The sequence below is a fragment of the Carya illinoinensis genome, chromosome 6, assembly GCF_018687715.1.
Source record: "Carya illinoinensis cultivar Pawnee chromosome 6, C.illinoinensisPawnee_v1, whole genome shotgun sequence".
NCBI classification, from domain to species: Eukaryota; Viridiplantae; Streptophyta; class Magnoliopsida; order Fagales; family Juglandaceae; genus Carya; species Carya illinoinensis.
In genome coordinates, this window is record NC_056757.1 from 7,819,972 (window position 1) to 7,964,150 (window position 144,179).

Consider the following 144,179-nt stretch of genomic DNA (forward strand, 5'->3'; position numbering starts at 1 on the left):
ATGCCAAGTTATCACATATTTGTCTGTTACACAGAATTTATTCTGTCATGAGTTTCATCTGTTACACAAGATATTCTGTCATATATTACAAGTACATAATGTTAAATATGCCATCTATTACATGTATGTCATGTCATGTTCACTATTGCAAGTATGTCATGTTAATTATGTTTCCATTACATGTGATATCATGTTATGAAATATTGTGTGATACATGTTTAAGTCATGTTACGATATAACCATATCTCAAGTATGTCAAACTATGCTTTGATTACTTATGTATGGAGTCACAGCAATTGTGACATGTAGAATACATGGGGCCACAACAACTATGGAGTATGTATTTAAGTAGTTAAAGAATAAGTTCAGTTCACGTTTCAATTTAAGTTATGTCAATTATGTAATGTTATACGTCAAGTTATGATTTGATTACTTATGTATGGGGTCACAGCAATTGTGACGCATACACTACGTGAGACACAGCAATTATGACACGTTGAATACATGGGGCCACAACAACTGTGGAGTATGTATTTAAGCAGTCAATGAATAAGTTTCAGATCACATTTATGTTAAGTCAAGTTTCAGAACAAGTTCATGTTAAGTCAAGTTTCAGATCAAATTCATGTCAAGTTAAGTTCAGTTCACATTTCAATTTAAGTTATGTCAGTTATGCTATGTTGTACGTCAGGTTATGCTTTAATCACTTATGAATTTGATTATGCATTCATGCTTTTACTATCATCCATGCATCATTAGCCTGTGTGGAAGTTTTTTGTTAACTTACTGAGATTTGTAATCAAATCTCACTGTGGTAGTCCCAACTACCATTCCTCCCAAATGGTAGATCTTGTTACAGGACCTGAAGGAGAATCAGGAGCTGACCAACTAGACACAGTTGACTGAGCGACGGTGCGACGTCAATGTTAATATAGTAGTTAACATAATTTACTACTTATACGATAGAGTTGCATCTCTAGTACTTTTTGGATCATAATCATTTTGGACTAGTGTTGTGATCTTAGTTGTTTAATGGGTTTTTATATATGAAGTATGTTTTAAGCATTTGCGATATTTTCAATTTGGTGTATAGTATTGCTAAAGAAAAAATTTATCCGCTACGAATATTTCATAATGTTATATACATGTTAGAAACATTGCATCTTATATGTCATGATCGAGGGCAGGTAACCTTGTGTTGCATGTCTCGACGCTTCAAATATCCGTCCGATCACAAATGGAATTTGGGAGCGTCACATAAGCAGTATGCACAAGGGGTGAAGTATTTATTAGAATTTGTTTGTGGGAGTGTTGACAGTCGAGGATTTATAAGATGCCCATGCATGAAGTGCTAAAACCTTAGTTCATATAATATGATCGTAGTGGATGATCATTTATTCATAAATGGAATTGATCCTAAATACTTACATTGGGTTTTACATAGCGAACCTTTTCTTAAAGGAGTTAGATTTGGCAATCAGTTCAATCAGATGGATGAATGTAACAAGATCGACATGGAAGACATAAATGTTGATGTTTCTGATAATAGTTATGATAATGGAGAATATATGACTGAGATGATAGGGGATCTTGGCGCAGGCATATTTGGTGCCAGGGATGGAGAAGGAACATCTACACAATCATTTGAGGGAAATGAAGACTTTGAATTACTCTGGGAGGATGCACAATGAGAATTGTACGAAAGGTGCACCCATCATAGTAAGTTGTCATTTACTGTCAGGCTGCTCCATATTAAGTCTATTTGTCGTATTTCTGCAAAGGCCATCGATATGCTACTTGAATTATTTAAAGAGGCTCTCCCACAAGATAACATAGTACCTCGAAATTTTTATGAAGTCAAGAAATTGAAGCGAGGGTTAGGATTTGATTATGTTCTCTTCTGGAAGCAATATGCAGAATTTGATTCATGTACGATGTGTCATGAGTCAAGATGGACATCAGATAAGCGTAATGTACCCCATAAAGTGCTAAAACATTTTCCATTGATTTCTTGACTCCAAAGATTGTTTACTTCCCAGATGACTGCGACATATATGACTTGGCATTACACAGAAAGAGTTCAAAATGATCAATTCCTCACGCATCCTACAGATTTCTTACAATGGAATAAATTTGATGACGAGTATCGATGGTTTGCCAGAGAACCTTGCAATGTACGTCTTGGTTTAGCAACTAATGACTTTAATCCATTTGGCAACATGAGCACTTCTCATAGCACCTGATCTGTCATATTAATGCCTTATAATTTGCCACCATGGAAGTGTATGAATGATCCTTATTTTATGATGACTCTATTAATCCCAGACCCAAGGTCACTAGGAAATGAAATAGACGTATATTTGCAGCCAATGATGGTAGAGTTGAAAGAGTTGTGGGAATAGGGTGTCAATACATATGATGCAGCCTTGTCACATGAATTCAAGATGCATGCTGCATTACTTTGTATAATAAATGATTTCCCAGCATATGAGAACTTGTATGGGTAGAGCACAAAAGGAAAAATGGCTTGTCCTATTTGTAACAAAGATACACAGTCTCAGTGGTTAACGAATGGCCGAAAATTATGCTTCATGGGACACCATCAATATCTACCTCATGATCATAGATGGCATTCAAATAGAGCAATGTTTGATGGAAGGGTTGAGCACAAGTCATCACCGCCAAAGTATTTTGGTAATGATATTCTTACACAATTGGAAGATGTTCTAGACAATAAATTTGGGAAGGATGCAAGATGTTGAAAGAGGAAACGACAAGCAGTGGAATTGAATTGGACAGAAAAAAGTATGTTTTTTAGTTGCCATACTGGTCTACCTTAACACTACGTCACAATTTAGACGTTATGTACATTGACAAAAAAATATATGTAAGAATATTTTGGGCACCCTGATGTCAATACAAGGGAAGACAAAAGATGCAGTCAACTCTCGTAAAGATTTCAAGTGTCTACTGAGGATGAGAGCGACTGGTCCAACAAAACTGATATTGAATGATTTTCAAACATATCTTTGTGTAGGTATAATTCTTATAAAAATATGAAATGTATCTTGTTCGAATAATAATTTATTATAATTTCAAACAGATATGGCTACTAAATGCAAAATAACACGTGAGCTATCCCACCACTTACTAACTCCTCATGTGGTTCACCTGCCAACATTGGTGGGCCAACATCATTAGAACCAAAATAAGGTATTTTATCACTGTATATATTTCAAATAAAATAATTTAATTAAAATATATGCTTTAATTATTATATATATAGCTGTTGTAAACCAGTGCCGAGTTATAGGCATTACAAGGGATGTCTGCATAGAGAAAGTAAGAAAAGTTGGTAAAATTAAAGTTGATATACCTGATGATCACACTGGCGGCTCCGAAGATTCGGCAGCTTGGCTTGCTTCTTACGTTGGTACACTTACTCGCAAGTATGCACCGATGGCTACATCATCCTAGGCTAAAGTTCTCCAAGATGTGAAAGACCACATAAAAAATTGTTGCCTAGTAATAAGTTACTTTGTATACCATTTTAATTTAAATAATGTTTGAGATTATACTAATTGGTTATAATTTTTTGAAGGACAAGTTTAAACTAAATTTTGGCTGGCGAGAGATCAACTAACATTTGAGGAACTGATGTCGAATGCATTCCAAAGGTACAAAGGTCAATGGCATGCACACTATCAGAAGTTCAGTACTACGATAGATGCGCATCAAAATCCATTCCAAGCAATGCCACCAAACGAATAGGAGAAAGTTTGTAATCTGTTTGAAAATCCTACTTATCAGGTAATTTCGCTGCTATCTTTTTTTAATAATATATAATAGATGTATTAAATATAAAATTATAATACTTTTTTTTAGCAACAGAGTACGTTGAACAAAGTAAATAGATCAAATTTAACGATACATCATCATGCGGGTTCTCAATCTTTTCATCGCTTGTCAAAAAAAATTGTTAGTTATTTTATTCCCCATTAAATATTAATATATACACTTTTTTGGTTTAAATTCTGATATTCATTTTCATCTTGCAGCAAGAAGAAAGTCTTGTTGACTATGATCTGACTCAATTGTATGCTAAAACACATAAAAATCATGATGGTGTTTGGAGCATTTTTGAGGCAGAGGCAAATTATGAAAGTTTAAGTTTATTTAATTCCATTGTCTAAAGATTTTTTTGTTACCTATACTAATTTTAATGTTTTTTTTTTTGTAGGATAAGATGATATCTCTTAAAGAAATTGCTGCGGATCCATCTGATAAATCATCTGTCAACGATGCTCAAAACTTTTCTCAAGTTCTTGGATCACGTTTTGCATATTTGAGGGGTTTAGGACGTTGCATGAAGCCATTCTCAGCATCGTCATCCTCTTCTAAAGCCAGATCGAATGATGACAAAACTAAGGAATTAGATGATGCTGCACTTGAGATAGAACGATTAAGGTCAAAGAAAAAAGATTTGTTGACCTGATTAGATCAAGCAGCAGATGTAAAGGCAAGATTAGAAGAGAGGCTACAATTAAATAACAAAAAACATTTTGACCAATTCCAATCAATAATGTCCCAAAACTCTATGCCACCACTACCACCACAATCATAATTCATTTAATTTTTTTATTACTTTTATTTATGATGCTTGTAAACTAGGGCTGTACAGGAACCGACGCCGCCGACCGCCACCGACGCCAACCGACCGCCACCGCACAGAACCGGCCGAAACCGGCAGGGAACCGGTCGGCCGTCGGTGCTATTTATGTAAAACCGATGTCGGTCGGTTCGGCAGCGGTTCACCCCCCTAAAAACCGCTGAACCGGCTGACTATTTATATTTATATTTTTTTTTAAATATACTTATCTAAACGGCGCCGTTTCACTCAAAACTGAAGTGAAACGGCGTCGTTTTATGGCTTAGTATTGGAAAAAAAATTTAAACGAACGGCGCCGTTTTAACTCTAGGGTTAACACAGCGCCGTTCCTCTTCCCTTCGTCTTCTTCTTCTTCTTCTTCGTATCTCTCTCTCTCACCAGCCGCCGCTCCTCTCTCTCTCTCTCTTTCTCTCTTCCCTTCGTCTTCTTCTTCTTCGTATCTCTCTCTCTCACCAGCCGCCGCTCCTCTCTCTCTCTCTCTTTCTCTCTCCCTTCGTCTTCTTCTTCTTCTTCTTCGTATCTCTCTCTCTCGCCAGCCACGCAGTCACCGTGGTCTCTCGCTCTCTCTCACGGTGCACACAGCCACCGACGACGCCGACGAACCGACCGGAGTTACGCCGAGACCGAGGACGACGGTTTCCTCCCCCTTCTCCGGCCGGTTTCGGTCGAGATTTTCATCAGTTTCACCCCATCAGTTCGGTCTCGGTTTTTGTCCAAAACCGAAACTGATATGTCGGTTTTCAACCCTATCGTAAACATTTGAAAAATTGATGTATATATGATTACAATTTGTATAATATTAGTATGTTCTTTTTAATTAAATTTCATTTTGTTTGACCAATACTGTTCAAATTTTAAATAATCCGTTCGAATGGTAAATTACCATTTATGCATACATTCGAACAAAAGTAGACCCATTCGAACAAAAAAAAATCCATTCAAACGTATCGGAAAATACATTCCGTATATTCATTTGAACAATCCGATCTGCATCCCGCCTACTTTGGTAAGGATAAATCACAACTTGTCTTACCCGCCTGGTAAACCAAGTGGATTGTTCACCCAATACCATGCAGGCAGGGAGACAAGCCCCGGTTGCCTAGCCCTAATTCCATCTCTACCCTATGAGTTAATTAGATATACAGGGCCTCAATGATTTGTGAATCTCTCTCCCAATTGCGTGAAATATTTGGGACAAATAATTATGGAGATTCATAATCCTTTACTCCTCAAGGGATGGCATCATACCCTAATCACATATTAGCTATTTGTAATTTTTTTTTTTTAATCTAGGAATTAGGAGGGAGTATCAGCCGGTCCGGATCGGACCAGACTGGGAGTAGGTCCAGTCGGTCTTGGTCTGAATTTTGGTGGACCAACTAGTTTCAGTCCAGTCCCGGCCCAGGGGTTTTTTACCGCTGACTGGACCGAATGAATAATATATATAAATATATAATATTTTATTATTTATTTAATATTTACAATTGTATATAATTAATTATAATTTTTTATAATTTTTATCTAACCTAATAGCCTAATATTTATAATACTAATATTTATAATTTTATACTAATACTAATATTTATACTAAGACTAAATTACTAATAGTCTAAATTAATACTAATATACTATTATATAGTTATACAGTCTACTAATCATAAATTCATAATAACTAAATCATTATAAGTCTATAACTATATCTAATAGTATTAGTATTAGTTAACTTAATATCTTATATGCTAGTATTACTATATTAGTAATAAGATTATAAGAGTATTAGTATTAGTTAATTTAATATCTAATATGCTAGTATTAGTAATAAGATTATAAGAGTATTAGAGTATTAGTATTAGTTAACTTAATATCTAATATGCTAGTATTAGTAATAAGATTAAGACTATAAGAGTATTACTCTTATTTAATAAATGAATATAGTATTACATAGAGTATTAGTAAATGTATTGGGTTTGAAGACAATGAAGAGATATAGTAAATTAGTAATACTAGTTATTAGTTATTATCTATTAGTACTAGTGTTATTACATATTATTAGTTATTAGTTATAGTATTAATACTAGTGTATTATTAATTATAATAAATAAGTTAATAACTATTACTAATTTACTATATACTAATAGATTAATAGTATTAGTATTAGTATATTACTAATATATATAATATATTAATATATATATATAATAGTATACTATTAGTTATATATATATATTAAATTAATATCACAATATGATTGCATAAGTATTAACATATTCTCTTGGGTATTAAAAATATATATATATATATATATATATATTGTCAATTGATACCCTAACTCTCTAAGTTAGTAATAAAGTAACAATTACCATCATCTCAAATGCTCTGCCCCCTCTCTAGAAAGACAACAAATCGGTTCTCGTTGAGGGGGGAGGTGGGAGCCTCGGCTCCTCCCTCCCTCCCTCCCTTCCGCCTCCCTTTAGTGTTGTTTCTTTTGCTTCTATGTTTCTTTTCCTGTTTAGTCTGTTTTGTGGCCAGTTTTAGTTTTATCTCAGTCGGCTCTTGCATTTTATGGTGGTTAGCTCTTTGCCCCTGGTTTATAGCGCCATCCTGAAGCGAGGATCACCGGCGAGGTGGCGTTTTGCAGAGGAGTCGTACGGAGAGGGCGGATCAGAAAGCTCTTGGTCCTTTTACAGCGCCATTCTCCGGTAAGGGCCTCGAGCAACCCTGTGAGATGGCGTTTTGCAAAGGAGACGCACGGAGAGGGCATTACAGATAGATGGATCTGGACGGGTGAGAAGCTAGCTACCTTTTCTTGTTGAAGCAAGGATGACGGCGATGGACTAGGAGAGGCAAGGATACGGCGGGGTGGCTCGTCGGCAAGAAGCTTGATACCCTGTTTCGTAACAGAGTGATGGGTTTCGTATAACGATGAGGCTGCTGGTTTTCCCTATCTGGTTCTGGTCGATGGTTTGATGGGTTTATCTAGGCATCGTGAGGCATATCGTGCCTTGTGGTGGTGGTCGGCAGCAGCAGCTAACGCTGCACGTAACAGAGAGGGAAGAAGGGGCGGCGGGTTGTAGTGTTGAAACCCTAGCCCGATCCTTAGGTGCCTCCTTTTGTAACGGGTTGGGCTTGGGCTGGGTCATTGGACTGGGCTTGGGTCATTGGTCTGGGCTTGGGTCATTGGCTTGGGCTGGGCTTTCTATTTGCACAGCCCTTTCCTGGCCTTTTGTGGTTTATTTGTTTTCTTTGTTTTTTTGTTCTGTTTTAGCTTTTATAATAAGACTTTATCTAGAGTCCCACTCCTTTTTAAAGGAAGGTGGGTGTTTGTCCTACTCCTCCTTTGGAGGAGGTAGGTGTTAGTACTCTTTCTCTTTGAGAGGAGAGAGTGTGGTTGTACCTCTCTTCGTTGGAAGAGAGGTCGTTTTATCTCTGTTTTAACAGAGAGCTTTTTCTCTTGACTGCTGTCAAGAGAAGAGGTATAGAAGTTTAGACAATGTCCGTCACAAAGAAATTTGTTGACGGGGAAGCCCCTGAGCAGTTGCGTTAGTTGGCTTACAGTCTGGTTCTTCAGTTTGTTAAGTCACAGTTGTAACTTCGTTTATGAATATATGCAGTGAAGCATTTTCCATCAAAAAAAAAAAAAAGTAATAAAGTAACAATTAACATCATCAATATAATTTTAATTAGTGATTTTTTTAATGAGTTAATTAAATAATACACATTAAATAGTCTACTAATACTAATATTATTAATACTAATAATGTAGAAAATAGTTATACTAACTGACTGATTCCACATACCTAATATTACTAATATAATATAGCTATACTAAATTTCTAATAGTCTAATACTAGTATTAGTCTATTATATAGACTCTCAATTCTAATATAGGTTATATAACTATAACTAATACTAATATTATTAATACTAACAATGTAGAAAATAGTTATACTAACTAATTGATTCAACATAACTAATATTACTAATAATCTAATATAATATAGTTATACTAAATTATTAATAGTCTAATACTAACACTATTATATAGTTATACTAATACTATTATGACAAGATATTGAGTTTTTTCTTAACATTTTTCAAAGATCAAATGCCTATGGTTAAAAATCAAAAGCATTTGGGGAACAAAAGCCTAAAAAGAAAGAAAAATCAAGGCTGGCCAAATGTATAATGAATATATATATATATATATACATACATACTAGTAAGATGTTACGTGCCTGAGTCACGTATGACTAGTTAATATGCATAGTGCTGTGGAAGATGGCTAAACAAAATGCGTACTACATTATTAAAGTAAAACAAAATCATCAAACGATTACTTCACTTTATGAAAAAGCTTTAGCGCTACCTGCATTGCAAAATGGAAATTTCTTAGAAGATGTAGATCAATGTAAATGTTACTTACACATTTGTCAACACGACCGATAATCAAAATATTTTCCGATGCAGTGCTTCTGCCGAGTTTCATCTCCTTGAATCCTCTTAACGCATGCATGTAACAAGACATTGATTACAACTATGACTCACTTCTCTTCCCAACTATTTAGGTGATTTAGAGGCTTTTTCACTCAAAAAACCTATCAAATATTTTTTGAGTAAATGCTTTCACACGAATATCACCTACGTAGTCACACACCCCATACAAGCATGTTGACAAATGAGGGATTGATAAATCTAAAACATAAAGGAAGCAAGCCAGCCCCAAATAGGAGAAAATAACTCCTACTTGCCCAAACCTAAGATTTAGGGCGGCTCAATGGTAAGGCCAATTAGGCCATTACCTAAGGCCCTCACCCTATGTAAGGCATCCAAAATTAAAAATTGAGTATTTTTTTCTTTTTGAAAAAATATAAAAACCATTTCATTATATAAAATTTTGAATAAATTTTATATTTTTTTAATGTGTGCAAGGCCATATAATACTAAATTTAATATTTAATACAATAAATTATTGTGACGCCCCCAAATCCCCACGCACGGACACGGGGAAATCGAGACGTCCGGATAATGACAATACGGGTCACCACCCTATCGACGAGTGCCAAGTGTGTGTAAAAGCAACCAATGTGCACGAGAAACATGCAGCGAAAAGCAAAGTTATAAACTAAGTACCAGAATTTTTCTTATTTAATACAAAATTGTTCAAAACCTACATATTAAAATATTACAAAACACAAATATTGTTTTAAAAACTAACTACAAAGCATAGACTTTAACTCAGCACTCCGGCGGAGCCGCATCCTCAGGCTCAGCCTCCTCCTCTTCCTCGAACCCTGCACCAAAATTTACGGAACAAAAAATGGTACCGCAGGTAAGTAAAATCCAAACACCACCAGATAAAAACATATAAAATTCAAACAATATGCATGAAAGACAAGCCAATGTACATGTCCCGAAAAGCCATATTTTTCCACACACGCCAAAAACCCATTTGGCCCAAAAACATATCGCTTAAAATCAAGCCTCGCCATTATCCCAGATAATGGCTCAAACCACCATTTTTCCAGAAAATGGATCAAAAGCCTCAAAACCAAACCTCGCCATTTTCCCAGAAAATGGCCCGTATCCGAAAACCATAAAAACGATCCAATTATGCATGCACCATGATCTCCCCTAGGGATCATCTGCACACCCTGGCTTTGTGTCACACCGCAAGTAATGACTACGCGTGTGACACCTAAACGAACGATGCCCAGACTCGCGCCCAGCGGGTACCTAGCCAGGCCATCCTCTAGTCCCTGCCACTCTAGGGACCACGGAGTCGACACGACAGCGTTACCGTATCGTGCGATCCGGTCATCGCCCTACGACAATCCAGGGGATGTTACTCAGTATTATCCATTCCCGAGTGACCAGATGAGCTCCACCGAGATAATAACCCATCCCGGTTTGGGCTCGTGAGACTCACACACCCAAAATCCATTTACGCCAACAAAACATGAATTTTCTCAATTAAAATAAAATGCACATGTATGCAATATGTAACGTACGCCTCATGGCACAAATAGCCAAGCAATCACAAACAACCAAAACCAAGCACTCCGTCCTCAATCCATCTGACCCTCGAACTCCTCGGACTCAGTCCAGAATCAACCAACCAACAGATAAATATTTATTGTAAGAGTAAAATACATTTAAATCTAAAAATATAGTTTAAAAAATACTTACAGCGCTATATGGTATTTTTTGAAAGCTCGCGGCGTTGCAAACGGCGGAAGAAAAGCAACGTAACAGTGTAATTTACATTGTGGTCGTGGGTAATAAATTACCCACTTTCGAACGGGGACAAACCAAAACTTGGGATTGATAGAGAATGGCCTAGGGATGTTTATGAAGCTAAGGGAAGTGGAGTTTGGCCGTGGGTGGCGGCGAAAATGGCGGTGAAAGGGCTTAAACGCCCAAATCGGAAACTAGCTCGTGGGAGCTGCTCCGGCGACGGATCGAGGCCGGAAATGGGTGGGTTAGGACGGCAAGGAGTCGATGATGAAGTGGTGAAGAGGTAGTGGCCAGAAGTGGAGCGACGGCGGCAAATCGAAGCAAAAGCCGTTCGGCTTGGAGGAGGTATTTCGGCTAAACGGCGGCTCCGTTGGCGGTGGAAATTTGTGGGGTGGTTCAGCGGAGGGAGGGGAAGAGATTGGTGGTGGTGGTGTGGCTCACGGCGGGACTGGGTGGCTGGACTGACGCGAGAGAGAGAGAGAGAGAGAGAGAGAGAGAGAGAGAGAGAGAGAGAGAGAGAGAGAGAGAGAGATCGCACGGGGGGGTTGACGCACGAGAAGAAAGGGAGGAAAAAAAAAAGAAAGAAAAGAGAAAAAGAGAAAAGGGAAAAGAAAAAAGAAAAGATGGAAGAAATAAATGAGATCCAGTCCTCACTCCGGAAACCAAAACTGATCCACCAAAAACGATATTAAAAACCGTAAAACGACTAAATAAATTAAACACAACATCAAATAAATTAAAACCAATTTAAAACACAATAATTTAAAATAAATAAACTAATATATTAATTAAATTAAAAATAATCATTCAGTAAAAATACACGTAAAAGCGGGTCATCATAATTATTTATATTTTAAATAATTTTTTAAGATCTTGCTAAATTAAGGTACTAAATTTACATTGAGGCCTCATTTTAAGTTGCAATATTTAATATAAATTTAAAAAAACTTTATTTAAATATTTTAAATAAAATCTCATTTTATCAAAATTTTTAAAAATATTCTATATAATAATTTATATTTTATTATATTATAATAAAGAAAAAAAAAGTTCTGGCCTACTTTAACTTTTTCGTTTCTATCTATCACATTTCACATCTACGGATAGACAACCGCCAAAGTTAAAAGGCAACTAAACAGGATAAATATGTAAATCTATCAATAAAATAAAATAACAAAATTGTAAATTTTCAAATAGAAGAAAAATTAATGATACGGACAAAAAGGAAAAAACAAGAAACAAAATTTGGAGAAAAGTGTGCTACGCATGGCTTTGACCGGCGTGCCCACGAGTACAAATCTCATTTTCAATTTTTTTATTTATTATTTATTTTATGAACATATTTAAATATTTTTAAAAAATAAAAAATACATCAATATATTAAAAATTATTTCTTTAATTATTACATAAGAAAAGAATTAAAATATATATAAATTTATAAAGGGTCAAAATAAGGAGACAAATTTATAAGACTTTCTAGTATTTTCCATATATATAACATATCATGGTATCCACAAAGTCGTTTAAAAAGTTTGCAGTTAATTAGTAGTTCTAGTACTTATCGATGTGCGTGGTCTAGGTTGTGGGGAGTGAATATGTACCTAGAGAAGCGCCTACAAAGTCTTTAATTTTGATCATTCAATGCATGCATGCATGCATTAATCAAGTCGTCGTCTTTGAAACTTTCCAGTATTTAATGTCGGGATTTGAAGTTTCTGCATGCATTAGGTATACATATGTACCGATCGAGGTAACTTGTATGGAATTTTCAAACAAAGAAGTTAAGAGACCAAACTACTTTTCCAAATGATCTACAAAGGTCAGATTGAATGGATTGAACGAGAGATCATCATTTCTACATGAAATCTAGTTTTTCTATAATTAGCTGGAATCTGGTTGTTTTTATTATTATTATTAAAATTCTATATTTTTATATATTTTGCCAAAAAGAAATTAGGGATAGGATGCTACTACTCGGATCGAGAGAATCGACTAAGGAAGTTGACCGACAAGTCACAAGTGCATTTGTACTTTTTTATTTTTCTCATTTTTTTTCATAATATTTTATACATCTTTAAATATTTTAAAATATATATATTAATTACTAATAATCACTTCTTTAACTATTAAAAAAAATTAAAAAATAAAAATTCAATCGGTCACTTTTTTTCAATCATTTTAATCAGTGCATGAACTATTATTTTTCATTTTGTATATAATTTTCAAACGATCCAATTAATACTGATATATATATATATATATATATATATATATATTTCACTATTGCCATCCCAATACCATATCGTTTGAGTAGCTAGCAATCCAGCTCGTTGTTTATTGCGGGGAATTATTGATATTCAGCATGTTAGAGTGGTTGACGTGAAAAGGATAGGCCGTCCAAGGTAATCAAGTCCGTTCATCGATCGCCAGATACAAATCTTATATATAAGATATATATATATATATATATATATAGGCTTGATCAGGAAGGGGCCGAGGGCGCTCGACCATTAATTGTACGTGGAGGTGTTATCGACGCTCCAAAAAACCTAGCTAGTGCCACGGTGATCATGATCATGCATGGACGTCTAGAATGATGATCGTCTACCTTCAAGTTTTACGAGTCAATGCATGCATGACACGAGTTGGGGATGACAAAAATGCAGGTAGCTAGAGATCGGGCGGCAGATCAGGTAGCCAGGATGGAGGTGGAGTACTACGTACTACTCGTGTGGAAATTATGATAAAACATTGGAGCAAATTAATTAATATTATAAGCTTAAATTAATATATAATTTATGTAGATAATGGATTTGGTGGCACCTCCACCCTGGCCTACTTACCAAAACTTATTTACTTTTTATTATGTTATTCATTTTGGATACATGCATGCATGTTCATCGTGATACATGATTTATTAATTCTAAACTACTAATTAACCAACTTTAGGTTGTGGGATTAATTTAACCACCGTCCGTCTAGATCATGTTTGTATTATATATAGAATATTAATATATAGTATAATATATGTTGATGTCAAGAGATCATCAGCAACGTATAGTAGCGGTCTGCTGCGGCCAAGATTGAAATTGAGGAGGGGCTACGCTGCTGCTTGTGATTGTGAAAGGTGGCGGGGATCGAGAAGAACCCATGCAGGGTTGGTGGGGAAGTAGGTGATCAAAAGAAGAAGATATACATGGTTCTGAATTTTCTTTGAGCTTTATATATATATATATATGGTACAGTAGGATTCTTGGACCCCATATATATATACACACACATATGATCTTTCTTCCAAATTAAGGTTGGTGTCCAGTCATGATTGGGACACTTGAAAAAAACAAAAATTAAATTTGAGAGTTTTAGGAGACGAGTAAATATATAAATAAAATCTATATGTCTAGATTTTTTAGACAATATTAAATATTTAATAAATATTGTAAGAATTATTTTACACATCTATTTTTTATGAGTAGTGCTACATCTCCCTGTGGATGTAGCTTGAGAATCCATCGAGAAAGGCAAAATAGTTTTTCTATTTATTTTTATATCTTTCATTCATTTTTTTATATTCTTAGATTTTTTTTTTAAATAAAAGAAAAATTCATAATATCACTAAAAAATACTTCTTTAATCACTAAGTCAAAAAAAAGGGGGATTCGGGACCTACATTTGGGACACAAAGCATTTTGATCTTTTATTTTAATTGATTGGACCACACAAAAAATTGCAAAGCAAGCATTCTCACATGAATTGTATTGATTAAGTTGTGCACAAGCCATGATTGCAATGAAGAAGTTGTACATAATATATAAAGATGAGAAGGTTGGTGGGTTTAAGTGGATTGCAAGACATCACAAAATAAACATAGAGATCATATGATTTAAGAAGGCACAATATATAATTAATTGTTGTGTAAGGATAAAGTAATGAATAATATGATCCAATGTCATTTTTATAAAGTTGGGTCCATTACTTACCAAACTTTTAGACTCTTGAATCCAAATATTTAAGGACGTTGGAATGTCACACTCCCATACACAGTTGAAATCGAGGAGGGTCCGTATATAGATGATCAAGACCAAGTCATGCAAAGTACTTTTTGAAACATTAAAAGCCTTTTTGAAAAATAAAGCACATCCTATCCGAAAACTCCTTCTTTTTTAGTTACTTTTTAAGAAAAGTCAGGGATCACTCAAATAAATTTAAGAAAGAAAAGTCAATTTTATTATATTTTGCAGACAAAAATTCTACTATTTGCAATATTGAAAGTTTCCACTGAAAATGCTTTAGAATTAAGTAGCATTTAATTTCCAAATATGCAACTTTCTCCCTATATAAGTAATAGTTGAAGCACACTACATATGATATTGTAGATGTTATGCAACAAAAGGTTTATTTTATGCTTTGATTCTGTTGTATTAGTCAATTATTATATGGTCAATGAACAACAAGAAGACAAGGGTTCTACTTACTTGGCAATAACACTATTAGATTTATTAGTGTCAAAACTTGGGTTATTTGAGTTATAATTGAATATAGTTAAGTTTGAATTAAGTCAAAGTTTAAATTAATTAATATCTAACCAGAAAGAACATAGGTCCGGTTTGGATACAATAAATGTTTCATCTCACCTCTTTCCACAATTACGATTTTCTCAAATTTACACACAAAATATGATAAATAATTCCTTTTTTTCAAATTTTAAAATAATAATAATATTAAAAAATAATATTATAATAATATTTTATTTAAATTTTACATTTCATCTCAACTCACTATTCAAACAGCACATAAAATAAAACATACAGACACAACTACTTTATAATTTTTGCACAACTCTTTAATAAAATTTTATTATTGGTTAAGTTCAAAACTATAAAATCAAATAAATTTAAAAAATAAAAATATTTTACTTGGGGGTTGCATAAGAAGTTGGAGAATAGTTGTATCCAGTAATACAGTGCCAAGTAATATAGAACTATTTCCCAACTTTATAATAAAATAAAAAATTTAAAATCTAATACATAAAGATTAAATAAAATTTTTTTAGAAAAATAGATATTTTATTATTCAGTTGTACAAAAATTTATAAATTGATTGTCACCTTACCATTTATGAATTTGTACAGTATTCATGAAATACATAGAATTGAGAGATATGGACAGGTTTGAAAGACACGTATCAACTTAAAATTTTTATCTTAATTTAAAATTTTTTATCTAATTGTTATAATTTTTTTAAATTCTTATACAAAATTTAATAAATAATATAACTTTTTTAAATTTTAATATGATTTATTTAGTTATTAAAATAAATAATATTTTAAATTTATCTCATGTTAGAATTCCCATCATACTTACTAAACCTGCACATAATGTATGGGTGGTGGTTGAGCCAAAAACCATATATATATCATCACTTTGCAGCCTTGTCCAAGCATACAAAAGTTACCCGTCTCTCTCTCTCTCTCTCTCTCTCTCTGTTCTTCTGTCTTCTCCACCTTTTTCAACCTCTCGCAAGTGATCACATCAAAACTAACCCAAGCAAGCCGCGGCAGAATGGGCTCCACCGGAGAAACCCAGATGACTCCGACCCAAGTCTCTGACGAAGAAGCCAACCTCTTCGCCATGCAACTAGCCAGCGCTTCAGTCCTTCCCATGGTACTCAAATCTGCCATAGAGCTCGATCTCTTGGACATCATCGCTAAGGCTGGCCCTGGTGCGTATCTTTCGCCTTCAGAGGTCGCTTCCCAGCTCCCGACTACGAACCCAGATGCGCCGGTTATGCTGGACCGCATCCTGCGTCTCCTCGCCAGCTACTCTGTTCTCACTTACTCTCTTCGCACACTCCCCGACGGCAGGGTTGAGAGGCTGTACGGTGTCGGTCCCGTTTGCAAATTCTTGACCAAGAATGAGGATGGTGTTTCTATTGCTGCTCTCTGTCTCATGAATCAGGATAAGGTCCTCATGGAGAGCTGGTAACCATTCCTTAACATTTTTTTCTATTTTCTTGGTTTGATTTGCTTTTCCAATAGCAGTAAGTAATGATTGTTTGTGCCAATTCTCATTCGCAATGTGAACACATCATTTAAATTCCTACTAAAAAAAAAAAGGCCTTTAAACTCTTGAAATTATGAAAATATTTAATGAAACTTGTCCTTTGTTTTACAAGTAGATTTTTGTAACATGAACATAAAAATCCTCTTTTAATTCCTTGGTTATGCCAGCAATCATATATATATATATATATATATATATTTCAGGATTTTATTCTAACTTGACTATTCCATGAATATGTATAAAATCGAGTGTACAAATCAATCCAAGACTCAATTGCTAATTGATTTGCCTAATTCTTCTAATTAACTACCTTACACAATGAGCAAGCAAGGGGATGTGGTTGATTAGGAATTATTTATTTTTTTGTGCAAGTGTCGGTTGCCTTAAGGTTGTGGTCTTAATGAGGCTTTTTTGGTCTGTTTCTGTTCATGCCGTAGCTATACTGGTGGTATGAACAAGGCTTAACGTACGTAGAATAACATTGTTTTGTCCCCTTTCTTTTCAATTATCTTCCTAATTCGTAAAGGAAGGAGACGTGTACCAAACGGCAAATAAGCATTTGACTGAGACGTTACATAACCACAAATTGATTTCAGCATTTATGGCAACAACTCCCAACTTTTTTCCTACAATTGAATTGATCAATCTGTTTCTTAGAGTAGGGAAAAACACCTCCGGCCCCCTCGGGTAGATCTCAGTCTTATCCTATATTACATGTAGCCTCTCTATCTTCCCAGTCTCATGATCTATACCATCCAAAAACAAATCAAGAAGAAACCTACCCAGTAAACGAAGTTCACAAAGATGTCACAGGAGTCTACACAAAACCAACAAGTTTAAACACACCATTCACACTCGCAAAAAGAAAAAAAATTAAAAAAGTTATGAAATAAGAACATTGAGAGATTGGAGACTTCCTACATGTGCTTTTTTCTTCTTCTCTTCTTTTTGAGCTTTGGAAATTGTGCCATAAAAATTAGAGAGAAAAAAATAGGACCACCACAAAATGTTGACGGCAAGCTGTGGGGCAGATTGGCACCACACTGTTGTTGCTTAGACAACATCTGATGGGAATTGGGCACCCTCCACTTTCAGATGAGCCACAACTTGACCTACCACTAAGTAGTGTATGTTTGTGGATGATATTTCTTTTCATAATATATATATATATATATATTTATTTAACATTTGATATCCTTAGTTACTCCTTATAAAATGCTGCGACTACTTTTATTCTTTGTGACTCCAATAATTATGCCCCCAACGCTTGGTAGGCCATACTTTTCAATAAAGAAGAAAGAAATGAAAACTAGCGAAGCATTTCTTTTGGATTTGCATTTTCTGATGCAAATATTTATCTGTCCCAAGGAATAATAGATATAAATCAAGTTATATTTTACGTTTTCATGAATTCTTGATCTATCTTTTCCCTATATTTTGGCCTTGGTTCCTCTTTCTCCACGGTTCTGGTGGGCAACTCATAACACTCAACAAATATTAGAAAAGTCCAAGATTTTGGGCATTTTTCTCATAAGTTTTCTCAAGAAAAAAAAAAGGACTCACACATCCAGGAAAGCACATCTCCCCACACTATCAAACCAGCTTATCATGTATTTGATGTTTCTGGCCTTACTTCCAACTTATTTTGGTGAACAATTCAATGGTAGTATTAAACTAGGTCCGATACTTTTATTTATTTTAATCAACAATTCCACCATATTACCAAGCTAGGACTTTACTAGCAAACTACTACAAAATAAAGTTAGGACTTGTATTCTCTATGAAAGTTGATAAACCTGATTGGATGATCAGGGATAGAGATCTTTGGCACGAGAAGTTGTTCACCTAATTTTGTTTTTCCACAGGTACCACTTGAAAGATGCTGTTCTTGGAGGTGGCATTCCATTTAACAAGGCGCATGGAATGACCTCATTCGAATATCATGGGAAAGATCTTAGATTCAACAAGGTCTTCAACAAGGGAATGTCTGATCACTCTACCATTACCATGAAGAAAATCCTTGAGACCTACAAAGGTTTCGAGGGCCTCACATCATTGGTCGATGTTGGTGGTGGCACAGGAGCTGTCCTTAGTACGATCGTCTCTAAATACCCCTCTATAAGGGGCATCAATTTTGATTTGCCGCATGTCATCCAGGATGCACCATCTTATCCCGGTATAATAGTATGCTTAATTTAAGCCGATATTTATCCTAATTCACTTATAGTTAATTTAAGAACCCAACTATTAGACCTTCCTTCTTTAGTTTGGACTTATTTTAGAGAACATTGGCTGCAGACTAGCGCCCAATTCTGGTGTCTAGAGAACATTGGCTGCAGACTAGCGCCCAATTCTGGAGTCTTTTTTAATTTAGTCGTTCCATGTAGAACTAAAACCACCCTGCTGGCCACATGATAATCTTGCTTCTTATTTTTTGGATTTAATATGAGCTAATGGCATGGAGATGGTGACTGCAGGTGTAGACCATGTTGGAGGTGACATGTTTGTCAGTGTTCCAAAAGGAGACGCCATTTTCATGAAGGTGGGTTTGAACTTAAATGTTCTCAAATCCTTTCACTTTCTTACCTACTCCCTTATTTGACGTGTAGTTGGGTCCAGTTGTATAAAACTGCAATGGTTCTATTGATGCTTGACACGTAGATGGTACCACTAGTGCTCAAGATTCCCTCGACCTCAGATTTAAGGATAGTGCCAGAGCCGCCACTTGTGGCTCCCGCTACCGCTGGGCAAAATTTTTTTTTTTTAATTTTTTTAAATTATTTTTAAAAATTTTAAAAATATATAAAAAATTTATAATAATATTAAACATTTTTTTTAATCGTTAAGGAAAAAAAAAAGGCCAGCGGTGCCCCAGCGTGGTGGCCAAAAGCATTTTCCCAGATTTAATACTGTTACTGTAGAGGGTATTTCATTTTCAAAGAAAAATCAACTAACCCCAATTTCCATGTTGCAGCGGAATGTTGAATTTGCCTTTAAAGTAAAGGGAACCTAAAGTCGAAAGGAATCAAGATGTTCGTAAGTTTTTTATCCTAATTTAAGGACCTTAAGTGGGAGATAAAATATACTTAGGGGGATGATATAAGATTTACTGAGTATTTAATGGTATCCAAATAATTCACATGGGGTACCAATAAATATTGCGGGACCCACTTTATGCTCTTATTTCTCTTATTTGAAACGTTCAAGTTCATATAAAAACTTGTCTTGGGGCTTTCAGTTTGTAACTATAGGATTCTCAAGTGAAAACATTTTAAACTATTGATTTTTGCTCTTGACATGTGTTTGTTCCCTTGAGCAGTGGATATGTCACGATTGGAGTGATGAGCACTGCTTAAAATTTTTGAAGAACTGCTATGAAGCTCTTCCAGACAACGGGAAGGTGATTGTTGCTGAATGCATTCTTCCGGTAGCCCCAGACACGAGCCTTGCTGCTAAGGGAGTCATCCATATCGATGTTATCATGTTGGCTCATAATCCTGGTGGGAAGGAGAGGACCGAGAGCGAGTTTGAGGCCTTGGCAAAAGGGGCTGGATTTCAAGGATTCCGAGTAATGGGTTGTGCTTTCAATACCTATATCATGGAATTCATTAAAAAGCTTTGAGAACTCGGCTAAACAGGCAGGATTTCAAGGGTTCCAAGTAATGGGCTGTGCTTTCAATAACCATAGAATAGAATTCATTACATACCTATTGTATTTGGGTTTTGAGGTTCTGACCGTCGTTTTCACTGGTGGCTTTCGGGTGTATGTTGTTTCTATTTGGAGACAGAAAGAGAGGTGAAAAAAGAAGGCAGAATATTGTGAAAATTATATGTTTCTTGAATGAAATAAAATTGTTTTCAATTCGGATTTCTGTAAATAGCTTTATTGAGGCCGTGAAACAGGAAAGGGCTAACTGAAAACTGTGTGGAAGTGAGAAGGCTAAAATTAGCAGGTCACTCATGCTAGACCAAGGTGACTATGGCAATGATATCGATACTTCGACTTGCAATCAATTCATCATCTAGTTAGAGTTGAGAGAGAAGAAAAGTTCAGCTAGAAAGGTTTCAAATTAGAGCCAATGCCTATTTATCTCTCTAATCGCTGCAGCAAACTAAGAAGTTATTATGCTCTCCTGATTAGTTTTAGTCCCCCTAAGATACATACATACACGCGTGAATGTATTTAGTGTGTTTTCTGTATTGAGGAGATGGAACCTTTAAGGGAAAGAGAGAAGGAAGAGTGGACATTTATTATATTTGCAATCCACGTATCATTGCTTAAAGTTGTGCTTAGAGTGTACACTTTGAGTGTATGCATGGATTTGGACCTTACACGGAGTGTTCATCCTAATGGCTCTTTTGTGGTGACTTCTTAGTGTACTCGGGCCTCGGCAGTCGGCAAAACTTGAGATGCAGGATGAATCTAGTGACTAGATTCAAGCCTACCTAACTGGCACACTCATGCTCGAAATTCAAGATAAATTGTCTCGCTTATATTCGTAAATGAATTGAGATAAAAATTAAAAATTAAATAAAATATTATTAGAATATATATTTTTAATATTATTTTTATTTTAAAATTTAAAAAATTAAATTATTTATTATATCTTATTAAAAAATTAAAAAAAATTATAATAATTAAATGATATAAAATAAGTTGAATTAAGAAAAATTGTAAAAAACAAGCCAGACTATTCTGACTCATTGTTTATGCCTTCTAGCAAAATCTAAATCTCGTTCCCTTCAATTTTTTTGTCTATATGCCAAAAGTTGTAATAGCCATTATTTTTTGAAAAGGAAAATTATGCAGTATTTCCGTCCTATTATAATGTCACCTAAATAAAATTATTTATGTGAGCATCAATTGTACTTTTTTTTTTTTTTAGCAAGATTTGCATAATATATTAAAAGGCAAATAAAGCTTACAAAGTATTGAGGGGATAATTATATATACAGAGGTGGTGGATCTTTTACATTATGAAAATTCAGTAAAGAGTGAGGGATTTGGATCAAATAGATGTTACTAAATGCTTGCGTCTCTGCTACCCATTGCGCAAGGTTGTGCGCTCATCGATTTGAAGATAGATGAATTTTTTTTATCTTCTAGTCTTTAAAGGAGTGAAAGTGATGGTTGATATCATTGATGACTGGGTACATGATCCAATCCAGAATATGGTCGGAATTATTAATTGCCTGGATGGTGATACTTGAGTATATTTAATGAATAATTTTTCTATTCCTTGTTTTTTTGCTTCTTCGATGGCCATCAAAGCTGCACTTGCTTCTCCAAGATTTGGATTCTCACTGTTGATGAAAATCTGTTTTTGCAAAGCATATTTTCCCTGAATCTTTTCCGCAAACTGAATTGAGGATGCTTCCCTGTTTTCTCACTGCAACATCGAACCTGATTAGGTGGAATCCTTTTGGATATGTCTCATCCTCTGTAGTCATCTGCTGATTTTTAGTGTCCCAGGCTTTTAAATAGTGAATGACTCTTTCTTCCCTGAATCAACAAAGATAATAGGAGATTGGATTGGTTGATTGTGCTCAATTTTGTTTCGAAGAAACCAGAGATTGTCCATAACGATAGTGGCAAAGATTTGAAATGACTGATATTCTTCTTCAGAGATTTGGAGATTCTCATAAGGGTTTAGAATGTCATTGATCCAGTTGGAAAGAGGTTGTCTAGCAAAGGTGGTGATGTCAAGAGGCAAATTCGAATTCCTCCAAACTATTCTAGAATAGACACAATTGAGGATGAGGTGGGAGAGGTCTTCTGATGTAGTATTGCATAAAGGGCAGACCAATTGTTCTTCTTCAATTGTACTTAAAAAGGCTTTTTGTGATAGGATATAAATACCAGGTGTCTGTACATTGAGAGTACCCAATAAATACTCATTTGATAAATACCCATTTTCTCTTTCTTTTATTTTTCATTTGTTTTTGTAATAAAAGGACACCTATTGTGGGCATCCATTCTTCTTCGTATGCCCATAGGTTATGAAGTGGCTTAATAAGCACTTAATGAACCTTGATGGCTGGCTAGTTAAAGGTTACACTTGAAAGGGTTATTTACTCTCCCCTTTGGATGAAGCACTTCATACACAAATAAAAAGTCTCTCTCAAATGTGTGTTAATCTAGTCTAGACATTTTACATTGTGGAACATATGGGTGTTACTCTGGCTTTCTACCACGTAACACACTCCACTGTTGACTAGATGATTTCGGATGAATAACGACTACGATGAAAATCTGTGAAACAACAGCACTAATCTAAGATATCACTTCCATTATGTCCTCCGATCTATTTTTTTTAATATTGGTATTAGAGCAAAACCGGTTATTCCCAATTTAACTTTTGGTCCTATTATGTTTTTTAAACAATTTTAGATGATTTGTGTATACTAGGATTTTTTTTTTCGAGTGCACAGACCGATTCTAACCATACCACCATGAGAGGTGGTTCATGTAATGTTTGTCGCCTGATAGATGACGAGCATTGTTAATGTAACCAAAGAACTGCTACACAAGTAGCAGCTACGGCCACCCAAAGCAACACGAACCCATGCTCGTGGACTCTCTCCAGATATCGATGTTGCATGCGCCATATGAGGCAACGATGTGCACTAGAGGCACCCAGGTGCTACAAGCACCACAAGAGGCAGCAGCGCTCACCACTTGGGTGCTGTGTACAATGTACGTCATGGGTATTGTCGCACTGGTGTCGTGGTTACCACCTCAATGCGATGACCAACATAGGTGAAGGGATGCACTTTTACAATGATGGGACAAGCTACATGTTGCCATAAGAGGCAGTGTTGGCTATTAGAAGCAACGATACTACTATGAAGAGCTGTTGTACAATACAACCGAGAGGCAGAGCAACCTGCAGCACTATGCTACGTTGATCATGGCTTTGTCTGCACCATGAACTCCGACGCACTCTGCTATAAGCAAAGCGGCACACACCTCCATAGAGGAGCGGCCCTTTGTTGCGTGTGTTCTTTTTGTAATGTAAAGATTAATTATTCCAATATTTAAGGTTGAGCCTAGGGCTAAAAAAAAATGGCAAACCGGACCGAACCAGTTGGTCGGTCTAGGGCTGGTTTCGCCATATGAAAAACCAGTTTGATTTCGGTTTTAGGTTTTCCGGTACCGAACTAGTTCGTATATATATATTAATTTTTAATATTATATAAAAGAAATTTATATATAATATATATAATAATATATGAAATAGTTTTATATTATAATTTATATGCTAAATTGCTCATTAATATAAGATTAATTTTTAAAATCCTATTTCACATAATAATCAAATAAAATAAAATGTATATAAAATTTGATATAATATAAAATTAATCTTATAAACCTTAACATAACATTTTAGTTAAATTTTTTAATTAATATAAAAATTTTAATTTAATAACATAATATTTTAATTTTAAACATGAACATTTATTTGATCATATATTATTAATATAAAATAGATAGATTAATTACATCTTATGGCCTAATAAATTCTCAACATATTCTTTTTGATATATACATTTCTATATATTTGATCATATACACTGATATTAATGTATAAAAAGGTTTATGTAACTATCGTATAATATATTATCACTAGCATATATGTAACCACTAGCATATGAATTATTATCACTAACATATATAATCAAATATATAAATACATTACTAAGTTCGACATTAGCATATTATCATTAATGTACATAAATTATAATCAAATATAATATCACTATATGATACTATAATATATATACAAATACTAATACTAATACTATTAGTAATAGGGGTGTTCAAACGGGTACCGGACCGGGTATCCGGGTATACCCAATCCGGAACCCGGATCTAAAATCCGGAGCGGGCTCCGGACCGGGTTAGTCCGGGTTTAATCCGGGCCGAAACCCGGTTGAATCCGGATTTTGTACAACCCGGAAATCCGGGTTTCGGAATAAACCCGTTTTTTTTTTTTTTTTTTTTTAAATCACAGAAACATATATTACTAAATTTTTTTAAGAAAAGAGATATTGTTGAAAACTTGGTAGGCATAATTTTTTAAAAAAAAAAAAACCTATATTCTATCGTACTGATATAGTCTCATCAGTTAGCATCCATCAAACTCGATTATCAGTAGGACTGTACCTTTCTATATTCAAACCTTCTTTCCAAAAAAAAATAAAAAATAAAAAATAAAAAGAACAAACAAATAGAAGACTATGATATAGTCCTCAGCCTCAAAGGGTTTTGTTGCTCTACAAAACTGGGTGAAGAAGATCATCTTCAGCCTCATCTGTATTTAGGGAGAGGATGTCAACTGGTGCATTAGTGCAGGAAAGCGTATCTCATCTCTTTCTTCTTTGCAACCTCTTGAATGGCAGCTCTGACCAATGTCTTTGCAATTCCCTGCATGTATCAAACCAATGAATGGACTGTGTCACAAGTAGTCAAAACCCAACACCGCACGTGAAATTATCATATGCACATATGCCATAAAGATTCTAATCGAACAATTTTCATCAGAAAATTTCAAAGCTATTCCATCAAAACACATAATATGTACTGCAGAATTCAGCAAAGCACATGGCAATAGGATTTTCTGACCCTCTGTTTCCATGCCATTCATTCACTAGGCATCATATCATGTAAATCACAGATGAGATAACATCAAACTATATATGATTTTGTTTATTTTGAAGAAACAAAATACTAGAAACAGAATAATCAAAACAAAAACGCTCAAAAAATAAAAAACCATGTTTAACAAAAAAGAGCAGATCTAGCAAAATAACAATATATACTTCATACCCATATCAGATTTGTTCAAAGGCATTGATCATAGAACAAAACAGACCAAAAAATAAAACCCCCACGTTTATAAACAAAATCATAGAACAAAACAGACCAAAAAAATAAAACCCCCACGTTTATAAACAAAGAGAACAGATCTAGCAAAATACTATTTTTTCACAACCCAAAAAATAACAGATCTAGCAAAACAACAGCATAAACTTTATACCCACAAGAGATTTGTTCAAAGGCATTGATCATAGATCGAGAGAGAGAGAGAGAGTTATCGAAGTGTGAGAGAGACGGTTATCGAAGTGAGAGATAGAGGGTTACCTAAGTGAGAGAGAGAGAGAGAGAGACTTACTGATCGAAGTCCGGCCAGCGGCGATGGCAAGAGAGAGACGGCGGGAAGATGTCACGGAGGGAGGTTAGGGTTTCACATTTCTCCTTAAGTTTGTAACGAGAGAGAGAGAGATAGGAGATCGAAGTCGTGCCACACTGCCATTCATTTTGGGCATTATAAAGAAACCCGGTTGTTAACCGAGTATAATACGGAACCCGGGTTTATACCCGGGTCCGGACCGGTTGCATTCGGTTTCTGTAAATGCGGATTTCGGCCCGGATTTTATCCGGGCCGAAAACCATAACCGGAAACCCGGTTATCCGGGTTCCGGGCTAAAATTCGACCCAGATGAACAGCCCTAATTAGTAATCCACTGTAAGTGTATACATAAATAACTATATATATAAATAACTACAATATTAGTAGTTATACTAATACTATATCACTTTATGATACTATAGTGATATAATAATACTAATACTACTAATACTATTGGTGATATAGTTTTACAATAACTATTATATAGTTATACCAAATCACTATAACTATATATAATATTGATATCGCTATTACTATAGTATATAGTATATAGTATTAGTAATAATTTAGTATCAATAAATTATTATATTCTATAATGTATCATATATAGTATTAGTATCACTATATCACTATAATATTTATATATACTATATGTATTAGTAACATTATAACAATATAATATATAGTATTAGTATATATTAATATGCATATAATAAACACAAAAGATAGAATTCATAACTGATAAACTTGATTTCATTAAAAACATAATAGTTATTAATTCTTAAAATAATTAAAGGCAAAAGACATCAAGGAGATTCTAAACAAAGAGATTATTTCGGAAGTGAGAATTGAGAGGAGGAAAGGGCTTCATATGAGATTTTTTTAAATTTCTTCTCATAGGCACTAAAAAAGTAACTTTATATACAGTAATTCAATAATGGACGCCTAAAGTTTTTGTCTTTATGCATCAGCGGATAATGGATAAGTGATACCAATAATGCTTCTGACAGTAATCTAATAATGGCCGCCTAAAGTCATTTGTCCTTATGCGGTGGTGGATCTAAAGAGATAATGCTTCTATTTTTGTCTTAAAGTAATTGTCATGTTGAATAATTGAAGAAATAATAATTTTTTGGGATTATATTATAATTTAAGAGTCATAATTTATAAATTCTAGATCAAACAAATTTCAAGAGTCCATTAGATATGCTGGATTGAAAGATGAGTTGGTAATAAAGTGTTAGAAATATATAATTACGTTGATTTAGTAAGAAATTTATTTTATCAAAGAAAAATTTAACACTTAATTATACATTAAATTTTAATACTGAATATCAAATTAATTAATGCTAATATTTTACACACATAAAATTCTATATTTATCTTTAAAAGAAATATACTTTTAATATGCTGTAGGACATTTATAAAAATAATAGAAGAGCAATGCAATGCCTTATTACAGAGTGGGCATTCTTGAAAAGTCTCGACAAAATGCTACGTGGGGCTATGCTTGGAGTGCTCGGGTGAAAGGGAGAGGCAGAAAATGCTACAGGCTAGAAGGGAAAAAACGAAAAATAGAGAGCACGCCAACGTTGTTGCAGGAACTAATGTAGGAGTGAAAAAGGCAGATCACGCAGAAGCAGGGAAGGAGGATATTTTTTTTTTTACTAGCAATTTTAGTTTTTCGTTTTGCACCAGAGGACGGTGGCCTTTTTTTTCTTCTTTAGCTTTGTACATTTGGGGGGGAGACGGCCTTCTTCGGCATTTTTTTTTATTTTTCTAGTTTTACTTTCTTTTTTTCTTCCTTTCGTTCGGCTGGGCGGCATCTTTTTCATTCCAGGCAGCGTTTTCTTCTAGTTTTTTTTTTTTTTTTTTTGGTACACGAGACTCTCTCGCTATTATTTTCTTTCAGTTTTTTTTTTTTTTTTTTTTTATCGTTTGGACGGTGGCTTCTTCTTCTTCATTTTTTTAGTTTCATTTACGTTTTGGCTGGGACAACACTTTCATTTTCATTGCTAGATTAACAAGCACTCGAACTCATTTTTATTTTTCTGGTTTTTCTTTAGTTTTCTTCCTTTGGGACACGGAAGCTTCTTCTCCATTTTATTCGGTTGGTGTTTATTTTTTTATTTCATTTTTCATTTATGGTGCTTGTTCTTCATTTTATTCTTGTTCTTTTCTCTTTCAGCTGGGTGGCGTTAGTTTTCATCCATTTAAGTATTTTCTCTTAGATTTTAATATGGCTTTACTTAGATTGATTTTTGCTTATAGAGATGTCATGTGTAGCTAACTTTTAAAACTTGGGTTGTAGAATGAGACTTCATTTGTTTTGAGTTCTAGTTTAATGTAATATTTTGTTGATAAATGTTGATTTTACTATGTTACTAGTCGGATTTGAATTGAAAATAGATTGCGACTCTTGCTCTTGATTTGTTGTTGACGTAAGGTACAATAAAAGCTTGAAAATTATCAAAGCTTCTCTCAATTGATTATAAATGTGTGTTTGGCTAGTAAAGTAGAGAATCCCTTAAGAAAATATTGTAAAACTTGAACTTAACTTTTAATCTTTCATTTATCAATACCTTGATTGGATTGTTAATCAAGAAAATTATCTAGTAACCAAAATAAAGAGAATCTTATATTTAACCCAAGTGTTTGTTAATTTGTCGTTTTGATTAGAAACTCTAATTCCAGCTTTGATTAAATTTTTATGGAAATTGAATTTATTATTTTTAAGTACTATTCAATATTTTATTATTAATTTTTATCTACTTTTTTATTATTATTCACAACATACATCAATACTTCTTAACACTCAAACTTAACCTTAAAGTAACTATCATGTTGAATAACTGAAAAAATAATAATTTTTTGGAATTACATAATAATTTGAGGGTCATAATTTGTAAGCCCTAGATCAAACGGATCTTAAGAGTCCATTAGATATGCTGGATTGAAAGATGAGTTGGCATGATGAGGAGAGGCTTGTTGCACTGGTGATAATGTGGCTTGTTGTGATAGAGATCATTTGACTTGATGCAGTTGTGAGTTTTCTTTATCATCGTTATTTGAGACCTGTGACATTGTTTCAGTTAATTTTTTCACATTCTTCTTGCTAGTAATGGATGCTAATTGAGCATGAAATGTATTTTACTAAACTAGAACTCCAAAGGCTTTGGTAATATTTAAAAATATTTTTACAACGTGATCATAATTATATTGTTTTGACCATTTGACGAAGAGACTTAATGGGCTAAGAACATAATAGTATTGAAAGATGAATGAGATTTGATAATATATTTCCAATTCTTAATCTAGTTTAATTTTGTTTTGAGGAAGAAAAGAAGAAGGAGGTGACAATGTTTTAATGCGGGTGAATAATCATTTTGTGATGAGAAAATTTTAAAATTTTCTTGGAGAGGGATAGGAAAAATGAGAGATTTAGGTCCATGATAATCCCCCTATAGTAAAAACCATTGGAGTGTCTTGATCTCTTATAATTTGTCAAGGTATAGGAACTAAGAATGACGCAAATTTTTGTTTTGTTTTAAAAATATTGTTGTCTATACCTTTTGATAATTGTAATAATCATAATATGTCAGTTCATAAGGATGAGAAAATTTCTTTGTCAAATAAAGATTTATTTCTCCATTTTTTCAGGGTGAGGAGTTGTTTAATTGTAACTTTATAAAAGACAATAATTGGATATGTAGGTGAAGAGGTTAATTTTAAAGGAAGCAAGGGATTTCAAAAAGAATAATTGAATCTATGTCTACTAATGTAAATTCTTAAAAACGTTGGATTTTCTTAATATTTTGTGGAATATAATGTCAATCTAGCAAGAGAAATGCATCAAGTAATTTTAGGAGATCAAACAGGTGATTAATTTTCAGACTCAATTAGGAAGGTTGGATACCAGTGAGTCTTAATAATAATAGAAGATGCAGAAAGTTGAGATAAGAGTGGAGGACTAATAATATGAGAATGAATAGAAGAAAAAGCAGAAATAGCTTTGGAATATGTTGGTAATTTTGAATAAGCTAACGGTAAGAATGAGTTGTAGGATGACCTAATTAGTTGTAGTAATGCTCCCAACACAGTATATGGTTTCAGAGTTACAGAAGGACAAGGTAAGGATATGAAGGAGATGGTGGCCTAGCATATGAGGATTTAGGCTGCGTTTGGATGTTGAGCTAAGTTGCGTTCTTTATGAATAATAGTAAATTGAGTTAGTAGAGTGAGTTATATTGGGCCCATCTAAAATGAGTTTAAATATGTTTAGATGTTAAGATAAGTTTAGTCCTATTTATGAGAAGTTGAAAAAAGTTATGGGTCCCACATATAAAGAGGCGTTAAGTTGAAAAATATTGTGGATCCAACGTATAAAGAGGTTTTGAATTAAAATAGATTTAATAATTTGAGAGTTATGTGTTTAGATGTTAGACTCAGCTTAAAATTAGACTGAACTGAACTAAGAGCTCAATTTAGTCTAACAACCAAACGAGCCCTTAGACTTTACTCTTGATTTTGAGGATGATATGATTTTCCCTAAAGGATAGAAAATCAGGAAGAAAATTAAATTCTCCTTTAATATGTTCGATATCAAATTAAAAAATACTTAATATAATTTACCATCTATCAAATATTTGCTAGCAGCTAGGTTTTTTACATCTTTGATCAAAACTTTCTTAGCTGATTTGCAATCTATTTTTAGTAAAAACTTTTGATTTAATAAATTATCTTGAAATTTAGAAATGTATAATACAATAGTTATAATTTCTTTTTTAATGGTACTTTAATTCTTTTGGACAGGAATCCAACATCCTCAATAGAATCAAATAATCTATTCAGAATTAGTTGATAATTTTTGTTTCATAATTCCTCCATGACCAATATCAAATACATTAGTTTCAATGATTTTAAAAGTATGAGAAGATGAGAGTCCTAATTATGGTAATTTCTTAACATGAGACTTAATATATTTTATGATATTTGTATGTTTCTCTGTCCATAGATGTGGATTCTTTTTTAACCTTTTAAATAATGGTTTACATAATGGTCTAAGTGATTGATAAAAATCTAGAACATAATTAAAACCTCCTAAGAATCTTTATAATTGTTGCTTATCTTTAATTTCATCAGAAAATTTATTAGCAAATTCTATTACTTTACTAATTGGTATAATTGTTCTTTGATAAATATCATATCCAATGAATCTAATTTTGTTTTGGAATAATTTTATTTTTGGTGAGGAAACAACTAATCTATTTTGTTTAATAATTTAGGCAAACGTATTTAAATGTTTCTAATGTTATTCAATGGGTGAAGAAAAAAATTAATACATCATTTATACAAACTATTGAAAAGTGAGTGAAATGAGTAAATATTTCATTAATAATATTTTAAGATTTGCTAGGTGCATTTTTTTTTTTTTTATCTAAATGGCATAACATTTCATTCATAATATAAAAAAGAAAAAGTTTATAACTAGACTTCCTTATTACTTCACCCAAAAAGAAAAGAATCATTAGTAAAATCAAATGGTACAATTGATTTTATTAATCTTACATATGGTGATACTAATAACTACTATTAATAAAACTTGTTTAACTATATTGAATGATTTAAGATTAAAAAATCAAATGGATAAAGAAAATAAATTTTTTAAGAAAGAATTGGGTATCTTTTGTGAATAGTTTAATTATGCTTCATTATTGCCTCATTCTAGAAGACATAAGAATTTATAAGGATTTTCTAACAAAAAAGGAAAATATAAAACAACCTTATAAAAAGGCAAAAGATAAACAAATTTATAATAAACCAATAAAAAATACAAACAAATATAATAAAAAAGAAAAAACAAATTGTTTCTTATAAATGTGGAAAAATTAGTCATATTATAGAGTAAAACAACAAATTAATGAATTGGACATACTTGAAACATTAAGAAAAAAAATTATTAAATATCTTTATAACACCTTCAAGTGAAGAAGAATAAAATTCTTTTAAGGAAATTTATTAATTAAAAGAATCAAACATTTCAGAACAATTTTCTGATAGTGAATCAGAAAAAGATGATTGTGACGCCCCCAAATCCCCACGCACGGACACGGGAAAATCGAGACGTCCGGATGATGACAACCCGGGTCACCACCCTATCGACGAGTGCCAAGTGTGTGCAAAAGCAACATATGTGCACAAAGAAACACGCAGCGGATAACGAAAGTCATATAACTAAGTACCAGAATTTTTCTTAATATAATACAAGCTATTTAAAACATACATAAATAAAATATTACAAAACACAAATATAGTTTTAAACCAAACTATAAAGCATAACTTCAACTCAAAACTCCAGCGGAGCCACATCCTCGGGCTCAGCCTCCTCCTCCTCCTCAAATCCTGCACCAAAATCTACGGAACCAAAAATGGCGCCGCAGGTAAGTAAAATCCAAACACCACCAGATAAAAAATATAGAACTCAAACAATATGCATGAAGTGATGCCAATGCGCAAAACCCATAAAATCATATTTTTCCACACACGCCAAAAATCTCATTTGGCCCAAAAATATATCATTTCCAAATATCACGCCAAAAGTCACATTTGGCCCATATCCATCTCAAATCATTATCCATTTTATCCGTATGCACCATGACCTCCCCTAGGGGTTATCCGCACACCCTGGCTCCAGTGCCACACCGCAGAGTACCACCACGCCTGTGACACCTAACGAGCGATGCCCAGTTCCGCGCCCCGCGCGTTCGTAGCCAAGCATCCTCTAGCCCTCACCAGCGAAGGGCCACGGAGTTGGTGCGTAGAGCGATGCACAGTTCCGCGCCCGGCGCGTTTGTAGCCAAGCATCCCCTAGCCCCCGCTCCCGTTGTCGCCCAACGACAACCCAAGGGACATCACTCAGTTTATTCCGCTCCCGAGTGACCAGAGGAGCTCCACCGAGATAATACCCCATCCCGGCTTGGGGTAGTGATACACACGCACCCGTAAGTCCACTTACGCCAATAAATAGGATTTTCTCAATTAAACAAAAACACAAGTGCATGCACCATGTAAATGCTAAATCAATGCACAAAAATAATCAACCAACATAAACCAATAAAAAAGCAACTCCATCCTCCATCCATCCAACCCCCGAACTCCTCGGACTCAGTCCGGAATCAACCAACCAGCAGATAAATTATTGAAAGAGTAATATATATTTAAATCTGAAAATAGGGTTTGGAAAATACTTACAGCGCTATACGGTATTTTTAGAAAGCTTGCGGCGTTGCAAACGGCGGAAGGAAAGCAACGTAATAGTAAAATTTCACTGTGGCCGTGGGTTGTAAAATACTCACTTTTGAACGGGGACAAACCAAGGCTTGGGATTGATATGGTATGGTCTAAGGATGATTATGAAGCTATTGGAAGTGGTGGTTGGCCGTGGGCGGCGGCGAAAATTGTGGTTGATGGCCGGATTTCCCAAAATGGAAAGCTAGCTCGTGGGAGCTGTTCCCGTGGCTATTAGGGGCCGAAAATGGGTGGGTTAGGACGGCAAGGGACCGGTGATGGAGTGGTGAAGAGGTGATGGCCAGAGGTGGAGCGACGGCGACGGATCGGGGCAAAAATCTGTGGGGCTTCAAGGGCGTTTTCCGGCCAAACGGCTGGCCGGATGGGGCTGAGATTCGGTGGGGTGGTGCGCCGGAGAGAGAGGTTTCGACCGGTGGGGGCGGTGTGCCGCACGGCGGCCAGACGGCGGTGGGTCGAGGGGCTGAGCTGGGTTACGGCGTGGGAGAGAAGAGAGAGAGAGACAGACGGAACGCGGGAAGAAGAAAAAGAAAAAGAAGAAGAAAAGAAAAAGAAAAAGAAAGAAAAAAGAAAAAGAAAAAGAAAGAAGAAAAAGAAAAGAGAAAAAGGGAAAAAGAAAAAAGGGAAAAAGAGATGTAGAAAATAAATGAGGTCCAATCCTCACTCCGGGAAAACAAAACAAAACCGCCGAGAAAGAGATTAAAAACTGCAAAACGACTAAAATAAATAAAACACAACATCAAATAAATTAAAAACCAATTTTAAAACGCAATAAATTAAAATAAATAAACTAATATATTAATTAAAATAAAAACAACCCTTCAGTGAAAAAAAAAAAACACGTGAAAGCGGGTCATCTCATCCTCCCCCCTTAAAAACAAATTTCGTCCTCGAAATTTGCAAGATCAACCACCAACTTAAAACAAGCCACATAAAAACACATAAACCAGCTGTGACCAAGATTAAGATACATACCTTCATTATTCAAACAAGTACGGGTACTGCTCCCTCATGTCCGCTACTCGCTCCCAAGAGAAGTCTTGAGCTAACGGATCTCCCCAAGCCACCTTAACCAGAGGTATCGTCTTGGACCTCAACTGTTGCTCCTTCCAATCCATGATCTGCGACGGAATAACCTCATAAGTGATATCCGATTGCAACTGAATACCCTCTGGGTCGACGAAGCGTGACTCTTGCTGTCCAAAGCTCTTCTTCAGGGATGATACGTGGAAGACATCGTGAATATCTCCAAAATACTCTGGCAAAGCAACTCTATAGGCGACGGACCCTACCTTCTCCAGAATCTGAAAAGGGCCGACATACCTCGGATCCAACTTCCTCTTCTTACCAAAACGCTTAACACCTCTCATGGGAGAGACTTTAAGATAAACCCAATCACCAACTTCAAAAGATAAGTCTCTCCTCCTGGTATCAGTATAGCTTTTCTGGCGACTCTGAGCTGCCGCCATTTTATCTCTGATGATACGGACTTGGCTTTGCATCTCTTGAATTATTTCGGGTCCAATTATCCTACTCTCCCCGATTTCATCCCAACACAAGGGCGACCTGCACTTTCTCCCATAAAGAGCTTCATAGGGAGCCATCTGAATGGTCGCATGGAAGCTATTATTATATGCAAACTCGATGAGCGGCAAATGGTTTTCTCAACTCCCTTGAAATTCCATGACACATGCTCGCAACATGTCTTCAAGGGTCTGAATGGTGCTCTCTGATTGGCCGTTTGTCTGCGGGTGATATGTAGTGCTGAACTTCAACCTAGTACCCAAAGCTGCCTGCAAACTCTTCCAGAACTGCGACGTAAACCTTGGGTCTCGATCCGACACTATACCCTTTGGTATGCCATGCAGCCGCACTATTTCTTTCACGTACAAGCGTGTCAACTTATCCAAGGAGTCGGTGTTATTAACAGGCAAGAAATGAGCACTTTTCGTTAACCGGTCAACAATCACCCAAACAGAATTTTTCCCACTAGGCATTCTCGGCAAACCCACTACAAAGTCCATCGTGATGTCATCCCATTTCCACTCAGGAATAGGGAGGGGTTGGAGCATACCTGCAGGTCTTTGATGCTCGGCCTTCACTTGACGGCATGTGTGGCACTTCTCAACATATAAGGCAATGTCCTTCTTCATTCCATCCCACCAGTAATTTTTCTTCAAGTCCCGATACATCTTTGTATTGCCGGGATGAACTGAATAAGGGGCCGCATGAGCTTCTGCCATGATCCGCTCCTTGAATTCCGAATCTTTGGGGACCACTCTGCGATCTCGGAACTGAAGTATCCCATCTTTATCCATGCTATAATGCAACGGCCCTCGAGATTTTCTGACTCTTTTTCTGATATTCAGCAACTTTGGATCTTTCCTTTGAAGAGTCTTCAATTCTTCAAAATCAGTTACCCGAATATCAAGAACTGAAGATAAAATCTCTTCTTGCTACGAACTCTCAATAAGGAGCCTTCTCATCTCACAAAGCAACGAATCCAATTCTGACGGCTCGGCTTCATCTTCCAAGTGCGACTTTCGGCTCAAAGCATCAGCAACTATATTAGCCTTCCCCAGATGGTACTTGATCTCACACTGATAGTCACTGATTAGTTCTAGCTATCGCCTCTGCCTCATGTTCAGATTTTTCTGGGAAAACAAATGCTTCAAGCTCTTGTGATCCATAAATACCTCGTAAGTTTCCCTATACAAGAAGTGCCGCCAGATATTGAGAGCAAAAACAATCACAGCCAATTCTAAATCGTGCGTCGAATAATTCTTCTCATGGTCCTTTAGCTGACGAGATGCATAGGCAACAACCCGTCATTCCTGTATAAGGACACAACCCAAACCAAACTTAGACGCATCAATGAAGACTACGAATGGCTTATGCGGTTGTGGGAGCGCTAACACTGGTGCCGTCGTCAACCTGTTCTTTAATTCTTGGAAGTTTCTCTCACACTTATCTGACCAAACAAATTTTGTATTCTTCCGAGTCAAAGCTATGAGAGGTCCAAATAGGCGAGCAAAACCCTCCAAAAATCTTCGGTAGTATCCGTCGAGCCCCAAGAAATTCCGGATCTCGCGCACTGTAGTCGGGCGCTGCCATGACAAAATGGCTTCTACCTTACAAGGATCCACAGCCACTCCGTCTCGGGAAATCACATGCCCAAGAAATTTAACTTCTTCTAACCAGAATTCACACTTGCTGAGCTTGGCGTACAACTGGTGTTCTCTCAATTTCCCAAGTACCAGACGAAGATGATGCACATGCTCTTCAACATCTCGGGAATAAATCAGAATATCATCGATGAATACTACCACAAAGGAATCCAGATAAGGTCGAAATACTCGATTCATTAAATCCATGAAAGCAGCAGGGGCATTAGCCAACCCAAATGGCATCACCTTAAATTCATAATGCCCATACCTCGACCTGAAGGCAGTTTTAGGCACATCCTTGTCTCTGATCCTCAGCTGGTAATATCCCGACCTCAGATCAATTTTAGAGAACACGGCTGCTCCTTGAAGCTGATCAAATAAATCATCTATCCACGGGAGATGATATTTATTTTTTATGGTCACCTTATTCAATTCCCGATAATCTATGCACATACGGAGGGTTCCATCTTTCTTTTTAACAAAGAAAACTGGTGCACCCCAAGGTGAAGTACTAGGTTGAATAAATCCATTCTCTACCAGCTCTTGCAACTGAGTTTTCAACTCTTTTAATTTAGCCGGTGCCATGCGATAAGGAGTTTTATGCACAGGAGCCGCTCCAGGTTCCAAGTATATAACAAATTCCATTTCCCGCACAGGGGGTAGTCCGGGCAAGTCATTCACAAACACATCGGAGAATTCTTCCACAACTGGAATGTCTGCCAAAGACTTCTTCTCAGACGGCGTGGACACCATCTGAACCAAGAATGCATCCGCTCCCCATGCAATCTCCCTTTTTGCTTGAATTGCCGATATAATTACCGGCTTTTCTTTCAATTTACTCTCCGCAAATTCCAGACAATCACCATCTGGAAGCTGAAAGCTAATTATCCGACTTCTGCAATTAATACTCGCAGAATATCGGTATAGCCAATCCATCCCGAGGATGATATCAAAACCCAACAGCTTAAACACCACCAAATCAGCATCTAAGAACCTTCCCTCAAAATTTAACGGGCATCCCAAAGCAACCTTGGAACACCACACCATTTCACCATCGGGTAGAGCCACTACCATAGATTTCGGCAACAGTTCCGTGACCAAATTACACACCCGAGCAAAAGTAGAAAATACAAACGACTGTGACGCACCGGAATCAAACAAAGTGCAAGTATAAAACTCATACAAACGGTCTCTTCCTGAACCAACAAAAAAGCAAAGGAGAAACCAAAAATACCAAAAATTAAATCTAACTTAAAATTAAATTAATCCATACTTGTAATTACTCCAGCATCATGGGTCGCTGGCGCCTCATCATCCACCTCTCCGGGTGTGACAGCATAAACCCGGGCTTGCACTGCTTGTCTTGGGTTGGTTCTTCCATCGTGTCTACCTCCACGGCTTCCTTGAACTCTGACGGGGCACTCCCGAGCAATATGTTCCACTTGGCCGCACCGATAACACTGGGGTCCACTACTCAGCCGACACTCGCCCTCATGAGCTCTATTACATGCTCTACAAATTGGCACCCGTCCTCCCATACGAACACCTGAGGACGTTTGAGGTTGAGTTCCGGTCCGCTGAACAAATTTTTTAGGCGAACCCGAGCTGCTTCCTTCACCAAAAAAACTTCGCCTCTTATGTCCTGGAAGGGAGCTCATACTCAGATTATTTTCTCGCTCTACAAGGGTGGCCACACCCACTAATTCCTGAAAAGTGGATATCCGATGGCTGACCACCATACGGCGTATATCAGGGCGTAGTCCCTCTTAAAAATGATCAGCTCGCATCTCCTCTGTGGCGATAAGGTGGGAGCAAATCGCCCAAGTTCTATGAATTTCCGGGCGTATTGTTCCACTGTCACGCCCCCTTGGACCAAATTTGAGAACTCTCTTGCCTTTTGCTTCCTTACCGATGCGGGAAAGAAGCGGTCGTTAAATTCTTTCTTGAAGCGCTGCCAGGTCACAGCAGCAAAAGATCCCAATTCTGATTCCAGCATCACCCTCTTGGTATCCCACCAATCAGACACAGTGCCTTGCAACAGATAGCTAGCGTAGAGTACCTGTTGCGCCTCGGTGCATCCACACACCTCAAATGTTCTTTCCAGGTCTTTGATCCATTTTCCAGCTTGAAGTGGATCCTCTTCTCCAGTGAAGTGTGGAGTTCTATGCGCCAGGAAGCGCTCATAGGTGCATCTAGCTTGCACCATGCTACTGGACCCTCCTGGGTACATCCAAGACCCTCCCTGATGTGGCCAAGGACCTCCTGGGTGTGGCCAAAACCCTCCTTGCTGTGGACAAGACCCTCCTTGTTGTGGCCAGGGACCCCCTTGTGGTGGCCAAGGTCCTCCTTGTTGTGGCCAAGGCCCTGTCTGTTGTGGCCTAATATTCTGCTGCATGAACTCCGTCATCTGCCGTATTGCTTCGGCTATGGAGTCATCTATTGAGGTATTGACCCGTGGCTCCTGAGTAGATTTCCTTGGTCTCCCCATTTTTCCTGCCACAACACAACTCTTGACCCTCCTTTAAGAAAACAAATAAAACCATCATAAAACCAACAAAAACAAAACCAACCCCACACAGCAAGAAACAAAAGAAACCAACATGCAAAAACATAACCAAATAAATAAAAACAAGCAAACAAGCTCAAACAAATAAAGCAAACAAAACAAATAAAACAACTTAAATAACTTTACTTAACATAAATTTTAAAATACAATTTTAAAAACATTCTGGTACTACCTATGGGACATGTGGTTTTACTCAGAGCCAAACCGCTCTGATACTACCTGTGATGCCCCCAAATCCCCATGCACGGACACGGGGAAATCGAGACGTCCGGATGATAACAACCCGGGTCACCACCCTATCGACGAGTGTCAAGTGTGTGCAAAAGCAACATATGTGCACAAAGAAACACGCAGCAGATAAAGAAAGTCATATAACTAAGTACCAGAATTTTTCTTAATATAATACAAGCTGTTTAAAACATACATAAATAAAATATTACAAAACACAAATATAGTTTTAAACCAAACTATAAAGCATAACTTCAACTCAAAACTCCGGCGGAGCCGCATCATCGGGCTCAGCCTCCTCCTCCTCCTCGAATCCTGCACCAAAATCTACGGAACCAAAAATGGTGCCGCAGGTAAGTAAAATCCAAACACCACCAGATAAAAACATATAGAACTCAAACAATATGCATAAAGTGATGCCAATGCGCAAAACTCATAAAATCATATTTTTCCACACACGCCAAAAATCTCATTTGGCCCAAAAACATATCATTTCCAAATATCATGCCAAAAGTCACATTTGGCCCATATCCATCTCAAACCATTATCCATTTTATCCGTATGCACCATGACCTCCCCTAGGGTCATCCGCACACCCTGGCTCCAATGCCACACCGCAGAGTACCACCACGCATGTGACACCTAACGAGTGATGCCCAGTTTCGCGCCCCGCGCGTTCGTAACGAAGCATCCTCTAGCCCTCACCAGCGAAGGCCCACAGAGTCGGTGCGTAGAGCGATGCCCGGTTCCACGCCTGGCGCGTTCGTAGCCAAGCATCCCCTAGCCCCCGCTCCCGTTGTCGCCCAGGGGACATCACTCAGTTTATTCCGCTCCCGAATGACAAGAGGAGCTCCACCGAGATAATACCTCATCCCGGCTTGGGGTCGTGATACACACGCACCCGTAAGTCCACTTACGCCAATAAACAGGCTTTTCTCAATTAAACAAAAACACACGTGCATGCACCATGTAAATGTTAAATCAATGCACAAAAATAATCAACCAACATAAACCAATAAAACAAGCAACTCTGTCCTCCATCCATCCGACCCCCGAACTCCTCGGACTCAGTCCGGAATCAACCAACCAGCAAATAAATTATTGAAAGAGCAATATATATTTAAATCTGAAAATAGGGTTTGGAAAATACTTACAGCGCTATACGGTATTTTTAGAAAGCTTGCGGCGTTGCAAACGGCGGAAGGAAAGCAACGTAACAGTGAAATTTCACTGTGGCCGTGGGTTGCAAAATACCCACTTTTGAACGGGGACAAACCAAGGCTTGGGATTGATAGGGTATGGTCTAAAGATGATTATGAAGCTATTAGAAGTGGTGGTTGGCCGTGGGTGGCGGCGGAAATGGTGGTTGATGGCCGGATTTCCCAAAATGGAAAGCTAGCTCGTGGGAGCTGTTCCGGTGGCTATTAGGGGCCGAAAATGGGTAGGTTAGGACGGCAAGGGACCGGTGATGAAGTGGTGAAGAGGTGGTAGCCGGAGGTGGAGCGACGGCGGCGGATCGGGGCAAAAATCCGTGGGGCTTCAAGGGCGTTTTCCGGCCAAACGGCTGGCCGGATGGGGCTGAGATTCGGTGGGGTGGTGCGCCGGAGGGAGAGGCTTTGACCGGTGGGGGCGGTATACCGCACGGCGGCTGGACGGCGGTGGGTCGAGGGGCTGAGCTGGGTTACGGCGTGGGAGAGAGAGAGAGAGAGAGAGAGAGAGAGAGAGAGAGAGAGAGAGAGAGAGAGAGAGAGAGAGAGAGAGAGAGAGAGAGACGGACGGAACGCGGGAAGAAGAAAAAGAAAAGGAAGAATAAAAGAAAAAGAAAAAGAAAGAAAAAAGAAAAAGAAAAAGAAAATAGAAAAAGGGAAAAAGGAAAAAGGGAAAAAGAAATGTAGGAAAGAAATGAGGTCTAATCCTCACTCCGGGAAAATAAAACAAAACCGCCAAGAAAGAGATTAAAAACCGCAAAACGACTAAAATAAATAAAACACAACATCAAATAAATTAAAAACCAATTTTAAAATGCAATAAATTAAAATAAATAAACTAATATATTAATTAAAATAAAAACAACCCTTCAGTGAAAAAAAAAAACACGTGAAAGCGGGTCATCACAATGATACTCATGTTTGTTACTGCTTAAATAAAGATAATTGTACTTATAACAAAATCATTAATGTTTTTTTAAAACAAGAATATATTATCTTAGAATTAATTGATAAAATTAGTATTCCACAATTAAGAAAAGATTATTTAGTAAAACTAAAACCTACTTTTGATACAAAAACTAATCATACTACTTCAGTATCCGCACCTTATAATTTTTCAGAAATAGTAAGTAGATTTAAAACTGAAAAACAAAAGGTTACACTACAAGACTTACAACAAGAAATTAATAAAATAAAACAAGAGATCAAAAATATGAAGACATCTAATTTTAAATTAGAAGTTTCAAATGAACAATTATTATAAGAAATTATATTATTAAAAATAGAAAATAACATTAATACTCTTAATAAAGAACAATGAGAATGTTCAACAATAGTTATTAAAGATTAGGTAGATAATTTTATTAACATTCTTGATAAAATAAATCTTCTAAAATGGTATACTGAAGTTATCATTTCTATTAATCAAGACTTTTCTTTTACCCTGATAGTCGTATTAGACACATGAGCATATTTAAATTGTATCCAATTTGGATTAATACGTTTTAAATATTCTGAAAAAAATAAAAGAAATATTATCCCAAGCCAATGGAACAAAATTAAAAATAAATTATAAATTATCTAATGCACATATATGCAATAATAGAATTTGCTATAAAAAAAACATTTATTTTAGTAAAAAACATTAGTACCAAAGTAATACTGGTAAATCCATTTCTTGCTTTATCATACCCTTTCTCTGTTATAGAAGAATGAATTTCTACTAAAATACTTAAGCAGGAAATTCAATTTAAGTTCTTATTTCCTCTTATTTCAAAAGAAATTAATTCCCTAAAAGAAATCTCATTAATTAAATAATTTTTTTTTAACAAAATATAATATTATAAGAAAAAAACTAGATTAGGGTCTCAATCCGATACTGTTTTTGAAACTCCAAAATAAATTAGATTAAGAGTAGGTGTAGGACAGGTAGCACTAGTGCTAGTATTAGGACTTGATATAAAATCATCATTATCCATTGACCCGACAAACAATCAAACACATGACATGATGCAAAAATCACATAAATTAAAATCATACAAAAATCACCCAAACTAGATTAGGGTCTCAATCCAAGACTTTTTTGGGGTTTCAAAGTTGATACCCCAAAATAAATTAGATTAGGGGTATCATAATGAACCCCAAACCTAATTTAAGGTGTTGATCCGTGACCCTATCCTAATTTAAGGTGTTGATCTATGAACTGAACATAAAATAAAGTCTCGGATAGAAACCCTAAACTACTTTAGGGTAAGGGTGAATGGTAACCAACAGGACCGACTAGAATGGGTCAAAATTGGTAGAAACCCGGTCAACCAACAATTGAAATAGATGGAAACCAACTTTACTGGTTCAGTTCCGATTGAAGTTGTGTTCAAGTAGGTGAACCAACCAATTATTTTATTTTTATATAAAATAAGGTCATTTAAGTTAAGTAAGTTAAAAGTTGTTGTTTTGTATCTATATGTTAGAAAAAGATTAATGAATATGACGCAAATTGGTTTAATATACCAAGCCTCCCATTTATTCTTCATTTCAATTTTCTCCTCATTTTTGTTTCTCTCTTATCTCTCACTAACAAACCTCTCTCAGCTCTCCATTCAGTAGTCCATGGTGAGACCCATCCGCCTAGTCATCCCAATGCCATCTCTCTCTCTCTCTCTCTCTCTCTCTCTCTCTCTCTCTTACAAACTTCTCAATGTTCTCACCCAACACACTTTTGGTAGATACTCTCAGACCGCTCTTAGTTTGCTTCCATGCCACAATATTTATTATGAAACTTAGCAACATACCCTATACATGAATTTATTATATCCAATGTTTGATCACCGTGATTGAGTTTATGTTTGCACTATGATTGTGAGTTCATGTTTGCGGTGGCACTGTGACCGTGAGTTCATGGCTTCAATTTCTCAAAACCGACCATCCAAGTTGATGAAATGGCTACTTTTTGAATATTGTGAAAAATGTATGCTTCTTGAATGAAACAAGTGTGTTCAATTTAGATTTATGTAAATAGTTTTCTTGTGGCCCTGAAACATGAAAGGGCAAATTGAAAACTATATTGACATGAGAAAGCTAAAATTAGCATGTTACTCATGCTTGACCAAAGTGAATATGGCAATGATATTGATACTTCAATTCTGCTAGGTACAAGCGTAGGGTGTAACTGCCGCGCAACCGGCTGACGTCGGCATCAATAATTTTTTTTTTTTTTTAAAACACGACATTTGACAAATAAAGCATAGCTCCGTGTTCCTTTCCACGCCTTACTTCTGCCCGATCGCATTGCCCCTCCCACTACTACCAATGTGGGTCTCCAAATCCTCCACCGCTCAATTTGGTATGTGGATTACATCATGAACAATCGAATCACAGGAAAAGAAATCAAATCCAGCAGTAGAAAGTTGATAAAGATTTCACAATTGTTGAAATGAGTTCAAGCATGATGAAAGGTAAATAAATGCATGAGAGAGGGAGATAGAGTAAAGGGAGGAGGCATTGGCTGGGGAATGAGACAAAGTAGCTTGTAGAGACAGACACAAAGATGTAGGAATTAATGAAGTGCTTTGATGATGGGTGGTTGAAGTGAGGCTATGCTCGTGGCTGACCTCTAATCGTCAAGTGGAGGCTTGAACTTGTCACTGGTTGCAGTTTTGTGGATAGTGGGTCCATGGAATGTGTCTTCCTCAAGATTAGGTTCCTTGGTTGCATGAAGTGCTTCATTGATAGTAAAAAATATAGAGAACTCCAGAGATGTGACTGAACTGCTTGCAATAATGCAGATTTTCAAGGAGGGGGTTTTCAAAATTGTTGAAGAAATGATAATGCACAATAAAAACTTCACCTTTAGGAATTGTTGTTCTTGTGTGCTTGCTTGAATCTTTTAGCAAAGGGTGAGGGCAGATGCAGTGTTTGTTTTTCTTTTCAAAACCTAACACGGGGAGTTTGAAGCAACTTCATGTTTTGGTAGCATTGATAGCCATTGTAATGCAATAATTAAAGGGATGACATCGGTCGGTCAACCCTGATCACCCAACGAATGGACGAACTCCAAGGAGAGAGGAGAGAAAGGAGTTGTCAAGCCATTTGTTGAGAAAAGGACGGGGATAGAAAGAGGGAGGAAGAACGGGAGAAAGTGGGACCTAATGCCTAATGATTACCTCCCAACTCTACACAGTCGACTCTATATAAAGTTTTTTAATTAAAATTGAGAGAGAAGAAAAGTTCAACCAGAGAGGCGTTGGATTAGAGCCAATTCTTATTTCTGTCTAATCGTTGCAGTAAACTAAGAAAGCTATTATATATTTTCAAAACATCAAGCACCTAATTTTTTTTATTCAAAACATAGAATGCAAAGTTTGTATTGGTACATCTATCAAAAGTAAATTTACAAATTGACATAATTTTATATGATACGTTAGATCTACTTTATAATAAAAATGACTTTACAATTTAACATATCGTATTAAACTATGTCAATATGTAAATTTTAGCATTTCTCTAAAATTTTATTCTCCAAAGATAGCGACAAAAGGTGACATTTATAAATATTTGCAATTATGACACTTTTTAAAGTAATTAATAATTATGACACCTTTATCCATCTTTTTTCAAAAGTAAAAAATAAAAAATTGATGTATAATGTGACCTCATCAATACCCACAATTTATTATGAATTAATCTTATTTGAAAAAGAAATTAACTACATTTATTTCACTAATTATAAATGTAGTTAATTTTTTTTTTAAATATTGAAAGACTTGGAGAGATGATCGAACCAAGACCTTTTTTATAAAGGTTAGGTATCATACCATATTATTTTTATTATTTTTTAATTTTTGTTCTTATCAAATATGTGGTATATGGAGGATAAATAGAAAAATTCAAATATTTTAAGAAAAATAAAGTCAAAATTTTTTAAAAAAATAAAAAAATTGTGTGTATAGTATAAAAAAAATTATAGTGTGTAATGTGTGGGGTTAAGGAATAGCCAAACCCTTTTTGTTAAAACCTCATTGCATCTCAATTACGTTACCAAACAAGCTTTAGTGGATGAATCTAAAAAGTCGTCGCGGTTGATCCAACGACTAGTAGTATTAGAAAACCAAATTCAAAGATGTCAGTCAGTTCACGTGTGACTCAGAGTTGGGCCTGCCTATTATGAGCAGCAGCCAGTCCAACCCCGAAAAGTCCAAAGTCAAGTTTCTTCCCCGCTATATCTTTCCCCACTTTCCCGGAAATGAAACCCAAACAGAACTCTATAGCTAAAAGCTTTCCCTCATTTTCTCGAGAAAACTCTTAAGAGTGAAAAAACTAGAAACGAGCGAGGAAAAAATATGGAGCATTCGAGCCAAGAGTCCCTGATGAAACACTCGAATTCCATAACCTACGAATCCCCTTACCCACTGTACTCCTTGGCCATCTCCAACTCCCCCTATCGCGTCGCCATCGGCAGCTTCCTTGAGACCTACAACAATCGTGTCGATATTCTTTCTTTCGACCCGGACGCCTTGACCATCAAGCCCCACCTCCCTTCTCTCTCATTCGATCATCCCTATCCGCCCACCAAGCTCATGTTCCACCCCTCCAACCCTAACCTCCTTGCCTCCTCCGGCGACTTCCTCCGCCTCTGGGACCTACGTGACCACTCCGTTGAGCCCCTCTCAGTTCTCAACAACAGCAAGTCCTCCGAGTTTTGCGCCCCGCTGACCTCCTTCGACTGGAACGACATCGAACCCAGGCGCGTTGGCACCTCCAGCATCGACACCACCTGCACCATCTGGGACGTCGACAAGGGCGTCGTTGAGACCCAGCTCATCGCCCACGACAAGGAGGTATATGACATCGCTTGGGGGGAGGCTAGGATTTTCGCCTCCGTCTCCGCCGACGGATCGGTTCGGATCTTCGATCTCCGGGACAAGGAGCACTCCACCATAATCTACGAGAGCCCTCTGCCCGATACACCGCTTCTGAGGCTGGCCTGGAATAAGCAGGACCTGAGGTATATGGCGACGATTCTGATGGACAGCAACAAGGTCGTGATTTTGGATATACGGTCGCCGACGATCCCGGTGGCGGAGCTTGAGAGGCATGCAGCTAGCGTGAATGCAATCTCTTGGGCGCCCCAGAGTGCCAGGCATATTTGCTCGGCGGGGGATGATACTCAGGCCCTCATTTGGGAGCTGCCCACGGTAGCTGGCCCCAATGGAATCGATCCGATGTCGGTATACTCCGCTGGGTCGGAGATTAACCAGCTGCAGTGGTCGGCGGCGGTGCCTGATTGGATTGCCATCGCGTTTTCCAACAAAATGCAGCTCTTGAAAGTTTGAGGTGCGGCTAAAACTTCTTGTCATCCATTACAATTATATTCGATTGGTTTTGCTTAGAGTTGTAGACTTTTGGGAATTTGCTGGAATTGGTATTTTTATGTGGACAACCTCATGTGGATTGAAGCATTTTGACTCTGCTACAAAGTAATGACTGTTTTGTGATTGTTGGGGAGCAATGAATTTGATCCCTTACCACTTGAAAGGATGCATTTGACCATAGTTTGTGTTGCTTTGTGCCAAGTCTAGATGATTGTAGTTTAAAGGCTCAAAAAGTCTGGTATATTGTGGTAAATGATGATCGATGTGGAGTAACCCCTCAATTTCTTCTGAAAAAGTGGAAAAAAAAAAAAAAACCTTTGCTTTACGTATACCTCCCCTTTACTAGCTACTAAGCCTTCCTCCCTTACAACTTTAGTTAAAGAAGTGTCTTTTGGACAAGTATGGATATAAAACTTTTAAGAGCCATGGTGCTGTTCTCTTTTCTAGCTTGTGGAACTCTTTCAAGATTCTCAATTGGGTGTTTGAAGCTAACTTGTTGGTTGGAAGTTGCTTCATTACAATGCATCTGTCTCATCGCCCGTATCCTTTTCTGTGAAAGCCGTAAGCCATTTTGGAAGTTTTCCTTTCGAGAAAACGTTCAATTTTCTATATCTTACTTGGTCCCTTCCTTGCTTCATTTTTGTTGCTTTCTTGCGGCCACATTTTCTGGGGTAGTCAGCATATCGCTTATCCCCCACTCTATCTTCCTGTGTTTTGGAAATGCTAGTTAGGGATACTTGCTTGTTACTTTGACAATGTTAGCAATGATAAGGCGAAACCAATGAATGGATTTTATATATTATGGAAATGCTACTATGCATCAACATGCTAGGCCTATTGAGTTCTTTTACTTTCTACTTTCTACTTTCTACTTTCTACTTTCTATATCATGTAATAAATATTTCTCAATATATAAAGTTGTTTGATACTTATAGAAAAATGTTTGTAGTTGTTTGATGAGTTTTTTTCCTATATGTTTCATGATTCATTGGGACTTTTGGGGCACTTTTTCTGTTTTTTGGGCATGCTACTGGAATTTAAGCTATACCTTTGTCATCTTGGGATCCATCAGCATCAAGGTTGTTATTGATGCGCAAAATTAAATATTGATTTGGCATGGCAGCTATTGGGTTTGTTTATAAGCATGTACTTTCTCTATTTATTTATTTTCTATGAAAAGCGGGCAAGAGACGGGGAAACGGATTTGGTGTTGGAGTCAGATCATAACTTCTTCACTGAAGTAGAGCAAATGTCGCCCATTTCAGTTTGTTAGCCTCATTGGAGATGCATTACCATCTATCTGCCTACCATGGCTTCATAATGATGCAACCAACCTGCCTACAACAGGGCATCATAATGCTATCTGCATTGTGTCCTGCAAGGTTTCATATTATATTCGTCATGACACTGTTGTACTTTCTCTTAACTGTTACTCATGTGTCAAAGAGTGAAGTATGTTTTTGATTATGAAAATCATAACAGTCAACTATGGATAGCTTAGTGTGGCGTTTACGATGGTAGATTGGTTTACATTCTTTTGAAATTTTATATTGAATTATTTTTTCTGTTGCAAGACTTCCCAAGTTTCCCTATTATTTTGGGTGTGTCAATGGGATGAGATGGGATGGAATTCGTTCTTTTAGAATAATGAACTGTGCTTTAGAATGATGAACTTATCCACATGGTTGTGATTTTCTGAAGCTTTTAAGTTGCGCTGAGGATATAATTGAAAGGAAAAATAAGTGCTCAAAGTAAAACATGGACTTGTACAACATATATTTTGTAAGAAGCCTAAATCAGTGGCTTGAGTTGCAATGTGAAATGTTGAATGATCATTTTATATTTTCATTTATGACATAACTTTTTTCTTGTTTACTGATAGAAACATATATATATATACATATTTCCTTTACGACGTGAGCTAACACTTTTGTGTTTAGAAAGACTGACTTTAGTGTTCATATTGGTCCCACCCTGGTTCACTGATAAAATTGTCTCTATTAGCTTGTTAGTTGGGTGAGTAGCCCCAGAAGATGTACTACCTATTGGATTTTCTTCTGTTCAAAGACATTACAGAGGATGATTTTACGCATGAAAATATTCATCTTTTAGCTAAGACTTCTAGCATATGCCTTCTTTGTTAAATCGGATGTGTTTTGCATCTTCCATTTATGCAGATGTCTTATGGTGGCAAGGAAGGTTGGCAACCTAATGGACTTGCTCTACGCTTTATAGCATCTTAGACAAACAATATAGCTAGTGAACGGAGATGTCTCTTCTGCTACTGATGATCAATGTTCTGGTATCTAACAGGTGGAAGCAAGTCACTTTTGCACCTATTTACTTCGGCATCAGTTTAAAGATGGATAGCAGACTCCTGTTAGTAGGAGGGTGTAGATGTACTTTTCCGTGTGTATTACCTGTAAGAGCTAACTATTTTAGAGTGTTAACCACAACCATTCCCACTTCAGATTCCTGTCTATTCGGATTGAGTGAGCCGATGCCTGCTGCACGTCTCATGTGGTAGTGCTGCTTCTTGGAGCACTATGGAGAAAATTATGTAATGAAACTTTGTTGTAATGCAGTTTCTTTGACTATCAACTCTGACTCTGTTTATTTCAATGGGAATAGTTATGGCCGTACTGATGTAATGGACTGGTTTTCCTTGTAATGAAAATATAATCCGCTGAAAAAATGAGGAAGTGCCTATTTAGGAAGAGAAAGTCATGGAGGATGAAACAAAGAGACTGACAGGACAGGCTTTGATATATATTCAGATAAAATCTTGATAAGAATATGTAGTATATACACTCTAGTTGTCATTTTTTCATGAGGATTCCCTGGAGGTTTTGTCCAACGAATGGATCTTACAATATTATAAAATTCTCATTAAATGGTCTAGAAATCATCGCATACGTCCATCTCTATTGCATCCCCATAGAGTTAATCAGAAATTCCTATGAATTTTGATTCATTTTTTTTTTTTTAAATTGAAAAGTATTCCCATCTAACAGTGTATTTTGTTCATCTCTCTCTTTCTCTCTCTCTCTCTCAATTTGCACCCTCTGTTTAGGAAAGTTTTGCAGCAAAAGTTAGGATGAAGAAACCTTGAAAAGAGAGCAGGAGCGATATCAAAATCTATTTTACTAAGGCCTAGTTTGTTTTCAGAGATAAGATGAGATGAAATAAATTAAAATCTTTTGAGATATGTTGATAATAGATAAAATATGTATTTGTTTTTAGAGATAAAATAAGATTAATTTGACTTTGTTATAATTAATAATATGATAGGACCTACAAGTATTTGTAGTACTTTTTATAATATTTTATTTATTTACCAATGCTGTAATTTTTTTATTTTTTTCTTCTTATTTATTTATTTATTTTTTACTGCTTCCTTTGTTTATTTATTTACCAATAGTGTATTTTTTTCGTTGATTCCTTCTTCTTTTTTTTAACTGAGAGAAACCATTTGGTTAATTTTTTTTTTTATTTTTTTATTTTTTCATTTTTTTTTTTATTTTGGTTGCCTCCTTTATTTATTTATTTACCAATGATGCATTTTTTTAGAGACTATTTAGATTTAGAAATTATCTCATTTTATTATTATAATTTTATTAAATTTTTACACAAAATATAATATATAATTTAATTTTTTCAAATTCTAAAATAATAATAATATTTTATTCAATTTTCATCCAAAACAATTTCATCTCATCTCACCCTTAAAACTCAACTCCATGGAAAATTATTGATCAAATTTTTATATTCAGTTTTTTCCAAGAATGCAATAAATATATAATATGGTCAATTCATTCTATATTTCTTGCGGACAATAGTTGATGTTTTATTAATCTTATTTTCAAGAAACTTCTTGATGTTCAAACTATAGTAACCACTTGGTGTAGAATATGTTCTCAGATTTATATCTACAAGTCTTCTTTGTCTACCTTATTCCAAGATGACCCTTACTCAATAAGAAACGAAACCCAAAAATAAAAAAATGAATATCGATATATAAAAATTATAGAAAATGAGTTATTCAATGAAAATATTGTTTTATTATTCATTTTTTGACTAAAATTTAGAGATAAAAAGGAAAATTTGACAATGAATCTAATTAATTATTAAAAAAATATATGTTATTTATTATTATTATTATTATTATTTATATATCGATTATTTGATATTAATTAATTTTTATTTGTTGTTTTTTAGGTAAGTTAAAATTGATTAAGAAAAAGCAAAAAAAGCGGAAGGAATAGAACCAAGGAATATGGAAGAGAATAATCTCATCTGCCAAACAAGTCCTCCGCCACAAACTCAACACGCTCTTTCCCCTCTCTCTCCTCTCCTCTTCTCTTCCCTTCTCTGCTCTGCTTAGTAATGGACTTGAATTTGTTCAACTTCCAACGCCGTAACCCTTTTCTGCAACTGAGCTATCCCTTCGAACATCCTTGACATGTCTCCGCCTCCACCAATCACAAATATACAATCCACCACCACCACCCTCCTCAAGAGCCCAAGCCTCCCTGACCTCTTTTTCACGGCCTTTTCCCTCTGCTTCCTCTTCCCCTCCAAACCCAATCTCTGCAAACTCCCCTCGTTCCTCATCCCTTTCCCTCTGAACTCGCCTCCTCGCCGATTCCTCAAAATCCCCACCATGGCCCGCACCCACCACACCAACTCCTTCTCCACCCCTCAGTCCCTCTCCGAATGGCTCAAGCCTCGCTTGCCTTCCGACTCCTTTGCCTCCTGGGGCGTCAAACCCGGCACCAAGAACGTCCACAACCTCTGGCTGGAGCTCGCTGAGGGCGAAACTTCCCTCGCCGACTCCACCCCTCCGCTTCGTACGGTTCAAGTCGTTACGGTCAGAATCATTGACAAACACAATCGGGTTCTTATCGAAACCCGCCAGGAATTGTCCGACGGTAGTTTACGAGAACGTTACCGACCTTTGTCGGAGAAAATGAAACCCAACGAGACGCCCGAATCGGCCGTGTATCGGGCGGTGAGAGAGGAACTCGGTTCGATAATTAAAGGGTCGGTCGGCGATTTGGAGAGCGAGAGCGTCATGAGAATTGTTCCCGGCTCGTATCGGATGAAGTTGGAGGAGAGGAATTCGGCATCTTATCCGGGATTGCCGGCATGTTATGTGTTGCATTCTATGGAAGCAGTGGTGGAAGGCTTGCCGGAAGGACAGTTTTGCACGGAGGAGGGTGATGAGTATGGGGATTGTGGGGAGACGAGCATGAGGGTGGCGGCGGATGGGGCGGTCTCGGTGAAGAAGCATTATTGGGAATGGGTTAGTGCCGAATCGATTAAATGTTGAAGTTCTTTGGTTGAGGGAAACTGAATTATTATTATTATTATTTTTTAATTTTAGATTTCAATGTATTGTTGAAGCTCATGGCGTTACAAGTTTTTATTTTTTATTTTTTTGCGTGATACGATAATGTTTCTGTGGTCGATCTTGATAATGATATTATGTATGAAAGATAAGTGATATTTACAACATTGTGACTTCTCGATTGAATTTTCATGTTAATGTGAGTATGCCTTTGTGTAAATTTTAGTCAATTTCTTGCTATACTTTTTGGTGTATGTGATTTTTTGTTATAAGTAAGGGAGACACTTTTATTCATCGAATGAAATAGGCGAAGCCCAGGTACACAAGAAGTATACAAAATAAACACTTAATTTGATTCTAGAATCAGAAAACAAAAACAAAAACTCATTAGCAGACCCTCCATTAAGTACAATAGCTGACAACCAATGAAGTAAAGAGCACACAAAAAATTTCCAGATTTCCTCTATAGTATGCTCCTCATTATTAAAGCACCACTCGTTCCTTTCCCACCAAATACACCACATAAGATACAAAGGAACCATCTTTCATGCAGCTGCCACTTGAGTACAACTATGAAGCACATTCCAACATGCAAGTAAATCCACTACTTTCGTAGGCATTACCCAAGCCAGCCCAGCTCCACGCAAAACACCATCCCACAATGCCTTAGCCACCTCACAATGTAGAAGTAAATGATCCACTGATTCACCACCATATAATATGACCAAGCTGAAAACTTTTTACTCCCCATATGCTTCCCTAACATTATGTCCCTCTCATTACCTCCAATACCCAGAGAATACAAGAAGCTGAATAAATCCGCAACCTCATCAAGTTCGCAATTCTGAACAGCTCTAATAAAACAAACATCCCATTGCAAACCTCCATTAGAACGGATCAACAAATATGAAACGGATGCATATCGATTAGCTACCATACAAAAAATAGCCAGGAACGCTCTAAAAAGAGCACGCTCACCACACCAAACATCAAACCAAAAAAGGATCCTTCAGCCCTCTCCAACAACAAAATTAACATGTTTACCGAAATCCTCCCACCCCTTTCTAATGAATTTCCGAAGACTCGCACCATAAGCCCCCTAACCTCCTTAGAACACCAACCCCCCAAATCACTCCCATATTTCCAATCAATAACCTCCTTCCGCAACAATTCCCCTTCCAATTGATATCTCCACGGCCACTTCCCCGACAAAGCCTTATTGAAACTACTCGGCTTTCGAACCCGCAAACCTCAATTTGCAATAGGAAAGCAAACTCTATTCTAGCTCACAAGATGAAATTTATTCTCCTCCCCACAGAAATGCATGAAATAACTTCTAAACCCGGTTTTCCGGAGTTTGCCACTCCTGGAGGCAATGGGAATAAAGAAAGATAATAAATCGGAAGGTTGGAAAGAGTACTTTTGATAAGAGTAATTCTACCCCCTTTATATAAGTATAGCCGCTTCCATCCCGCCAATCTTTTCTCAATCTTTTAAACCACACCATCCCAAATATTCTTAGCTTTAGACGACGCCCCCAACAGAAGAACAAGATATTTCATAGATAGAGAAGCCACTTTACAGCCCAGAAGATCTGCCAAACAATCAATATTCCGCACATCCCCCACCGGAACCATCTCCAACTTTCCCAAATTCACCTTAAGACCCGAAACAGCTTCAAAACATAATAACACAGCCCTTAAGGCGATCAGCATCACAAAAGATAGGAGTGCCATATGCAAAAAGTAAATGAGAAATTTTGATAGTTCCATTATTAGCATTTCCCGCAGAAAAACCTGAGAGAAAACTCCACCTACAGCAGCCTCCACAATATGGCTCAAAGCCTCCATGATGATAATAAAGAGGAAAGTAGATAACGGATCCCCCTATCTCAAACCCCTCGAACTCTGAAAAAAAACCACAGGGATTTCCATTAACTAACACTGAAAACTGAGCAGTAGAGACACAATGTCTAATCCACCCACACCACCTATCTCCAAAACCACATCTTTCTTCTTTTTTTTTTTTTTTAGTTAATAAGAGTTTTCTTAATTTCCAAAACCACATCTCCCGAACATATAGAAAAGGAAATCCCAATTTACATGATTGTACGCCTTTTCCATATCAAGCTTACAAAGAACTCCTGGAATGCCCTCCCTCAAACGACTATCTAAACATTCATTAGTAATCATCACAGAATCAAGTATTTCCCTACCCCAAACAGATATCTTGGGAATGAGGGCAATAAAAGTTGCATTAAGAGACTTCTCAAACTTTTGAAAGGAAAAGAATTTCTGAAAAACCCGCATCAAAATTAAGAGACTTCAACTCAGGAGTATCTGATTCTGGTTGTTGCTTCAGTCATAAAATTTATTGCTTTGACTTCTTCTTCTTTTATTTTTTATTTTTTTTTATTTTCAATTTCAGTCCGAAATTCATGAGTCTGTGTGCTGGCATGCCCATACACAGAGGCAAATTCATGACTTTGTATTCTTTGACCATAACTTATTTGAAAAGTGATTGCTTGACTCAGGTGTGATTCTTATATATGAATCATTATGAAGGGAATTATGGTTGAAGTGTCTATGTAGGTGAATTTTGGTAGATGTTTTGGAGTGGTGATAGTTGCCTGGAAATGTTGGCAATGGCCAATGCTAGGGAGAAGTGTAAGGTTAGGATTGTGACCTGTTATTATAGTCGCTTAGTAGTTAGAGGTATAAAGTTATAGGAAAGAGAGACTGTGAAGTTGTATAGTAGCTTTTGTAGATTTTCTTTGCTTTTAAATTTGATGGGGAGACAGAGATCGTTCATTCTTTTTTTTTTTTCCTAAGGTAAATTTTATTCCAAGCACAAAGTGCCACAACCGAAAGTATACAATACAAAACAACCATCTGTATAGATGAATAAAAAGAACACAATTCAATCAATTTTGCCAAATAATTATGCACTGCTGTCTATACATAAAAAGAAATGATAGCAAGGGCTCTTAATTCTTGCACTGTCCTCTTGCAATCTTTGAGAGTCCAAACATTAAGTTTCACCAAAGATGCCACATTAGACATAAGTGAACAATCTTCCAACCTTGAAGTTGCTATGGGTACCAATAGCACACTACACGAACAAGCGAGCAAATCTCTCTCCCATCAAGGCATGACACATCCAAACTCAAATGTGCAAAATATGATGTCCATTTTTCCACCCTGCTTCCACATACAACAGCTGCCATTGAGATGTTCCCTGATGGTGCCTTATATCTCCAAATCTTCCAAGGAAAAAGGACGTTAGCTCGAGGGAAGAGCATATGTACAAAGGTTTTAGGTGTTCATATCCTTTATGCTCAAAATCTTAAGTCGATTATAGTTTCCATTTTTGTTTGCTAGTGTCTATTAGAAGTCTTTAAACTAGCTTATGATGACGCGATTAGGGTGCAAAACTGCAAATGCAAGGGAGGTCACCTTGTCCTGTGAAGCCCAGTACCCTCTGTAGAGCTTTTGGACTGTCATTGTGGGATGATTCTTCCATCTGGTATGGTAAAATTTATTCTGTGATCATCTTCCACATAAATATCTTTGATGGCACAACCTTAACTTGGTGTTTTCCTATGTCCTACGAAGTTCCTGCATTGTATCCGATAAAATAAATGAAGTGCCTGTATTGTAACTCTTACTGCCAGCCAATAAAGGAAATGTCATTATCCACAGTTGATCCCGCTAGCCATAACTGTGCCATCTCAAGGTAAAAAGTACTTATTTTTCCTTGAATATCTCCTGAGAGGAAATAGACAGTTGCCTGTATTGGTTCTATCCAAGTTAGGCTTTGGATCAGAGATGGCTTGGATACAAGCCTACCATTCAGCGCCTTACGCTCGAAGTGGCCATTCTCAACTCTCAAAACTGCACAGTTGTGTTTGAAAGCTGGACACTTACCATTACATCCCACAATACTCTTGCTATGATATGACAGTTATCCAGGCATATGTTGAAATACCACTTCAACACGTGTTCAAGATTCATGATCCCACTTTCATGGTATCTTCACTTTATCTTTTACACGCTTTTTAAAGTTTAGTTTTCCCACAATGCAAATTATATTATTATCACAGTTCAGAAGTCTTTCATGTACCAAGAAATGTGATGAAAAGAATTTTTTTAATCTCAAATCATTCTTCAGCTATAATTTTACCATTTAGAGAATATAGCTTACGTGGCTTTTGAGACCATGGAGGAGGACAGGTTATCTTGCTTTTTAGGAAGCAGTTTTAAGCCTTTTCTGAATTAGGGGGAAAAAAAAAAATTGTTGCACATAATGACCAAAGAGCCTGAATATTTTCTTTTTGATCGAGAAACAAAATTTTATTGAGCATAAAGTAGACAAAGGCTCAGAGTATACAGGACATATACAAGAGCGTCGCCTATGCATGCGAGTTTAGCGATAGAAGGAAGTAAAGAGCCCAAATATAAACCAAGCCCCTATCAAATCTGTTTCTCCTACTTCATCTCAACTACATTTCGATAGCACTCAGCAGCTTTGCTATGTCTGTATGTTTGTTATAAGTGTAGGGTTGTTATTGAACCTAATGTGGGAATTTTGTTGTTCCAATTCCTGGAGACCGCAAATCTTCCATTGGTTGTTATGGTTTTTAATGTTGAATGCCTATTAAGGTGATATATTCAATTCTTCTATTCTAAGCATCTCAGTACTAGTTGAATCTTTTTTTTTTGGGCGGGAGGAAGTGAGCTCTTTTCTCTGATCTCCTTTAATATATGGGGGATTTCAAAGCTCTATAGTTTTTTAACTGAATAAAGTTGTACTTTTATGTGGATAAAAAATGGTGCTTATATGTGGATAAAAAATGGTGTTGGACATGAGTGGAAATAGGTTTCATGTTAACTTGCATTGGTTGAGCAAAATTTTGATAGGGAGAACTGTCTACCTGTTAATTGATAGGAGCGTTTTTCTTCTAATTTCTTTATAAAAACATTAGAAGAAAAACACTCGACAACATGTGACTTGCCGAAGAAGTTACAGTGATGCTATTCTGCATGTTTATTTTCCACAAACTGAAAACAGCACTGCATGTGTTATCTTGAGTGGGTGTAGGCCAGGCACAGCAAAGATGTTAATTAACTTGTAGCATGGCCACTATCTAGTTTGTTATGAATCTTTTTTCTTTTTTCTTTTTTTCTTTTTTTCTTTTTTTTATTTTTTTAAGTTGTTTGTTATGAATCTTGCATTTGATATTTCATTATATAGCAACTAAAGCATACCCAGTCCAAGCCTGTAGAGAGGAAAGAATATGCTACCTACAGGATGAAATGTAAATCTGCCCTGATTAATTAATTAATTCTACGTGTTGGTAAAACTCATTTAATGTCATAATGGGGAAATGTAATATAAATTTTTTTTCTTATAGGTGATCATAAAGTTTTATTGGTAAGATAAGAAGGCATAAAACTCAAGTACAATGTATACATGAAAAGTACCTAACTAGAGTTTACAACCGGAAATGTATTATAGCATAGTGAGGTTGCTAACTGGGTAACTCCTAGTTAATTGATAAAATAACAAAACAAGCTCTATATATATATATATATATATATATATATATAATAAAATTAAAAATTAAAAAAAAAAATCTCTCTTAGCTGGGCAATACTATGCTTTAGTGTAATTGTGTCTTAACATTCTTACATTATTTACTTAATTTTGACGTATAACTGGCTCTCAAACACATCTCCCCGAATATACACTGTTGGATTAACAACTCAAATTGGAATTTAGACTGTTCGATTAAAATAGCTGCATACCTTTTTTTTCTGTTTATTGGTTTAAATTTCTTCTTTTGCCTCTTTTTTTTTCTTTTTTTTTTTTTGTTTTTGCTTTTTTACCCTTATATAGATATAGGTGGGTAAGAAAAAGGCATTAGCTGTCTACTGTTACGTGAGGCTTTGTTGTCCTCAAGCATCGGACGCAGCGACATTTTCAATATGGAAACTGTCATTGTCATAAATCATAGGCCTGCACTAATTCTTGTCTTTAGATAAGCCATATTGGCTAGCAAATGTTGGGTCAAATCTAAAAAGGATGGCATAGCTGGAAAGTCTTCTTGAAGTTGCACAACAGATCTAGGTTTATTAGTGTAATAGAACTCTTTTATCTTAGATTTTTTTCATCTTCAACTGATCTATGTATACATTTTAAATAGTTTCATATGCCAACCACATAAATAGACATACATTTAAAATGTGCCACTTAATAAATGTGATTAAAGATGACAAAATTTAGGAAGAAAATAACATTTATGTTTTGAGTTTTACTCATATATCATTTCCAGGCTGCTTTCACTGCAACAGCAGAAAAGTTGGCATTGCTTGTCATACAAGGGGGTTTAACTGATGATAGAAAGCCATACACTCTAATTTTGTTGAACATCAGTTACATTGTGCTTATTTTGTAGGGACAACATAACACAGATAGGAAGCCATGCGCAAGCTTTTCAAATCCCAAAAAGCTTACTACTTTTTTTAGACTTGTGGTTAAAGATTTCCTCCCATCTTATATTTCTCTCCTTCTGAATTATCTGAAAAAGCGATGGTGATCAATCATTAAAGCCTTGTTGTCTATATCTGTTTGTTTTCTTTATCAGACTTGCATAATTTATGAATTGCACGATAGCTGCGTGACCTTTACGCTTGATGGTGCTGTCCACTGACAATAATAATAATAAAGATTGATTAAAGATTTTGAGCAAACCAAAACGATACCAGAATAACTTCGACTAGAAACTATTGGCAATCTGGTCTTTTACGAAGTTGCTATATCAGCTTCTCATACTTCAATTCAAACAGCCAATTTTATTGAAGAAAACTTCAATTGGTCTTTTGCACCATTTCTTAAAGAGTTGTTATATCAGCTTTTTATTTGGGATTTCAAACACAATCAAATCTCTGTTAAAATAACATAATTAAAACTAAGAATTAAAACCACCAGTGAAAATTCTCTTAAAAATTTTAAGAATTAAAAGCACAAGTGGAAATTTCCTTGAAAATTTGCCTCATTAAGGTGTGTAAGTCTCACGTACTTCTATAAGAAAAAAAGTAAAATTTATTATTAAAAAATAAATTTCTTCATATAAATCTTAAATTTATTAATTTTTTTAACATCTGAATTTTAAATTTATCTATTTTTTTAAAATGAGTATGTGGGTTTGCACCCTTGAGCTGTACAAACCATTTTCCTTGTCCGACCATCGAATAATTGGGGTTGGACTGATCACCTTAATATATATTTCATAATTTTTCAAACTTAGATTTTTTTTTTATTATTATTTTTCACTTAGCAAGTTATTTGGACTACGCTGTGAGCCGGCTAATTTGGGACAATTCTCACTAGATGGGTAGTTGGAAAATAAAATTTTCCAGTTCACTTGAAACGCACAGAATCTATTTAGGACAAAATATTGGGGTCTTAGAATCTATTTAGGACAAAATATGTGCACGGCAAGCCACAACCCCACCCCTTCCATGAGCTCCCATGTCCTACCCGGCAGTACAGCTCGGACACATGATACACTAGTAGTGTACCATATCAGTATGTGGGATCCCTTTGTATCTATAATGTTTTCCTTCTAATTATATTAAATAGATATTATCCACTTTAAATGAAATGGGAAGAATCTTTATCCTCCTTATTCATGTAGTTATTCTCAAAATAGATAAATCCATAAATATTACTTTTCAAGTTGAAGCCATTATTCGATCTATATTAAAGAGAAGTGTTATATATATGAATTGCAAACACTTCATTAATTACATGATCACTAGCTTTTGGAAACATTTCCCATTTTTTTTAGAGAGAATTGTGCAGTATATTCGTTTCGACAAGCCAATTCTGTCCATTGGGTATGGTTCAAAAGCAGGCAATGAAAGAGAGAACAGATTTAAGACCCAATGGTATATGCAGATTCAGTTGTCAAGGCTTTGCATGCGGGCCAAGACTTCCATGGACTCTAAAACCAAAGGTGAGGTATATATTGGCATGTAAATTACAATTGTTTGCTCCTTTTTCTCCCCACTTTTTTTCCTCCTTTTCCTCCTTTGGAATCTCCCCTCATCACTAATTGATCTATAAATCCGTCAAATACTCTTTTTTTCTGCTAATGAACAGCTAAAGAAGCAAAGGTGAAACAATCCACCATCATCCTTCCACTCTCACCACGAAAAAATGAAACTCCAAGAGCCCTTCTTTTCTCCTACACTTTTACCCATCACGTACTAAGAAAGAAACAGCCAGAATGACAGGCAGATTAAGAAGATATCATAAAAACTAAGATTCCAAACAAGTGTTAATTTCATTCTTTATATCTTCCTTATAATCATTACTTCCAATACTATCAACCCGTAATCAGTATACAAGCAGCAAACTAGGTTAAAAGCAAGCCCATTAAAAACAACAGATACATTACTCACTAGATCAGGAGGGTCTTCATGTTGATTCAAACCGTAGTAGCACACTGAATCCCTTGCTTTGAAGTGAGTGGACCTGTTGGGATGGCTGGCCCAAAAGCCATAGCTGCAACACAATTCACATTCAAGCGGTAGCTGCCGGAGACCCAAGTCCCTACTTTCCACCGAAGCCTCCCGTTCACCTTCAGATTCAGAACTAGTTGGCCGGCTGTTTGATCACGTCCAACTTCGTAACCAAACGATGGAGCCACAGGCAGCCCTCTTCCCACCAAAGAAGCTGTCAAGAGATTACTGTCTTGATGTCCTTGATAGAACGGTGGAAGAGAGGTATAGGTTGTTATCTGTTGTCCTTTGTATGCGGCATAAACTTGCAGCTCATCGTAGTAAATCCCAAGTTTTTGATTTGGGTTCTTGGCGAGGAGGGTGAGTTGGACGGATGAATTGAGAAGGTGAGGGTCTGATAGGCTAAGCTGGTAGACGCCAGCTTCTCTTATGGAGAACTCAGGCTTTGAGGGGCGTAAGATAAGCCAGATTATTAATATTAGTGATAGAATGGAGGTGAATAACGTAGAGAAGGCAAAGAATAGCTTCTTGTAGAGCTTGTTGACGTTCAATCCTTTCTGTGCACAGTGTTTAGGAGATTTTATGAACACTTGAGACATTTGCAGAGAAGAAAAAGAAGAGAGAGCGGGAGAGAGTGGCAACTACAGAGGGGACGAAATTGACAAGGCTAAGGAAGAGGAGGTGATCAGGCTATAAAGAAGCAGCAGGTGACAGAAAACAATAGTTTTTCTCTAAAATGCTTTTTGACTAGTTGCTACTCCCTGCAGTGGCCCGGTGGGAGGTAGAGAATAGAGATTTTCATGTAATTTCTTGAACCAGAGTGGACTTTTGTACGTCTGGTTAGAGAATATTTATAGACCGAGAAAATTTACTTTCAGGCTTGCTTTTTGTTACACTTGAGGCACTATTAATATTGAAGTCTAGCATATATTGACATTTTGACTGTTTTTTAATAACTTTAATGGTGAGTAGTGGTTTGTTTCTTGACGAAATTGCATGCACTCCTCGGATACCACAAGCTAGTTTGGTAATCACACAATAAAGATAAGCTTGGGTGGGATAAGTCTAGCCTTTACCCAAAAGCAAGTGGGTTTGCCACATACATCTTCAAGATTCGCTAGTAATTGTGAAGGTACATTCATGAATCGCACTGAGATGAAAAGACATGATAACAAGTCATTATTAGAGTCTTTGTTACTTTTAACAGCTTTTACTATTTATGTTTTGAAATGCTAATAAACATCCCTATAATCATTTACCATTTGCACAGTTGTACACACATACGCAAAGCCTGATCAAGTTGACGACTCATATGCAATCATAAACTTGTTCAATCATTTATGAGGGAAAGTGAATCAATTATTTGAACATTAGCAGATAGAAGGTTCAATTTGTATACATGGTGGTGGTAGATATCTTGCTTTGATATACTCGTGGTCATACCATGAAACTAAAATTGTTGAAGAGTCATGCAGGACAAACAAAACCAGAAACTTTGTCTCAATAGATTTCCTCTTTTCATTTCTGTTCATTTTCTCACCTATCAAACAGAGATTTCCAGGCAAACAAAAGGAGTAATTTCAGCTAATGTTGGATTCTTTATGCTTCTGTTTCCAGGAATATGTGGTGTTAGTATTTGAGCTAGGTACAAACATTGGACAAATGAAGAATAATAGTACAGAGGACTAATGGGGCCAAGAAGCAGTGTGTCAAAAGCGTGGTATGCATGGTCCTGATTGTGATTACCAGCTATAAGCACAGAAATGGTCCACATGGCAGACAAATGGGGACAAGCCATCATTCAGTTAGCCCCAAACTTCTTTTTAGAACCTCTTCTCACATCATGAATATGCATGCGCTATATATGCTATTCAGAAAGCCATCCTTCAGGTTGTCCAACTTCCATTTCTATGCATTTATCCTATATTTTAAACCAGAAATATTTTATACACACTAAATTTACCTGTGAAAAGCCATGCTGCAGGATTAATTCCCATTACCTGTGAAAAGCTCACAAAATTTACACTATAATATATGTAACAAATGCAGTTGACAAGGGCTGCTGTGGGAACATGAGAAACCGATTCTTTCATACTTTGACAATAGATGATCATAGCAGTCAAAAAATAAAAAAGTAGACTTTTACGGTAGGAAGTATATTATTATTATTATTATTATTATTATTATTATTATCATCATTGAAAGCAGAAGCAGAGGATACGGGATATCTTTCTTAGACAGTATCAGAGAGGGTAATACTTTTTAGAATAATTGAACATAAAGAATCAAAAGAGCCTTAGGAGGGAGATAGGGTCTCCAATGGCCTTTCTTGGTCTGCTTTTGAGAAGCCCTGGGTGATTTTAATAATAATTTTATTGTGATTCATGTTTCTTGTTCAGCTTACTTTTAGGTTAAGAAAAGGGCAAATGGGACAGAAGATTAGTAGTTGCAAGTTGTCCTCAATCTCGGCCGTTTGATTTGAATACCCCATCAGACTTCTTGACACTTTTAGCAAGTCATTGCCATTGGATTTGCGCCAAAGACCAGTCTCTTGGTTTATCATCAGGCACTTCTGTATGACAAAGAGCACTAATGGGGCCCATCCTAATTAGCATGTTCAAGAGGAGTTAGTAGTTAGAAGAGTTTTTTGACTTATTAATGCATTGCTTTTGGAAATTTTTAATCAGTAGTTATTGAGCCCTTCAATCATGAGAAAGTTTGAGGACCCCAACACCTTAGTGGTTTCTCATCTACCTTCTTTCCTTGCCAGAATTAACTTGATTATTTGTTTTGTTTTACTCTGGGACCATAAGGCCATTGTTTGTCTTTGATTGTAACATTAAGAAAAATCTCTTGGGCTTTTGATTATATTAAATTTTTCTGAGAGAGATGCCTCTGTGTTAAAGGAGTTGATGATAGAAGCCCCTCACCACATTTAGCCAATCTTGGCTTTTAGCTTGTTTCAATCAAACCATAGAAACCCAACAAGAGCATGTTGAGAGGATGCGTACCAAATTTATATCTTCACTTTTCTTTTTGGTTGTTAAAAGTGGAGAAAAAAGAAAATCAATTTGCTAACAATGTTTGTGATATGACTTAAGACCCAGTTGTAGGGTCAGAGTCCAAAGTGTGAAATGACACGAAGGGACTTTTATGCCACTTGAAGATTTTTGTTGTGAAATTCAATTCTATCTATTCATTTCTTTCTAAACTTTTTTTGTTTTATTTTTGGATAAGTTAGAATGGTAATACTTCTGAAACAGTTTTATGTTTGAAACAGTGAGATCAGACATTTTGTGAATAGTAATAAAAAATAATAATAAAATATTAAATAATAATAATAATAGTTTAATATTCCCAAAATATTTCATTACCCCAAAGCCTAAATTTACATCTTTTCATTAATTTAAATTTTTTAAATAAGTAATAATTTCACATGTTATTAGAGTAGAGAACTCGATAATTTTTTAGACAAGTGATAATTTTACAATTTACAATAAAAACATTCGTACTTTAGACACTACCAAAAATAAACTTGCAAAAAAAAAAAAAAAAAAAGGAAGAGGTAGAAGAAAAGTGATATACTTGTGGGTATATCGGATCCAGTCCAACCGTCCAAGTGGAAAACAACATGAATTGAACGTATGGCCTAAAGTAGCTTTATTGCATGTATGGCCTAAAGTCCCTGTTAAAAGTTCAATTAAAACATTAAAAGGGCGATAATGATCGGCATGGCGTTATTAACTCCAAAGTCTATATGGTACCTAAAGATGAAAAATGCCTTGGAATGAGAGGCACAAAATGACAACACATTAATCGATAAACAGAAACTTACTGCATTGAGCTATCTTTCACTATCACCATATATGCATACGGAAGAAGGAAAAGTAGGAGCCATTATTTATAGGAATTTGTGCACACTACCAACTTTGTTTAGTGGAAGGAGGCATTGTCACCATTGCAAATGTATTGACTCTACTTTTGAGTTGTAGGCAAAAATAAAGTCACGAAATTTCTTTAAGAGCTGGGAGTCTTGCGCTAGATTAGGTTGGCGTACAAGAAATTATATGGCGTTTCCTGTTCACTGCAATTTGTCCATGTTGCTGTTGAAGAACTAAAACAACAAAATAAGCTAAAACTCTCTTCCTCAACCCTGCCTCTTATATCTCTCTTTTGATTTTAATGTATCTTTGATTGAAAAAATAAAAATAAAACAACAAAATAAGCCGAGGAAAATGATGCATGAAAGCTTGAAAGATGTCACTCATTGAGGATGCTGCCAAGCTTAGCATGAGGACCCATTTAACTGAAGCCCATATTCAGGTTTCCCTATTGGCTCCCTCCTTGGTAATCAAAACATACATAACATTACAAAAGGAAAAGGAAATACAATAGAGTAGGTGGGAAGAAGAAGATGAACTATAACTTCTGTACCAATAAATCTCTAAGTTTCTAAGTGAAGAATCTACATATCAACAACCCTAAAATACAGCGGTTCAAATTCTGAACCAACATCCTACGAGAAGATCAATACAGAAATGGTGTTAGAACTTGTATATTGTCTCCTCTTTGCTTCTCGGGTTTCGACAAAGGATGAGGCAGAAATATATCAAGTCATTTTAGCCTCAGAAGTTGAATTGCTAGCCATCAAAGGAGTCGCCATCAGTTCCTTCAGGTGGGGGATAATTCTGCACTTGTCGAACAAACTGTCCTTTTACTCTTGGACGCTGCTCAGCAAGTTTTTTTCTGCTCTCATACCGTACCTGTTGAGTTATATTTCGAATTAACATATGGGGGCATTTTTATTGGTTGGACATTGTAGCAGTCAAAATGAAAGATGTAATAGCATACCTTTTTCTCATAACACCTTTCTTTCCGCTTCAAGCGGAACTTGGTTAGAGCCACTTCTCTTTGAATCGATCGATGAGCACTTCCACTAGGAGGGAGAAAACCTTCATTCTTATTCTCTAAAGCAGCCTTGGCAAAAGCAATGTGATCAACATTGCTGTTACTCCCACAAGTACTTCCATCCCCAATGCTACTACGATTACTTGCACCACCATTCCAGAAACTATTACTTTCACCCTGATCAGTGGCTGGAGATATATGTCCTCGGTCCTCCAGAGAATCAAATTTGTGTTCATGCTTGTGCATACTCTGATTCGTGGCGTTAATTGCATACGGAATATGTGGGTCATGGTGCTTCTCAGGGTTACCATTTCTAAGATTTGACTGGTAAAAAATATCCATACGAAAGGAGGGTTCCTGCTGGGCGAATAAACCTGGACTCAGCATTGGTGACGGACAAGACTGTGCACAAAAAATTGGAGAAAGTACAGAACCAAAGCCAGTGCATAGATTATCAATCCGTACCCCTTTTGCTGGAACTGGCACAGCAAATATTTTCTGTTGAGAGCATGAAGTTGCAACAACAGATTCTCTAGATTGACCAGTGGCCAGAGTGACAATGCTTCTCTGTGTACTTTGTGTCAAACCAGCAGTATCAGAACCAGAACTGGTAAAAATATTGGATAACATGTTCTCAGAATTTTTTCCACGCTCTTGCTGATGATCACAATTAACAACTGTTGTTTGTGGGGGTTCAAATGGCTTGTTAGTGTACCTGCAAGGACCACTTTTAGTACATAAAACCCAATAGAGAAGATTTTTGAAGATTTAATCAAAAAATTGAAGACAGATCAAACTGACGTTGCACACGCAAAACCCTCATCATTTACTTGGAGCATCATGTTCTAAACATAACCTACACACTTCTTGGGTTTATTTGATCCAGCCACTCGCATTAATGCAGCTAAACAGCAACTTATAAAATAAATAAATAAATAAATAACACTAGTGCTAATTTAAGAATTTTTTAAAGGACCTGATAACGAGTCACTCCTAGTGAAATATTTAAAAGGAAACTAAATCTCACCGCGTAAAGGCTGAGGGGTTAGAATGGCCAAGGGTACGCCTTTTCTCAGCATGTTCATTACAAAAGCCACTGGGATGAGATCTTTTCAAGGACAGATCCAAGTGAAGTGAAGAATCAAATTCCCCTATGCCTTTACCAGTGCAGTTTGGATAGCTGTGAAATGTTCCAATCAAATCAGCAGCTTCTCTAGAAGAGTTGACAATGACGTAACTATTATCAGAAGCCTCATTAGCAATATAATCCTCCCTTCTTTGACTTTCTGGTTCTGAATCCTTGCCAAGAGTTTTTTTGTTAGCATTGTTGCAGGCATCTACCACCGATCCTAGAGATATTCAAAGAGTTAGATGCTTCCCACCAAACAGAATATACGATGACGCTAATGTAAAAGGTGTTTACCCCCATCATCAGTCTCATGCACGGGCAGTTTCTGACCCAAACGGATGCATGCTTCATCCTTTTGTGATATTACATCACTTGGAAACAATTTGCCCCATCCTGATTGTGAGAAGCCCTTCATATTCTCCATGGAGGCACTTTCAGCTTCCAACTCTGGCTTTGTACAAGAGCTCTGCAAGAGATAGCAAACACGCAATCTCTATATGAAACTTCATGTACCCACCCTAAACTGCGAGGAAATATCTTTTAACCATAACTGGCCCTCGTTTAACATAGGCACGCATACCTTGGATGAAACACACATCAAGCAATCATGGCAATACAACTTGACAGTTAAAAAGCAATCTATGGTAACTTAACGTCTATGAGTATGAACATGCCATATTCATCTTGATCACTATCATGTTCCCAGACTCAACCAACCTGAATGGAGCTATTTGGTTTTACCTTCTCTTTTATATGTTTAGTTTTTTTTTATTTAATCTTTGAATATCTCTACTCTTCATCGTTTTTTTAATACACTTAGTTTGTCAGGTTGGATTTGGGTTGTAATTAGAAATACTAATGAATTTTCTCTTTTTTTCCATATTTTATCAATTCATTAATTTCTATTCAATGTCCACAAAAAAATTCCCAGTGAGTTAATAAAGACTGGACATTACTTCTCTAAACAAAATAGTGAACTAGTATGTATCCAAAGAAAAGCAATAATATACCACATAAATAAATTTTTTTAAAAATCAAAAGAACAAGCCAAATCTTTCATACAGATTTCATAATAATCCAATCACCAAGCAGTGCATTCTCAGATTACACTGAATTAGAAACGCTACCTGAGAATCACTTCCTTTTTCAATTAGTTCATTATTTTCCTGTCCACAAGCCATACGAACATTTGAACAGTTGCTTGCAGCATTGTTCTCAGAAGTGGCTCCTGCCTTTTCTTGTGCAACACTCTCATCTTGGGGATTATTTACACCAACCTTTGACTGATAGATCAAAAGGGACATATCAAGACTGAGAAAGAGGCTCATAACCTTCAAGACCAAAGGCAAAAGAAAACAAAGGGAAAATAAGGCAAAGCACAAGCAATAAGCATACAGTTTGTCTTCTCCAAACATGCTGCCACAAATTTCTCAGCTCATTTCTCCTAATAGGCTTTACAAGATAGTCAGCAGCACCTCTCAGCATGCATTTATAAACAGTGCTTATTGAATCCTGTGAGGACATCACTGTGAAATAACAGAAGTTGTACTATTAGTTTCATAATTTTCAGATACAATTTACCTATCAAAAAAAAAAAATTCAGATACATTGTCTAATATTCAAAGCCTTTATTCTGCAAACCATACTTATAACTGGGATGTTTTTGCAAATCTCATGCTCCATGATTAGCGTAAGAAGAGCAAATCCCGATATTGCCGGTAAATCCGCTTCTGTCAGTATGAGGTCTATGTTATGGGCTCTTTCCTTCAGTATCTCCCACGCTTTTAAGCCATCAGAAACAGCAACAACTGCACAAACAGTAATAACATTAGTTCCTAGAACAGCAAATATCAGGTTATAAGCAAAACTCAGTCAACAAAATCTCAATATTCAAGGAAGCAACAACAGTGGTAGAAATGAACATATACATGGCACCCGGATACTTTCAATTCCGTTATCTGTCTTGGGTTCTGTGCTCAAGCCCACTAGAACCTCTCAGATCCCCCAAACATTGATTTTTTCAGGCAGTATTGGTCTTAATTCAAGCAAAACTACTCTGTTGAATAAAAGACCCATGAAGAGCTACAGTATGTTGGAACGCCTAAAGGACATGGATGCTCCTAACCCATTTGGCAGCATTTGATATGTTCCTGTCATAATTCTTGTTCCTTGTGTCATGCGAGATGCGTTTCATCCACTTTTCTTTCCAGTTTCCCTTGATATTTTTTTGTATGTGATTCTTCCATTTTTTGTCTGCAAAATTTGCAGACCCTTACGGTTTTTCCCCCTTCACATGGTGTAACAAGTTCATCCAGACAAGCCTCTAATGATAATGGACTCAAAAGAGTGATTCTCTAGGCCAAAAATTATAGCCGGTAAATGAAGAAATTCATTCGGTGACACGGTGGGTTCGATACTCTACCAAATGGCCACAATAATTATTCCCATCTCCCCAACAGAGTAAACAGTAGAATATAAAAGAGAAGGCTTTTTCATTGTATATCCACCAAGATCCAGTTCCTAAATTTGAAAGTAAAACCAGCTAACCATGCCTAGCAATGGACAAGCCAACCTTACAAGCTTAAGATCGATTACATCACTTCCTACCCCTATCTAATCCCCATAACTTAGAACTCAAACTGCAGTATTATCCACTTGACATGTTCAAAATTTTTCTGGCAAAAGCCGAAAACCCAGTTCACAATTTGACAAAAAAAACTCTAAAATGGAAGAACACTCGAAATTAAGCAAGCAAATAAACCGGAACCCGCACAAAGACAGAGAAACGATAAGAAAAACACATACTGACCTCTGTAGCTGCACTTTCTGAGAAGGGCGGCTATGATATGCCTCGTGGAATCATCAGCCTCAACAAGCAACACCCTCAGCATCATTCTCGGCAAGAACCTCTCCCACCGTACAACCCCACTCGAAGTCCCACCCTTCCTCTTCTCCTTCATCTTCTTATCCTTCTTCTTCTTCTTCTTCTTCTTCTTCTCGATGCCGCTTTCCTTCACACTCTTAAGTATCTCCACATCCTCCTCCATCATCTCTGTCTCTGGCTCACTCTCCGCTCTCGCTCCCAGTTCCTCGCTTCTCAAAACCACCTCACCCATTTCTCACTCAATCCCTCAACTCTCTGTGAACCAGCGGGCGTGGTCGATCGCATATGCTTCAAGAAAGAGCTAACGAGGAGAAAAAAGGTAAAAATATCTGAAATGGCCCATGGGGCGGGGGAGCTCAAATATCTCGCAAGGTATCGGACGGTTAAAAGATCGACTCCAACAACGACGGGCTCAGATCTAACGGTGCGAAATATAATAATTCGAACCGCATCAAAATATCTTGTATGTGTGGTCTGGTTTGGCCATGTCAGCAGACCATTTGAATGTGAGCCAGATCAAAAAAAAAAGGCCACGAGTCTAGTGGGTTATGTTCTGTGGCTGTGGGAATGGAGGGTTGATATTTTTTCTCATTTTTTGTGGGTTCCATATGTTTGGAAAAGATTTTTTTTTTTTTTTTGGGGAGTTGCGCCATGTTTGGGGTGATCCCCTTTGGAAAAGTAATCCCAGTGGAGAGAAGCTTTCGATACGTGGAGACGGACCTAGTGGAGGGTTGGATTTGTGGCTTCGAAATTGTCCAACGTTTACTTTATCCATACACTTGCTGACCAGGACCAGGTTGTCTTTTTGCACAACTTGTCACTCGCTCGGCTTCTCCAGTGTAATTACCACAAGATCTTTTGGAGGGCTATTTACATCTCTCTCGAGTCGGGTCAAATTCACATTGGAGGCCCCAGTATTCGGCAGTGCAGTCGGCCCGTGGATTGCGTAATAGATAAGAGGGCCTATGGACCGGGCAGAGGGCTGATTGATATGAAAGGTAGGACACCACCTATCCCGGAACTATTATGTAGAAGCACGTCATGCCACGGTCACGTCGCATTTAAAGATTGGATACAGGAGGAAGAAGATCACGGCAAAATCTCGTCACTGACATAGGGGACGAAAGGTAGCTCCACCTGCCCAGCTGCCACCAAGGCATGGTCCGGGAAGGCCACGCGTATTTAAACACGTATTTAAAGACGACGTGGTTTCTCATTCCGTACGAAATATCAAGCAATATTTTAAATATCGTATGAGATAATAGTTAAAATATTGAAATGAAATATTTTAATTTTGATATTAATATTGTTTCGTGTACCGCTTTGAAATAATCGATATATAAATAAATTATATATATAAATATATATATTAATTATATTCTAAAATAATAATTTATATATAAATAAATTATACATAAATATATATGTCTATATAAATTATAAATATTTTAATCTAAATTATGGATAAAAAAATGAATTTATAGTTTGAAAAAATTAAAAAAAAAATCGAGACCGAAATACCGGCCAGTACGGGCCGGTACATAGGTCAATAAAGGCTGAAATATGGCCGGTATTTGAACTGGTACAAAATATATAGAATTTTTATATCGGTCCGATGGCCGATACGGTACGATTTTAAAAACAATGATACCAAAACTTCAAAGATGACTCATAATGAATTTTTTATTATATTTTTTAAAATATATAATTAAAATTTACTTTTTATTTTATATATTAATTTTTATAATATACCATATATTAATTTATCTATTTTTTATATTATTTAAATATAATACTTTTTAATATTTTTTATTCATTTTATATATTTTCTCTATTTATCAATGATATTTTCATATTTCTTGATATTTATAATATTTCTATATATACAATATCATATAATTATGTACTATTTTAAATTAATTCAAATTTATAAGCTAAATTAAAATATAAATTAATTTAAAAATTAAAAAAATTATATAATAAAAATATATATTAAAATATCACCACTAACCAAATAATTAATATTCAAATTATTAAAAATATCACATTTCCAAAGACAATGGCAACCTAACTACGTTGCCTCCAGTTTGTATGGATATGTGAGAAATAAATAAAAAAATATTACAACCACGTATAGGCTACTCCAAATGTAGCGGCTTTCCTGTAGCAAAGTGTATAGTTCCTTTAAAATAGAAGATCGGATGGAATGTGATTTTGAGAATTTTTCTCTATATTTTTAAGAAAAATATATTATAAAATATCTATTGGAAGTGCTCTAACACGAGATACATATAACTCACTTGACAAGCAATATAAAAGCTAGACGCCAATTTAGAATTCGGGGCTTATGATTTTTTACTAATTGGAATTCTCCCAATCAATAGAGATCTAACCATTGTTTCAAATTTCGTAATATATCAGCCAGTATATGTCGTACCGATCATTGATTCGACATAAAAATTTTATATGTTTCGTATATGTTCAAATGCTAACCATACTAGCCAATATTTTAGTCTGTATCGACTTACGTACTGACCGATAAGTTGATATTTCGACCTTCACTTTTTTTTTTCCAAACTACAAACTCAGTTTTTGAGCTCCAATTCATACCAAACTATTTATAATTTATATATATATATTTATGTATAATTTATTTCTATATAGACTATTATTTTGAAATATAATTAATATATATTTTTATATATAATTTATTCATATATCGACTATCTCGAAACAGTACACAAAACTATACCAGTACCGAAATATTTTATTCAAATGCCTTAATCGGTACGACATTCGGTACAGTATTCAAAACATTAGATCTAGCTTTGAACATCGAAGGTGACCCCTTAATCCCGACGAGTTACTCATTAATCCCGACGAGCTCCTCATTTTCTCCGTGTTGCGAGTGACTGAGCCTGGTACTTGGTATGCTAAACATGTCATCAACAATAAAGCGATTGAAGTCGAATTATACAAATTAAAATAAAATTAATAATTAATAATTAATAATTAATTTGTTAGAATTAGGTCAAAACATTAAAAAACTGCTTTAATATTTAATCCTATTTTTAATAGGACATATTCTACTTTTGAACAGGATCCGTTTGCAATTTGGGAGATTTGTCACTTTTACAATAAATTTTAATGATTGTTGAACCCAAGATTTCAAATTTTATATAATTATATATTTACACATAGATTTTGATAATAACAAATGAATTCAAAGAATAAAGAAGTCTCAAACTCAAGTGTCTACATAATGGAGTCAAGCACATCAAGGAAACAAGCATGAGCAAGAAGGGAACAAATTCACATTAAAATTATAGAGTAATGTTGTAAATCTCTGCAAAATTCGAAATTAGGATTAATGCTCAAAATTAATATTTTATCATAAAGCATTAAAATACATTTTCCACATGTGCATGAATATTTTTGAAAATTAAATTTGAAAATTTTGAAAAATGATTGATTGTCATCTTTTGCATGTGCATGCCTTGATTAAAAGGTTGAACTTTGAAAATATTAAAGATGATTGATTGTCATCTTTCACATGTGTATGTTTTATTTGAATATTTTCAAACGTGATTGATGTTTTTTTAGACTTATACAAAAGGTAGATGATTTTGTTTGAAAATTTTGAAAAGTAAAGTGTGCTCATTTTGTCATATACAAAAAGTAAAAGATTAGGTTTGAATTTTTTGAAAAGGAAAGTGTGCTCATTTTGTCATATGCCAAAAGTAAAAGATTAGGTTTGATTTTTTTGAAAAAATGAATGATGTTGTCTTTGACAATTGAAAAAGAATAACCTTTTATTTGAATTTTTTGAAAAAATGAATGATGTTGTCTTTGACATGTGAATCTTTTTAAATTTAAATATGAAGTCTCATATGCCTATAAATAGATCATTTGAGAGTTTCACATTTACAACACCAAGAGCATACAACATTCATTCAAAGCTTTCATTCTCTCTTCTCTAAGCATTGAGCCTTAATCCTTGTTCATTTTGAGAGATATAGTTTGCGCTGTATTGTTCTTATTTCACTCATTGAGGAGTGTTTTCTGATAACCTACCCACTATCAGCTTTTGTATCAGAAAAAGGGTGTGTATAACCCTTGTGCGTGTAAAAAATATTCTACACGGGGAATAGTTTAATCACCACGTGGAGGGTGATTGCAAGTGTAGAGGGTGTTCTACACGGATCCTTTGTAGCGGTATTGTTCAAAGGTGTAATAGGTTTCTATCTCCACCTGAAGAAGGTTGAATAGTGAATTTGAAAATCCTCAAGGGGTAGCTTGAGGCGAGGACGTAGGCAGTGGGGCCGAACCTCGTTAACATACTGAGTTTGCTTCTCTTTTACCCTTACTCTTTATATTTATTGTTATTTCATATTTTGTTTATACTTTATATTATATATTTGATTTATAATTGTTATTTTTTTAATACAACTCAATTCATCCCCCCTCTTGTGTTAGTCATCTAGACAACAGTTATGCATAAGGAAGATTTTAGGATTTGCGAGAATTGACACCTTTACTGGACCAACATGCTTGGTTGTAAAATTCACAAGAAGCGAATACGGGTGAGAAAGGGTGGCGACGACAAGAAGTGAATTTTTGGACTGAACTCTAATTGGTCGAGATAAGTTATATCTCAGTATCTTAGTTTGAAATTTGAGAATGTAGGTCAGCCGACTCAGCCAGCCTCCCTCCCTGGGTGGGGTACGTTCGGTTAAGTTAGGACTAGGAGATCCCAAGTTTAGATCTTCTGTTCACTCATTATTTTACCTGTTTGAGCAAGGAATAATATTATATGTAGTTACTCTTGACTATTCCCTACACTTTCTACTGATATAGTTAGTTAGATTAATTTTTTTTAATACACAACTAATTATATTATTAAAATATATAAAAAAATTTATAAAAGTCACTACACATAAAATTTTTAGTGAACAAAAATTATGCTCAAATAAGGGTTGGAGCACACGTAATAAGGGCACAAGAGCCAAGATTTTAAGAACTAAGAGCATATTGCTCTACTACCAAGGGTCCCGGTCCCTTTTGCAAAACACTTGAAAAGTTTGTGGATCAGTTCCATCATACTAGCCGCATACACGTGCTACAATCTGTTATTTAAAAATAGCAGCAATGGATGAAATCAAAACGAGAACATTTTCAAAAAATAAAACAATTCTTTTGCAATGGTTGCTTGGGAGAAATGAAAGTAATTAAGTAAAATAAATAAATATATAAAGGAAACAAAGAAAAAAAAAAATGAAGAAGAAACCAGTTTCATTCTTCATGTGATCTGACGTATCAAAGAAAAATACTTGTCAGTTCCAGATATCCGAGCATAACAAATCTTATCTCAGAGCAGATTTCCTACTACTCAAGCATCAGGCCTTTCAGGCGCAGATTGTTAGAAGAAATAACTCAATCTTCTATACTCCCAACCTGCAATTCTCTGCATCAAAAATTTTGATAGTCAAAATTCGAAGAGGAGAAAGTTTCAAGCGGTTGTTCAAATAAAGCTTCCATGAGTGATTAAAACCTACCTCATACTAAGGAACATAAATGCTATCCAGCTTATCTAACCTCCATTGCCATTCAGATCCTCAATCATGTGTAATAGCTTTGTCCCTTTCTTCTTTCTCAAGAATCTCTCAGTCGAAACAGTTAACAGCTTATTCAGCGACATTCCACCTCCAACAATCTTTTTCCTTGCCTCATATCTAGCCTTGATTCTCTCATCAAGCCTGTAACCAAGGAATGCAGGAAAAGCCAATAACTCTCCAACTTCACGACCCATACCCTCTACCAAGTACTCCACCTTCTCCTCCAAAGAATTATGATTGTATTGCAGTACCTGTGGATGCCTCATGCTCATGGCCACAATGTCAGCACATGAAAACCCATAATTCAGGAATAACCCAATTACCTTTTGCAAATTCTCACAGCTTGTTCTGGTTACAGATCCCATTGCCACTGCCATGTCCCTCGTTCTATATTTATACCCGATCTTCAGTAAAAACACAAGTTTATACTCAATGTTATCAAATGACAAGCCTAGAAACAAGGGAGCTTTGATCAAGAACTTGAAAATATCATCGGTTTCTAACCCACATTGCTTGAGAAACTCTATTCTAGGACGCAATTTTCTCTCCCTGCTGGCAGTAACTAGACTCGGAAACACAAGAAGAATCTTGAAGATTTCATGAGTATTTAGGCCAGCAAAAGACTTCAAGAACTCTATATGGCCCTCCATATGCTTCACACTATAACTCAAAATCATAGGAAACTTCCGCAGCACGTTCCCTGTGGCATCCTTATCTCCCCCACTAAGCTCCACGAGAAACCTGACTCTCGGTATCAACTCACTGTCCAAATCATAATTGAGAATCACCGGTCGCTTTACAATCAAATCAATGCCACCAAAGCGGCCCAAAAAGGCAATACTCCTATCAATTTCTTCGACTGGCCTATGACATAACGCCTTGGTTAAATTAACATTGTTGAGTACAAAAGCAATCTTTTCACACGAAACTCCCCGATTAAGAAGCAGTTTAACCTTTTGATCAAAACCAACCAAGAATCTTGGATCCGTGTTAGTCAAAATGCGCTTGAGCTGTGCAGGCTCAATCTTAGACTCCAATTCATCACACACAAAACATAGAAATGGGCCAATTTCCTCAGCTGTTAACACAGTAGGGCATTTCGTAATTAAGTAAGAAAGTGCAAGGCTATCAATCCCAACTGATTGTAAAGAATGAACCCGAGCACGTAATGAATCCAAAGATGTCAATGCAATAGCTGGGTTCTTTTCCAAAAGCAATTCGGTTTCTTTTTCTTTGATTCCAATTTCTCCGAATAAAGGAAAGAGAAACCCTGAAAACCATCATAAAAAACAAAAATAGGTTAACAAGTTTGGACTGTATTGTGTTCGAGAAATGAACTCTGAGAGTTACTCACTCGTATCACCGTGAAGATTGGCGGTCGAGTTGATGCCACTGCATAGGACTGAGATCTGTTTAGTGGGTCGAAGGCCCACGGGGAGAAATACCCGTTTGTGTTCGATTCTGGAGGCTTTACTGAGCTTTAAGAGAAACAAGCATTCATGGGGGTGGAAAGCTGAAAGTGAAGCGAGTGAGAATCGAACAGTTGTGGGAAGGAACAACGGGTGCGGAAATAGAGTAAAAGACGAAGAAGAAGAAGAGGGAAAAGGGTTTGCGGACAGAGTGAGTAGAGCATCCATTTTTCTCCAAGGGGATTCACGGTATTGCCGCGACGGGTGTTTTAAATGGGAAGCAAAATCGCAGACTCGGAGAGGAGAGAAGTAAAATGCATCGGCCTACGGTGTACAATGTAAGAATGCTGCTACGGTGCCGACCTAGGCAAAATTCATTTTTTTTAATTTTTTTTATTCATATTTTTTAAATATTTTTTTAAAAAAATATCAATCAATCAGTAAGTTAATTAAAAAAATTAAATATATAAGCTATCTGAATAAAGAAACAAAATGGAGAGACAGGACATAATAACATTATTCAAAATATAAACGATTAGAGTGGATTTTAACTTCTTCTTGGTTAAGACAAATCTTTGGGCACATAGATGAGACAAAATTTTCAAAATTCTTAAACATTCTTGTAATTTCATTTTTAAATATTACTTAAATATAAAATATTTTTCAATTTTAAATCGTCAATTTTTTATCTAATCATTATCATTTTTTTATTGACACTGTGTGTCTAAATAATTTAACAAAAAAAATCTCTCAATCTAATAGTTCCTAAAAATTGTTTGTACTTAAGGAGTTTTAAACCTTAGACCTAAGGAGAATGTACCCTCAAACCCAAGATCTTTACCACTTGAGCCAACCCCTAGAGGTTACCTAATCATTATCTAAATACAAAAACTTATACAATTTTTGTAAACTTCATAACAAAACACAAAAATAATACAATTTTTAAGAGCTTCAAAATAAAAATAATATAAAGAAATTATATTTAAACAAATTTTTAACTTTATAATATTTTTATTCAATTTTTTATCTCTTATTTTTCAAAACTCAATAAAATATTTTAACTCAAATATTTTATTATTATTCACATAATTCTAAGATACTTTAAGTATCCAAACGAGCTTGAATTGTGTTTGAGTTATATTTTTATTTATAAATAGCATATTTATTATTCAAACGAGTTTTTTTTTAATACAATTAATCGAACAAGTTCAAGTTTATTCATGAACTATTAAATCTTGAGAATAAATTATTTAAATCACGTCTTACAACTTTATGTACAACTTTGATAAATAAATTTCTTTTTTCTTAATAATTACAGGTTTACATACATATAATGAGTTTTGTTATAAAGCAATCGCTGTAGCAATGCACACATTACACATAATATGTGGCTGCTTCTGGTTTTTCTTTCTCTCCTTTTTATTTTTTTAAACCACACACAACAATACCACAAAGGGATTTCTCTCCCTCAACTTACCCAGCCGCTTTCAACCACCCAGCAGCTCCACCGATCACCTCATCGGCTCCCTCTCACACCGGCGACCCTCCAGCCACCTTCGAGCCTCCACAGCAACCCCCACGCATAGCCCCCCGTCCTTTCCAAAAATGGGTCTCACACATGAATTTAGCCACTATGCCACCGCCATATGCCAGCCCAACCACCAACATTGAGCCCTAAGACCTCCTAGCAACCCCACCGTCGAACCCAAGTCACAGCAAACCCCCTCCTCCCTTTCCATCCCAGCTCACAACTCGAAATGGGTCTCCCCCTCTCTCACCACCATGCCGCTGCCGTACACCAGCACAGCCACCACCATCAAGTCCCACGACCTCCCAAAAACTTTCACCGTCAAATCCAAGTCATGACAACCCCCTCCTCCCTCTCCATCATAGCTCACAACCCAAAATGGGTCTCCCCCTCTCTCGCCACCATGCCGCCGTATGCCAACCCAACCACCACCCCCGAGCCCCATAACCTCCCAGCAACCCCCACCATCGAACACAAGTCACGGCAATCCCCTCCTCCCTCTCCATCGCAGCTCACAATCTGAAATGGGTCTTCTCCTCTGTCACCACCATGCTACCGTCGTACGCCAGCACAGCCACCACCATCGAGCCCCACGACCTCCCAGCAACCCCCATCATCGAACCCAAGTCACATCAACCCCCTCCTCCCTCTCCATCGCAGCTCACAGCCCCTAGTAGCTTCACTTGCCATTGTTAGGGATTTTGGATTCAATGGGGGGCTTTGGGGTGAGGGGGCTTGGGGAAAAATTGGTCAATTTGCGGCCACATCATATGTGATTCGACTGCCGCCAAATAGTGACTACTCCCCAAATTTTTTTCTTAATGAATATATACATAAAGATCCAAGCAAGACGCATAGTATCAGGAATATGATTTTATCTTATATTTATAAATATCTTAAGATATTCTCATTATAAATTTAGAGATAATATTATGAATTAAGAAATACCAAGTTATTTAAGTTTGAAAAAGTTTAAACTAGTAAAGTTGGCTTTTATGCAAATTATATCATTTAATAATCGATCATAGTTCAATTTAAACGAATTGAGCCTAGTTCAAGTTTGACCGAGACGATCTTGAGCAACATGGACTGACAAATGAAGCGACTGCGTTTATTTATAGCCCTATATGCCTTCAAGGTTTTCTAAACCAAACATGTTCCTCACAATTATTTTGTTTAAATAACAAAATTTTGTTCAAAATGTAGAAGGTATAATAATCCTAACATATCACTAATATACTGGAGAGAAATCTATGCAAAATAAATGAGTGTTTTTTCTAGGTTATTGGAAGAGCCAATCCTAGATCTCATCCTAAGATATATGGAGTCAATGCTACAACCTTTGCTAAGCTGATTAAATCAGGTTGCAAGTGAATGTGAACAAACTTGACCGTCGGAATGCACAAAACTTGCACACGTTAAAGAGGTGATGACACAATCCTAAGTCTTCCAACAGTCTAGACGGCGGTCGTCAAACTAGAGTCCCCGAGAGACTATCGATCACTACATCTCAAAAGAATTGGTCTTGGTGAATCAAATTCCAGTGTAGTTGGAGATTTCATTTGAAACCATTCACAGTAGTTCATCAAAAGCACATTCATTCAGTTTGACACATGGGGGAACAATAGTGATCAATCATAATAACTCATGCAGAAGCATTATCTACGCTCAAATTTTAAATTTGGAGTTACACAAGAAAGATCCGTCACAATATAAGTAGATACCTTCAAATGAGGGAAGAAATAAATACTCATGCCATGTTTGATTGATTAAGCCAATTGTAGAAGAGTTCTATGTCCAGGTGTGAGTTATCCTAGAAGAACTCCTTTAAGTTCTTCCACATACAACAAGTAGAAGTAAATAGTACCCGATTGCATTATCAGACGATCAGCTGTGCCCAATTCAAAATTTTCTTATAGCATATTAATCAGGCCTCTGAATTTTCTTTCGGCATCTTTGTGACACGTTCTAAGAGGCTTTTCATCTTGTTTCTTGCTCGTAGGAATTCCTTTAATAAGGATAACTGGTGAGCCTCCCTTTCTTGATTTTCTGGGTGATCTGGAAAAATGAAACCTGCAAGAAAATTATGATGATGATGACGACGACGACAAAAATACTGACACATTTTTCATAGACAAACAGACAGCAATAGAAGTTGGGATCAAATAACGTAAGAAACCTTACGCAGCTAGCAAGTGCACTTGCCTCTTTTTAGGGACTTGAGTAAGAACATCAGGTTTGTCTTTACAAGCATCTTCCTTTGTGTCTGTCTGAGAAATCTGTCCCTGCAAAAGGCAGCCGAAGGATACAGCTCATAGCATGCTAAAAATAGTCAAAAGGAAAATACTATCTTCATTTTTGAGAAATTTTAAAAAGAAGGATGATCCGAACTTATAAGTGATTCCCAGCATGTTGTCCCTGAGGTATAATGATGGGAGCAACCCCCTCTAACAGTAATACATGATGCTCTCATTTTCAGCTTTTCTACCAGAGTGGCACTAACTAAAGATGCATGAAACATATTTGTATGCAACTGAACAAAAAAATATATATTTGAATGATTTCTTATTATAAAGAAAAGTAAATTCTACAGAAAGATGGTTAATTCTGCCACATCTAGTTTTAAGAGCAAGTACCTCAAACAGCAAAGAGTCAACTATGTGTGTGTTAGCGCATGTGCAGGAATGTGGGTGGGTGTTGCAGACCTATCTATCAAAGTCAGCTTTGTTCTCTCTCTCTCTCTCTCTCTCTCTCTCTCTCTCTCTCTCTCTCTCTCTCTCTCTCTCTCTATGTGTGCATGCGTGTGTGCGTATGTGATTGTGTCGACACACACACACATACATACATCCATATGCATGCGTGTGTGTATAGAGGAGGGAGAGGAAGAGAGAGAAAGGCTGCCGAGTTACATCTTCAACTAACAATGGGAGAAACAAGTTAGTAAAAATCAAAGCTCTCTAACCTTCAATGGACAGTAACATAATTGAATACAGCTATTACAACAGATGATTATGATTAATTACTGAGATAAAAAATTACTTGTCCGGTTTTATTGCACCATTATAATACTGGACAAAGATAATGTTACTAGTCACATACTGTCACAAAAGCATGAGAAGAAAGTTGCTTGCCCACTTTTATTTCACTACTGTAATACTGGAAAAAGATAATGTCGTTAGCCACACACTGTCATGCAAATTAAGCATTTTCAAACTGAGAAAGTTCAAGAGTGTGTCAAAAACCAGAACAATGAAGCAACTATTAAAGTGAGGATACAGGAATCGGTAGAGACCTCATGCACTAGCTATGATAGACCTACCTTGTTTTATGGCACAATAATGGATGTCATCACCACGTGAACCGGTGTAGATAAAATAATTGAAAGTTTGGCAACCATTCCATTTCTATCAGTTAATTCATCCAACACAACTGAACACTTGAACAAAATAGAGGATCCAACAATAATATAATAATATAAAGACCACTATAGGCACACAAAAATCCATGAAAATCTCCAATCCACCACCAGAATAGTTATCATGCCCACACATCCTCTAAGTTCAACTTGTTTACAATTTAATATGATTAAACAACTTACACGTGATGAGCACAAAAGGATGAAGAGAACAAGGTCAAAATTAAAAAGGATAAAGCAACACAACAATACAGAAGAACATGTACCACCCAAAGAAAAAGAAGCTAGAGGGATCTCTTGCACTTGGAACAACAACACAAGGTAAAAAAAAACTGCTGGATCAGGTTTGAAAGCTGGCTCTTCAACAAAATACGATTGCAGCCTCTTAAAATTAACAATCATTTCATGAAAAAAGTCACCTGAAAAGAATCTGCTTATTACATCCAAACAGTAATCATATGGTTGGCTACATATAACTTGAAAAAGTTCAAAGTAAACTGCAGCTGATATTTGATCAACACTCGCAAATCATATTTTGTCAGCACTCTCAAAAAATCAAAATTAAACGTATTTAAATCATTTCAATGCTGAAGAAACAGGCAATAATTAAAAATGTTCTCCATGCACATAAACTCTCGACAATGCTTATGCAGTATGCTCCCAGCCCACTCATCTTTTAAAAGTAGGCCAATATCTTATTCACTATAATAGTGATATCTTGGAAAGAGAGTAAACAATCATCTTTTCTTCTGATCATGGTTTTTTTTTTATCGGTAAACAAGATCTTATTGATCATAAGAATAGGCAAAAGCCCAGGTATACGGAACATATACAACAAGTATATATGTGATGAACTTTTCCAAAGTCCAAACCACATTTGTCCAACACTTCTCAGCCCTTATCTTTGCCAATGTTGAACAGAAAAAGATCCATAAAATACAAAAAATCAAAGATAATTTGACAGTTCGTTCATAAGATAAATAAACAACAGTGAAATATATGAGCAACTAATTTTAAGTCTAGGGAGATGACTTATAATTCAAAATAACTTCCAAAGTCCAAACACACTAATGGAATTAAAATGCTCACATGAAATTAAGACTATCCTATGGAATGTAAATAATGAAACACCCAATCATACTTGTCAAAAAAAAAAAAAAAAAAAATGAAACACCCACACATATGCAGCTCAAGTCCCGGCCTTGTCTCTAAACAGGCACCAAATTAGAGAAGTGTGCCAATACAAGCTTATAAAAGAAACAGCATCTCCAGTTTAGTCTCTTTAACAGCCGAAAACGAGACGAATCACACTGAGACTGAAATCAAAACTCCAAAAGCACAAGCATTACAACCGAATATGAAACTCCAATTCCATAGGGCATTCATGTAACAAATGCAAAATACAGACAAATAAACAATGTGCTTCCCCCCCTTATCGTAGCCAACCCCAACTCTGGATCGTGGAGTTTCAAACTCCATAATATTTTACCAAACCGTAAGACTCATCCTCGTATCAATTGTAATCCAAGTTGCCATAATAAACAACAGCAAACACAAAGATGTCAACATGCAATAACAAAAACCCCAAAAGATTGTATTTCGACAGAAACCAGAACATCCCCCATTCACCAAAACAGAATGTCGTTAAAAATGATTGCATGCATCAATACCATGACAGATTACATTGTACGTAACTACATTACATGCAATTACATTTACATACTTTCAATCAAACATAAAAAAACGCATAACAATTCTCTTACTTGATTCAAAGCCGCTACAGACTCCGAGCTCGAAACCTTGGTTTTCTTCATCACCCCACCAAAATTTTCATCGTCACCGTTATCATAGTCACGAACACCACTCCCTAATTTCCTCTTCTTCCTACCAAAGCTCCTCACTTTCTCTCTCTTCTGCCTAACCTTCCACATGTTCTTTCTCCTATACACCACCTTGTCACTCTTCCACACCCCGAAACTCGTATCGATCACCGTCACCTCACTTCTCGAATATCCAACTAGTTCTCTCTCCCCCTTATCCTCCTCCTCCTCCTCCTCCACCCTCTCCTCTTCCTCCTCTCCCACGTTCCCTTCTTTCGTTTCCTTCGAACTGTTATCTGAATTTAACAACGCTGTTCGCGGGCCATTATCGTCTTTCGAGGCACAAGCGGGACTCTTCACTTCTTCTTGTTTCTGTTGTTGGAGATGCGTATTACTGATGGTTGAGGTGGTTAGAGATTTGGGGATTGCTTGTTTCCTGGGAAACTTTTTCCCGGAAAGTTTGGAGCTTTTGATGTGGGCATCACCGTCCATAAAGAATAGCTCGGAGAGGACATTGCTCATGATATTGTACAGTTTTTCTTGCTGTTGATGTCCGCCTTCGTGCCCTGCCCGATTAGCTACTCGTTCGTGGTCGGACTGAGTAAAGCCGGAGTTGGAGCGGGTCGACTCGCTAGGGTTTTGGTTATGGAGGAAGTGGTCGACGCCGAGGTTGTTATCAACATTGTCTTCGTCGGCAGAGGTCAGGAAGCCCTTGTTGGACCGAAGCCGGTCGAGCCAATTCGTACCGGACTTTCCGGGAGAGGGAACCGAGCAGAGCATTTTGGTTTTCCGGAACACCGAGAAAGGTGCGCGCTTGTGGTATAGGTAAGAATCGGAGAATTCTTCGAACCGCAGCGACAGGGTGAATTCGGAGAATCGGAGGAGAGCACCTGAATCACTCTGAGGCCCGAAGATAGAGAGGTCTTTGACTCTTTGAGCCTCTCTTTTTTGTTTCCTCCTTTGTGCTGCAATAGTCTGCTGAAAGAGTACAGATCAATGAAGAGCACGTGTCAGAAATCGAAAGTGTATTTTGGTAAAAGTGGACTTGGTCTGGCTGTCGGAATGACAAAACACGTTGAGGTTGAACTTCCATTAAACAGATGAAAGAGAGGGTTCAGCTCTTCCGTACGGTAATAACAGTACACTACCTGGACAAGAGGTAACCCCTCCCCTCCATATCAACCCAGCTCTCAGAATATAATATATATCAAGGATGGCAGTCATTTCGGAGCGAGTCAAATGATATTTTTCAATTCTAATAAAAAATGTTAAGCACATCTTATCACAATTTTTTTAACTTTTTAGATAAATATAATAAATAATTTAAATTTTTTAAATTTAAAATATAATAATATTAAAAAATAATATTTTATTCAATATAAATATAATCTCAATATAATAATTTTAAAATAAAATAGTAATTAGTTTTGATAGGTACAAAAAAAAATGGTGCTACTGTACTGCCTGAATAGTACCACTAATTGTTATCGCTAATTCATTTTAAACTTTTTTTTATTACATTTTTTTAATATATTTAAAAAATAAAAATTACACATACATTTAAAATTAATTTCTTAATTATTAAGTAAAAAATATAAAATAACAAGCAGTACGCTTGAAAGGTACATTTCAATAGGCAAAGTAATGTTTCTCTACAAGAAAAAGGAGGTGAGAATAACTGAAATGTTTCTGCCCATATGAGCTGAATGATTAGATCTTAGAAACTTTTTTCTTTTTTTATAATCAAAAACTTTATTAAAAAACACCAATACATCAAATGCTCTCAAACCATAAAGAATGGTGAACAAAAGAAGGAATTTCCTCCCACCAAACATTAATATCCTCAATATTCCAAGCATATCTAGCTAAGGAATGAGCTACCTCATTCATTGTCTTATTAATATGTGCCACTTGTACTTCCTGAAAACGCATAAATAGATGCTTGATCTCATCGAGCAAATTACCAGAACCAACATAGGAGGCTTTTGTGGATTGCAACTCCTAAACCACACTAAGACAATCTGTTTCAATGATCAGTTTTGAGATGCCTAGTGGAATGCAAAGCTATATCCCTCTCAAAACAGCAATGGCCTCAATCGTTGCTGCCTCATCCACCTCCATCTCAGTTTTGCTAGCAGCCATCAAAACAACTCCATTTTTATCTCGCGAAACAGCCACAATGCTAGCTCTCCTTTGATTCGCAAAAATTGCTCCATCCACATTGACTTTAAGAAACCCATATGGTGGAGCTTGCCACTTAGATATTTGTTGTAGTTGATGTCGTGATGTAATAGCTCGCACATCATTGAATGCCTTGCAGATTGATGTAGCATGCTCAGCAGCTTGCACAGGTTGTATGATATTCTGCTCCATTTACATTTGATTTCTTATGTATCATGAACTCCAACAGAGGAAGAAAGAATAGAGTTAAATCTGCCTCACTACCTTGCATCTGAATCATTCATACAGTTTGAAAAAAACTAAGAGAAGAATGAAAAAATTTGAACAATGAGAAGAATTTATAACAAACAATTTGATTAATAGGACAAATTAACAAAGCATGAGTAATATCTTCTTCATTATCCAAACAAAAACAGCATAGAGATTCTACCACCACCTTTTTCCTCTTAAGGTTCACGAGAGTGGGCAAAATTTCCTTACAAGCTTGCCAAGCAAACATTTTAATCTTCCTTGGGACTTTCATATGCCAAATTTTCTTCCAAAGATTCCTATCTTGCATCTGCATAGATGTTTACCCATCTCCACCAGCCCCAATTATATGAATCAATTTGTATGCACTTTTAACAGTGAACCTGCTATTTATTGCCCTGTCCCAAATCCACCTGTCCACACAAGGAGTTGATGATAATCAAACCTTTAGGATTTCCTTAGCTATACTTGGATTAAAGAGAGCTCTAATAAGTTGTTCATCCCATATTCAAGTTGTCGCATCAATTAAAATATCCATTATTGCTTCTTCATCAATTTTTGATCCAGTGCTTCTATCCAAATCAGGTTGTAAAATTTGGGGTCTAGGTAACCAAGGATCCTTCCAAATCTTCACCATTTCTCACCCGCCACCTACAACCTTTCAACAATCATCTCCTTGCTTCAAATATTCCTATCCATGCATAGGAATGATTGTTCCCTAAAGATGCTTGGAAAAAAAAAAACAATCGGGATAATAATTGGCCTTAAAAAGTCTTTGCATCAATGAATTCTCGTGTTGCAGAAGTCGCCAACCTTGCTTAACCAATATTGACATATTAAAGAAATGTAAATCACGAAACCACATCCCACCTCTAAATTTGGTCACACATAAATTTTTCCAACTTATCCAATGGATCTTTCTCTCCTCACTCATTTGTCCCCACCAAAACCTTGTCATCATCCTTTCTAATTCTCTGCATAAGGTCACAAGTAACTTAAAGCAGCTCATAGAATAAGTAGGTATAAATAAGACAACTGCTTTAATAAGAACCTCTCTTCCCCCTTGAGAAAGAAGTTTCTCTTTCCAACTCTGTAACTTTGACCACACTCTTGTCTTAACTTTGACCACACCCTTGTCTTAATGCCCTCAAAAGATCTAGATTTAGACCACCCCATAAAGCTTGGCAGCCCTAAATATTTATCATACTGCTGAAAAGTTCTAATACCACATAAGTGCAGCAACTCTCGCTGTTTATTGGCAGCTACATTTTTCAAAAAACCCATAGTTTTTTTTCCCTTTATTCACCTTTTGCCCTGAAGCCATCTCATATTTTGTCAACAGACCTTGAACAAATCTGGTTGTTTCAACATCAGCCCAACAGAAAAGTATGCTATCATCGGCAATGAGAATGTGAGTTACCATTGGAGCCCCTCTACCTATCAAATTTCTCTGCACCTCAGCATCTTTCAATAAAGCTATTAAGCCTTCAGTACAAAAGAGAAAAAGGTAAGGGGATAGTGGATCCTCTTGCCTAATACCCCTAGTAGGTGTAATAGTTCATGAACATGTCCATTTATTAAAACTGAAAAAGTGACAGTTTTAATACACTCCATAATAAGGTTAACAAATCTGGGAGCAAACCCTAACTTGAGCCTAATTTTCTCTAAGAAACCCCATTCAACTCTATCATAAATCTTACTTATATCTAATCTAATAGACATATACCATTTCTTTCCATGGCATTTATTTCGTAGGTAATTCACCAACTCATAGGCTATCAAAACATTGTCACTAATTAACCTCCCTCCTATAAAAGCACACTGAGATTTAGAAATAATGGCAGGTAAAACAGCCTTCAATCTATTAACAATAACCTTAGAAACAAGCTTGTAAACTTCATTACACAAGTTGATTGGGTGGTAATCAGAGACACTCACAAGTTTTCTTCTTCAAAATCAAACTTATTAGTGTATGATTTAGTTGAGATGGCAATGTACCTGTGTTAAGGGAATCCAAAACCGCAGCTGTGACAGAATCACCCACAATGTGCTAATAGGATTGAAAAAACACAGCAAACATTCCATCAGGTCATGGCGCCTTAGTTGGCTGCATTTGATCCAAAGCTAACTTTACTTCATCTGCAACAAAGGGCTTGGAAAGATCAGAATTCATTTCTGTAGTGACTCTTTTATCAACAAAGTTCAAAACATCCTCTTGATCACCCTGCACAATGGAAGTGAAGAGATCTTTGAAAAAATCAACAACCAATTCATCCCTTTGTGCACCCTCTACCAAAATTCCCCCCTCATCCTTGAGACCTCTTATGAAATTCCTTTTCCTTCGAGTAGATGCATTAGAATGGAAAAACCGTGTCTTCTAATCCCCCTCTTTTAACTACTGTACCTTGAATCTTTGGCGCCACATCACCTATTCCCTCTCAAGCCACAACTGAACTTCCCTTCAAGCTTGACTAAGACCTTTAGGATCCGGGTCATGAGAATGAATAAACTACACTCTCTTAAGCTTGGCTCTAGCCTCATTCAGATTCTTCTTAACAAACCTAAAAGAATCTCTGTTCCATATCTTAAGCTGCTCCCCACAGAGGAACTGGAACTAGACTCATGTTGACTACGTCTTTCATACACAAAACTAGGTTTGAACATTTCCATAATTGTTTGGGATTCAGAAAAACTAGGCAGAAGAGATATAGATGCAGATGGAAACTCAACATGAGATGGAAAGAAATATTGATTTTCAAATAAGATCACATTCCCGAAAACCCGTACACAACAAGCATGGGGATCATAACAAACATAACCCTTGTGAAGGATAGTATAACCAAGAAAAACACACTTAACAGACTGAGCAGTAAGTTTATATCGTTCATGAGTAGGGAGATGCACAAAACAAACACAATCAAATGTATGAAGATCAGAATATAAAGGTGAATGACCAAACAACTTAGAGAAATGAGAAACATGATTTAACGTAGGAGAGGGTAAGCGATTGATCAAATGAACTACAGTAGAAAGTGCTTCACACCAAAAATGAGAAGGAACAGATGATTCAAGTAAAAGAGTTCTTACCACATTAAGAATGTGGCGATTTTTCCTCTCAGCAACACCGTTTTGCTATGATGTCGAAGGACAAGAACGTTGATAGATGATCCCTTTGCTTTGAAGAATGTCCTGAAACTCATTAGACATATATTCGCCACCAGAATCAGAGCGCAAGGCCTTGATGCTGGCAGATAATTGAGTCTCAATAAGTACAAGAAAGCGCTTAAAGACTGAAAAAACTTCAGCCTTAGTCCAGAGGAAGTAAACCCAAGTAAAGCAACTAGAGTCATCAATGAAAGTAACAAAGTACTTGTAATATGCATGAGAAACAATAGGTGTAATCCCCCAAACATCACTATAAATAATTGAATAATATCAAAACATTGTGAGGCACGAGATGCATGATGAGGAAAAGGTAGCACTTTACTTTTGCCAAGTTTGTATGATGTACAATCGGAAGAAAGATCAAGAGAAGAATATGCTTTATTTTCCAATAATCTAGAATTAAACAAAGTACGAAGTACATCAGAATTTGGGTGGCCAAGACATCTATGCCACATCTTATTTCTAGAACCAACAACATTATATGAAAAGGAAAGTAAAGGAAAACTAGAAATAATAGTAGAAGGAGAAACATGAAGAGAAAAGAGTCATCCCACTAATTTAGGCTCCTTTGCAATCATCTTCCCTAACACTTGATCCTGCACAACACAATTAGAACGGGAGAAATTGACATTAAAATTATTATCAACCAATTTACCAACAGAAATAAGATTTTTGGAGAGGTTAGGAGACACAAAAACATCAGTTAAGGAAGAGGAAATATCACCAACAGCACTGATAGGCAGATAACTGCCATCAGCAGTGTTAATTTTCAGATTTCCATCATAATTTCTGACATTGGAAAAAGAACAGTATTGGCCATATGGTTAGAGGCTCCAGAGTTAAAATACCATGGCTTAGAAGAATTGTACGATTACTTGAGAGCCCAAAAGCAGAAATGATCATCTGTTGTACCATTTCAGGAGTGAGTGTGTTCGGGTTTGCTAAGGCTGTAGGAACAGGAATAAGAACAACCGGCGAGGCAGCAAGCAATGCAGCAAAACTAGAGGCACCAATGGAGGCATGATAAGCATTACCCTGCTTCCTTTCAGGCCTAATAGGACAAGCAGAAATGATATGACCTTATTTCTTGCAATAGTTACAAAACTTCTTGGGACAATCCCGAGCAATATGATCAAAAGCTTTACAACTAAAGCACTGGACAACACGCATGTCTCGACCGTTATTCCACCCATGTGCTGCATAAGCCAAAGAAACAGGTGCACTAACATTAGCCCAATGTTCCATGGTAGCTTGAGTTACAATACGCTGCTCCTCACACAAAAGTTCACTCAAGCAGGCATCCAGAGATGGTACAGGATGACAATTCATCATATTAGACCATGTAATTTCAAAGTCGGGTTGTAGCTTCATCAAGAATTGATTGCGCTTGCTGGTTGCATGCACTACTTCGACAGCAGAGAGAGCTGCAGCGGGAACATTATTAGCATAAATAATGTCAGAATAATCAGCCCAAAGAGTTTGAAAACCAGAAAAATATTCCTCAATTGAGAGACTTCCTTGTGTGAAATTGGCCATATCAAAATCCAATTGAAAATGCCTAGCAAAGTTGTCTTGATTGTAAACCGTGTTGAGATAATTTCACATAGCAGTAGCAGTTTTATAAGGCCTCAGATTGAGAACAAGGTGAGGTTCAACCGAGGTAAGAATCCAGGTCATAACCCGAGCATCCTTAATTTCCCACTTAGACAAAGCCTCGGCATCACGAGGTGCGGGATTACTCCCATCAATATGACCCCACAATTCTTTTCCTTTAACAAATAATTTAAATTGAAACTCCTAATTACACAATAATTTTTGCCAGTAAATCTAATATGAAACGATTCCAACTTATCTGATGACATGATGCAACCAAGAGACAAGGAAATAGGCACAAGAAAATTGGAACTTGCATGGAAAAAAAATGGCACAAACAAGCATGCACCAGGAAATATATTACACTGAAAGACAAACAATGAAAGTGCATTGAAAGGAAGCACAAACCATAAACTGCCGAGATACACCCTGGAACCAAAAACGTGCAATAGAAAGTTCCAAAATCAACCAGAAATCATTAGCAGAGGTGTCAAAAACAAGAGCCCATACCAAAAAGACCAAAAAACAGCCACAGACAGCGCCAATAATGCAAGAAAGGAACAAAATTTCATGAAACCTGCTCTTAACACCATGTCAAAACACTCGGAAAACCTAAGAGAAACAAAGAATCTTTTGGAAAAATGACTCTGTGAGTATATCTACTTTCCTTATCGTGAGTTCCACCTATATACAGAAGTATGTGCTATACACGGAGTCTAACTGATTCCTAATATTCAGTATCTATACATGGTAAGCCAATCTGTATAGCTAATATTAATAGAGTCCTAAATTATATAAATTTCTAAAATTGTATACGGTAACATTAATCTCCTCGTTTAACTATTGCACTAGCTTCGTGGATAATAGCTCCTCTATATTTAAATGAAAAAATCTAGTTGCAAGCACAATTATACACTAATATGTGCAGCAATCTATTGTGATTGGTCAAAAAGTAGATTTTATTAAACACAGTGCTAATTTAAATTTTAAGTATGTAGGAATCAGTATTGGTACGCAGATTAGTACGAGACTTTGCTTGTATGTAGCAAAACTCTATTTAAATTCCTTTGAGTAACCGATGTATCTATTCTCAGAGATGCTACCTTGACTCTCAGCCCCACAATTAACCACCGTGGACGGTTGTTGGCGACCAATCAAAACCAGTGTTGGACTAGCATGACCAAGATCCCGCAACCACTATCCATACGGCAATTGCCCATTTGACTCCTCCCACTGGCCAACCTGCTCGCAATCCCTCTGTACATGTCCAATTTGTCCACATATGTAACATAACTTCGGCAGTCATTCATACGAAAACCGTACCCAGTAAGTCCCTAGCCCTCTGAGGTTGACTCTTCCCTCGTAGAAGACGCTTAGAGACATCAATACAAATTCGCACCCTCATAAACTCCCCCCATTCGCACTACCCATCAAGCAAATCCACCTCCAAAACTTTTCCCAAAGTCTCACCAATTTTACATCCAATCTGCTGACTACATGCCATAAGTGGAAGATCATGGATATGCACCCAATCTTAGAAACTTGAAGGAAAAGAACATGTACCAATATCCAACAGAAATTTTGTGCAATCTCTTTAGTTCACTTTCTATGTTGTTTTCAATTTTTACTGTTATTTTGTTTATGGGGTTTTAACCTGAATAAACATCTGTTTTTCTTTCCGTATCTCAGGAAGTATCTTTGACCTTTATTGCTCAAGTTGGTGCATTCGAGCTGGTAAATCATGTTGCTTTACTTTTCTTGACTCAGTTAGTTAATTTGTTTTTCTTGGTAATTTGATTCACACATCCAGCTGGATGAAGACAACCATTTGTAACTAATCCCAATGTTTGAGTTACCATTTCAACTTGTCGTTTTAGATTGCTTTCCAAAAGTATTCTTTCATTTTATGAAATCTAGACTCGATAGTGGATCTGTTTTATCAAAGTTGCATTCTAATGTATCTAAAACAGTGAAATCGAAAAGAGGTGATGGCCAGCTGAGCTGACTGCCTGTGAGGTGTTGCTTTACCATCATGAACATATGGGTATCCCATGGGAAAATGCAGAACTTGGAGTGCGGAAAGGAATGTGGGGAACTGTCAAGAACATAGAGCCAAAAGCAAGAGCATCAGGTGCACCTATCTCTCGGCCAGCCTTTATGGCCCGGATCAACTCCAAAAGTAGTTCAGAGGACCTAAGATCCTTTGGTGGGGCTTGAACAAATCACCAGGGAGGATTATATCAAAGCTCCTCATTGTTTGGTGGGGCGGTTGTACTTGCTTGTAGTCTTGATCGAGGACTCTTGACTAATGCATTTATATTTGGTGTAGCCAGAAGGTTTGCAAATGTAGGAAGTGGAAAATGAAGGAGAATGTGAAAATGTTACTCATCTTGTAAGAGTTGCCATGTCATTCTGTTCAAGTGAGAGAGTTTATCAGAATTCTGTCTGGCAAACACTTTATATAGAGAGGGGATAAAAGGTTGTATCTTTTAGGGTTTTTTTTCTAATATTTTAGAAATTTGACCACATGCACCACTGTATATATGAAAGCAGGATTTTTGTTTAAAAGAACAGGCTTCCCATTGCAGGTAGTTTGGGGTTTTTACCAATGTTGGTTTCAGTGTTTTCATCGCTTATGTTCATATATCTTCATCTTCCTCTGAGCATTTTCATAAATAAATATGATATTGTATTGCATGAAATGCTTTCTATGTTATTCATTAGGAATTATTACCCCCTCATTTAAACCAAAAGGTAATCTATTAAAATTATTGAATTTGATACAGTATCTGATCTGAAGCAACCTGAGGATCATGCTTGTATCTGTCTTGTCTCACATTAAAGTATCCAAACATCTCAGTTTTGGCTTTGAATCTACCTCAAATCTTGCTTTCCTCATCTTGATTGATGATAGAATTGTATTAATATTGGGATAAATTCCACAAAATTGATGTCATGTTAAATAGAACACAATGCTGGTATGACACTGAAATTTGATATCTATCCTCTTTCAGTATCATTTGGATCAATGCTCTGGAGGTTCTAGCACTAAGCTTTCCATCTCACTCATAAATTCTCTGTAAAATAACAAAATGTGCCACTCAATACCTTGCAGAAATTATTCTGATCCCACTCATTAACAACACATTTTACTTTTGGGTATGTAATTTTTAGTAAGCATTCTGTATGTATCTCAAAACGCAACAAAAAGATGAAATAGAACTTTTCATTCGGTGATTTAAGGCAATTGTTTCCCGGAACAATATGAGAAGAAACAGATAAACAACACAACGAAAAACCAGTACTCTGTTCTTTTGGTTGGAAAAAGATTTTCTACCTTATTTCTTCATTAATTTCTCTTCTTTTTAGGACATCCGCTAATTCTTGAATAAGGTAGATGAATCTTAGATGGCTAAACAAATCATCTTTGCTGAACAGTTTTGACAGAAACTAAAGAATTGTGATCTGCAGCACTAGTTTTCACACAGCAGAACTACCAACCCACCAAAGTTTCAAAGCAGTGCAATCCATCGAACTGTGGTGCTAACTTTGGCATCCTTGAGGTCTTCACCTCTTCCTTTGCTTCTGTCACCATATTTCTGATATATGCCCCAATCCCACCTCCATGTTCCTGGATGTAAAACAAGCACAGTATAGTTTTAAAACTCCAAAGAAAAGGAAGTTGGGGTTGCAGGATGATAAAAAAAGCTTAGAGATGGCACTGGCTAATTGTACGAGGATTTGTTACCTGCGGTTGTGTAGAGGGTTTTCTATCCAAGAAATAAAGAGCAGCAGCAGCAACAAAAGCAGGCACGGTTGCATAAATAGTACCCAAAGCCATTGCACCTTGGAAGAGAGCTTCTATGATTCTTAGAAGAGACAATCTGACCTTAATGGCACATATATAGAGAGGGAGGGAGAAAGTACAGCAAAGGTTTCAGGATGGATGCCTTGGTGGTGAAGTTAAGCAAGGAATGGTGTGAAAAGGAGGAAAATGGTGGAAGAAAGCGCAAGGAAGGAGGAGAAGATTAATGTTAGAAACTACAATACTACTACACCATTATCTACTTTGCTGATGTCGGTGTCTGTGTCTATAATCTTTGGATTTTAGTCTTTGCTAATGAGAATAAATCTAAGGATTATTGAGCATTGTCCCAACAACAGAATGAAATAATGCAACTTTGAATGGAATAAAAGGCTCGTTATTAGACTCCATTTTGCTTGTAAGGCCAAGAGTAACCTTCCTAATACTTCATTTAAAAATGTTTTGATTTATTGATTGAGAAATTCTATTCTTCGTCTTAAATTTTATCAAATACCATTTAAAAAATTATGTTTTGACTAATTTTTTATTTAAATAATTGATCCGTAAAATCAAAGACGAAAGCAATCATTATCAGCACCGTCTATTATCAAAATGCATTGATCCAACCCCACTTGAAATTTCATGGCATGGCACGGACAAGAAGAGGATAACCTTATCTTGTGGAGTAACTTTACATATAATTAAAGTAAGCCACGTCATATGAAGTGCGCCGACCACAACCATTGCTAATATGTTATAAAAAGATTATTATCCTTATTATTATTATTATTATTATTATTATTATTGTTTCTTGAAGATTTTACGATCTTATTGATGCTTGTATATTGGATAGCGTTTGGAATAGGGCTGGGAGTGGATGAGTTGGGAATTGGGAATCCCTGTCATCCATAGTCAATGAATGTCTTTTCGGAGTAATGCACTAGTTTAGTAATTCTAGGTAGATTAGTAGAATATGCAAGAGTGTTACAATCTCTTGTTAATACAATTATATTATTTTAAATTTTATTTTAACTTTATTGATGATTTGTATTCAACAGTCTAATACAATTATATTATTTTAAATTTTATTTTAATTTTATTTTAATTTTATTGATGATTTGATGTGTTTGAATATAATAAAAAAATATTATTATATTTGAAGTTCTTTATCCAATTTATCATTAAAAATTTAATTTTTTTTATATAAATTCTGTATTTATTCAATTTTTTTAATTTTTTATATAAATTTTTTATTTATTTAATTTTTTTAAAAATGATTACTTGCGCTTGTATTCTCAAGATTGTAACTATCATTTCTCATCAAATATATAGGATATTTTGTTCAAACGATTACAGAGGACTATGAATATCTCTTTAGTTGCAACCTCTCGATTTGAAAGTCAAGTGGGAGTGACAATATGTTACACGACCTATTAACTCAACATGAGCACGACACGATAATAGCAGGTTAGGGTTTAGTCTTAACGGGTTCGGGTCAAAACCGATTGACCCATTAAGACACGATTGCTTAACGGGTTGATAACGGGTCAACCCGTTATGACACGATAAGAAAATTAAAGTTACAATTATACCCTTCTACCTAAAAGTAAAATTATTAAAATTTTAATTCCAAATATTTTTATTATTTAGATCCCTTCAAATCCGAAACCCCCAAAAATTGAGCCCAATAATTCGAAGAAACAAATTCCCGAGAGTCCCAAAACAATTAACACTCGACGAGTAAGGAGTGAAAGCACAATCACTATGTCCTAAGAGATTGAACGGGGGTGTGGGTATTTGGTTTGAAAGAGGTCTACGGAACAGGTATTGGAGAAGAGGAACGAGTTCGACGTTTGAGGCAATCGGGTGCACACAAGCCCTGTACCTAAAATTGGTCGAAATTCAACCGACCCGCATTCAACTTTCAGTTCAGCATGCAATGATGTCACACGTTTATGTAAAACAATAATAAGGTTTTACAAACCACAATTAGAGTATATACAGGTGAAATATGTACAGGACTTGGAATAAACAAAAAATAGATGATTAAAACCTAAGATGTTATTTGTTCTAGGTTTCCATTCATAAAAAACACCCAGTGCAAGAGGGCTTATCACAAGAAAAACACAAAATCCGAAAAAGAGCATAAAAACAAGCCTAAGATTCAAAATCTCTTACTTGATTTGTAGGGAAAATGGTCAGCTTGGTAGAGAGAATTCAGTGGCCCAACCCACCCCACCTCTGAATTCTACAAGTTATACCATGGAGCTGCCTTTGCGCATATTTCAATGTGAAGTAAAATTTGATTTCATAGCTTAGAAGATTTGAGAACCAAACCCAAAACTTAACAAAATCATAAAACTCCCGCTAGATTTGAATCAGAACTCCATAACCGTATTTAATTGTCATTTCAATTTGCACCACTCTAAGGATAACTACTAAAAACAGAGCAAAAAATCAACGAGGCCACCACTCAGGTCTTAACCTGCCTAGCAGAATAGAAGAAAACAAATTGGTAGAACAACCTAATCAAACAAGCTGAATCCCATGTCGTCATCCTCGCTCTCTTCCTTTGGCTCTTCCTGTTTACACCATTAAAAAGGGGAACTAAATCATAACCCAGATCAAATAAAAAGACAACTTCTACCCAATTCCTTTTTTTTAATAAAAGAATCATATGTATCAATCTTTTCTGCTATTAGAGGTTATATTTTACTTTCAATACGAGACAAGACCAATGTGCAACGTCCAGAAGTGCACTTTTATAGCCATAAAATTTGATATCCTTGCATAGCATAATGCAAGCCAGGCACCAAAGTATCAAGACCAGATCAACGTATACCTTCTTTTCTTCGACTGCAGGAGCAGCAGCAGCGGCAGCACCACCAGCAGGAGCAGACAAAGCTACTGGAGCAGCAGCACCACCACCCGCAGCACCAGCATTCAGAATGAGGTCTTCAATGTTCCTCTTCTCGGCAAGCTTTGCAAAAAGGCTAGGCCAGTAAGACTCAACAGAGACGCCTGCAGCTTTTACCAACGTCGCAATCTTCTCTGCCTGTCAAAGAATTATTACATAATTAAACAGTAATCAACAAAATTGCATTAAATTTGCATCGATGCATAGAAGACAAGGGTGAATTAAAATATGGGTTTCATCTTCCATAAAAGATTTCATTTAAAAAAACGAATGACAAAATAAAAATAAGAACACATCAACTTGATAACGTACAGCATTCCTATATATTAAAGAATTAGTTTAACAACACTAATAAATGTCATAACACAAATAATATAAAAGTATTCCAAAAAGCTAATCGACCAAGACGTACAGCTTCCCAACAAAAAATACTAATCAACTTAATATACTATACACAAAAATTTAATATAATAATGGTAAGCACGATAGAGTACCAAGGGATCTTACATTTATCTGGCGCTGAAAAAAACTATCTTCGTTAGCAAAATAAGAGACCAAAAAACCACAACAGAATTTCGCAGAGTTTTTCAAAAGACAAAAAGAAGTGGACCACAATGAATCTAATCTAATCTCACATCCATAGCCCATATAAACAACATTTTAGAAATCTACATCTAATGAACCTAAAATCCGATAACTTTGCACCAGGGCAAAAAAAAAAAAAAAAAAATCCCCTTTCGGAATTAAAAGATGCGGGACTTACAGTGATTGCGATCCCATCGTCGTGGAGAATCAAGGAGGCGTAGGTACAAGCAAGCTCACTGGAAGACATTGTAGCAGCACTGAGATTCAATCACAACCTTCAAATAATAGAAGATCAAGAAAGCCAACATAAAATTAGTTCAAACTGATGATTAACAACAAAAGAGATTGAAAAAGAGACTTGAAGGAAGGGGAGCACGAGAGAGAGAACCTAACTGAACAGAACAGGCGATTGAGGCGAAAGCGAGAACCTTTGGGTAAAGATATCGCTACGGCTTTGAAGATGCATATATATTTGGCGAGGGTTAGGAACTTAGGGTTAGGGTTTTGATCTTAGCATGCCGGAGTGGGCTCTCAAAACTTGATCAGATACTATAACGGGCCTTAGCTTCATAAGAAACACGAATACAAAAGCCCATACACCTGCCGTCTTCTTTTCTTTTTTTCTTTTAATTAATATATATAGATGTCTATATTAATTAAAAGAAAAACTTTAACAAAATTAAGTATCTTAAAATATCTTAAAATAAAAATTAAACATTAAAATTTGGATAGAAAAAACTTCAACTTAACCATTTTCTAAGCATTTTTCAGAATATACACCAAAAATGAAAATAAAATCATAAAGTGGAGGCAAATACATAATCACATATATTTATATGGATTGATTTGGAAAGCAAAGACAAATCACTTAGAGAAGAGATGAGAAGAGCATTCTATGGACAAAAGTAATTCAATTATTTTGTAACTCAACTGCAACAAACTGAGTAGGCCGAAGAAGAGAAAGAGAATGAAAAGTTGGGAGTTGTTTGTTATGCTGTTTATGTTTCTCGACTAAAAGCCACAGAGAGATCGATGGTGAGAAAGAGAGAAGGGAAGGACTCAAGATTGAGAGAGGGAGGAACGGGCTCAATGCAAAACAACAGTAATTGTAATGTGTAAACAAACCCACAATAAAATATAATGATGTGTCACCCTCTCATTAGAAGGTGTAAAAGGCTCAAAAGCATTTCGTCTAGTTTGAAGATAAACTCTTGGCATTAATATGATTAGAACTTATATAATTCAGGATTAACAAAAAAAAAAAAAACAACATTCTTTTTTATTTAAATCAAAAAACATGAAATTCGACAGCTTTCCCACTACATAGTGGCCAAAAAATTCTAGGCACTGCAAGGTATATTTTGCCACCAAAGCTAGAGTATTCTGGCCACTGCTCAATTTAGGTGGCCAGTTTGTGGTGACTAGGTGACCACTTTGTGGTGGTTGAGTAATGCGAATTTTTTAATTATTAATATTAAAAAATTTATAATTTATTTTTTAATATGATTTTTTGAGTTTTTGGGTGTTAAAAAGGATTTTTGAAAGGTTTTAACATCTTATATATTTTGTGTTTGGAAATGAGAAAAATATCTACAACTTTTTTGTATCTAAATTGCATTTTGGAAATCAATGTGTTTTCATAAAGGCTTTTGAATTGGGTAGCCCAACCCAACATTCATTCGCAAATCCTGTAGTAAGCTTGAGACTGCTCAACCTCAAAAGCTAATTGGCGTACCGTTAACATTTTTTTAATATAGGCTCGCTCTTTCTTTTTCTAAAGAATCCACACACCTACCTTTACTTAGTAGGGCCTTCTCTAATAGCACTAGTGGTAGATTTAATAAAATAAAAATTTGACTAAAATTTAACTAAATTGTATAAAAATAGGCTATAGTAGACTCAATAAAATTGCAGTATTTTTACCTTTTATTAATTTTACTGGCCAAATTTATTAAGCTATAACTACTTGCCAAAATATTATTTTGGCATAAAAGATTTCCTCTCCCGCGTGCTATTCATTTCACGCGTTCTTGAGAAATACTCCATTTCATTTGGTTCATGAGAAATCATTGACAAGGAGTAGAGTATAATGTGTTGAATGGTCTGCTTTTTAATTAGAGTTTTGCTATATACAAACACAGTCACTTACTAATCTGTATATCAATACTGATTCATTCATACTTAAAATTTAAATTAATATTATTTTCAATAAAATTTACTTTTTGACCAATCACATCATATTAATATACAGATTAACGTATAATTGTGTTTGCAATTATATTTTTCCTTTTAGTTATGGGTCTTAGAAAATGGAAAGCCTGCCTTAGCTAGGCCATAGATCCTAAATGCTTCTTTTTCTTGCATTCCACTAACAAATGTGGTTTCTTCTAGGGTTTTTCTTATAGTTTGTTGGATCAACTGATTAATTTTCAAATGGCTTCTTTAAATTTACATAGAGTTGCTTATAGTGTTGTCTTGTAACTTTTAAAATAAATGAAAATATAAAAATTAATATTTTAATAGAATAATCATAAATTTATTGAATCTGTTATTTGATGTTGTTAAAAAGTAGCAAGCTAAATTTTTAAAAATAAAATTTTTAATTAAATAGTAGTTAAACTTTATTGAATCTACTACTAATACACTAATAGACCGAAACCTTTCATTTTCCTTAAATGACTAGAAGTTGCATTCTACATAGTTGTTTGGGCCTTGCTTTCCGGTTAGTCCAGGCCCGGCCCACAGTAATTCTGTCATGGACAAAGTAACAGAGGCCCTTAACTAATAGATTGGTTGTGAACATCAACGCTTCACTTGTAACACTAATTAATGTGTTTGCTTGATGAGAAAATCGCTTGAGAAAATCATATTTTGAAATCCAAGTCATTATCTAAATCTTTTATTAATATTGGAGAGACTCTTTTATATTTATGCATAATCATGAACTAATTTTACGCGTAAGACATTACCTAAATCTTTATGTAAGGGATATTTAAATCTCTACAACTTTAGTTAAGAGATAAAATCAATAAGAGATAAGACAGATAGACTTTTACTCTTAGAAGGGAACTGCTTCACATGACTTAGACTCCTACAAAGAAAAAGTTTCACAATACTAATCAGACTTCTATTATTCTAAGAAAATAACCTCTATAAATAATCTACAAGAGGTGAAAAATTCTGAACTCAACTTAATTTACTATACACTCTTACTCTTATATTATATTTCTGATTTTGACATAAGAGATTCCACAGGACAACCCAGTGCCACCCATTCATTTGTTATAGGTAATCCGTGTGGTAGGTAGTGATGAAACACGTCCTTAACACTTTATATTATTGAAAGTGTGAGAGTCAATATTGCAGGTGTTATAACTTATAAGCAGCAATCCTCCTGCTTTTCATTAATCTTTCTATTTTTAATTAAGAATAAGTAAAAAATAAATAAATTATTAATTAAAAGTAAGTGAAAATTAATAAATAAAATTTTAAGAGAATTTTCAAGTATCATCCTAATTTTAAATCATTAAAAAATTATTCATTATTTTTTCTTAGTTAGTTAATCATTTTATATCATCTCATATAATAATTAAAAATGTGATAAATTATTTTTTTAATTTTTTAGACATTTAAATACTAACGAACAGTATTTAAAAGAAATAAAAGAAGTTGATAATGACATTAATTTTATATTCAAAGGAGAGATAAAGCTGTCAAACACGACCTTATCTTTCAGTTTTGGTTTTAGCCCGAGAAAATTGACTCGGCCCGTCGCGAGGAAAATAGTTACAAAGAGGTAAAAGAGATTCCGGCCATCAAATATTTTAAAAATTATATGTGCACTTATTTTTATAATAAAATTTATTTATTTATCATCGTCTCATTATTTTATAATATAGTATTAGATAATAAATTTATAAATAAAATATAATAAATAATTTATAATAATAAATAACATTACTCTTTTTTATATATTCCATTAATATGATTAATTGCGTAAGATTAATATATACGTGGTGGTGTAATTTAAAAGGATTGAGGTGTCTTATGTAGTGAAATACTCATAGAGAATACCATTCTATAGTTGTTAGTGTCTTTTCGGCGATTGCATCCCATTATGACCTATCTTATCAACGTGAATCCCACTTCAAGATAGACATCGTTGGTTGAAGTTCCTCGTTGATTATGATAGCCAGCTAATATTTTTGTCCCATGGTCCTAAACGGTGGGTGTGTTTCAGCTTGCTATAAACTTTGCCTCGCCTTATACCGCGTAGATCTCTCGTGATCATACAATTGGATGCCCGCTATCATTTTCTCGTTTATTGTATTTAATCTCATCATTAGTCATCCACCATTTTTTACTCACGTATTTATGCCCCACAATTACTATTGATAATTTGACTTCATTTACTAACCTTTTTAATATATGAAAAATTTAATTATAAACACAATTACATGTTAATATGTGTATTAATCTAATATGATTGATCAAAAATTAAATTTTATAAAAAATAATGAAAATTTAAATTTTAATACGTAATAAAACTCATATATATATATATGGAAAAATCTTCTTATCATCCTCACACTTCACACACTACACTTATTTTAATTTTTTTTTCATTTTTTCTATAATAAATATGTAGTGTGTGGATGATAAATAAAATAATTTAATTAGTTTAATAAGAATAAAATAAAATAAAAAATAAAAAAAATAAAAAAAAATATTTTAATATATAAAGTGTGTGGTGTAGGATGATGTGTAGCATTCTTCTATATATATATATATATATATATATACACACAACAAAAAAGTGGAGCCATGGACCCCTCATTTCCAAAGGGATGCCAAAGAGAGTTTCAAAGCTGCGCATACGTAGGTTTTTTGGAGAATCCATATCGAGTGCTAAAGGTGAGTTTTTGAGTTGTCCGAAAACATATATGGGAAATGCTACGCGTCTCGATAATGGGTCTCGATTGTGAGTTTTGACACTTTTTTTTTTTTTTTTAACTTAGTGATTAAGGAAATCTTTTTTTAATGAAGTTGTGATTTTTTTTTAAATATTTAAAATGATTAAAAAAATACATGAATATGAAGAAAAAGAGTAAATAAATACACTCGGAAAACAGGTGCTACTTTCTTTTCTATTTTCGGCTTTGAAAACTTCAGGCCTGAGATGATAGGTCTGTGAAGTTTTAGGCCCAAATACTGCAAATGCAGAAGTACTGCAGCTGTGTCTTTCTTTTAAGCAACTTTGCTTTTGGAGGGAAACTTTTCTTACACCAAACCACGATTATAGCTTTAGCTTTAATGTCAATTAATTACTCATTTACGGCTGGTTTCAGATTACGTTGGGAAACAAAGCTTTTTATATCAGCATTTTTAATTCTGGAGCTGTATTAAAAAATTATTTAATATTTAGTAAATATTCAAATAATATTTTATATAATTATCGCGTGAGATCTGAATGATATATATATACATATATAACTCTAATTCATTTCATTTAATAAATCTAAATCTTAACTAATTAATTTCATGTCCATATCATATGGATGATGTTTAAATTTTGATTTAGATTTCAAAATAATGTCATGATCTCAAATTCTTTTTCTTTTAATCTCAAAGTTCAAAATCCGATTCAAATCTAAATTTTAATAAACGATTCAAATAAAGATTTAAATTTTAATATTTAGAACTATTAGTCTATTAACACAAAAGGTATAGATTTTTTTCATAAATAAATTACCATGCCTTCTTGAAAAGATTCATGAATCTAATTTATCTCATAAAATCGATTTAAAAGTAGATATTTGCTCTAATCTTATAAATATATTCAAGATGTTATTTACGGATAATGTGAGACTTATTTTTTACATGCAGGATAGTATTTCTTTTGGTTCTTATCGTATAATAAATAATGTGACCTCCATTCGTCCTGTGACAGCTTTAATACTCTAAAATAAAAACTATACCCAATTCATCTTTAAATTATGATGTGCATGTCCTGCATTGTATGTTTGACAATTTATTCCCCAATAACATCGCCCACCTAACAGACATATATAATTATATTATAGTATCAATTCACTGTCACCTAACACAGTTTGAATAGAAGGTAGTGCTTAAAATTTATAAAATAATAATAATAATAATAATCCCAATTATTATTTTTTTAAACATGATATATAGTTGCAGTGACACAAGCCCATGCAACGTGACTAATATTAGTACTTTAGTTTATTCTAATTTCTTTTACTTCTTTGTCTATTATATAAACAAAACAACTCTCTTCATCATTTCCTCATCCATGCTTGGCTGCTTGTATTAAGGTTTGTATAATAATAATAATAATGTTAGATGTAGTCGTAACATGTATTAATTGAGATTCATAGTTAAAAAATTAATCTTTTTATATGAGTTTAAGATTTTTCATTTTTTTTAAAATGCACGGAATTTTCTCATTTTAAAATTGCTTTTCTACCATTATTTACTTGATATAATTTAATTTTAAATTTTATTAATCAAATATTATAATTTAAGCAATATAAACGCTGTTTCTATATTTGAAAATAGAATAATTTTTAATTTTATGATAATTGAGGGGATAAGTCTTCAAAACAGTAGAATATTTGATCCATAAAGAGTATAAACAAACCTCTTTCTTTAGTTCTTATGTGAAATAGTCAACTCGGTTCCTTTATCTTCACCCCCGGATTGAATTGAAAAAAACATCATGGTATACGTGGCAAGAGGATGTTCAATTGATGTATTAAAAATTTTATCTGTAGTTATTTTTATATATTTTATTAATATAATTAGTTATTTTATTTTTTTAATATAAAATAATTATTTTGATCAATTATATCAATTAATGTAATTAATTATCTAATTTTTTTAATATAAAATAATTATTTTAATTAATTATATCAATAAATTACATAAAAAAATATATAAAAATAATTATATTTGACATAAGTCCGGTAGAAATTTGTCTCTGTTTAGGATCTTGAAAATCAGATACGTGATTTGTGGTCCATTGGTACCAACGGCTGAGGTGAAGTGATATTGAAGGATCGTAAACTGATTGGTGGGGTCTACCAAATGATACGTCCACATTTTTTGAGCATCAGGTTCACTGCCACTGTTTGACGAAAGCACCGCTAATTGATTACTAGAAGTTATAATCACACATTTCAAAAAAAAAAAAAAAAGTTATAATAAAAAAATATATATTTAAAAATAAATTTATAAATTGATTTAATAAATTAAATTGAGATGAATTGAAATAAAAATTAAATAAAATATTATTAAAATAATATTTTTTAATATTATTATTTTAAAATTTAAAAAAATTAAATTATTTATTATATTTTATATAAAAATTTTAATAATTAAATGAGATAAATTAAAATAAATTTTATATCCAAACTAAATCTTAATATACCGTATCAAGATTAGTGAATTTATAAATTTATTTTTAAGTAAGATGGTTAAAATATTTACTGCTCCACTAAAGAAGGATGACAAATCTACCGAATGTGAGTTCTAAATTTGTGTCTTGAATTTTTTTTAATTTAATGATTAAAGAAGTATTTTTTAATAATATTATAAATTTTTTAATTTTTTTAAAAAATATTTAAAAACATAAAAAAGAAAAATATTAAAAAAGTTTTTTTTGACCTTTCTCGGTGGCTCCTCTTGAGAGGTAGCACTGCTCAACTGCATAATAACAGGCAAATGCGGAATTATTGGGACCCATTCGGCATTGGTCCGTAACACTAAACACTGATGCCTCCTTACGGGGAGATAAAAAGGGACATCAATGACAGCCTTCGTGATTCACTGATTCTATCAGTTTGACGTCATAAATGAGAAATACAGGATATTATTAAATTTAAGGAGTAATTCTCTTTATTTAAATTTAATTTTATTACTCATCATCTTTATATATTATATATCATATTTTTATTTATTAATTTATTAATTTTTAATTTTATTCTTCCTAAATTAATTGAATCCTTTTATTTATCACCTATATACAACATATTTCAATTTAATTATCACTAATCATATAAATTAACATGAGCTAATCACTTTCATTTGTACACATGATTGTTTGAATTTCTTATTATAAAAAATAATAATTGGTCTAAGAAGAGAAAACCTAGAAGCTGGTCTGGCTGATCTTACTCAATAAATAGCCCTCTAATAGCATTAATCCATGTTAGCCTACTATTTTACATATTCTAGAATAGGAGTGGTATTATGTGACACGACTTGTTAACCCAATACGAATACGATATGATAATAGCGGGTTTGAATTTAGTCTTACTAAGTTCAGGTAAAAAATGGTTGATAACGGGTCAATCTGTTTTGACACGTTATAATCCGTTATGACCCGTTAAGAAAGTTTAAGTTATAATTATACTTTTATACTTAAAAGTAACATTTTTAGAATTTTAATTTAGATATTTTTATTGTTTGGATTATAATTTTAGACTTATAGTCTATAATTTTTATAGATATTGTAATTTTAATATTTATATAAAATTATATTAAATTTAATCAGGTCAAACCAATTAATTTTAGGTCTATTCAATTTATTTATATAAACAGGTTGAAATGGGTTGACATGACATGACTTGTTATGTTAATAAGTCGTGTTAGGGTTTGAAATTTTGATACAATAAGCTTAACGAGTAGGGTTCGTGTTTACTCACATAATATACGAACACGACTCGTTAACATGATTTGACAACTTTATTGTAGAGTTATCTATACCTGATCAACTTATCACAGTCCAACCCTCCCATGCTTCCATCATATTTGTATGAGAAATACTTTTTGCAGTCGGGAAATACAGTAGGCGTGCAGTCGTGGAGAAAAAAGTGAATTACTACGGGACCTACATGAAAAAAAAAATTATTTTTATAACTTTTTTTTATTCATGTAGATCCTCCTGAATATAAAATAATTTTTTTATAATTTTTTTTATTCATTCTGTACAGCCGACTGCACGTTGACTGCATTTACCTACTGTATCTAGCAAAGCCCTATTTGTATTCCACTCCATCCCAACCCGTAACTGAGATCTCAACCCCATACTCAACGGCAACTCGACCCCTCAAGCCAGTGTACGACAAAGCTCGACTCCCCTTTCCACCACAAATGGAGCTATACCTCCCTGTCCTCCTCCTCGTCCAAACTCACAACCCTCACAGGTATTATTCACCATAGAATAATATAAAAAAAACGACACCACCATAAAAAAAGGCAATAGAAAAAAGGAAAATAGAGGGCGGGGCATGCCAAAGTATTAGATCCACTCCCCCCCCCCCCCCACCCCCCAATCTCTTTTCTCTAAATATTATGCAGGGCGAAGGATGAACAGTTGTACCCTTGCTTATTTCTCATTAGAGTCAAGGTGAGATGGGAGCAAACTAATTGCAGTTGAATTTACAAATAAGCTTGGAGCCTCTTTCCTTTTTCTCTTTTGCTTTTACCCTGAGATTGTTTTGGGTTCATTTATAATTGTTGTGCGTTCATTTATAATGTAATTATTAAGAATTATTCTCAAGGGTGGTGGGTTTGTGTAAGCTTTAAGACTTGTTTCCAGAATAGTACTATTCTACTTTCCATATTTTGTAATAGCGATATTGTTTACTTTTGTATTTTGAAGTGCTTGTTCTCTTCCGATTTAAACAAGTGTGTACTTGCTCTTTGATTAAGTTGAATGCATTTATCTCCTTGAACCTTTGGCCTCTCTTGCCTGCCTTTCATGGTTTCAATGTGTGACAACAAAAGATCATGCATGTTTGCCTCTCTCTCTCTCTCTGTCTCTCTCTCTCATATTTGTATTATGCTAAAATTTCTCTGCAAGCTTGTAAATCATGCTATAAGACTCTGCTGATGAATTTATCACATGCATTCTGCTTTTTTTCTGAATCAAGAGAATTACGGATCCTTTTCAATAGATTGAGAAACTTAGCTGCAGTTCGATATTTCATCCTCATTATTTAGCTGCAGTTCTATGCCGTCGTTCATGGAGCTATGAAGTGGAGAAGGAGTTTCGGTGGGGAAGACCCAAAGGGGTAAGTGTTGGAGTGTAGATCCTGGGAGTCTCTTTCTCTTTCCGGTTTTAATCAACTGTGTATGTGTATTGTGCAATTTCGCCACTTATGTGTCTTAATGGCTATTGGAGGGCTGTTTTTCTTCTATAAACAGTTGGACTATTTCGAAGTACTTCTGGTTTAAGAATTGATGGACCAATTTAAAATGAGAAATACTTTTTGCAGTCGGGAGATGAAGTCGGTGTGCAGTCGGTTGTAAAAAAAAAATTAATACAGGACCTACATGAAAAAAAAAAAAATTATTTTTATAACTTTTTATAATTCATGTAGGTCCTCTTGAATATAAAAAAAAATTTTTATAATTTTTTTTTATTCATTCCGTACAGCCGATTGCACGTCGACTGCATGTGACGACTGTATGTAGCAAAGCCGATTTAAAATTTCACAAGAAAAATATAGAGTGTAATGGAAAAAAGGTTTCCTCAAATTTTTGTTTGAACTTGAAAATCTAAATAAAAGAAGGATAAATCTATAAAATGCGTCATACAATATTTATAATTTATTTAATACTGTCTTAAATATTTATAAGAGATTAAATACTATAAGTAGACTTATTTTATGCCTTTCACTTACTTGGTACCGACATGTTGATCATGTAAAATGATAGAAATAGAGAAATGCTACAACCACAAAAAGATTATATAAAAATAATTCTACAAATTAACATGATTTTATATGACTCGTCAGATCTGATATACAATATAAGTGATTTTACAATTTGACAAATCATATCAAGCTATAGCAATTTGTGAAATTATTTTTGTATAATTATTTGTGGCTAAAGCATTTCTCTAAAAATATTGCATGGCATGGTTTGGAAAATTAATCATGGACGTGCACACATGCCATTAATATTAGTCATACATTCATGTCCTCTACTATATACATGTGTATTCATACCATATATTGTAAACAAATTGTTATACGTGTATCTCCACAATGGTGCTTTGATTAGTTATATTTACAAAATATTAGTAGATCCCCTATAGTTTCCCTAATATCTATAATTATCGAAATGTATTTTCTCAATCATTAATATTCATTGTCACCCAATAATTTACCAAACCTTTAGAGCAAAACATGATAATAATTTTTTTTTAAGGAAAATTGTTATCATTCATTTATTAGAGAAACTTATATTTATAATCGAATACATTTTGAGATCTTTTCATATCAAACATGACATCATAAACTAAAATAATGCATTTGGAGCTCCACCAATACATTATTTCCTTTTATGACTGGTCTGGTTTTCACTATTCCTAATACTCTGTACAGACAAACGTCCAAAAGACAATACATTCTGCCTAAACAGAAACTCAATGTCATCCTTCATAGAAAAAGAGGACTTAATCTTTACAGACAAACGTCAAAGAAATTAACTTTTTTTTTTAATTTTAATTAACAATAAAGAAATAAAAAAGAAAAGTAGTAACATAGATGTAAAAGAAGATAGATTACAGTTTGGACCAACTCCAATAGATTTCGGAATCTATGACGACCTGCGAAGGCAACACTGTCTCTTTTCAGTTATAAATGTCATATCTAAAAAGTCTGGTGGTGGCCATTCTTTTGATCTAACATGTGTGTCAATAACTATGTGCGGTGATTTTTGCAAAACTGTCACTTTCCTCTAAACTTTTTCCGATATGTGAATCTGCTTGTGCCGTACGTCTTTCGGGAGTTGTCAGAAAGCTATATGTGAGGGAGTTTCTCCTTGGAAAGAGCCTAAACCCGACAAGATCGAGCCACAAGGGGCAGGAGGCCCTGTGTCCATTGGGCAGGAATCCCTGTGCCCATTGGGCAGAAATTGAGTCATGCCAAGGGCTTGAAACAAAAAGTTTGAGTGTCAAGCCCATGACACACCAACCCATCTTGAGAGATCGGAGCGTCAGGCCCGACTTGACTGAATAGCCCACCATGGGCCCAAGTGAATCTGCTTGTGCCACTGCTGTATGTGAGGGGGTTTCTCCCTGGAAAGAGCCTAGGCCCAACAAGATCGAGCCACAAGGACAGGAGGCCCTGTGCCCATTGGTCAGGAATTGAGTCATGCTAAGGGCTTGAAACAGAAAGCCCGAGTGCTAAGCCCATGACACACCAACCCATCTTGAGAGATTGGAGCATTAGGCCTGACTTGACTGAATAGCCCACCATGGGCCCAAGTGGTTGATCGAGTTCTATGAGAAAGGATGAGGCAGATGCCTACCCCAAAGCCCAGGTGGCTAAGTATGTCCAAGAATGGGTTAAATAGAATGTGGAGGAGGGTACGACACTGCTAGGGACCTTGCTGCATTCAATGTGTCAAAAGGACTACACATGCAACAATGTGCTACCTGAGTGCCACAAGACGGCATAGCCTTAGCTTGACACATTGTCGCTTGACAGAGATGCTACATGAGTATGACTTGATACCCCATAATTTCCCTTGGCAACTGGGCCCAAGTCAAGTATAAATACACCAGTCCCACCTAGCAGAGGTTCCTACTTTTAATGTTCAAATAAAATCTTAAGAATTATAAATAAATGTTCATTGATAGTAATGGATTTATTGTAACTGCATTTTCATGTTTGAGCGCAATTTTATTTTTGACTCTTTTCTTCTAATTTAACTTGATTCAATTAAGCTTCTTTTTATCTTATTGCATATATATTTTTTTATTGTAATTGAAAGTTCCTAGTTCTTATTTCACTATATTTTACTCTATAATTTTTGTTTGTGTGAAAGCAACTTTATGATAGGAAAAGAGAAATGCGTGGGATTCTGATAATGGGTTTCAAGTATATTTTTTAATTTTTTTTATACTTAATAATTAAGTAAATATTTTTATTGGTATTATAAATTTTAAAAATACATGAAAAAGCAAAGTAATTAAGGACCCAAATTGGGTCCCGAGTCGGTGCAGAACTCCGCGTAGGAAAATGAAAAGACTGCGGGTGGAATATGCCTCTATTATGATGTGATTCCCTTTAACATATATGCCTGTGATATAAGCTGTGTTATCTCTATTTGTTATTTAATACGTAATAAAGAAAACTAATATATGCTCAAAGAAAATAATAAAAAATAAGCAATAAAATAAAAAATAGTACAACTATTCAGTTATCTGAAATTTATCGTTTAGATGGTATTTTTAACTGATATTATTACATAGTATTATGTGTTTTATTAGAAAAAATATACAAAAAATAAAAATTATATTCAAATTAAAAGAATATTTGAAAGTATAAAAAGAGAAAGATTAAAATTTTAAACTTTTTTAATATTTTTTATATTTGGATTTTAATTTTTTTAATAATCTACATAATATTACATAGTGGTACCATCATCAGAGCAATAGGTTCGAACAATTAAGATGTGAGTTTGAATAGTGATATGAGATGAGATAATTTTAAATAAAAATTAAAAGTAAAATAAAATATTATTAGAATATTATTTTTTAATATTATTATTATTTTAAAATTTATAAAAATTAAATTATTTATTATATTTTATATAATTATAATAATAAAATGAGATAAAATGAAATACTCTTTCTATCCAAACGGTACTAATTCGTTCATTTTCACAAAAATTTTCATTTCATCTCATCTGATCTAATTTAATTATTACAAATTTTTTAAATTTTTATATAAAATAAAATAAATAATTTAATATTTTTAAATTTTAATATAAAAATATTATTTAAATAATATATATTAATAATATTTTATTCAATTTTTTAACTTTAATCTGCATCTTATGCATCCATCATTGATCATCCATGTATTCTGCATAGTTCTATGTATGGCATGGTAGGTACATACATGGACATTTTCGGAAATACAAATTTAGCTTGATCTTATGGGTCGTCCTCGGCTATAGCATATTAGCATTAGCCTATATGCATCAGCATTGTGGGGGCGTCGTGAAAGAGAAGGTCCAAAAAGGCACTGCAGCTTGAACGGACGATCCGAAGAATAAAACACCCATTTCCCCTCTCTCTTGCTTTGTCTCTCTCTGCGAAGAAACTCCTCCGTAAACCCAGTACTCCGTATATAATTTTTAACAAAACAAAAAAAAAAAAGTTGTGTTCTGTTCCGCTTCAACCACTTTCTTATAATTCTGCAGATTATTTTATTCATTTTTTTCTTGTTGGTTTTGGATTTCTAATAGCTTGAACTAAACGATCTTGAGGTGGGTTTCGTCTTATTTCAATGCAAATGCTTTAGATAAGCCAGGTACGTGTTCTTTGAGGACTATGTTATTCTGGGTCTATAAAATTTGTAAATTTTTTTAATGTTTGTTCATTTCCAAGAGAATAGACCTGATCAGCTATACCCAATTATTACAGAGATATCTGAAAACAATTGAAAGGACAATTGTTGATACAATCGGTCTGAGTGATCATGGCGGTTGCTGAGAATGCTAGTCATGATTTTGAGAATACTACTGTAGTATCATCATCGGAATTGAATGCGCAGAATGATCTCGAAATATCAAAACCCAGAAATGATTCGATGGATATTAAGAATGATCAGAAAGAAAGATCAGCAGCAACGACTTTCACAGTGGCGACGGACGATTACAAGTCTCAGATGGGTCAGATGGTGACTGGGTTTGACTCTAATGGGGTCAAGAGCCAGCAGATGAGGGCGGTGAAGTCTGGTGGTGGGTATGGGAGCAATAATCAGATGGCTAATGGGGTGATGGTGAGAAATGGAGAGGATGGGGGCGAGAGTTTCAATAGGGATATGAGGGATTTGGAAGAACTGTTATCCAAGTTGAATCCCATGGCTGAAGAATTTGTGCCTCCTTCACTAGCCAAGAATCATGCATTCCTTGATGGTGGTGCTGGTGGGTTTGGGTATGCTAACAGTTTTATACTTCAAGCTAATTTCGGCAATGCTAATGCCAATGGATATACTGGTAGAAGGGTATGTATGTTTTTACTGTCTTTTTTATGCTGTTTGGTTTCGTGTAAAATGGAGGATAAGTAGTGATGATAACGATATGAATATTCTTTTACTGAAGGAAAAAAGAGATGTTGAGTCTTGTGTTTTCATTTTCTTTGTTTTCTGAAAAAATGAAGGGCTCACTGAGGGTGTTGTATGGTAAAATACGTAGAAGTGCTGCAACTATTATGTCCTCTATTACACATTTTGTTGCAAGCAAGTTGATCTTGCAGTTTTTTGCAGTTTATCTCATGGTTCTTGGTTCTTTTATTTTGGTAGTTTTGTTATTTTGCACTTTGCTTTTTAGTTGATTCTTCTTTTTTGTTCTATTGACATCTTGTAGAGGAGGAACGGCTATAGTCAGGGGAAGCGTAGGATGAACGGTAGAATGACACCGGCACAGAGAGAGGCTATGGTTAGGAGAACTGTTTATGTGTCTGACATTGATCAACAGGTAAATAGTTATGTCATTTATGTAAAACTTACCTTGTAAGAAAATGCTAAAATCTTAATTTTTAATACATACTAGAAATTTTTGGGCCCCCTAGTAAAAGAGTAGTTCCCCCCTGCCTGTGATTATGTAAACTATATATCATTTCTTTTTTAATCATGTTTTTTTCTTCATTTCTGGGATTGATCCTCTATGTTTCTGGTACAGGTTACTGAAGAGCAGCTTGCAGCTTTGTTTCTTACTTGCGGACAGGTAATGAGTATTTTATTTTGCTCTTATGTATCATTTCCGAATTTATAATGATGCATTATAGTTATGATTTTTTTTTTTTTTTTATTTGGCCAAAGGTTGTTGATTGCCGTGTTTGTGGTGATCCTAATTCAATTCTCCATTTTGCCTTTATTGAGTTTACGGATGAAGGTATTGCCATAAATTTACATATTTTTTCATATACATGTATGGTAAATGTTTTGTCCTATTGGATTGATATTGATATGCTTGCAGAGGGAGCAAGGGCTGCTTTGAATCTGTCAGGGACTATGCTTGGATATTACCCTGTTAGAGTGCTGCCTTCCAAAACAGCAATTTCACCAGTGAATCCAACATTTTTGCCAAGGGTGAGGACTTGTATATGATATCACTTGTTTCTCTCTCTTTGAATGATGATCTTTCTTATTGTCTGTTCTAGAATCCAAATCATCAGTACAGTGTTCTGGTTTTTTTAATTTCTTTTCTGTTTTGTGGCTTCCCAATGTTTTCACTACGGTTAGTCTGAAGATGAACGTGAGATGTGCTCGAGGACTATTTACTGTACAAACATTGACAAGAAGGTAATTTGGACATATCTATTCTTGATTCTTATGTAATTAAGGGCCAAAATGGCCTGTTATTTTGGCCTTAAATAATTAGGTTTTCCTTCATTTGATGCAGGTTACCCAAGCAGATGTCAAATTTTTCTTTGAATCACTTTGTGGGGAGGTTTGTAATATTTCCTGTGCTAAACCCCTAACTGTTTTTTCTTCATGAATTCTTTTCCACATCTTGAATTATTTCCTTGCATAGGTGCAACGCTTGAGGCTACTCGGAGACTATCATCATTCAACTCGTATTGCTTTTGTCGAGTTCACAATGGTACTTACCTCCAAGCTCTTGATTTTTACATGCTGAGTATTTTGATTCTTGTGTGCGTTCTAACTATCTGAGACTAGATACGCTTTTTTTCTTATAAGTTATTTGAGACTAGATACACACATAACTGTCTCATATTATCTGAAGTTATATTATTTTCTCGATAAAAAAATATATTATCTGAAGTTATATTGCCAGTTCTGACTCAACAGTTTGGTCTCACTTGTGTGCATTCTCTGTTTGACTCACATGTCTTAGTAAGAGTGTTCAGCTTTTTTCTTTACATACTTGGAGAGTCCTTAAATACACTGTGAATGTTTATCTAGCATAATTAAGCTTCTAGTACTGCAAACCAATTAGCAGTTTCATGAATAGAAATTATCTTGTAAAGGAAAATAGATCAGTCTTGTGTGTAAGCATGTGACTTTGCCAAGAACAGCATCTGTGCTATGCATCCCGAAGATGTTATTAGAAGTCTTTGAGACATAAAGTGAGGTTAAAGTAGTGAACTTGGAAAAGTCTCTCTTAGTTTTTCTGAACGCTTTGAGGTGTCGATAGAGATGGTAACAAAATTTTGTTTTTCACTGGTAAGAGAATTTTATGGATTTTGGTAATAAGTTACTTTTAAAATAATGGGTTTTTGGTACTTATAAAAAAAAAAAAAAAGTTTTTTGGTAATAAATTAGAAAACCTTAAGGTATCTAATTGTGGTTACACTGTGTGTGTGTTTTCGTGGGGTTTTATGTCAATGCAGTTGTCGAATGGGGCCATATGTGGGTGGGTTTTGGAAATTGCTGTCGTCAAATGAGACCATATGTAGATGGGTATGTTCCATACAGATGGGCAACTTTTTTCTTCGGTTCTTTAAGAACTTGGGGGTTGGGTATGTTCCAACTTTCTCACCACAAAAATTGTAGTAGACCAGAAATAAGATCTGTTTGCATTATAAGAATTGTATTAAATATGTTAGTATTACTTAAAAAGTTCTCAACTTCCTAATTTAAGTCAATTCCACAAAGCCTATTTTAATAAGCTGTGGATGGAAGGATGCGTATGCTACACGCAAGTGTGTTGTTGACTTTAATAAATACGGATAATGGCATTATTGGAGATCTTAACTATAAGATCATTGCTTCAATGTTATTATGTAATCCCGCATAGGAAAGTACTCGATTCAAAAAAACATATCTTACTAATTATTTTGGACGAGAGGGTTGCATACTTTATTGATTTGCTTTTCACTTGTAGATGCTGTCTGCAATAATAGATGTGGGGGAATTAGAGTCGTTAGAGAAAACATAATTTCCCCTTCTACATTGCCAAATTGAGTGGCAAGTGGATTTTGGAGGGGAGCTAAATCTGTAGATGGTGGGAGGGAAGGGTAAGATAGAGTATTGGTTCTTTGTCATTGTTTCAAGTCTTGTCTTTTTCTTTATGGAAAACCAGCAAGTCCCTTTACTTTGGTTTATATCAGTAAAGAGCACAGTGAACTGTAATTGTGAAAAGGTTGAAGGCTTTGTTGAGAAGGTTAAACAATGGTGGTCTTCTTACAATTGTCAAGGCATCCAAAGCTTTATTTTGGCCCACAAAATTAAGGCATTGAAAGTGGATTTAAAAGTTTGGAATGAACAAACTTTTGGCAATATAGTTCAGCAGGTAAAGTCCCTCATGGAATAACTGCAAGCTATTGAGAGAGCGTGGATGAAGTGAGAGAATTATTTGTTGTAGAGAAGATGAGAAAAACCAAAGTGGGAAGTGACCTGGAGTGGGTTACACTATAGAGGAAACCAGGAGTCATATTGTTGGGCCATTCTCTACCAATCAAGAAGAGACTAGGATTCATATTGCATGGTTCTAATCTAAAGAGATTCAGAGGCCTAAGCTTGATGGCCTAGCTTTTCAATCCAAGGGAGAACAGGTCTTCTGGTTTTAAATGTTATCAAAGAAGATATTATGCTAGCGTTCAATGATCTTCATGCCAATTGCAAGTTTGAAAAAAGTATTAATGCCTCTTACACCGCTCTCATACTGAAGAAAGCAGGTTCTGTGGATGTCAAAGATCACATACCCATTAGCTTAGTGAGTGGGGTCTAGAAGTTTGTCTTAAAATTTCTTGTTAATAGATTGCATATGCTGATAGAGGAAGACAAATGCTAGACTCCATTCTTATTGCTAACGAGAGCTTGGATAGTAAGCTGAGATCTGAGAGTTTGAATTGCTTTATATGGTAGACATTGAGAAGGCCTATGATCATCTCAATTGGAAGTTCCTTCCATACATAATGTGTAGATGTGGTTTTGGGAGAATATGGCGACCTTGTATTGTGCATTGTATCTCTACAGTGCGCTTTTATATTTTGGGGAACAAAACTCCTTTCAGGATCTTCAGTAGCTCTTGCGGTTTACAGCAGAGAGATGCTTTGTCTCCTTTGCTTTTTATCATTGCCATGAGGCTCTTAGCAAAATGATATTTGCTTTTGCTGACACGTTTTCTATCTGGTTTTTATGTAGGATGTAGGAGTTCTGTAGTGCTTAACTTATGATGTCTTCTATACGCAGATGATATATTATCGTTCTTTGGGGCAAACTGATGCCAACTTGTGGAAAATTCTCCACTGTTACCTCCCATAGGAGTCTTGACTATGCCTTAGTCCCAATGTGGTTGATCATCCTCTTGGACCATTGGCAGACTTTGCTGTTTACTCATAGCATCTTTCCTAAAGTCAATAAGTAAAATATTTGTGTCAGTTTGCAACCTCTGGATGCTCTTTTCTGGCCTAGCTATTCCTGCATAAATTTTAATGGATTTTTGTTTTTGTTATTTTCTTATAACATCTTTCATGAGATAGATTTGAAACATGGATAATGACCCACCCGTGGGTAGCTCAAGTGGTAAGGGTGAACTTGTGTGCATGAGCCCCAAGTCACAGGTTCGATTCCCCCTGGGATCAAACTGCGATTTAACTGGGAGGCCATGGGGGTGGGTAGCTGTGCTAGTCTCCCTGGGGGTTTAGGTTCCATGGATGAGTCTTAAGGGCTTTGCTGTGGGTGGTTCAAAATAAAAAAAAAAGGATAATATATATCTGTATTAGTATACTACACAGGATATTTTTCTTTGTTTTGCGCCCTAATTTCATGACAGTACTCTCTCTCTCTCTCTCTCTCTCTCTCTCTCTCCCCCAAAGTTGATTAATATGGTTAAGACTTTACATCCACTGCAGCAAATTCCACAATACTTTACAGTGGATATTGTTCTTGTTTAAATATAGTATTAGGAAATGTACATTTGTTTTATAAGTGGAAATCTACTTTCGCATATTGTCTGTCTTGGTTTGGTTTGGTTTTGTTGCCTTGTTTGAAACATTGATTTGACTTAGCTCAACAATGTTACATATCTTTTGATTGCTTAATTGATCTTATTGGTAGCTAGAAGGATTTAGGCTATGACCTTTTTAATTATTCATGTTAAAACTATGACACTTTCTGATTGGATGTGCATAATTTCTAAGATTATTTGGTGTTTTCTTTGTTTTGTTGTCTCTCTTTTTTTTTTATTTTTTATTTTTATTTTTTTTATGATAGTTAGATTCTCCTGTGTTTTTTAAACTAAATTGGAAGCAAGTACCTCCATCTCCCATGGGAACTAGGCCTGTAAATTGACCCTGTCGGTTTGGTTTGGGGGTCAAACCACAGACACAACTGAGGAGGTCTGGATCTTGGTGTGTCAACTCGACTTCATCTAATGATGCGACTCCCACCAGCTGGAATCAATCCCGACCTCCTTTAGTTGATACCAGGCTACCGGCTCCTTTGGTTGGTATGGGCTTGATCCAATAAAACAAAAAGAAAACTTAATTGCCAAAAAAAGCAGCTAATTATACCCCTTTTCGGCATTTTCTTGGCCACCAAACAGAAATGCATCAAACTCAATATTTTCTAGCTACAAAGTAATTCCTCATACACATACACAAACATACACAAATACATTGAATCACAGAGTACTTGACCAAAACAACAAAGACAGCAAAACCCAGATAGAGATTGGTGATCTGCTGAAGGAGTAACTTTCAGAGAGAGAGAGAGGGAGAGAGATCTGTGATGATGGAGAGAGAATGTGAGGTGAGGGAGGTAGAGTTGGGATGATTGATGGCAACGAATAACAGCAAAGAGAGGAAGGCAGGCAATGGCACTAGGGGGGGAGGTAGACAGAGTGGAAGATTCCAATTTTGAAGCCCCAGGCTAGTTAATACATAGGCACACGATCAAGGGTGGTATAATTTATTTATTTATTTTTTTTTATATTTTGGGCTGGGCTTACTCACCTATCAACTGAATATTTTTCTCTGGGCTTCGGAAGAGCTATAGATTTAGACATCCTGAGCTTGATTCTGCACTAGTTCCCTTGGATGACTTGATATATAATTATGGTTAGCGGGATCGTATGTTCAAGGTTTACTGTCCAGAAATGGGTTTGAAGGACATTATCTGGTAACTTTCCACACCATCAAATTCAGTTTATTGGCAATTGTAGCGTAAATAATTATTAAAATAAGTAATAAATATATAGGGGTTGGTTTAGTTCAGTCTTGGTGAATAGACTCCATCAAAACAGTTTGGTTCAGTATTGGTGAATAGACTTTGTCAAACAGTTTGGTTCGGTCTTGGTTTGGTAAGTCCAGTTCAGTTACTTGGCCATTTTGAACAGCCCTAAATTGGAAACTTGGAATCAAATATGAAATTTATTCAAAATTACATATGTTCTCAGTTGTCCCAAGAGACATTCTAGAAAAAATTCTGCACATTGATTCTCTCTCGAGACATTGAAGGTATAGCATTTCACCTTCTATATTATGAATTTCTAGATTTTCCTGGCAGTTAGATCATTCTGCCAACCTCCTAATTACCACTCCAGGGATTGAAAGTACCAAATCAAGCCGCTCAACGCCAATCTCCATGGTCCATCAATGCTCTTCATTGCCATCTTTAATTTGGCAATCAATGTGAAGCAAGTCCTTGGAGGAGACATCTGAATTAGAATCATTTGGAGAGATTCTCATATGTTTATTTTCATTGTTTTCCCTAATGGTTATATCGTTGCTAATACAATCTTGCTTGATCCCCCTTCCCCCTTACAATGCCATGTAATTCTATCTTGTCTCTCATGCAATATGGATCACTTGTACATGTGTTTGCCATGTTATGACTTTTGTTATCTATATTAATTTAGATAACATATATAATTTTCGAAGTGGAAGCTTTGAGACATCATCCATTTTCATGTTAAATGTCCATAACTTCGGTAATTTAAGTTTGAGGTTATTTGAAAGATCATGTTAAATGTCCACTTCTTAGCTGTATAACTCTGTCTTCGTACCTATATATTCAATCTGGTACAACGAGTACCACACAAGGTCACATTCAAGTTACTCCGCAATCAGTCGCACAACTGGTTATTAAAATAATCATGTTCTATCCAAAGGGATTTATGATTAATGACTCAAGAGTTCTTGGTTTGATGCATCCGGATTATTCATATCCAGCATCTCCTTTGTCTTCTTAATGTCTGATGCAATTCTCTTCACCTTGCCTTCCAAAAAAGCAAGCTTCTCATGTAGCTTGCTTGGATACTTGTTACCAAACCGACTGCCTACCTGTTCTTCTCTTAACTCATCTTTAGGAATCCCTAAAACCATTTCGTTAACCAAAGACTTCTCACCAACCTCATCCGCGCATTCATCAACACCATTTCCAAACTTGACAACTACCTCTTTCGACTTCAAATTAGCATCGACCCCAAACTCATCTCTAAAATTTTCATTGAAATTGAAACTAGCCTCACTCGATCGTATCAAAGTTGAGCTTCGATTAACTTTAACAATACAGTTGTCCAAAGCCCCAATTTTTTTCAAACTCTTATCAGTCCTCTCGCTTTTTGTTTCTGATTCCTCACAAGCCGCACCCTTTTTGTTCAAATTGACTCCAATTTTAGAAATCTCATTACGATCCTTGAGAACTCTATGCCCGTTCGCATTCCCCTCACTCCTTTTCACACTCGAACACTTAAACTCCTTCCGCTTCACACTCTCTATGCCCTTACCACAACTCACACCCACGAAGACCCTCCGATCGGAGAAAACCCTAATAAACTCAGGACTAGGGGCCCTACCTCTCTGGGCCGACGTGGAAGACCGGACATGTGTATCTCTGTCTTTACTGGGAACGATCGAAGCGGCGGCGGCCTTGTCGACGAGCGGCACTGGCCGGATCACGGGCCTCTGGGAAGCAGCACGAGGCCGAGAAGCGGGCCTGGGATTCTCCTTACCGGTAGATGAAGATTTGTGCAAAATACTGATGGCGTTCTTGCTGGAGATGGAGATTGGGGTTAGCGGTTTAGAAGGCTTGACGGTGGCCGCGCCACGGTCTTTCAGACGGCAAGCCGATGAAACGGACATTGGAGGGGGTGGGGGAGATTTGAAATAAATTAGATAAGTTAAACGGGATGAGAGAGTTTAGGAGAGGAAGAAGATACGATGAAAATGAAGCTGTTTCAACTGTGATACGATGTTAAAAGAGGAGGAAGATTAATCTCTAGCATTGTGCCTGGGTTCAGTTGCTGGCCTCTTGATGACATGCCGTTAATCCTGTGCGTCCTTGGTTTTATTTTCCTTGCTAAATCTGTTGATATAAAATTTTGCTAGTGAACATGCTTTTGCCTGCATAATTTGTATGTGGTGAAATTTTGCTTCTATGAATTGTGGATTGTGGAGGTGATAACTTTGGATGTTCATGTTACAACTCAGTTGGTAGAAGTGTTAATCAGTTCTATGCATAAGAGTAATTGTTATTTTCCACTTTCAACTCGTGCAGGCAGAAAGTGCAATTGCAGCTCTTAACTGTAGTGGTGTGGTTTTGGGATCATTGCCGATAAGGTTGGTGTGGCGGACTGTATTTGTAATAACTGATTTTGTCTTTTACTATTTCAGTTTCTTTTTCCCAGGTTTCTGAAACTATTTTTATGGCATGTGTATGCAGGGTAAGCCCATCAAAGACGCCTGTTCGACCCCGTTCTCCTCGCCCGCAGTTGCACTGAATCATACTTTAATGTTTTCCAGACTGATGTACTGCTGATAGTTATATTTACATATATGCATAGTGGCAGAAATGTTTTAAGGTACTTCGGGTTTATATCCATCCTTTTGTTCTTTGCATTGCAGTCGGGATCTTTGTTATCTAGATTGGGTAATTTATGGGTTATTTGTTTAGCTTTGTAGAGTTGGATGGGATTTCGAGGCTATCAATGGTTTATTATGCTGCACAATGTGATGAATTCTGTAAGGGTGGTCCTGAGAGGAAAGCTAATGCCCGTCAGTTGTGTCGAACAATCTGAAATTCTCTCTTCCATATCTGTCCATAATCATTTGATGTTTTCTTTTTTGTCGTTGTTGGTAGTGTGAAAGTTTAGTTGGGTGCCCTGCTTGCTTCAATTTCAATTTGCGTTATTTGCCACCCGACTCTCTATGTTCTAACAAAGATGTACGGTGGAGAGTGAGTTTGACTCTGAATTTTCCGTTATCACCACCTGTATTGCTGCTCCGCCACTTGCCACCCCACTGAGTTGTCATCTAATCCTGTTGCTGCAACCAACTTTGACACAAAACTTGTGCCCCCGGTGGTCATCAGCCGACAACTGTCAACACAGTTACCACCACTCCACACTTGTTCCAAATAATGCCCCCTCCTTTCTACCTCTCTGTGCTTTTGATTGAAGGTAATCGTCCAATTTCTTATCAATATATCGAATGAGGTTTTTATTTGTCATCGATTTCGTTCATTCTCTTGTAACTTAAATGTTTGATTCCATGAACGCTGAATCTTTAGCATTGATTGGGGTTGTCTAGGCTCAATAAATACTGATCTTGGGGTGGCACTCCAGATTGAAGTCGGATTTGTTTGAGTAGTATGCATCATTTTCAAGGGAAAAGCTCCCAGCGGGTCAAGTGGAAATCCAATTTTTAACACTGGCTGATAGGATTTCGCTTCTCGTAGGACATGCAACAAATCTCCATATACACTCACATGCATTAGATTCCTTTCTCATTTTCCATCTCTGAAAATCTAGATCTTAGAAAACAAAACAAAGCTATGGCTAATTTAAAAAAGTTGTTGCTAACTAGCTAGCAGCAAACCTTTACTACTTTTCACAGAGAGCTGGGGAAATGTCACCCGACCTTTTTATTCTTTTTGTTTCGTTAAAGTAATGGTAAACTAGATTATATTGTTCAGTCTGCAGAGAAGAGTGATGACTAACGAGAGTGTATTTTAGTTAGAGAGAGAACGTATTTGAGAGAGAGTCTTTTAGAGAGAGAGAGGAGAGTTGAAGAGAGCGAGGGGGGAAGTTGCAGTGGGGTGGGGGGAGGGAGAGAGGAGGGGGAAGAGATGGAAAATAAAGAAGGAATTTTGAGCATGTGAGTGTAGAAGAAGATTTGTTGCATATCCTACATGGCGAAATTCTATTGGCCGGTGTTAAAACTGGTTTTTCGCCCAACCGGCTGGGAGATATTCCCAATTTCCAATTAGAATTATCATTATAGATTTCATGGTAGAAAATACATTGTGCATGTTTGGGATTGTCACAGGTAATACAGCTTTTATAGTAAAGTTCTTACTTGTAGAGCCTTATTAAAATAGTATGCTCAAATAGCACATTTTAAGCTTGCAAACTCAAAATCAAATTGACACTTAGATAGACTCATAATGGGTGTTGAGGTGAACTCTTGGGGCCATTTGGATAGTTAGAATATTCTCAGTATGTTTGTGAATAGTAGTAAAATAATCTAAGTTGAAAATGTTATATTGAGTTTTGGAAAAAAAGAGGCAAAATGTTGAATAAAAATATTATAAACTTAAAAAATTATTTGACTATAATTTTTTAATATTATTTTGTTTTGAAATTTGAAAAAGTAGCATTGGTTTTTGTGTTTTGTTTAGGAGTTTAAAAAAATATAATTATTAAGTAATAATTAGATAAAAAAGTTGAAAATTTAAAATTTAAAAGATTTTGTATTTGAGTGATGTTTGAGAATGAAATATATGAGAATATCTGAAAATACTTGAGAATGGTTGTGTTGCCATTACATGATGTGAAATATCTCATGTTAGTGGCCTTTGCAGCTAATATAGGGTGGTGGACTTCATCTACGTGCAATTTAGTGTGGAGGGTTGACATTGAATGATTTAATTTGTCAAATAAATTTAATATTAAATTTCCTTGCAAGAGCAAGAAAGCAAGAGAACTTATATTATTTTCTTTAATTCAATTTTGTGAAGAAAGTGCTATAAAATATATATATGTGTGAAGAATGATCCAAGAATTAGAATGATATTTCTTGGAAGACAATTTCGAGGATTCTCCAACCTCCAATGAGTTCAACAAATATCACCAAGAAGATACAAGCATTTGAGTTCCAAAGGCTTAACTTCTAAAGAGACTCCCACGAGCTATCTTCCATAGGTGCCCTCAACCACTTTACAAGGAACTCAGTTATAGCATGATTCCCTTGTTTCTTCATTCTTCTGTCCAATATTGCTTCCAACTTAGGTTGAATTTGTCCTTATGGGTCCAAAGGAGGTAGTGTAGGAAGTGGTATAATGTGTTGTCTCAATTTTTTCTTGGAGCAAGAGACATGGAAAATTGGATGAATTTTAGTAATTGGTCCAGTCTGGAGGAAGTCACGAACCAAATATTCTGGTCCATCATTTTTGTTAGACTAGACTATTAACTATCGATCTGGTCGATCAATAAAATTTTTTTTATTGTATATATATGGTTAACGAAATTAAGGGATCTCTTTAATATTTTATATATGGTTAATGAATATTAAATAATTTCATTGTATATAAGGTCAATGGTGATTATTTAGATGAAAATTACATAGTTAACAAAAACAAATATATAAAATAATATATTATATATATAAATATTTAAATATATATACATTCAGTCGGTCTCGGTCTAAAAAAATTAAATCCTAAGATCGACCAATAAGACTATCAGTTCGGACCGAACCATTCTGTTCAGTCCGAACCATTCCATTCGGTTGGTTTTTCGAGTCCGATCTGATCCTTTTACAACGCTAATGAATTTTGGAGGAAGCTAGTAAGTCCAATTTGTAAGCCACTAAACCAATTTTCTCTAGCACCTGAAATGGGCCATAGAAATTTGGAGCAAGTTTCAAATTATGTTGCATATAAACTGACTTTTGCATGTTAGGTTGAAGTCTTAAGTGAACCCAATCCCCTAATGGGAAACTCCTTTTAGTGCTCTTTCTATCTGCAAATTCTTTCATCCTTTTCTGAGCTTTGTGCAAATTCTCTTTCAAAAGGCCCATAAGTTGCTCCTTGATCTCAGCTACTGATCTACTGTATTATTAGCAGTAGTACCCAGAACATAAGTGAGCAGCTTGGGTAGAGGATACCCATAAAGAGCTTTAAAGGGAGAGATGTCAATAGAAGAGTGACATGTGGTGTTATAACACCACTCATCCACAAACTTCATTCCTCAGGCTTGTCACTGATATAACATCAGGGATAGCCTTCCAAGTACTTGTTTAAAGCCTCAGTTTGCTCATCGGATTGGGGATGATAGGCAGAACTAAAATTCAATGTAGTGCCTTATGACTGGAACAACTCCAAAAAAAAAAAAAAAATTGGTAAAGATGTGATCGTATATGATACTATGGATCTGGGCTTAGCATGCAATTTGAAAACCTTAGAAAAATATTTCAGCCACCTTAGGGATGGGGAAGAGAAAAAAAATGGCCAAGTTTTGTCAATCTATCCGTAATTGTGAACACTACACTTACTCCTCTCTAGGCTGAGGGATACTCAATATAGTTTATGGAAATGTCTAATCATGGAGAACTTGGTATTGACAGGGGCTACAGTAATCCAGGAGGGTGTAAAGTTTCATGCTTATTAACTTGACACACATCACATTTCTTCACCAACCTTTTAACATCCTTGCGCATTCCTTCTAAGTAAAAAATTGCTTTAGCCCTCTATAATGTTTTATGATAGCTCAGATGACTTGCTGGATGGAGTAATGTTTTGGGCCACTCAAATCTTGTTGCAATTGAGAATAAATTTCACTTAGTTTGAGGGAGAGCAAATAGCTATGCGAGAGTTCATCTATCCATAATGGGGTTGGGAATGAAATAAGAGCCATTGTAGTTATTTCCTCTTAAACTTTTCTGGAAAGTGTATCAACCACTTTATTCTCCCTGCCCTTCTTATAGTTAATTTTAAAATCATACCCTAACAATTTTGATATCCAATTCTGCTAGGGCTCAGTATCCAGCTTTTCCTCCAATTGGTATTTTAAAGCCTCTTGATCAGTTCTAATCTTGAAAAAATGGCCCAACAAATAGGGTCTCCACTTGTTAACCGTAGAAACCAATGCCAACATTTCTTTTTCATATGTTGACAACATCAAGACCTTCTCTTTTAATGCCTTGATGTAGAAAGTAATGTAATAACCCTCTTGCATGAGGACTGCCCCTAATCCCACTCTAGAGGAGTCACATTTAATAGTGAAATCTTAAGAAAAATCAGGTAACCTCAACACAGAAGCTTGAATGACAGCTTCTTTCAAATTGTTAAAAGCCGTGGTTGCTTCTTCATTCCAAGTAAGATAATTCTTTTTTAACAATTGAGTCAGAGGAGTTGCTATGGTTCTATAGTTTCTTATGAACTTTCGATAGTAACCAGTGAGTCCCAAAAATCTCCTTCAGGATTTAAAGGTTGTTGGAGTAGGCCACTCAACCATGTAGGTAATTTTAGTTGGATCTGCCTTTACATCATTTGTAGAAATTACATGTCCCAAATATTCAATTTCACCCACACCAAATTTACATTTTAGACATTTGCAAACAAGTTATCCTGCCTCAAAACCTCCAACACAAATATGAGATGTTCTCAATGATAATCATGGTTCTTACTATAAACCAAGATGTCATCAAAGAAGACCAACGTAAAGTTTCTAAGAAAGGGTTTAAATACTTCATTCATCAACGTTGAGATGTAGCTTGGGCATTGGTAAGGCCAAAAGGCATTACCAAGAACTCATAATGTCCCTTATGAGTTCTAAAAGCTTTATTTTGCATGTCTTCCTCTTTCACTTTGATTTGATGATAGCCCGATCTCAAATCGAGCTTAGAAAACACATTGGCACCAAACAACTTATCAGGTAACTCATCAATGACAAGTATAGGAAATTTTTCCTTGATGGTCACTTGATTTAGTACTTAATAATCCACACACATCCTTTAGCTGCCATCTAATGTTTTAACGAAAAACACTAGGAAAGAAAAAAGGCTATGACTAGGCCTCACTATCCCATATTTCAACAAATCTTGAAAATCTTTTCAATTTATATTTTATGATAATGTGGATATCTGTAAGGCCTAACTGACACAGGAGTAATACCTTCTTTCAAAGTAATTCTATGGTCAAAAGATCTCATGGGTGGCAGTACCACTAGCTTAGCAAAACCTCATGTAACTCCTTAATTAGTTTTATCACTCCATCTTGAGGACTTTCAACTTCTTTTTTTTGATCCACTTCTACCATTTGTAAAGACCAATCTTGCCTCTTCACAAGGGAGGATTTCAAATAGTTCATTGCATGCTGCACCTCAATGCCTTTAGAATCCAACCCTTGCAATATTACTTGCTTCTTCTTTACTTCAAAGCTCAGAGACATCTTAGTAAAATCCCAATTAATTGGGTCTAGAGTTTTCAACCATTGGACTCCGAGTAATATCATAACCACCCAAAGTGAGGACATGAAAGGGCACCGAAAACTTGAAACCTTGGATGTTAATCACTTCCTCACAACTTCTCTTGCTTAAGACTTCATCCCCATTAGTCACTCTTACTTGCAAACTAGTGTCATTTTGAGTTTTTCCAGTTTCACAGCTTGAACCATTAATGGATCCAAGCAGTTGTAAGTACTTCCTGAATCAACCAAAATTTGCACACAAAAAGATCCCATTCTCCCAAAAAAATCTTATGGCATTATTATTAGGACACCTTGAGATCGCATGGATAGAAATGTCCAAACTTTCCTGCTCATCTCCATGTCCTGGCATCTGCTTCACCCAATTCACAGTCATTTACATCCTCTGACTCTTCAGACACAAAATCTTCTAGCTATAAGGAGATTATTGCACATGTGTTGGATTCCATTTTTCTTCACAATGGTAAAAAATCCCTTTTCTCTCTTCCCATCCATTTGTGAAAGATTTTTTTTTTTTTTTTAACTGGTGCACCAAGCCTTTTCACCCTACCTATCTCCATAGGCACTTCAGAATTATCTCTACCTGCCATTCCTCCACCACTCCTCTAAGATTTTCTAGAAGATAAGTACTCTTCTTGGATCTCGGCCAACCCACAATTGTTTATGTAATCCAACTGTTTTTTTATTAGGATTGAGCATTCGAGTTGGTAAACGAATCTTGTCCTTTAATCCACTAAAAAAGTAGCTTAATTTGTCTCTTTGACAAGCCTTTCAATCTATTAGACAACCTCTCAAGTTGAGCATTGTAGGCAACAATAGTAGTGGTTTGTTTTAATTGAGTCAAGGCTTTCATTGGATTATCATATGCCGATGGCCCAAATCTTGTATTTAAACTCTCACAAAAAAGTCCCAACCCGTGAAAATTCCACAATATATAGCATCTTGATACCACGTCAATGTCTCACCTTTCATAGGGTAAGATGCCATTAAAAACCTTTAATTAAATGGTGTCTGGTGGTATTCAAAATATTGGGTGGTTTTAAAGGTCTAAGAAACAAGTTTAGTTCCCTCGTAATGGGGAAATTCAAGTCTTATTCCCCTTGGAACAGATGCTCTTTTCTCATTATTCAACAATCTTGGATGCTGGGAACCCTTCCCAGAAGATTTCCTTACCTGCCCTTAAACCAGTGTTTTAATCATGTCGGTAAGTTGATCTAACCTGTCAGTGATTCTGTGTATGGAATGATTGTGATCATCCAACTGTTTTGTAATGCCTCTTGCTGTCTTTGAGAACCGTATTGTTGTAACTTCAGAGCTTTTAGTCATGTACCTTCTTCTACCATGAGAGGATTGTCTCTCTGATGCCAATTGTAATAGGTCGGCTATTTCATCCATGTCCCTATTCCTAACCTAATATGCAGCAGAGATTCAATGCCAGAATTAAGAGTAATTAAGTTGCTTTTTTTTTTTTTTCATTCTTTTTCTCTCATCTTATTTTTTAACCAAACAATAGGACGCAAGTGAAATTGGGAGTGTTTCCTGTTTTCCAGACCCATGATGGTTTGTTTCTGAATATTGGTAAATCATTATTGAGTATGGATTCAACTGTGGCTTAAGCCATTTTTGGGTTGTTACTATTGATGTCAGAGCTAATTCCTACCTGAAGTCTAAAGAAGTACAAGTCCTTTAAAATGATTTGAAGGGTCTCTAATTATAACTTGAATTATTATTTTGGAGAGCTAATCCAATTATGGTCTGGCCCTCTTTGAGTTGTTAATCTAATTATGGCTTGGCCTGGCCTCGCTCTTTCTTTTTCCAAGCACTCATGCACTCTCCTTTACTTCATAGGGCCTAATCTGCTAATTGCTAAATGAGCAAGTGGTGAATCGTTGTCGCATCCTGCATAGTTGTTTGTGTAAGGATTTTGATTCTACAAGGTGTCCCATACTCCATATTTTAATTGGTTTACACTACCTCAAATTGAATCATTTAGTTGATGAGTCATAGTAGACACAAATACCTCTAGGGTTTCCATGATGGCCAAGAAATCTATTTAAAGTATTGAGAGAATCAAGGATTTTCACCTATAACATAATTGTGCCTCTAGCCATCGAGAGACAATTGGAGATAAAGTTATTAGGGTGATCATTCTCTTATGATCAAATCAACTCTTCATCCAATTACCAGAAGAGAAATACATTTTATATTTCATGTAATTTTATTAGATTTAATATTGTGGAGCATAGATTGTCAAAGATCCTTTTAGAAATTAAAGTTTCATGTTAAAATATTTAACATATTGTATCAAAACTTATTGTTACAAAGAATCTATACTCTCTATGTTCAATCACGAATAAAAACATAATTTATGGTCGGTGTATGTAAAGCCCAAGTGAATGTGTTTGTCCAATTTTCTTTCCTGTCCAGCTTGTGATTTTGGTCTGATATATATATATATATATATAGAGAGAGAGAGAGAGAGAGAGAGAGAGAGAGAGAGAGAGAGAGAGAGAGAGAGAGAGAGAGAGAGAGAGAGAGATCTTCTTTGTTATTACTAGTATATGGTGGAAGACTGCTGGAGAAAAGTATCAGAGCATGTCGGACGTCGCTTGGGCAGTGCCTAAACAAGGTAGTAAAGCTATGAATAGTGGCGGCGAGTGGCATTTCTATTTCTCCAACAAAAAGAAAAAACTGACAAAGGCAGGAGGAGGCCAGAAACAACATCACTAGTGCTTCCTCGCCAAGATGAACGGAGCTGCTGCATAGTAGCAATGGCCTAAAAAAAAAAAAAAGGAAAAAAGGCTGTCGATGTTGGTGGAAGGAGGCCATAAACTTTCTCGTCGGTGCCTCTATGGTGAAAGAAAAACTCTACTTATACATGGCAGGGGAAACCCCTGCGTACCCATCCCTCCACATATGCAAATGAAACGGTGTGTTTCATATACACCAAACGACTGGGTCTTTGCTTTCTCCATCCCTTCCCTTCGTCTACACACAGACAGAGCAATCATCCCTTCCATTCGTCTACCCACATCGTTTGGCTAGGGTGAATCTGCTTCCCACAGGCCAGCACGGAGAAGAGAACAAGTACAGGTTCTACTTCTCATCTTCGTCTTCTCATCTTATTAGATTTATCTTCTTCTTCGCATGCCCTAAACCTTTTGTCTTCGCATTCGTTCGACCAAGCCATGCCTCTCCCTCCCTTCGTCTTCCCCCACCTAGATGATTAGACAAATAAGGTTTTAAGACTTCCCCCACCTGGAGTAGAGTCTAATAAAATGGCCCATTTCACAACTTTGTTTGCGTTCTACCTTGTTACGGACTGGCGCATACTCTTGCAATATACAATAGAAAAAACAATAACAATTCAACCCCATTATCGCCTGCAACTTAGTTTTGTCATCCTCTACAATAATTCAGCCACTAACCCTACTAATGTTCTCTTTGGAAACTGTTTTTATTGCAAAAATAAAAAAATAATTGCATTTATTTTCTTTACGAGTTCTTCTACTGTGTTTGTAATAATCAAGTACTACTACAATAATGCTTCACTTTTTGTTAGCTTTTTAGTTAGACATTGCAGATGAATACTACAATAAATTTATAAGCATCTGGGATTTATCAACGACGGCTCTATCTGAGAAAAAATTTTCTTCAACTGGGTTTCTCGAGAGATGCTAGATGTTTTTCCTCTTGGGTGAGGATTTGGTAGAGTTTTCATCTGATTTTGTTTTATTTTAATATATCCGTGTTGAGTACTGTGGATTCTGGTCCACTTTGCTCGAGCGGAGGTAAGTCAGAGAGGTACGCTCGAAGACAAATTGATAATGAACTCGAGTGATTGCGTGAAGGAGGTTCGCTCGACACGCCGCTCGAACGAACATTGCTTTGACGTGGATTTTAGGGTTTTTCCGCCATTTGACTATATATATATGTTATTTTATAGCATATGGCCGTACAGTGTGAGAACAGTAATCGCCCCACCATTGTATTGTGATTTCTCAGTAATAAAAATCCTCTTCAGCTCCTGTGGACGTAGGCAATTTGCCGAACTACATAAATTTTTGTGTCGTGTGTGATTGATTTCTCTTTCTTATTTATTTTTTTCACTTTGTTGTCATCGTTTTCACAATAATTGGTATCAGAGAGCCAAGTTCGGGTTTTAGGAAAAATGATGGCTGGAGACGAAGTGAAAGTATCGGAGATTGAGAAATTTGATGGTATGGATTTTGGATACTGGAGGATGCAGATAGAGGATTACCTTTATTGGAAGAAACTTCATCTTCCACTATCGGGAAAGCGATTGGAAAAAATGGATGAGGCTGATTGGAACCTATTGGATCGACAGGTTTTGGGGGTTATTCGATTAACCCTGTCAAGATCTGTTGCACATAACGTTATCAAGGAGAAGATAACTACGGATCTCATGGTGGCTTTGTCAGGTATGTATGAAAAGCCGTCAGCGAATAATAAGGTACATTTGATAAAAAGTTATTCAATTTGAAGATGACAGATGGTACGTCTATTACACAACATCTGAATGATTTTAATACTATCACAAATCAATTGTCGTTTGTTGAAATTAAATTTGATGATGAGATAAGTGCACTGATATTGGTCTCACTGCCAAATAGCTGGCATGCCAGTAATTCTGCTGGTAAATCTAAGTTGAAATATGATGATATTCGTGATTTGATTTTGGCTGAGGAGGTGCGCAGGAAAGATTCAGGCGAGACCTTGGGTTCGAGTTTAGCACTAAATGTTGATTCTCAATAGAGATCACAAGACATGAACTCAAAAAGAGAAAGATCAAAATCAAAGCACATGGGCAAGAGCAAGTCAAGGCTTGGTCAGCATGCAACTTGCTGGAATTGTGGCAAAGCTGGTCACATAAAGAAGAACTGCAAAAATCTTAAGAAGACCGAGAATGATAGTTCTAATGTGGTAACTAAAGAAGTACATGATGCACAATTGCTTACAGTTCATAGTCCAGTTGATGACTGGATACTGGATTCAGGGGTTTCCTTCCATACATCTTCCCATCAGGAGCTAATGCAGAACTATTTTGCAGGTGATTTTGGGAAGATGTATATGGTTAATGGAGAGACTTTGAACATAGTGGGGATGAGATACATTGACATTGCACTCCCTAACAAGAACAAATGGAATTTGCAAAAGGTCAAATATATTCCTGAGTTAAAGAAGAACCTCATTTCTATTGGGCAGCTCAATGAATGTGGTTATTCAGTAGTGTTCTCAGATAGCACCTGAAATGTGATGCCCCCAAATTCCGTTTGGGATCGAACGAACGTTTGAAGCGTCAAGACATGCAACACAAGGTTACCTGCCCCCGTTCATGACATATAAGATACAATGTTCCTAACATGCATCTAACAATATGCAATATTCGTAGTGGATAATTTTTTTTTTTTTAGCAATACTATGCACCAAATTGAAAATATCCCAAATGCTTAAAACATACTTCATACATAAAAACCTATTGAACAACTAAGATCACAACACTAGTCCAAAATAGTTATGATCCAAAAGTACTGGAGATGCAACTCCATCGTACAAGTAGTAATTTAACTACTATATTAACATTAACGACGCACCATCGTTCAGTCGACTGTGTCTAGTTGGTCAGCTCCTGATTCTCTTTCAGATCCTGTAACAAGATCTACCATTCGGGGGGAATGGTAGTTGGGACTACCACAGTGAGATTTGATTACAAATCTCAGCAAGTTAACAAAAAATTTTCACACGGCTAATGATGCATGGATGACAGTAAAAGCATAAATGCATAATCAAATTCATAAATAATTAAAGCATAACTTGGCATACAACATAGCATAATTGACATAACTTAAATTGAAACATGAATTGAACTTGACTTGACATGAACTTGATCTGAAACTTGACTTATCATGAACTTGTTCTGAAACTTGACTTAACATGAAAAATACATACTCAACAGTTGTTGTGGCCCCATGTATTCTACGTGTAAATACATACTCCACAGTTGTTGTGGCCCCATGTATTTTACACAAACTTGACTTAATATGAAAAATACATACTCCACAGTTGTTGTGATCCCATGTATTCTACGTGTAAATATATACTCCACAGTTGTTGTGACTCCATGTATTCTACACAAACTTGACTTAACATGAAAAATACATACTCCACAGTTGTTGTGGCCCCATGTATTCTACGTGTAAATACATACTCCACAGTTGTTGTGGCCTCATGTATTCTACGTGTCACAATTGCTGTGTCTCACGTAGTGTATGCGTCACAATTGCTGTGACCCTATACATAAGTAATCAAGATGAAACGTGACTGGAATATGAAAGGACTGAAGCCCTGACGTAACATAACGTGACTTGAACATAACTTGAAATACATGACCAACTTGAGATAGAAACATTTCGTAACATGGCATAATATATAATAGACAACATATTTAACATGACATACTTGCAACAGTGAATATTACATGACTTGACATACATGTAATAGATAGCATACTTAGCATGACGTACTTGTAATGTACAGTAATACATAACAGAATATATTATGTAACAGATAAAAATTGATGATAGAATAAATTCTGTATAATAGACAATTACGTGATAACTTGGCATGGCATGACATATATGATAATACACATACATACACTGTAGTTCCTTTACTTAGCACACATACACAATAGACTGCTAGTAAGTTAAAAGCTAACTTACCTCGATTTCCGTGTTTCTTATAAAACCTTAAGCGCGATCACGAGGAACTGTAATTAGTGATTCTAAAAGTTAGCACTAAATCACTAATAAATTGAAATATAGAAAATACTAACTTAAACAGTAAAATTTCTATTTTACTCTCTGCATGTAGGAAAATGACCGTTTTACCCATAACTTAAGGATTTTGCATACTAACTCCAAAAGTCACCAAAATTTACATGCCTCATGTAAATTTTATCCTCAATTCATATATCAATTTAGAAAAATTTAAAACTAATCACAACTATTAAAACTTCATAGGGCTGAAATTCTCATATGCTATTTCTATTGATTTTTTGTTTCCAACTTGTTTTGATCAACCTTTTGATCTATGATTTATAAATATGTGATCTTCAAACCAAACCATCACATGGTTTAAAAAGATGTCCTAAAACATATATAAGCTTCTAATTCAAGATCACATGGTTAAAAATTAACCAAAACATAAATTTAGCCAAGAACATCCACACTTTGGCTTATTTGAATATCTCTTTACATAAAATTTCATATCTTTGAAACTAACATCAAATATATTCAAAATAATAATATAACATGTATATAAGATGCTTAGGATCATCCAATAAAATTATCAAAGTCATTGGAATAAGTTTAGACCACCAAAGAGTTAAACTTTCTCAAAACAGAAACTGTTTTTCCTCTTCCAGTTTCTAAGTTTCTAAATCTAAGAAAATCTTTCATCAAAACATTTAATCATGCAAAAATCCTCAACCAATAGTCATATATACATGTTAACAATACTCCATAAAAATTTCGGACCAATATCTATCCATTAGCTTGGTCAAAAACTCCAAATTATAACATATTCTCCAGTTTATCTCCCAGAATGACCTTTCTATAGTTTATATAATATTTGACTGACCAAATGATCTTTAAATGGGACAAATAAGATATTCATGTAAACTAGACTAAAAAAGGAACAACTTATATGAAGGAGACGTTATGATAAAACACTTACAAAAGTTTCGAAATGGGCGTGCAAAAAAACTCCTAAAAGCTGTCCGAGAGAAAGTGTTTGATATTCTTTTAAAGGAACGTGTAAATGAAGATAAGTTCGTGGGTGATGGCTGGAGATGCTTATGGACGAGATAAGGAAGATGATAAGGCTGGAGTTGAGAGTTGAGTGTAGTTTTCTCCTACCCAAAATATCTATAAAAGATTATCTCAAAATATTCTATCCAATAATATCTACAAAAAATCAGTTTAAGATATTTTCCAAATGTGGAGTAGACTTGGAAGAGTAAGGTGGCTAAAATCTTTCCATGTGTATTTTAAATCTCTATTCTTAAGATATTTTTCAAATGTGTATTTTGCTTAGGGGTCATGATCTCACACCTTGATTTCCTTCACAATTCCATCTAATGGTTTCTTTTTGTGCCAAGTATCTAATACTATTCATTATGTGTAGTTAAGATCTTGCCAAGTACCCAAATAAAATTTCGCTAACCTAATTTGGACATTTTACACTGTGATTTTGAAAACACTGCGCTTAGTTGTTTACCGAGGTTACTATTCACTCCAAAAATAAACGTAATAAACTTAGTACTGAAAAATCCTAAATATTCAATTAAGCCTAGTGGTGTAGACTATAATGTATTCTGAAACTTCTAACTATCTCAAATAATTAAAATCGCATTTCTGGCACCATAGTGAGTGATAACACTAACTATGTTGACAGGCTAAAACCTATGCGATTAGTGGATTCGTGAAAGCTTATAGAATCTTCACGAGGTTCCTAAAATCAATAGAAATTTCATAATTGAATTTCTAGCGGGCTGTTACATGAAAGGTCACAAAATGGGCATTGGTACTGGTTCGGGGTAAGAAAACTAGTACACTTTATATGACTACTGGTTTGATTAACACTATTATTACTACCGTTGCAGAGAGCACAACAGATTTTTGGCATTGTAGGCTTGGCCATATGAGTCAAAAGGGTATGGAAGAACTTTTGTCCAGAGGCAAACTACTAGAACTAAAGTTAGTTGATCTCAGTATGTGTGAGAATTGCATTATAGGGAAACAAAAGAATGTTAGTTTCTTGAAAAGTGGCAGAACGCCTAAGACAAGAAAACTGGATCTAGTGCACACAGATGTGTAGGGACCTTCTCCAGTGGCATCTCTTGGAGGTTCTCATTACAATGTTACGTTCATTGATGACCATAGTAGGAATGTATGGGTTTATTTTTTGAAGCATAAATCTGATGTATTTAATGTGTACAAAATTTGGAAGGCCATGGTTGAGATAAAGACATACTTGAAACTAAAATGTTTGAAATCTGACAATGGTGGTGAGTATATTGATGGTGGATTCAAGGAGTATTGTGCAGTTCTAGGTATTAGAATAGAGAAGACCATTCCTGGGACACCACATCAAAATAGAGTTACTGAGCATATGAACAGAACCACAAATGAGCGTGCTAGAAGCATGAGGTTGCACGCTGGACTACCACCTACTTTCTGGGCAGATGCGATCAGCACTGTCATCTACTTGATAAACAGAGGTCCATCAATTTCATTAGATTGTGGATTGCCTAAAAAGGTTTGGATGGGAAATAGGCCAAATTTTCTCACTTTAAAACTTTTGGTTGTCTTTCTTATGTTCTTATTGATTCTGATGCTCGTAGTAAACTTGAAGCTAAGTCAAAGAAATGTTATTTCATTGGCTATGGAGATGAGGCATTTGGCTATAGTTTCTAGGATTATCAAGGTTGGAAAATCATAAGAAGCAGGAATGTGATTTTCAATAAGAAGATTGTGTACAAGGATAAGTCTAGTACAGTTTCTGAAGCAGCTCCTTAGGAGTCCGAGTTCGTAAGATTGGATGACCTACCAGAAGTCACAGTGTAGTGTAGAGATGTGAGTGACGGGGAGACTGGGTCCAGTGCACCCATTTCTATTATTCTGCAGTCAGTTTCAGAGCCCTCCACTCCTATAGCTGCAGTTCGCAGGTCAGTTAGGAATATATGTCCTCCACAGTATTTTTCATATACTTTAAATTATATTCTGTTGACAGATGGTGGAGAACCACAGAGCTACAAAGAAACCTTGCAAGATGAAAATTCTAGTAAGTGAGAGCTGGCCACGAAAGATGAAATGGATTCCTTGTTAGGGAATTAGACATGAGAGTTGACAGAACTTCCATCAGGGAAGACGACATTACACAACAAGTGAATGTATCGAGTGAAAATTGAGCATTATGACAATAAGAGGTACAAGGCTAGACTTGTTGTAAAAGGCTTTCAGTAGAAGCAGGGTATTGATTACTCTGAGATCTTTTCTCCTGTGGTGAAGATCACAACTATCAGGATGGTATTGTCTATAGTTGCTACTGAAGATTATTTCTTGAGCAGTTAGATATGAAGACAGTCTTTCTTCATGAAGACCTTGAAGAAGACATTTACATGCACCAGCCTGAGGGGTTTGTAGTATAGGGAAATGAAGGTTTAGTTTGTAGACTGAAGAAGAGTTTGTATGGCCTGAAGTAAGCTCCTAGATAGTGGTACAAGAAATTTGATAACTTCATGCGCAGTGCAAGGTACATTAGATATCACGTAGATCACTGTTGCTATGTCAGGCACCTTGACAATTCTTACATTATTCTGTTGTTGTATGTGGATGACATGCTTATTACAGGGGCTAGTATTGATGAGATCAATAATCTGAAGAAGCAGCTGTCAGAGCACTTTGCAATGAAGGATTTAGGAGCTGCAAAGCAAATCATTGGCATGAGAATTGTCAGAGATAGAGTCAGAGGTATGTTGAGACTCTTGCAGGCTGAGTATGTGAAAAAGGTACTCAGCAGGTTCAATATGGACAAAGCCAAACCAGTTGGCACACCCTTGGTCAGTCACTTCAGACTCAGCAAGAATTAGTTACCTGAGTCAGAAGTGGAACAAAATTACATGAGTAAGGTTCCTTATACCTCAACTATTGGTTCACTTATGTATGCTATGGTTTGCACCCGGATATTGCCCATACAATGAGAGTTGTGAGATACATGAGTAACCCAGGAAAACAACATTAAGAAGCAGTGAAATAGATTTTGAGGTACCTAAAAGGCTCCTCAGAAACGTGCTTGTATTTCTCAGGAGAGGGCTTAAAGGTGTAGGGCTATGTTGATGCTGATTTAGCTGGAGATATTGATAGCAAAAAGAATACCACAGGCTTTGTTTATACTCTTGGTGGTACTGCAGTGTCATGGGGTTCTAATCTACAGAAAACAGTTTCTTTGTCTACTATAGAAGTTGAGTACATTGAAGTGTCAGAGGCTGCAAATGAGATGATATGGCTATAGGGCTTCTTGGAGAAAGTTGGTAAAAAGAATCAGAAAAACACTCTCTACAATGATAGTCAGAGTGTCATATTCATTGCCAAGAATCTAGCATTTCATTCTAGGACCAATCACATTCAGATCAGGTATCATTTCATATGATCATTGTTAGATGACAGATAGTTATTACTTGAGAAGATTTGTGGGAGCAAGAACCCTGCTGATATGTTGACAAAGGGTGTTATACTTGAGAAACTGAAGTTGTGCCCAACTTCAGTTGGTCTTCTAGCTTGAAAATAGGGGTAGTGAGTTGCAAAGGTGGAGGATATCATGTTTGAGAAAGAGGTTGATATATTGAGTGTACTAGTCTCCAAGTAGAATGATTGTTGAGTACTGTGGAGTCTGGTCCAGTTTGTTTGAGTAGAGTCATTGGCCGCTCGAGTGGAGACAAGTCAAAGAGGTACGCTCGAAGATAGCTCGACAGTGAGCTCAAGCGGTTGCGGTAAGGAGGTTTGCTCAACACGCTGCTCAAGCGAACATTGCTTTTACGTGGATTTTAGGATTTTTCCACCATTTGACTATATATGTTATTTTATAGCATATGGTTGTACAGTGTGAGAACAGTAATCTTCCCACTATTGTATTGTGATTTTTCAGTAATAAAAATCCTCTGCAGCTCCCGTGGATGTAGGCAATTTGCCGAACCACGTAAATTTTTGTGTCATGTGTGATTGATTTCTCTTTCGTATTTATTTTTTTCACTTTATTATCATCATTTTCACAACAATCCGCTATCAGTCGATTCCCCTAAAGGTCCCCAACCTCGGGTACCTGTATCAGTTTTGATGATGAAAATGGCACCTAGTTATGCTGGCAAAAGGAAAATGAGCCGTGGGTCACATAATCTGGTTGGGTTTCAAACCCTTTAAGAGATGTGATACTAGGTTTCTAGTGTGGACTAGCAAAGTGGGCTTACGGGTTCGGCCCGGCCCAATTGCATAAAAGAAAATAAAAAGAGTAGAAAGCTTACGGGCTAGAATAGTAGGCCTGGAAGTATGGCCCAACCCAACAACTATAAAACAAAAAAATAAATAAAAAATAAAAACCAGAAAGCTAGTGACTCGTGGACCGACCCACGCACCAACTTGGGTTAGACATCAGGTTGACCAGCCGGATGCAATCAAATTATTTTAATATTTATTTTTCCAAAATCAGAAAAAAAAAGTTTTATCATCTCTCTCTCTCTCAAAGCATATCCTTTATTGTTCAATAAATGTATTAATTATAAAATTCTTAATTATTATTTGTTATGAATTTTCTTGTATGATTGGCCATATATATATATATTTATAATTGTTCATTTTAAATGGAGTGTATAATTTGTATCAAAATCAAGGAAGCAATTGGTTGTTAAAAAGTACAAAACCTTATTTGATTTTGGATGATAAATAATTAACTTTATAATATCATGGGTAATAATGGAAAATGATTTGTACAAAATATGAGAAGGTGTTGTTTACCCAAAGGTACAAACCTTACTTGTTTTGGATAATTTGATCCATGATATAATTAGTAATATGGAGAAAACAATTTGTGTATCACAGTTCACTGCCAAATGAGAGTTTTTGATGACCCTACTAGTTTATCTACCGAAGTTAATGCTTAAATGAACAATTTGTATGTTCGAGTCTACTCACAAGTGAGAATTCTGATATGATGTAGCTAGTTCATCCACATAATTTAAAATTGAAGGAAACATTTTATGTGCGGAGGTTCACTCCCAAATGAGGGTTCTCAGTGACACAATTAGTTTATCCATAATGGTTTAGATTTTGTTATTGTTTATAAAATATTAATGTGATCAAAATGTTTTTTCTTGCTGTAATTATATAAGTATCATTACAACGCTTCTTAAACATTAATCATACTATTTTCATTATACCAGTTTTAGAGCAAGATGAGCATGTCATATTTATCCTAAGAGTCCTAGACCCTAGTTTATCAAATTTAAGTCTAAAATTAATTGTTATTGAAATTAGTGGTAAGAGATAAAAATATAATATTTAAGAAGATGAAGTTATATCAAGTTTTGAACTCTAGGAATGAAAATGACGAAATCTTCTTATTCTTGTAATATATTTTGAATTCATTATCAATTCAGAATGGTATGTTCTATAGTTATTATTATTTCATCTAAATAATAAACTATAAACGAGTTGGTAGCATAGTTGTTAGATTGAGATGAATTTATTTTGCTAATTTTTCATTCAAGAAGTTGTATCTTTTGGCTAGGGAAAGAAATGAGGGCCACCAAAGTGTAAGAAGAGCGTCACTTTTGAAAGAACAAGGACACATGAAAATTTGGGTGTCATAAACATAAGACTAGATTCAAAGGGAATGATTAGTTTTTAGTATGTATAAGTTTGGAATAAAATCTTATAAATGTTTATATTTAATTTTTTTGAGATTAGAATCGAGTGAAAATGTTCATGCTTCAATTTGTTTTCTTCTTCTTCTTTTTAAATATAAATTTCAAATCAAATCCTTTGTACTTGTTTTTGGTGATTAGCCTTGAGTGCAAATGGTCATGTTGATTCCATTTTTGTTTCCAATAAAAATTGTATTCATCAGGCCTTCATAATGCTTTTGTGAAAAATCATTTACACTCATGAGGCATGTATTGGAACAAAAGACAAAAAGAAAAAGAAAAAAAAGGATTTATGGAAAACTTTTACAACTTATGGCATAGAAGTTTAAAACATGATAAAAGAAAAGTTTCCGTGACTTGTGGCATAAAACTTAGGAGAATATCTCCAAAGAAAAGTTGTAGAGATTAGTAAATAAAATACTTTTTGCATTTAAATTTCTCAATCTCAGCGTGTGTGGATTTGCACTAAAGGGAAATAATTCAAACATATCAAAAAAAGATATCACAAAGAATAAGGAGTTTCTTGAGATAACGCATATAGATATAAGTAGACCTTTCTCCATGTAATATTTTGATGGATATATCTCATTATTTTCATAGATGAATTCATGATATGAACATAACTATCTACTACATAAGAAGTCTCAAGCCATTTTCAATTCTTGAGTACCTTCTCATGGGGAGGAAACACAACTAGAAAGAATGTGAAAATGATCAAATTGAATTGAAGTTCTGAGTACCATGAAAAGTATTATAAGTTAGGATATAACCTTGGCACATTTTCTTAATTTCTTGAAAAATGTGTAGTAAGACTAAAAGACAATGATATATAGCTTAAATCATGTTCCATTAAGGTAATCTCAAAGACTTATTTTTGAGTCGTAGATTGATAGGACGCTCGATTTAAGGCATATTCATGTATGGATAGTCAAGCTAAAGTAGTCAAAGGCCTGTGGCCTGATTGGCATAATTCCCAGCCTCCAAAATGGAGGTCTAAAGTTCGAAACCCCCCTCCTCCAAATATATCCAAAAAAAAAAAGGAAGTCAAGCTAAAGTAAGAGTTTGCAACCATATTGAAAATAAGTTGGATCCTATAACAATTAATGAACACATTATTGATTACTCAGAGAGATCCAAATGATATGTTGTATTGCTCTAATCATAGCCTAATTATTGAAATATCAAATTCATTGAGTTTGGAAAAGTTAGTGGAAACATAGATTTTAGAGATGTGATTGTCGAGTAAGTGCATTCTTGTATATTTGAAAATGCTCATTCTTCCTTTTACTGATTATCTCAGCAATAACACAAAACAACAAGTAAATGACCATATATCTCATAAGAGAAACACCATTAAAGAATTTGCTATGGAGACTTCAGAACAGTTTGTCTCATGCAATTTTCTTGATTTGCTATTAGTTTAGACTAGGTGGTGTATTTCCCAAATCAAAATTTGATATTGAATGGACAGGTCTTATGCTTACACCCATGATGTGACCACTGACCATGTTAACGAGACCATTGATGTGCTCAGTATTTTCTTACTGGATATTGGGACATATCTATTATGATTGTTTCTATTGTCTTGTCTATCCACATGCACATTGAATGTTTGAATGAACGATAACAAGATGATGTCTAAAATAGAGATGAATTGGAAACCAAGATATACAGTATTAGCATGAATTGTCTCGATTAAGAATCATGTTAAATTAAGTTACAAGTATTGTAGTATATTGAAGGAATTTTGTTGTTTATATAATAGAGAACCATTAGGATTTGCATTGGTAGCTAATTTGACATTAATATTAAGGAACTTATATAATGTATTGTGAGCTATGAAGGTTTTTCGAAATTAAATGTGTACGTATATTCATGTCAAAACCCATATGAGTCATTCTAAAGAAAAGTGTTTTGAAAATAATTTTGCAAGTTATAAATAAATATATATATTTTTTGTTCTATATGTGTATGGGCTAAGTTGGAGAATGTAATAATATTAATTTTATGAAGTGTCAAACATACTCCATACTTTTAATTTATACTTAGCTCAAATTAAATTACTTTAAAATTGTTAGGGTGATCTTTTTCTCTTGATTAGATTAACTCTTCGTCAAATTATGAGAAGAGAGATATGTTTTATATTTCATGTGATTTTATTATATTCAATATTCAAGAGTGTGGAGCATAGATTGTCTAAGATCCTCTTGTAGGATCAATACAAAGTTTATCATTAAATACATCATTAAAAATACAATCTGGTCCCTCCTCTATCCATAACTTCTCTTCTTCATCAAGAAGTACATACAAGCTAGGCTATTTGCTAAATCTGTACATATTTTTCAGGATGCATGAAAGTGAAGGATCCTCCTAATGTCTTCATAAATCTGTCCATCCCAAGCCCAGCACTCATCACTTCGGCCAGTTACAGCTTTGGCCACATCCTGTGCATCACCCTCAAAACACCACATTCCTGAAACCAAGATCTGCACACACCTCCTTTTAGAAATTAAAATTTTATGTTAAAATATTTAACAGTTTGAGCCTAACTTTCATATTAGTTTCATATTAGTCCAAACCCACGATATATTGGTCAAGGACAAACGAACATAGGCCCTTAACTGATAGACAAGGTAGAACATCAACACTTCACTTGTTATACTAGTAGACATAGTGCATGTTTGAGATTGCGATAAAAAAAATATAACTTATAAGTTTAGGATTTATAACTTATGGTTTAAATAATAAGTTCTACCATTAAAAAGTATTTACTGTTTGATAATCATATATTTAAAACACTTTCAAACATATTATATTTATTTAGAAATAAATTAAAAAAATATTTTCTGAGATAGAAATGACAATCATTTAATTTTTTAAAAATTATGATCATATTCTTAAAAGTTTAAAAGTTATAATTATCTGAAAGTTATATATGTATTTTTATCTATTGACAGCCTTTTTAAAATTTGAACTACATTTTAAATTATCTGGAAAAGTATGTTTGAGGAAAAGTATCAAAATGATGTTTGTCGTTTTCTTTTTCCTCAAATGTATTTTTTTAACTTATTTGAAATTAAAATGTACTTTAATATGAAACACCCAAACAACCTATCTATTAAAGTGATTTTAAGGCTATTTAAACATTTTTT

The 144,179-nt window shown here is 35.5% G+C and overlaps 9 protein-coding genes across 18 annotated transcripts; 4 read left to right on the forward strand and 5 right to left on the reverse strand.

Moving 5' to 3' along the window:
- Window positions 1–16,324: 16,324 nt before the first annotated feature.
- Window positions 16,325–20,843, forward strand: LOC122313584 (caffeic acid 3-O-methyltransferase). Its single transcript, XM_043128704.1, has 4 exons — window positions 16,325–16,883; window positions 18,831–19,141; window positions 19,443–19,507; window positions 20,285–20,843. Exons 1-4 carry the CDS (start codon window positions 16,465–16,467, stop codon window positions 20,585–20,587), a joined length of 1,098 nt encoding a protein of 365 aa, XP_042984638.1. The 5' UTR covers window positions 16,325–16,464; the 3' UTR covers window positions 20,588–20,843.
- Window positions 20,844–45,797: 24,954 nt separating this feature from the next.
- Window positions 45,798–49,655, forward strand: LOC122313437 (protein TRANSPARENT TESTA GLABRA 1). Of its 3 annotated transcripts, XM_043128434.1 has the most exons (3): window positions 45,798–46,966; window positions 49,182–49,203; window positions 49,318–49,655. In XM_043128434.1, the coding sequence occupies exon 1, from the start codon at window positions 45,973–45,975 to the stop codon at window positions 46,963–46,965; it is 993 nt and encodes a 330-aa protein (XP_042984368.1). In that variant the 5' UTR covers window positions 45,798–45,972; the 3' UTR covers window position 46,966; window positions 49,182–49,203; window positions 49,318–49,655. The 3 variants fall into 3 exon arrangements, with proteins under 3 accessions (XP_042984368.1, XP_042984370.1, XP_042984367.1); XM_043128436.1 differs by lacking the exons at window positions 49,182–49,203; window positions 49,318–49,655 and adding an exon at window positions 48,185–49,166; XM_043128433.1 differs by lacking the exon at window positions 49,182–49,203 and having other exon boundaries at window positions 45,799–46,966.
- Window positions 49,656–51,269: 1,614 nt separating this feature from the next.
- LOC122314469 lies at window positions 51,270–52,574 on the forward strand. The gene has a single exon (XM_043130090.1). The coding sequence runs from the start codon at window positions 51,467–51,469 to the stop codon at window positions 52,334–52,336; it is 870 nt and encodes a 289-aa protein (XP_042986024.1). The 5' UTR covers window positions 51,270–51,466; the 3' UTR covers window positions 52,337–52,574.
- An 8,111-nt stretch (window positions 52,575–60,685) lies between these two features.
- LOC122314490 (NDR1/HIN1-like protein 26) lies at window positions 60,686–61,718 on the reverse strand. Its single transcript, XM_043130113.1, has one exon. It carries the CDS (start codon window positions 61,479–61,481, stop codon window positions 60,849–60,851), a length of 633 nt encoding a protein of 210 aa, XP_042986047.1. The 5' UTR covers window positions 61,482–61,718; the 3' UTR covers window positions 60,686–60,848.
- A 3,400-nt stretch (window positions 61,719–65,118) lies between these two features.
- LOC122314015 (two-component response regulator-like APRR9) lies at window positions 65,119–70,200 on the reverse strand. Of its 3 annotated transcripts, none has more exons than XM_043129388.1 (9): window positions 69,729–70,200; window positions 68,566–68,727; window positions 68,315–68,445; window positions 68,047–68,202; window positions 67,214–67,385; window positions 66,818–67,139; window positions 66,256–66,505; window positions 65,734–66,150; window positions 65,119–65,645 (listed from the first exon to the last, which is right to left on the reverse strand). In XM_043129388.1, exons 1-9 carry the CDS (start codon window positions 70,033–70,035, stop codon window positions 65,523–65,525), a joined length of 2,040 nt encoding a protein of 679 aa, XP_042985322.1. In that variant the 5' UTR covers window positions 70,036–70,200; the 3' UTR covers window positions 65,119–65,522. The 3 variants fall into 3 exon arrangements, with proteins under 3 accessions (XP_042985322.1, XP_042985323.1, XP_042985321.1); XM_043129389.1 differs by having other exon boundaries at window positions 65,734–66,147; window positions 69,729–70,197; XM_043129387.1 differs by having other exon boundaries at window positions 65,734–66,505; window positions 69,729–70,193.
- Window positions 70,201–75,031: 4,831 nt separating this feature from the next.
- LOC122314481 (transcription termination factor MTERF8, chloroplastic) lies at window positions 75,032–77,172 on the reverse strand. The gene is made up of 3 exons (XM_043130103.1): window positions 76,773–77,172; window positions 75,359–76,688; window positions 75,032–75,267 (listed from the first exon to the last, which is right to left on the reverse strand). The coding sequence occupies exons 1-2, from the start codon at window positions 77,053–77,055 to the stop codon at window positions 75,394–75,396; spliced, it is 1,578 nt and encodes a 525-aa protein (XP_042986037.1). The 5' UTR covers window positions 77,056–77,172; the 3' UTR covers window positions 75,032–75,267; window positions 75,359–75,393.
- Window positions 77,173–79,983: 2,811 nt separating this feature from the next.
- On the reverse strand, window positions 79,984–84,776 carry LOC122314248 (ABC transporter F family member 4-like). Of its 3 annotated transcripts, none has more exons than XM_043129723.1 (3): window positions 83,534–84,776; window positions 80,540–80,640; window positions 79,984–80,428 (listed from the first exon to the last, which is right to left on the reverse strand). In XM_043129723.1, exons 1-3 carry the CDS (start codon window positions 84,368–84,370, stop codon window positions 80,269–80,271), a joined length of 1,098 nt encoding a protein of 365 aa, XP_042985657.1. In that variant the 5' UTR covers window positions 84,371–84,776; the 3' UTR covers window positions 79,984–80,268. The 3 variants fall into 3 exon arrangements, with proteins under 3 accessions (XP_042985657.1, XP_042985659.1, XP_042985660.1); XM_043129725.1 differs by having other exon boundaries at window positions 80,561–80,640; window positions 83,534–84,775; XM_043129726.1 differs by having other exon boundaries at window positions 80,344–80,428; window positions 80,535–80,640.
- A 12,151-nt stretch (window positions 84,777–96,927) lies between these two features.
- On the reverse strand, window positions 96,928–98,627 carry LOC122312340 (60S acidic ribosomal protein P1-like). Of its 2 annotated transcripts, none has more exons than XM_043126912.1 (4): window positions 98,479–98,627; window positions 98,264–98,360; window positions 97,426–97,638; window positions 96,928–97,165 (listed from the first exon to the last, which is right to left on the reverse strand). In XM_043126912.1, the coding sequence occupies exons 2-4, from the start codon at window positions 98,330–98,332 to the stop codon at window positions 97,109–97,111; spliced, it is 339 nt and encodes a 112-aa protein (XP_042982846.1). In that variant the 5' UTR covers window positions 98,333–98,360; window positions 98,479–98,627; the 3' UTR covers window positions 96,928–97,108. The 2 variants fall into 2 exon arrangements, with proteins under 2 accessions (XP_042982846.1, XP_042982847.1); XM_043126913.1 differs by having other exon boundaries at window positions 98,474–98,617.
- Window positions 98,628–112,086: 13,459 nt separating this feature from the next.
- Window positions 112,087–122,165, forward strand: LOC122314042 (polyadenylate-binding protein-interacting protein 11-like). 3 transcript variants are annotated; one of them, XM_043129424.1, is made up of 12 exons: window positions 112,087–112,236; window positions 112,375–112,439; window positions 112,553–113,135; window positions 113,497–113,607; window positions 113,812–113,856; window positions 113,952–114,024; window positions 114,109–114,221; window positions 114,375–114,434; window positions 114,535–114,582; window positions 114,667–114,735; window positions 121,599–121,660; window positions 121,764–122,165. In XM_043129424.1, the coding sequence occupies exons 3-12, from the start codon at window positions 112,608–112,610 to the stop codon at window positions 121,819–121,821; spliced, it is 1,167 nt and encodes a 388-aa protein (XP_042985358.1). In that variant the 5' UTR covers window positions 112,087–112,236; window positions 112,375–112,439; window positions 112,553–112,607; the 3' UTR covers window positions 121,822–122,165. The 3 variants fall into 3 exon arrangements, 2 of the variants coding, with proteins under 2 accessions (XP_042985358.1, XP_042985357.1); XR_006243582.1 differs by having other exon boundaries at window positions 112,098–112,439; window positions 121,764–121,902; window positions 121,995–122,165; XM_043129423.1 differs by having other exon boundaries at window positions 112,098–112,439.
- Window positions 122,166–144,179: the final 22,014 nt, after the last annotated feature.

What these genes read in the sequence shown, in the direction of transcription:
- LOC122313584 (XM_043128704.1), top strand. Translation starts at nt 16,465, where the DNA reads ATGGGCTCCACCGGAGAAACCCAGATGACTCCGACCCAAGTCTCTGAC. An exon ending in AAGGTCCTCATGGAGAGCTG is followed by an intron (nt 16,884 to 18,830) that starts GTAACCATTCCT and finishes GTTTTTCCACAG; the next exon opens with GTACCACTTGAAAGATGCTG. An exon ending in GGATGCACCATCTTATCCCG is followed by an intron (nt 19,142 to 19,442) that starts GTATAATAGTAT and finishes TGGTGACTGCAG; the next exon opens with GTGTAGACCATGTTGGAGGT.
- LOC122313437 (XM_043128434.1), top strand. Translation starts at nt 45,973, where the DNA reads ATGGAGCATTCGAGCCAAGAGTCCCTGATGAAACACTCGAATTCCATA.
- LOC122314469 (XM_043130090.1), top strand. Translation starts at nt 51,467, where the DNA reads ATGTCTCCGCCTCCACCAATCACAAATATACAATCCACCACCACCACC.
- LOC122314490 (XM_043130113.1), bottom strand. Translation starts at nt 61,481, where the DNA reads ATGTCTCAAGTGTTCATAAAATCTCCTAAACACTGTGCACAGAAAGGA.
- LOC122314015 (XM_043129387.1), bottom strand. Translation starts at nt 70,035, where the DNA reads ATGGGTGAGGTGGTTTTGAGAAGCGAGGAACTGGGAGCGAGAGCGGAG. An exon ending in CAGAAAGTGCAGCTACAGAG is followed by an intron (nt 68,728 to 69,728) that starts GTCAGTATGTGT and finishes CTGTTTGTGCAG; the next exon opens with TTGTTGCTGTTTCTGATGGC. An exon ending in GCATGAGACTGATGATGGGG is followed by an intron (nt 67,140 to 67,213) that starts GTAAACACCTTT and finishes GAATATCTCTAG; the next exon opens with GATCGGTGGTAGATGCCTGC.
- LOC122314481 (XM_043130103.1), bottom strand. Translation starts at nt 77,055, where the DNA reads ATGGATGCTCTACTCACTCTGTCCGCAAACCCTTTTCCCTCTTCTTCT. An exon ending in CAATCTTCACGGTGATACGA is followed by an intron (nt 76,689 to 76,772) that starts GTGAGTAACTCT and finishes GATGGTTTTCAG; the next exon opens with GGTTTCTCTTTCCTTTATTC.
- LOC122314248 (XM_043129723.1), bottom strand. Translation starts at nt 84,370, where the DNA reads ATGCTCTGCTCGGTTCCCTCTCCCGGAAAGTCCGGTACGAATTGGCTC. An exon ending in CTGTAGCGGCTTTGAATCAA is followed by an intron (nt 80,641 to 83,533) that starts GTAAGAGAATTG and finishes TGCCTTTTGCAG; the next exon opens with GGACAGATTTCTCAGACAGA. An exon ending in CAAGTGCACTTGCTAGCTGC is followed by an intron (nt 80,429 to 80,539) that starts GTAAGGTTTCTT and finishes ATTTTCTTGCAG; the next exon opens with GTTTCATTTTTCCAGATCAC.
- LOC122312340 (XM_043126912.1), bottom strand. Translation starts at nt 98,332, where the DNA reads ATGTCTTCCAGTGAGCTTGCTTGTACCTACGCCTCCTTGATTCTCCAC. An exon ending in ACGATGGGATCGCAATCACT is followed by an intron (nt 97,639 to 98,263) that starts GTAAGTCCCGCA and finishes ATTCTTTGACAG; the next exon opens with GCAGAGAAGATTGCGACGTT. An exon ending in CTGCAGTCGAAGAAAAGAAG is followed by an intron (nt 97,166 to 97,425) that starts GTATACGTTGAT and finishes TGGTGTAAACAG; the next exon opens with GAAGAGCCAAAGGAAGAGAG.
- LOC122314042 (XM_043129424.1), top strand. Translation starts at nt 112,608, where the DNA reads ATGGCGGTTGCTGAGAATGCTAGTCATGATTTTGAGAATACTACTGTA. An exon ending in TATTGAGTTTACGGATGAAG is followed by an intron (nt 114,025 to 114,108) that starts GTATTGCCATAA and finishes ATATGCTTGCAG; the next exon opens with AGGGAGCAAGGGCTGCTTTG. An exon ending in TTGAATCACTTTGTGGGGAG is followed by an intron (nt 114,583 to 114,666) that starts GTTTGTAATATT and finishes TTCCTTGCATAG; the next exon opens with GTGCAACGCTTGAGGCTACT.